Source organism: Sminthopsis crassicaudata, chromosome 4 (assembly GCF_048593235.1).
Source record: "Sminthopsis crassicaudata isolate SCR6 chromosome 4, ASM4859323v1, whole genome shotgun sequence".
Classification (NCBI taxonomy): Eukaryota; Metazoa; Chordata; class Mammalia; order Dasyuromorphia; family Dasyuridae; genus Sminthopsis; species Sminthopsis crassicaudata.
The window spans coordinates 268,136,579-268,280,757 of NC_133620.1; the positions used below are offsets into that span (position 1 = coordinate 268,136,579).

Genomic DNA, 144,179 nt, shown 5'->3' on the forward strand with positions numbered 1-144,179 from the left:
CACTCCCCCCTTCACCACCACCCCCAACTCAGGTAAAATACTACTTATCAGTTCATGAACTACAAGAGGAAATTGAAACTACTGTTTTTCAGTGCCAGCCTGATTAATCTGAACACTGCTTTTTGTTTTGTTAACCAGGTGCAAAGGCATTTATTTATTTTGTAATTAAATAGAAAAAAAACAGGAAACTCTATATCCTCAAATAAAATGGAAGCTAATCCTTTAACTTCAAGTTTCAGTACTGGTATTTTGAAAGCAAATAAAACATGTAATTATTATTTTTCCAGCAACAATTGAGGATTGGGAGGAAGGGACACAATGAAGTGAAATTTCCATGACAAAACACTGAGGTTGCCTCATCTCATTTTTTAACTTTCTGTCTAAGGACATTTCTAAAAAAAAAAAAACAAAAAAAAAACAAAAAAAAAAAAAAACAAACCCAAAAAAACTCAGAACAAAATCCCCTCAAACCCTTCTTCCCAAGCTACCCAAACTCGTCCTTTTTTCCACTTTACCAATTTTTTTTTTGTAATCTAAAATTAATTTCTAACTAAAATTTTGACATTACAAGGGCGTTTCCATGTCAACAATGACTTAATCAAAATATCACTCACAGGCATGTTTTCTTTTGCAGTGCAGGTAGAAGAACAGAAAATTTTACTCAATACACATAGTTCATGGAAGCAATGTCTAGTAGCTGATAAAATCCAAGTGACTTCTATCCAGAGGTGTGTTAGAACCAAATTTCATATCAATTTGTTAAATATTGGCAAGATTCTTACCTAATTTTAATTCTTATGAGTTTTATAAATGTATTATATATAAATTATGTAATTTATATAAAATATACATTTATATTATATATTTTACATATATGTAATAAATTATATATATTATATATAAATGTATTATATGTTTAAGAAAAGCATATTTTTCTTTCAGGTATTTGATTTTCAGTTCTGTAAAGATCTTTTGCCTCTTCAGAGAGAAATAAGAAATAAATGGCAGGAGATTCTTTGTCTCAATTGCTATTTAGCCTTAATCATAGAATGGGAATTGAATTTTTGAATCATGTCAATAGAGGATATACAAAAACGACATTATAGAGCAAGGAATATATATCCGGGTCTAATGAAATGGGAATTCGGACAGTTGGACGGGACACAGTGCAGACAGGAAAAGACAGACAGAAAGTATCAAAATTCCTAGTAATTGGTGTAGCTAGATGGCAGATGTATAGAGCACTGATCCTAGAGTCAGGAGGATCTGAATTCAAATTTGATATCAAACACTTAATACTAGCTGTGTGACTCCAGGCAAAACCTAATATCCACATCCTAATGCTGCCCTCTTCTCCCCCCAAAAATTCCTAGTTCTAATCCCACTGGCTCTGACAGTGTGCAAAAGTCTGCTACTACCCCTCCCCCCAAATCTGAAGGTATGACATGGCTTACTACATCTAGCCAGATCTAAAGATATTTCACATTCTCTATTGATCATTTTGCCATCGTTTGCCCTGGACCCACTGTCTAATCAAAACAATACCCATTACTCTTGTCCTACAATCAAACCAATACTGCTATTGCTACTAGAAAGGTCATGTTGACTCTTTGGTTCTTATTATTTCAGGTGACTTCACAAAAAAACTCCTTCCTAGATACTACTCCCTTGTGTTATCTTATTAGAATGTAACCCCCTTACGGTCTTGCTTTTCTATTTTTATTCTTAGCACTTAGTACAGTATTTGGGATGTATTACCATTTTCATAAATGATCATTTATTCATTAATTCATTTATAGTGTGGTGTGATACAAATCAAAACTATTTGGCTCAATAACATACCAAAAGCCACTGAATTTCCAACTCAACTTTCTGGGTACTCCTCTGTGGCCATAGCCGCAGTATAACCAAATACCACCAGCATTCCCTCCATAAATTAAAAAAACAATTAAACCTTAAAAAGTACTATTTAAACTATTTAAATATAAATATTTTGTTTACTTTTTGCTAACATTGTAAAGCTTTCAAAGATTGACATTAATCATTGCATTTGATTTTTTAAAATTGTTTATATTTATGTACATATAAACATCACATATAAACATTTACATAAACATATAAACACATCTTCAATGGATTTACTTTTTTTAGTATATTTATTTAAAACAAATAGAAAATTAAAAAAAATTCATGTACACAGCAGAACATAAGGATTCAAAATATGAAACAAAATTTCCATTTCAAGAAAGAACATATAATAAATAATATATATTTTATTAAGAACTGCCCATTTTTTTCCTTGTAGATTTTCTTTTATTCTCTGATGTGCACTTTTTACATTATTCTTTTTTCATTATTTCTACCTCCCTCAAGAATGCTACAAATAAGTACAGATATATTTATATATACATACATAAATGCATGTATACATATATGTATATATAAATGTGTAATTATGCATTTATATCTATAACCATAAGCATATATACATGTGTATATATTCATGTATATCAATATACATCTCTATAAAATCATACTGTACTTATTTGTCCTTTATTTCCCTAAGGTGGATTAACATAATATTTCATAAGTCCATGTCTTTTCATTTTTTTTTTTTTGAGGCTGGGGTTAAGTGACTTGTCCAGGGTCACAACAGCTAGGAAGTGTTAAGTGTCTGAGATCAGATTTGAACTCAGATCCTCCTGAATTCAGGGCTGGTGCTCTATCCATTGTGCCATCTAGCTTTCCCTTGTCTTTTCATATTTTTCCAAATGCATTAAGTCATTATTTTCTACACCACAGCAATATTCCAACCTACACTATTTTAAATAGTCTAGAACAATACTGGTTAATACAAATGGCATATAATGTAGTTTCCCTTTTTCTTTTTTTAATTAAATCTATTTTAACTATAACTTTGAGATCAGTGATTACTAGCCCTGATTTTTTTTTTTTTCTATTAAGTTCTACTCTTAATTGTTGTTATTGTTTCTAGGTATCTCTTATTTCTTATTCCTTCTGAGTCCTCTACCTCTATCCCCTAATTTGCCTTGCTTTTACTTAACATAGACCTCCCCTTCTTCCCCCTCACCCCAAGGTTCCCTCTTTTAGTCTGTTTATTCTCTCTCTTTATCTCATTCTCCTTAATCTACACAATTTTTCTCATTCTCTTTAATCTGCATATCCTTTTATATATTCCACCTTATTTTTCCCTCCCCCTTATTTCTTTGTAAAATTAGAAGACTTATTTAGATTGGGTTCTAGATAACCCTTCCTGATGAGAGCAGGATTCCAGAAGCACCAGCCTTTCTCCCCCAATTGCTTTGTGTCATTTCTTGCTCTTGTACCTCATTTGTATATTCACTCTTTTTAAAAATCTTTTCCTATATGTTATTGCTTTTTCAAAATCATATTATATTTAGATCTACCCCAATCTCTTTCAAACTACCCAATTATTAGTGTTAATCTTAGACATATGATTTATATTTCCACATATAAAATATAAACAATTTGTCCTGAGTCCCTTGAAATTAGTCTCTGTTGTTAACCAGTTATTTCTATTGCATTTTATATGTCAAATTTTCTATTAATTTCAGGTCTTTTTGCAACAAAATCCTGAAAGTCTGGCAAATAATTGAATGACATTTCTTCTCCAATCAGAATTTTGCTTAATTTTGCTGGTAATGGAATTTTTGGTCTCAATCCTAATTTTTTTTTTTTTCCTCTTTATTATATAGTGGTCCAAAACTTGTGATCTTTTAATGTAGCCAATGCTATATCTGATGTGATTCCAATTGTGGTTCCACATTTTTTTTCCTTCTTGTTCATAAAATTTTTTCCTTGACCTGGGGGTTTTGAAATTTGGCAATTCTTTTCTCTTCTTTTTTTTTTTTTTTTTTTTTTTTTTTTTTTTTTTTTTTTTAGCATAATCTCTTTCAGATGATGAAGGTGAATTTTTTCTATTTCTATTTTCTCCTCTTGCTCTAATATTTCAGAAGTTTTCTTTATTTCCTGTATTATTGTATCAATATTCCTTTTTTGATTGTAGTTTTCAGGTAGTCCAATTATATTTTCTCTTCTTGATCTGTTCCCCATGTTTTTCTTATGTCTTACATTCTCTTCCATGTTTACGTTTCATATTTTATTTCTTGGTCTCATAACTTCCCTGGCTTCCCTTTGCCCCATTCTAGTTTTCAAGGAGTACTTTTCTTAAGATTCTGGATCTCCTTTTCTAGTTGGTTGACTTTTTTATGATCTTGTTTTTCTTGGATTGTTATTTTTTAGTTTTTCTTCAATCCCATTTGATTTAAAAAAAAATTGTGTTTTGCTATGAATTCTTTTTCAAGATGACCATTTAATGTTACTCTTTGGGGGTAGGAAAGACTTTTAAAAATTTAAGTATCCTCCTCAGGACTTGAACCCCAGTTTTCTTTATTCCCATAGTAATTTACTATGATTGGATCTTTTTTCCTTTGCCATTTTTTTTTAAATAAGAGCTTGTTAGTGTAATTACCTGTAGGTTCTGAGGTGATAGGATGGTATCTCTGGCCTCAAGTAATCCTTCAGTTCTCCCCTCTGACTTCAAAACCAAGAGCTCCAGACTCTTAAGTGCCCACAGCCAGCTGTGCTTCTGCCCTATTGCTTCTGCACTCACAAGGCTAGTTCTGATTCCTTCTGACCCAGGGCCACATCTTGGAAGCACAGCTGGGTTTGAAGGTCCTTATCAGCAGACATTCTCTTAATCTTTCCCAAATGACCCAGATTCCTTAGATTATCTGGGAGGTGAAAGTTCCCGCAGCTTGCTGTTTTGGTGGAAGTAGACTGGAGGTGTTAATATTTCATAGGGCCCTGACCTCCATTCTAAGTGTCTAAGAGGACTATAATTTTGTTCCAATTCTTAGTTGTTTTTAACTGATTTACATTCACTCTGAGGTGCAGTTTTGTCTTGTCTGTAACCTATTCCATCATCTTCCCAGAATCTTCTCTCCTAGGTTTTTTACTTTTTTTTGTTTGTTTTTGAGGAGAAAAGATGTGTAGAAAATATATAAATTGTTTTGTTAATTGTTTGTTACCACCACAAACTAGTATATAAGATGCCTTATACAATAACAAAAAAAGATTAAAGTTGGAGGAGTTCCCATAGCAAGGCTGAAGAATTATATCTAACATTCAGAATACTAAGGATAAGGGTAACACAGATGGCTATAATCCTTATTTGGATGGATTGATGTTGTAACCAGACTTTATAGTAAGATACCATACTAATTCAACTTCAATGACTCTCCATTACTTTCAGAATAAAAGGCAACTTAGCTTTTAAAGGCCTTCAAAACCTGACTTCTCCTTACCTTTCCTGTCTTTTTATACTTGATTTCCCACGAAATACTCTTAAGATCCAATGATACTGGCCTCCCTGCTGTTAATCTACCATATATATCTATATCTTTTAACCTTGTATTTTCATGCTGGCTGCCCCGTAAGCCAAGTATTCTCTCCTTCCTAATCTCTACCAGCTGGTTTAGAAGTCTCATAAAATTTCACCTTTTGGAAGCCTTTCCCCATCTTTCTTAATGTTATACCTTCCCTATAATTAAATCTAATTTATCCTGTAAATCCACATCATTTTTTGTATGTTGCTTTTAACCTATCTCCTGAGCTTAGCACAGTTCCTGGCAAATAATAGGTGCTTAAAAAATACTTGCTGACTTGGTTTGAACAAATAGAAATTCCACCCAGTAGACGTAAATGAAGTGTTTAGTCACATACAGCATACAACTACCTAAGTTATTTTCCGAAAGTGCCAGATGAGATGGTACTTTTGTCAAGTAGGTTTTTATATCCTTCTCTATGTAATACTTCTCTGAGGTATGAGCAGCACACCCCCATGAAATCATGCTCTATCTCTGAGATGTCCACATTTAGATTACAGCTTTGTAATCAGAAATGATTGTATTGTTCTCAGACTGATTCAAAACTTTAATTGGGCTGATAATCTGATAAAAGTGACTTTCACAACTTTATGAAAGAGGTACTTTAGGTATTATTATCCTCATTTTAGAGAAGGAAACTGAGGCTCAGAGAATTTAACTATTTGCCTATGGTTACCACCTACTGGCTTGGCAGAATTCAACTCAGATCTTGTCTTATTCCAAATTCAGTGTTCTTTTATTAACCATTTATTTCACAAAATATTTTTTGTCTAATCTGTAATTTGGAGAAATAGTTTTTAAAGTCCCTTATTATTTTAAGCATTTGTGATTTTAAATAATGTCATAGATTTTTATTGCTGTAGAAATATATAGTATGAAGAAAATTAATATGTAAATATTTTATTTTATAAGCAAATAAAAACTGTTATGGGCCAGAACTCTGAACTTGAAACAAAGGATTCTCACAAGGTACTAAGTCAGTGGAATTGATAGAGACAATGGTTATCTAATTTAGCATGTTTCAGTATGACTGATTTAATCCTACAACAAATGATGGTTTCCTAGTGATATAATGATTGGTATATACTCAGTGTGGAATATATAAGCAGGGACTGAGAGCCACAGTGGGGAAGCTCTCAGGGCCAGAGAAGATAAATGTACTAGAAGTTCTCAGAACCAAGGGGAGAAATTCAATTTGATCTTCAAACTTAGATCTTCCTGGTGAATGGCCTGGCCTCCTGCACTTCCCCCACTAAGACCTAAGAACATGAAAGGTTCTCCAGAAATTTGCTCAGCATCAGGTAAAGAGATAATAAAAGATTTGGCCACCTGGCTCTACATGTGGTGATTACTGAACTGGAAAAAAAAGGCTGCTCCCAGAGACCCCAAGAAAACTGAAATAGAGAACATTACAAAAAACCAAGACAATGCTTCGATTTTCTCAAAGATTTTATTTCAACTTGACAGCTAATTACATGACTATCACTTGAAATAAATTTTAAACTGTATCAATTTAGTGATATATCAGCATAAATATTATGTACACTGTCATGAATAAGTTAACATTTTTTACAAAAAAAAATCTATCTTAAAAAATTAGGCCTTGGATATTGAAATGTTAGGTTATTTTTGAGTTGATACTCTTAAGGAGACAAAATATTCATGCATTTCTTTAGTAATCAGTCTTCTGGGACATAATCATGCCTCCATGATAATCTGGAGGGAAAAAGGTTTCGATATCTATATGCTCACAGAAATAACAGTGATGTCATTAGTCGTTCCAAATTACAGTCATTTATAAATCCCTTGGTTTCTCCTGTTTACCAAAAACAAAGCTAACAGTGAAACTGAGATAGCTCATTGCAAGAAGGCCAGGGAGTTGTAAGAGGGAAGAAAATTGCACTGAAAAAAGGGATTTTTAAAAAAGAGGATAGTTCCTCCAGTTTTAAGTAACTGGTCACTGAAAGATCAGTCACTTTTGAAAGGTACATATTAACAGTCCTATGTCCTACCTATTTTATTTGATTGAGTCCTCAATTAAAAAAAAATTGCTATATTCTGCTGAAACTCTGGTCCTAGAAAATCCAAAATAGATGAAAAAAAAAAGCTTAGTTTTTAGGTATATGATCTTAAGGCACAAATCAGAAAGCTGTGGAATGGGGAGACTAGAGCACCTAAACTTGTCATTTCTGATCCAGAGCTTCTTTGGATTTTCAGTTGGTAGGAGATGCCTATTTTTTAAAAAGTGATGAATGTGATAAATGGGGGACTTGTAATTCCCTAGATGGTTTTATCATCTATAATATCTAAAGACTCTTAAAGGTAACAATCATTTTAACTGATTTATAAATGTTAAATTTGTCCACAATATAGTACAAGAACTCAGGAGGCATCCAGATTCTTATAGGCTTCTTTTATGAAAGTTAGCATGTTCTTCATCTCTGCTGAATTATTCATGACATGCAGATCCTTTAGAATATCCTTCTGATTTGGAATCCTCTTCAAAATTTCCTCCTGTGATAGAACAATTTTAGAAAAAAAAAACAGACAAAAATATAATAAATTTAAAATAAAGTTATCTCAAAACAGACTAATGTCTTTAAAGAAAAATGTAAGTAAAAAGACTTTTTTTCCTCCGCAGATGTTTCTATTGTAGTGCATTTTGCTCTACTATGAATAAGAACAATCATTTCTGTGAAGTTTACTAAAAATATAACACAACATTTAAATGCTATATCAGAATAAATTATAACAGAGAAGTTAATGTTCACAAACAATATAAAAGAACAAAAAGAAATGAATAAAATCAAACAGTAGTAAGTGGTTCAGAGAGAAACACACTCAAATTTGGGCCCTGAAATACCAAATTTATTATTCTTTAAAAAAATTAGATACATTGTATCTAATGTAGATTGTGATTTTATGTATAATCTTATTCTTCTGTTTCTCTTTGTAGATGGACATGCCCAAATTGGTGCTTTTTGAGTTAATATATTTTTATATATATATATATATATATATATATATATCACAATGATGTAATTCTCAGGATATACTTTGGACATAAATAGTCACTGTTACATATGGAATCTATCATTCTTCATAGGATCCTGGCAAAAAAAGAAAAGTTGTTTTCATTATTAAATCATAAATCCTTTTTATCTACTGGGAAAACAAGTATCACACATATTTTTCCAAGGATATTTCTTCAACACACACTCAACTCTCTTTAAGATTTTTGTTTTGCTACAAGGAAATGTGTTGGAAAAATTTCTTCTTAATCAAATTATGTTTTAGAATTTATATTTTGCAAATGAATTAGATAAGGATTGCAGACACTTATTAGTTATAAGATTCTGAATCAGTCACTTAATTCTCTTTTCCCCAGTTTTCTCTTCTCTAAAATGAGTTGGAAGGGCTAATGTTGAAGAATTGTTCATGCTTTTGTTTTGGAAAACAAAAAGCTTTAATTTTAAAAATAAATAAAATGAGTTGGAGAAAATATTGGCAAAATCACTCCAGTATCTATGCTGAGCAAACCTCAAATGAGGTCACGAAGAGTCAGATATAGGAGAAAATGACTGAAAGCATGAATAAAACGACTTTGAGAAGATCACTTCATTTGCTCTCAGTTTTTCATCTGTAAAATGACAAGAATTAGACATGATCTTTAAGGCCCCTTAGAACTCTTAAAAGTCAATTGTATACATATGTATACATATATTGGATTTAACATTTCTACCATGTTTAACATAAATTGGACTCCTTGCCATCCAGGGGAGGGTGTGGGGCAAGTGGGGGGAAATTGGAACACAGGGTTTTGCAAGGGCTAATGGTGAAGAATTGTCCACACGTATGTTTTGAAAAATAAAAAGCTTTAATAAAAAAATAAAATAAAATAAGCAAGCTTGCATTCACCAGAAAAAGAGACAGATCTTTTCCTAGAAAAAAATTTTAATTGAAAACGTTTAAACCACAATGTAAAGAATAAATAGTTGCAATCACAATAGAAGAAAGATACTTACATGAAGTATTGGGGCTTTAATACTTTTCTTGGGAAGTTCTGGAAGAGAAAGGGCCTTGGTACCAGCTATTTGAAGCACCTAGAAAGGGAAAATATTCTTTTTTTTTTTTTTTTTTTCTGAAACAGGTCCAGAGACAATCAGTAAATTAATTAAACAATTATATATGAAGTAGAAATATTATATATCAGATATTGTGCTAGGTGATAGTGATATAAGTACAAAAAAATAAAATAAACCCTTCTTCTGAGGAGCATATACTCTAGCAGGGGAGACAACAAGGACATAAAAATACATACAAAAGAAATTTGAAAATATGAAAAAGAAATAGCTTAGTATAATATAGTTAAAGGTTTTTTTTTTTTTTTTTTTTTTTTTGTTTGTTTTTTTTGAGGCTGGGATTAAGTGACTTGCCCAGGGTCACACAGCTAGGAAGTGTTAAGTGTCTGAGACCAGATTTGAACTCGGGTCCTCCTGAATTCAAGGCTGGTGCTCTATCCACTGCACCACCTAGCTGCCCCTAAGATAGTTAAAGTTAAGGAGAGTGTTTATGTAGAAGGTGATGCCTGAGTGGCATTTTGTAGAAAGGGACATTCCAGGTAAGGAGGACAGCCAGTGCAAAGACACGGCACTGGGAGATGGGATGGATGTGCAGTGTGAGGTGGGAAAAAAAAGGCCAGTTTGGTAGGATGATGTAAGGTTGGAAAGATAGGCTAGTATTAAGGGTTTAAAAGCTAAAAAGAAGTTAAGGGGCTAATTCCAGAGGCAAGTTTACTGACTAAGGGAGTGACATTGATAGAGTACTTAATATACACTCAATTTCTATTCGTTTTTCCACTACTATAATCAAGAATTACATCTTTAAATTAATTGTATTAACATAGGCAATTTCTTTCAGGATCTAGAACTTATAATACATGCTATTATGAGTACCTGCTTAGACTTTTCCTCCTCTTCCTGTAATTCACTCTCAAGAATCCGAATTCTATCCTGAAGGTTCTGAATATCTTCTTTTATTAATTCTGTGGCCTTCATTGCTTTTTCAGTTTCTTCCTAGGTTAGAGGGAGAAAAAACAAAACAGGGAGAAAAAACAAAACAAAGTGAAATACCATGTCAAGAGTAGCTTTTTTCACAATGTACTTCAGAAGCTTCACATTACTAGAAGAACTTTGTGAATTACAAATTTAAAAAAAAATGTGACACAATAGAGGGAACAGAAGAATCCTCTATAATAAACCAACCATAATGAAAAGCTGCAGGAGAATTATCCATGTAGTATGCTGACTGCTAGCATGAAAAGTCCTGCTTCAAGCAGATAGAAACACAAGTGATATGCAGGAATGCTGTTGCTTCTTGCTGTGATAGCTTTCCTCAAGAATTACATCACAGCAGCTAGTGGTTAAATCCTTGAAGAGCAATAAGTATGAACAGAGCAGCAAGAAGGATGCTGACAAATGGATAGTGATGGATTTTCAAAGTTAGTGTAACTGACATCTTAGACCAGATCCTTGGCTATGAGTATCTGGTAAGGAAGTCTTTCCTAAATGGTTCTAGGAGTAGTATTAGGCTACATGACTTTTAGTACAAAAGATCCAAATATTTTTACTCCTTTAAACTAATAGACATAAATAATGAACTTCTCCATATATTTTTACCCTACCTCACCCTTAGTTCCTCTTTCATTGTCTAAGGTTCTAAAGTTGCAGTGGAAAATTTAGATAATTTTGTTGGTTTAGTATACAGTGGACAAAAAAACATATTACAATTATAAAGAATCAATGTCAACTGTTTTCCACAAGTTGACTCATATCACCAACTACTGACTCCACAAGTTGTTCTATATGAAGGCAATCTTATGCCTTGTATTTTCAGGCTAAAATTTTCCAGGAGGTCTAGAAAATTAACTTAAGACATGAAAAAAAATTTTTTTAATTAAATTTATTTATTTTAAATACACATTACTTTATGAATCATGTTAGGAGAGAAAAATCAGAGCAAAAGGGAAAAACCATGGGAGAAATTAAAAAAAAAAAAAAAAAAAAAAAAAAAAAGCAAAAAACCGAACATAGCATGTATTGATTTATATTTAGACTCCTTAGTTCTTTTTCTGGATAGAGATGGTGTTTTTCGGTCCAAAGTCCATTGGGATTGCTTTGAACCACTGAAAAGAACCAAGTCTTTCATAGTCTATTATCACACATTTTTGCTGTTATTGTGTATAATGTATTTATTTCTGATTCTGCTTGTTTCCCTCAGCATCAGTTTATGTAAATCTTTCCAGGCTGTTCTATAATCAGCTTGTTCATCATTTTTTTATAGAACAATAACATTCTATTATCTTCATATAATACAACTTGTTAAGCTAATCCACAAATGATGGGCATCCACTCATTTTCCAATTTTTTTGCTATAACAAAAAATATCTGCTAGAAACATTTTTGCACATGTGTGCCATTTTCCCTCTTTTATGATTTCCTTTGGATACAGACCCATCAATGGCACTGCTGGGTCAAAGAGTTTTATAGTTTTATAGCTCTTTGGGCACAGTTCAAGATTGCTACCCAAAATGGCTAGATCATTTTACAACTCCACCAACAATTCATTAGTGTCACAGTTTTCCCACATCTCCTCCTACATTTATCATTATTCTGTTGTGTCATCTTAGCCAATCTAAGAGGTGTGAGGTGGTACCTCAGAGCTGTTTTAATTTGAATTTTTCTGATGAATAGTGATATAGATCATTTTTTCATATAACTATAGATGGCTTTAATTTCATCATCTGAAAATTGTCTGTTCATATCCTTTGACCATTTATCAACTGGGGAATGACATATTCTCATAAATCTGACACAGTTCTTTATATATTTTAGAAATGAGATCTTTATCAGAAACACTGGCTATACAGATTTTTTCCTAGCTTTTTAATTTCCCTTTTAATCTTGTTTCTATTGGTTTTATTTGTGTAAAACCTTTTTAATTTAATGTAATCAAAGTTGTCCATATTGCCTTTCATAATGTTCTTTAGTTCTTCTTTGGTTATAAATTCCTCCTTTTTCCAAAGATCTGTCAGATATATTATCTCTTGTTCTCCTGATTTGTTTATGTTATCATCCTTTATGCCCAAATCATATATCGATTTTGACCTTATTTTGATATGAGGTGTGAGATGTAGGTCTATGCTGAATTTCTAACATCATTTTCCACTTTTCCCAGCAATTTTTGTCAAATAAGAGTTTTTATTCCAGAAGGTGGAATTTGGGGGTTTATTGAATACTATAAGTCTTGATGTATTGTGTGTATCTAATCTCTTCCAGTGGCCCACCATTCTATTTCTTAGCCTGTACCAAATGATTTTGGTGAATGTTGCTTTATAATATAGTTTTAGGTTTGGTACTATTAACCCACCCTCCTTTGTATTTTTTTTTTTAATCCCTTGATATTCTAGACCTTTTGTTTTTCCAGATGAATGTGTTATTACTTTTTCTAGTTCAATAATTTTTTGGCAGTTTGATTAGTATGGCACTGAAAAAGTAGATCAATTTAGGCAGAATTGTCATTTTTATTATATTATGAAAATATTTTTGAAAAATATTTTGAGTCAAGACACTTTTTTGAACTGTTAATTCTATTTTCTACACTGACAGTGGCATATTTAAATCCATCCAAAAAGGAAATTGTGATAATTAATAAATTAAATATAATTTTAAGGCACTTTTTTCTCTTATGTCTTTGTTGCTCTAATCTTCCTATTTCCTAAACAAGTCTGATGAAAATTTAAAAAAAAAAAAAAAAAGACATCTTCTCTTCCCACAAAACCCACAAATGGACAAGAAAATAATGAGGAAATCAAAGAAAAATGAAAAGATATTTCATCTAAAAATAGTGAAAATAACATATAAATGCTCTCTACCCTACATTCTTTCCCTCAATTAAGATCAATAATTTTATAATCATAGGGCCACTCTTCAAAGCCTAGCTCTCTTATTTGCTATTTGTAGGACAGTGGTCACCATATCACCTGTTTTCTTTACCTAGAAAATAAATATATGGATGAGAACCCCCAAGGTCCTTTCCAGCTAGAAATTTAATAATCCCTCTTTTACAGATGAGAAAACTGAAGATTAGAAATGACTTGTCACAGAAACATAGGTAGTGTGAGCCCTGGTAAGGCCTGAATTTGGACCTTATTTATAAAGAGTATTCTTTAATTTTTAGTTTGAACACATCAACAGAATTTTTCATGGTACTCAACACAAAATTAATCTTAGTCAATTTCAATATCCAGTTTGTGGATTACTATTTATAAAAGTGAATCCTACGCTATATATATGAAATCAAAATCAAAAGGGAAGGAGAAGTTAAATCTCAGGCCTACAAACATGGGAAAGAAGCCAAAGAATGTTGGAAGATACATGTCTTACTCCAAAAAGCAATGTTTTTAATGGTATCTAATACTTTATATTATCTATAAGTTCTCTTCTTTCCATTTGTGTGTATAACTAAGGACTATTTTGAATTGCCAATTAGATTAAAAGTTTCCAAGTAATATGAAATAGAAAATGTCTTATACTTCTAAATATATGTTTCATTGACTGACTCATATGCAGTTTAAGGCAGAAGCAAGCACATTTAAAAGTTAAATGGGATCAAGCACTAAAATTTGCAAGCCAGATTTTTAGGACATATAAAAGTTATTAAATATGTCCTGTAATTTCCTACTTCTGGTTTGTTATAGTAGTTTAAACAAACAAAAAAGACTGGGGTCAATTTTGGTAGCTGCTAGCACTTCTTGACTACAGTTAAAAGCATATTAAATATAAATAGAAAATGATTCTGAAATTCTATAGCATGAGTTATGTGAAAATCCATAAATTGAATAGAAAACAATATCATATATTTAGGGAAATAAAAGGAGAAAAAGAACTACACCAGATTATTATTCATTTACTGCAGCTTAAATTTAGGTACACATGATATCGCACTGAAAACGATTTATAATAAAGAAGTTTATTCAACATGGGGGGGTTTTTTACTATTTTCTAGGTTAAATTGGCAGAGTATTACCCTGATTTGTGATAAACTTTTAGTCCTTTTATTTCTCACCTTACTTTCTAGATATTGCCAAACCCTCCTACTTATATTTTTATAATACCTGCAATAAATCCAGGTCTTTTTTATTTGCCTCAAGAGTTTCCATTTCCTTCAGACAGAGATTTGACACTTCCTTTAGGCTGTTCCACTCTCCCAGAGAGATCTTATGAGTTTCACACAATTGAAGAAATCTTCAGCAATGGAAAAGAGAATATTATTAGTTGTTATCATAGCAATGATCAATTTTATTTTTTGTCTTAGTGATGGGGGAACCAGTGTATAATTTCTTTTTCTTGTTTTAACCTTTTGCAATGACAAGATTACCTTTCCTTTAAGCAGTTAAGATGAATTTGAGTATTTTCCTTTTCTTTTATTTCATTTCTCAAAACAGATCTAGAAGAGAAGTTAAATATAATTAAAGAAAAAGAAGACTTTTAAACAGTAATTAAACTAAGTGCATTTTTTCTTAATTTCTGAGATAATTCATCCTAATCTCTACATTTTTGAATAAAATCCTTGGTTTAATTTTTTATCATTTCATATGTGAATTACCTTATCTTTCTAACTGGCATCTACACCTACACCTTATCTCCTTTCTAACTGACTCAGTTCTGATAAGTAAATATATTAAGGAGTTTTTGAGGTTCCAATATTAAATTGGTACTATATCTTTGGGATTTTATTGTATGATTGTGAATTTAACCATTATCATTACATGGGGATTATAAAAATGTAACAGAAAAGTAAAACAGCACCCCACAAATGACAAGAGGATATTTCTTTCTTTGCATTTAAGGTTACAGAGAGCAGCCAGATTTCCTCTCCATAGGGTTTTTTAGCATTTGACTTAGATCTTAGGAAATCCTTCATGGTACACATCTTTAAAGGGAGAGGGGTAGCTCTGACATGGAAAGAAACAATTTTAATAATCACTGATTAGCCTATCAATGATACTTTCCATTATGAGTTACTTACTAAAGCTGTGATAAAAAGTATAGGAATCTTTAGGGACATCTAAATAAAACAAATCAGAACCTCAAAGACTCCAAAGAAATTATGGACAAAGCAACATAAACCCAGAAGCATTAATGGAAATTAGTAAGAATTTAAATAACAAATAAGAAGTTTTATAGTCTTGTCTTCTTAAAGTTACAAATGAAATCTCCTTTTGAATGATAAAACTTTGGATGTACATTCTTCTGAGACAACAAAAATAACTTATAAGTAAGAAAAAATCTAAAGATGATACATTCCCTATTAAAGTCCTACTCTAATACTTCATCATAAAGAAGAGAGAATTCTGAGTTCTTGGAGATTATTCCCTTAAAGCACAAGACCAGTAGATCCTACCAAGCTAAAAAGTTTTTAAAAATGAACTTATTTCTATAGTCCGAAGACCAGCCCTACTGAATGATAAGAGGTTCATCATGGTAATGAGTATTTCTTCTTTTTAAAAATATTTATTTAAAACTAAATATGAAACATTGTCATGTGCCCAGCAGAACATCAGGGAGTATTCAAAATCTGCAACAATAAATTTCCCTTTCAAGAAAGTATATATATAATAGAAAAGATCATATTCATGAGTTTCTATGTTTTCTTTGCTTCCTTGTAGATTATTCTTTTGTTCTCTGCTGTGCACTTTTACTTTATTCTTTTTTTCTCCTTTCATAGTCCCACTTCAGTTAAGCACAGACATATATATGTATATATATTCAAACCCACACATGCACTTACATGCATAAATATAAGCATAATTTATACCCTCATTTACACATATGTAAACATGCACCTACATCAATATTAATATGGCTGACAGATTTCTTTCTTGATTGAATATTTTGATTTTATGAGTTCAATGATAACTAGGCCTCTTTTTAAAAAAATTCTAATAAATTCTACTCCTGATTGTTATCGCTTTTGTGTATATCTCTTATTTCCTATCTCTGCTAATTCTTCTACTTTAATTCTGCTCCTTAATTTGCCTTGATTTTACTTAACTTTCCCCTACTTATGGAGCCCTCCCTTATCTTTTCTCCCTCCTTCCCCCTTTATCCCATTCTCATTAATCTACATACCTCTGTACCTCACCTTATCCTATGCCACCCTTTCTCCTACTCTTTATCCCAGGGGATAGAGTTCTGGGTCTGAAGTGAAGAATCACCTTTCTAAGTTCAAATCTGGCCACAGATATTTAGTAGCTGTGTGACCTTGAGGAAATCATTTAACCTGTTTACCTCAGTTTCCGCATCTATAAATGAGCTAGAGAAGGAAATGTCAAACCATCCCAGTATTTTTGCCAAGAAAACCTCTAAATGGGACCATGAAGAGTCAGACATGATTTCCCATGATTGGGGGAAAAAAAAAAAAAAAAGATTAAACAACAACAAAGCTGTAGAAAAAAGAAAAACCGAAGCAAAAATAGGCACACAGGCTACATACTCACCGTATCATAGAATCCATGATAGTCTCAAAATATTCATTATCTTTTGAGAGAGGTTGCCATGTTACTTTATTTTTGAAAGTTTTCTTTTTCATATTTGCATTTTTCCCAGTTTCTAGCAAGGGCAGAGAAATAGCATGACAATGATTTATTTCTTGGTGAAAATGTGGTTCATTTGAAAGAAACTCATAGAATTAAATGAATTCAACTATCAGTTTTATGAAACCAGATCAATTGCTTAATCACCTAATATTTACAGAAAATGTTTGACATAGTCTGAAGTAAGTGAAAATACCTAATAAAGCTGGCATTAACATTTTATGGATCCCTTTGGAAGCATGGTGAAAACTATGCTCCCTTTCTCATCATAACATTTTTTTTTTTTAGATTTCCTCCCCTACCCCCCACCCCCAAGGCTGGGGTTAAGTGACTTGCCCAGGGTCACACAGCTAGGAAGTGTTAAGTGTCTGAGATCATATTTGAACTCAGGTCCTCCTGAATTCAGGGCTGGTGCTCTATCCACTGCGCCACCTAGCTGCCCCCACATAATAACAGTTTTAAATGCATTAACAACAGTATTACAAAAGAATCTAATTATACTGAAGTGTATATAGCTATTAAAATGAAAAAACAGCAACAATAAAAACATCTTCTTGTACTGCAGCTTAAGAACCTATGCAGTAAGGTCATGTTGTCCAGCACCTTATCAGTGGGAATATTTTGTTAATTGTTATTTCAGACATATGCCTAAAATATGAACCTTCAAACTGAAATAAGAAGGAATAATAGTTATTCAAAATTGATATGTAACTTTGGTTCCTTAGAAGACAGTTGAAAAGATCAATACCAGTCTGACCTGAGGGGGCAGAATGCTTTTCACTTATAGTTGTTAAAAAAAAAAAAAAAAAAAAAAAAAACTAAACATGTTGAATGACAGGAGAGTGACTAAACATTTTCTTAAATAAGTGACAACAATGAAATAGTTTGCCATCATCAAACTAATAAAAATATGATTAGACACTGGAGGTAAGTACTGTTTACTTGTTAAGACTCATTCTCAGTTATTCTAATTTTTTGAGTATATGCTATAGCTGTGAACTGGCTGGATTTTTTTTTTTTTTTTTTTTTTTTTTTTTTTTTTTTACCTAGCAAGTATCATATTTTGATCATTTGACTATAGGTAACTTTCTTATGGGAAGAATGAATTTTAAATTATAAAAATAAGGTTAAGTAATGGATCAAGCTATTTTTATTAACATCATGAGAATTATCATCATTATTACTACTACTTACTGTGTAATATTGTGTATTTTGTGTAACTCCCATTTTGAGAGATGTTTGAAGCAGAAGAAACTTTAATATTTAATCATAATTTATCAAAATCCTTTTTGGCTTACACATTACTAGTAATAGTAGACTTTTCCCCCCAAAATATCATTGTTTATAGTCTTGTAAATTTCCATGCTAATAATTAATTTTTTTTCTTTCTTTTCTGCAAAAAGCTTTGACCTCTTCCCTTTTCCTCCCACTATCATTCTAAGATAAAGGTAGCTTCTGTCAAGGTCATTCTTAGTATATTATTCGTACTCAAGTAGAGCACACTGCCCAATCTGAGATAAGCTCCAATTCCAGATGTTCATGATTACATATTATCTTTAGGCTAATTATGAGACTCATAAGTTTCCTTCCCAACAATCAGGTGCCTGCATCCAAAGCTACCGAAGGTCTGTAGTGTATATTACAGTCAAATTGTCTGAAAGACCAATACTAAGTGCAAAGAGTATTGACAAGTTAAGAGCTCTTAAAGAGTTCAAAAAACAAAACAAAACCCAAATCCTCAAATCCCTTTCTGATAAGTAGTGAGTAAATGTCAGAAGCAAAGTTCTTTCTACATATAAGCTACTAGGACAATCTGACTTTAGATTACATTGATACCAATAATTTTTTCTGTGACTGACAGATACAGGCTATTTGTATTAATGTGGAGAAAGCTGATACAGTGCAAAAATCTTACAAACCTGGAAGAGCATATTCCTTATATACAAGTACCTGAGGGGTCAGCTTTTGTGCCCTCTATGTTTGCATTTAAATCTGAGATCTAGCCAGATATAATTAAAATCCTCTAAAGAATATGAAAGAGTGGTTTCATCTTTTAGTGATATAGGTATAATGTTTTCCACAAAACTATTCCTTTAGAGATCATCTGCTGCTAAGAACTGATAGATCGAAAACATGATCACCTCTACAGCAATCGGAATTAGTTCCATGAATCTAGCACAAGCAGCCCTCCTAGAATATTTCATTAAAGAACAGTTGACTTTTAGTTGGTTCAAATATTTAATGAACCAATAGACCTTATTCCTTCAATATGCCAATTATTACCTTTTATTATACAATCTTAATTAGTAAGATAAATTCAAATTATAAATAGTACAAAAGCAGAACTTGAATTTTCAAAAATTCTTGTCCTATAAAACCAAATGAAATGGCTGAGATATCAACTACACAGGAACGAAGTAGAACCTGACAGTTTAATATGAATATAAGTAATATGGAGTGACTAGGTAGTATAGTGGTTAGATAGCTGGTTCTAGATTCAAGAAGACCTGAATTCAAATCCAGTCTCAATAACTAGCTGTGTGACCCTATGCAAGTCACTACCCCTGTTTGCTTCAGTTTTCTCTTCTGCAAAACAAACTGGATAAGAAAATGTTAAACTACTCCAGTATCTTTGCCAAGAAAATCCTAAATGGGGTCATGAAAAAAAATGATTAAATAACAAAACAAAAAATTGATAAGACAGTCTGTGTAGTGGCTAGATAGCCAACACTCTAGATAGCTAACACTGAAGTCAGGAACCTCTACTAGATTCAAATGCTTCCTCTCATACTATTAGCTAATTAAATAACTCTCAGTGCTTTGGGCAAGACTTCAAGAAAGAGATGAACAGTACACATTAATCTTTGGAGGGAGTGATCAGCCTAGCATTTCTCTACTGCAATGAATCACAGATCTAGAACTTTCTCTCTCACCCCCACAAAGGATATACATTATATTGGGCACTATAGAAAAGTATTATGTACTTATGGCTAATTAAATAAAGAGAATTATACACACACATACATACATACATACATACACACACACACACACACACACAGAATATTCGAATGCATTATTTGTCATTCCATACATTAAGTCACCTTGAATCTAACCACTGATTCCAACAATACTGTCACATTTTTTTGAGATTTTTGAATCTCTGGCTAAGATGACAGAAAAAGATAATGATATATGTAGGAGGAGATGTGGGAAAAACTGAAACACTGTTGATGTAGTTGTAAAATGATTCAGCCATTTTGGAGAACAATTTGGAACTAGGTCCAAAGGGTTATAAAGAGATAATAAAAAAGGGGAAAAGGATCTTCATATACAAAATTGTTTGTAGCAGATCTTTTTGGAATAGCAAGGAACTGGAAGTTGAGTGGATGCCCATTAGTAGGGGAATGGCTGAATAAGTTATAATATATGAAGGTAATGGAATATTATTGTTCTCAAAGAAATGATCAGCAGATGATTTCAGATGCATTGTAATTAATTTCGAAAAATTCCCCCCCCCCTTTTGTCTCATGCTACATAAACATTAGTCAAATTGTATGGGATACAAATATCCATCATATGCTGGTAGAATATATCTTAGTCTGAATGAATAAACTACAGTAAGCCTGTCTCTGGTATGGTAGTTTATTGGTAAGAGCTAGTCAATAGACACAGGAAGATTTCACACAGGACATCCAAAAAAAAAAAAAAAAAAAGTTTCCTTTAAGACAGGAAATAGAGAAAAAAATGGTTAGATTTTATTGTTAGAGAAATTTTATGTTTACTAGTTGGTAAACTCGTGTGGATTAAATGTATAGCAACAACTCATCTATGATTTTTACTCTTAAATGAGTTATCTGGGGGCACCAAGATGTTAAATTACTTATTCATAGTCATATAGCTAGTTTATGTTGGAGATAATTAGGTAATCAGGGCAAATATCTAATATACCATGCTACTTCTCTTGAATTCATATATTGTAGTAAGTTCTAAAATATTTTTCTTTATTAAACTTTGTTTAAAAAAATCCTGCAGCCTATTCAGCAATGGCCCAAACACATATTTTTAAAAATGTAGTATTTGAGGGCTTCTAGGTGATGTAGTAGACAGAGTATCAACCCTGGAATCAGGAGGAGCCAAATTAAATCTGGCCTTAGACACTTATTTAGCTGTGTGACCCTGGGCAAGTCACTTAATCCCAATTGCTTCCTCATCTCCCTACATCACTTTATAAAAAGAAAAAAAAAAGGAAAGAGAAAAAATGTGATATTTGACTTTGAAAGGAAAATTCTTACCATAATTTAAATGCTACTTGGATTATGGTTCTGATTACAGATACTACTGTTCTGCTTCTGTTTCTTTCATACTCTATTTCTATCCCTTATATAAGTTTCTGATCTAAAAGGCAAGGGGTCAGATCAGTGTAAGGAAATGAATTTGTTGCCATATACCTGATTTTCCCATTAATTCCTCTGCACTGATCATACTCCAAGACCAGCAGGATAATTCCTAACCACTAATGACAATTCTGGGCACCTTTTAGCCTACTCCTCGAAGAAGATTAAAGAAAAAAAAATCTATTCAATCTTTTACAATTTATATTAGAATAAAATGAGCTATAATAAAATTTCTAACTAGCATTTGGTTAAAGCACGTTAAAATTCATGTGGAAAATGCTGGGAACTTTACAGCTGCCTCATTAAGAAACAAAGTTGGGCGAAAGATTGCAACTAGTATCAGTACTATTATCACTAGCAATCAAAGAGAATGTTATCCTGTCTGACTTTACATAGAATCTTCAAAATCATAATTTTTGCTTTTTATATGTAGATGGGGGAATTCCTTTATAAAATCTTCAATACTTAAAGTCAGTTGAACAAAAGACAGGAGATGAAAAAAGTTAACCTTGCAAAGGCTGTCTTGGACTCTCTGGTTGTTTCTTCATTAGTTTGATTGATTGTCTGACCTAGGAAAAAAAAATTAGATAGAGAAACAATTTTCCAACAATATCCTAAATATATTAGCAGCCTGATACTTGTGTACTAGTTAGATAAGAGGAAAACTTATTGCTTAACTTTTAAAAGCATTGTTTTTAGTGGGCACTTAAGATCAAAGCAAAAATTTATTTTTGTGTATTATGTGCAACATACAATGCTAGCCGCAGCTGAAACAAAGATTAAAAAATTAGATATGGTTTCTGTCTTAAAGAAGTCTACAACGTGCTATACAGAAACAGCTATAAGAAATTAAAATGCAGTAAGTACATAGGAGAAAGGCTTCAACAGAAAAAGTGAAGATTGCAGAGAGTGAGATAACTTCCAAACATGCTGAAATTAAGTATTCAAGATGGGGTGGAGTGCTCTCTAAGATTTATAAAACTGACCACCTATACCTGCCAATTCATGAAGAATGGGATGATACCTCTGAAATAAAAGGAAGTTAGAAATCAGTGCTAATTATATCAAGCCTCGGACAAGAATTCAAAGATATTTGAGGAGGCAGTGTTAGCATAATTACTGTCAGATGAAAACAGTGATTTTAGAAAGGAAAGGCAGAAGAAGGGAAAAAAAAGGGCAGAGATAAAGCATTGTATTTTAAATAAATGTATTCTTGTGAAGAAGACTTGCTATTCTGGAACCGATTCTGACAAAAAAGAAAGAAGTGGTAGCTGAAGTACAAATGATGGGGTGTGAAGTTACCATTTAATCTTAAAAATTCATAACAATGACAAGGAAGTAGGGAATAGTCTGAAATCCATCCTATATTATGAAAGAGTAGCTCTGCAAAAGATAAGAAAAGGATAGGTATGATTCCATATTACAAAATTCTAGTTACATTTGATTTTAAAAAGATGTTTTCAAGAATGAAATTCTGAAGATAAAAAAATAAATTAATTGGATGAATAAGAACAGGTATAATCGTCTAAACAGACTGATGGCTCTTTAAGAGACTCATTTACCAACTAAGATTTTTAGTAGTGTGATTGGTATGGCACTGTATAAATAAATTAGTTTATAGGCAGATTTATCTTTTTTATTATGTTGGCTTGACCTACCCATAAGCAACTTCTCGAACTGTTTAGATCTGACTTTGTGTGAAAAGTGTTTTTTAATTGGGTTCATATTGTTCCTGGCTCTGTGTTGGCGGGATGACTTAAGTATTTTATATTGTTTACAGTTATTTTAAATGGAATTTTTCTTTCTATCTCTTGCTGCTAGAATTTGTTGGTGATATAAAGAAATGGTGATGATTTATGTGGGTTTTCTTATATTCTGCAACTTTTCTAAAATTGTTAATTATTTCAAATAGAGTACCCTGGAGAATCAACTAAAAAACTAAGTATAAAATCATATCTGCAGAGTAATAATTTTGTTTCCTTCTTGTCTACTTTAACTCCTCCAATTTCTTTTTTCTTCTCTTATTGCTATATCTAACATTCCTAGTACAATATTGAATAACAGTGGTAACAATAAGCAGTCTTGCTTCAATTCTGATCTTATTGGGAAGGCTTCTAGTTTATCTCCATTATAGATGTTTGCTGATGGTTTTAGATAGATAATTTTAATGATTGAATTATTATCAATTTAATAATTTTAAGAAACACCTCCTTTATTCCTATGTTGCTAGTGTTTTTAATAGGAATGGAGTATGTATTTTATCAAAAGATTTTTTAGCACCTATTGAGATAATGATATGATTTGTACTTGTTGTCTTATTGATGTGATCAATTATATTGATAGGTTTCCTAATACTGAACCAACCCTGAATTCCTGATATAAATCCCACCTGCTCATAGTGTATAATCCTTGTAATGTATTGCTATAATCATCTTGCTAGTATTTTGTTCAAAATTTTTGCCTCAATATTCATTAGAGAAATTGGTCTATAATTTTTTTCTCTGTTTTAGCTTTTCTTGGTTTAGGTATCATATTTGGGTCATAAAATGAGTTTGATGGTACTCTTTCTTCATCTATTTTTTTTCCAAATAGTTTGTATAGTATTGGAATTGTTCTTGAAATGTTTGGTAGAATTCACTCATGAACCCATTTTGTGCTGAGGATTTTTTCCTAGGAAATTCATTAATGGCTTGTTCAATTTCGTTTTCTAACAAGGGATAATTTAGGCATTCTATTTCCTGGTCTGTTACTCTAGGCAATTTATATTTTAGTAAATATTCATTAATTTCACACAGATTATCAAACTGATTACCATCTAATTGGGCAAAATATTTCCTAATGATTGCTTTAATTTTTACTTCCATTGGTGGTGATTTTACCTTTTTCATTTTTGATACTGGATATTTGGTTTTCTTCTTTCTTTTTTCAATCAATTAACCAATGACATATCTTATTGTTTTTTTTTTTTTTTTAATGTAACTAACTCAGGCTTATTTATTGGCTCAACAATTTTTATTTTTTACTTTTAATCTCATTAATCTCACCTTTGATTTTCAGAATTTCCCATTTGGTGATCAATTAGGGATTTTTAATGTCTTCTTTTTCCAATTTTTTGTTTGTTTTTAGATGTATACTTAATTCATCATGTTTTTTTGTTTGTTTTTTGTTTTTTTGTTTGTTTTTGTTTTGTTTTTCCTTTTTTGCTGAGGCAATTGGGGTTAAGTGACTTACAGCTAGGAAGTATTAAGTGTCTGAGACCAGATTTGAACTTGGGTCCTCTTGAATTTAAGGCTAGCTCTACTATCCTTTGTGCCAACTAGCTGCCCCTATCAATCTCTTCTTTTCTCATTTTGTTGCTATTAGAATTTAGAGAAAAAAATTTTCCTCCAAATACTGCTTTGGCTGCATCTCATAAATTTTAATAACCTGTATTGTAGTCATTGTCTTTTAAGAAATTATTATTTCCAGAATGACAGTTTGCACTACTGTCTTTCTACCCATGTTACTTATACCTTTGAATTCCAATTCTTACCGTTCAATAAGAAAATTGGATTTACACACATATATTGTATCTAAGTTATACTGTAACACATTTAATATGTATGGGATTGCTTGTCATCTAGGGAAGGGAGTAGAAGGAGGAAGGGGAAAATTTGGAAAAAAATGAATACAAGGGATAATGTAAAAAAAAAATTACTCAATGCATATGTACTGTCAAAAATTATAATTATAAAATTAATAAAAAAGAGATTATTATTTCTATGATTTATATTTTGACTCACCTATTTTTTAGAAGGATTAGATTATTTAGTTTCCAATTAATTTTTAGTCTATCTTTCCATCGCCCTTTCCAACTAAGATTTTAAAAAAAGATATAGAAGGGAACAAAGGCAGATCATGGAAAGAAGCATAGTTTTGTGAGAATAGTGTTAGTAATGCTAAAGTATAGAGTGGGTTATGGTTAGACATAAATACTAAGGTCATGGATTTGTTTATTGTTTTAAGCTAGGTTGAATACAGCAGAAAACTCAAGCAACAAGGTCATTTTTGGGGGAAGATGAGACAATATAATAGACAAAAGAGATAGTAAAATACATTTTTTTTCTTTTCCAAGAAGAATGATTTTTGTGTTAAGAAAGATAGAACAAAATTAATTAATAGGGAGTTGATAAGTGCGATGATAGGAGAATATTTTATAGTTGCCCTTAAATCAGTTTAAATTTACTAGTTCCAGACATAAAAGTGATGTTTCTTAAGGGCAAAGTATTTATAAAGGACTGAAGAGAAAGTGAGAGTTAAGTATAACATTATCAATACCTCTTTCTCTGACTCCTTAGTATCTTCATTATCAACTTTTCTTTTTCCAGTTTTTTTACACTGTTGATATTTGCTCTTGTTTTTTGATTTGGTTTCTCTTGTGTGATTTGCATCTGCTCTTCCAGGCATTATGACTTATAAAGAATAAATTAGTTCTTTAAGATTGCTAAAGAAAACAAACAAACAAAAAGATAAAGGGAAGATTTTAAAATGTCATGTAACTTTAATCAGTTCAAACATACTAAGTACACATTAATATTATAAATAAACTATTTTAATTTTGGGTTCTCTCATTATCCTAAAAAAATTATACAGTAAAACAATTATGTCATTAGGGGCTATCTAGTCCAGATGACTAGATAACAATTTATTACTATCTATCTTTGTATTGAAAGGAAACAAGTAAATGAAAATTAGTACAAATAGCTGCTGACCCTTACACTGGATTAAAGTTAGGGTTTAATTTTTAAAAGAACTGTATTTGATAAGGCTTTCTCAATTTCTACCTAAAAACACCCTTTTAAACTAATATCAATTTAATTCTAAAATAGTATAATTTAATACTCAAAGAATTGCTTCAGAGATTGTCAATAAGAGAGCTTTAATCACATCAAACTGTTTAGTTTTTGTTTTCTTAGTTGAAGAGAAAAGACTTCAAGCACCATCTAGTGGTTATTTTCTCTTGAAAATTTGGTGCATTAAATAACTCAATCCCAGTAAGGTTAAGAAAACAATAGAAAAGCAAAGCTCTGTACAAGGGAGAAGAAAACTAAAACAAAATCTCTTTCTTTCCTTAGAGACAATAGAACACCAAAGGGAAAATATAGTTGTTGAGGTTCAAGAGTTCACAAGATTAAAGAGAAATTTGGTAAGAGGGTCTTAAAATAACTCCTTTTCTTTCTTTCTTTCTTTCTTTCTTTCTTTCTTTCTTTCTTTCTTTCTTTCTTTCTTTCTTTCTTTCTTTCTTTCTTTCTTTCTTTCTTTCTTTCTTTCTTTCTTTCTTTCTTTCTTTTTTTTTTTTTTTTTTAATGAAACTAAGAAGTGCTCATTATTTGAGTCTAAGTGTAAGATAGTAGCCCAGACTTTTGGATGACAAACCAGACACTCTTGAAGGTTGGCTTAGCGGAATAAAGATATCAGACTCAACTCCCTTTCTTTCACACATATTCTCTAAGGTTGTACCACACTACTCCCAATAGCTACATTCCTAAGAATGACTATATTATTCCAAGGCCAAGTTGCCAGAGAGTTTCTAAATAATAGGAAAAAAAATATTCCAGGAAGGTCCAGGTCTTGAACCAAGGAACCTCAATCAGAATTGTATGGAGTTGCATATCAACCATGAGGAAAGAAAGCAAAGAAAAATATATGAGTACAAAAAGAAAAAAAAAATTAGTTTGCACGCAAAAAAAAATATTCTGTGAAATCAAATATAGTCCTATGTATGTTATAACATATATTATATAAATTACACTATAAAGATATCATATATTACAAAGATAATGGTCTTAAATGAGTTCTGTCTCTTCGTTCCCCTCTCTCCCACATCAGGTGATGGAGATAGTGAATTCTGATTAGAACTTATCAAGTTTTTGATGTTTAGAACCTTTGATGATACAGGCTTGGAACTCAGGAGAAATTACAGCAAGGTTCCCATATTCTTTATTTATTATACAGATTCTTAACCTGAGGGTCTGTGAATAGTTTTTTCAAAGTATTAAATATTTTGATAATTGTATTTCAATAAAATTAGTTTCCATTGTAATCCCATATATTATATGACTTCCAAAAAATTTTTAAGAGCCCTATGGATTTCACCAGGGTCCACAAGCTATATAATGTTACAAAAAAAAAAAAAACAAAACTATATAATGTTAAAAACCATATAATGTTATATTATACAATGTTAAAAAAATTCAGAACTCTTGCACTAAGGGAGAGCTGGCAAAGTACGAAAAGTTTTACACAATTTGTGGCACATCTATTATTAGTATACTCTTTGAGACCCATTGGACTAGAGGTCCTGCTAGCTGAAGATAATCTCCATTGAAATTATAACAATCTATGAGAGGTTCATGAATTGACCAATAAAGGAGATAGATCCAAAAAAGAATTAGGACCAAACAAATGGCTTCAGTATTTCTGTGAAGAAAACCCCAAATAGGGTCACAAAGAGTAATGCAAGGCTAAAAACAACTGAACAACAACAAAGGTTTTCCTATATATAAGCCCAGCATTTAGAACATACCTTTGTATAATATATCAGACTCATAATTGTTTGATTTGGATTATTATGAATAATGTCAAGGTCCAAGCAAAATCCTAATTTTTTTTTTAACTATAATTCTTGTTATCTAGGACAACCCATTTGTCTCAGTCTCTCTTGACACCATCCAACATTCATTCAGTCAAAACCTAACAGATCTTTTTGTACATTACATAATGGTACCGTCTTTCCCCATACAAGCTCTTCAATGGCAAGGATCCTGTCTTGTGTGAGTTCCTCTCTCATCACCTAATCCACAACTTTGTTTAAACTTGAAAGAGCTTATCTTTTATCTTGGCCCACTGTCAAGCTGTCCTTTTTAATGGGAACATCAGATTAAAAAATACCTTCAAAATCTTTGTGACTTAATAGTTAATTTACATTGGCTGGAACATAGTAGTTGACAAGAGAATAACTCAAAATCTGCAGGAAAACCTAGAATGGCAGGTTGTAAAGGATTTTAAAGGCCAACAACCAATCAACAAGAATTTATTAAGTTTCTATTACAGGTGACAAATAATAGGGATGTATGGGGGGAGGGTAGGAGGTAATAGTGGAGGGAAGTGAGGAAGGAAAATTCATACAATAGATTCCCTTAATCAATCAATTAACAAGGCTTTATTAAATACCTATAACTATGTGGCACTTAGTGAGTTTACATAGGGAAAATAAAAAAGCATTTTCTGACCTCATAGTACATACACTCTATGAAAGACAGGGGAGAGGGCAGATGCATGTAATAACAAGATTATACATTTCTGAAGGACAAAGACTGTCTTGCTTTTTTTTTTTTTTTTTTTTATTCCCAGAGATTAGCGGAGTACTAAAGCACATAGTGGTTTTTCAGTCACTTGCAGTGGTCCTCAAACTTTTTAAGCAGGGGGCCAGTTCACTGTCCCTCAGACTGTGGGAGGCCGGACTACAGTAAAAACAAAACCTCACACTCTGCCTCCGCTCCTCAGCCCATTTGCCATAACCCGGTGGGCCGTATAAACGTCCTCAGCCAGCCCTGGCCCTTGGCCAGTAGTTTGAGAACTCCTGGTTTATAGTCATGCCCGACTTTTGTGACCCCATCTGGAGTTTTCTTAGCAAAGATACCGTACTAGTTTGGCATTTCCTTTCCAATTTATTTTATGGATGAGGAAACTGAGGCAAACAGAGTTAAGGGATCTGCTGAGGGTCACAAAGCTATCAAGTATCTGAGGGCAGATTTGAACCCAGGAAGGTGAGTTTTCGCACTGTCCACTTCACAACGCTGCTATCCCACGTACCTGTGAGCGCACAGTAGTTTTTACATATTTATTTATTAAAATGTTTACTATTTTATTGCTGGCACTAAAGCGTTTCAAATGTCTTTTGATCCTTACCACAACTGTATAGCATTCCTATTTTACAGATGAGGAAACTGAGGAAGAGGTTAACTGACTAGCTCAGACCACAAAGCTTTTAAGTGTCTGAGAGAAGATTCTAACTAAAATCTTCCTGACACAATGCTCAACGCTACTACATGGCATAGAAGCTAGCTACATGTATAAATAAACGCGGCATTATAGAGAGTGATCCCAAACTTGCCCAAGCTTTACATTACCTTTACTGGTGGTATTCTAAATCATATCTACATACAAAATAGGTACAAGATAAAGGGAAGGCCCCACATGCACCTGCCTAGGCGCGCACCACCACAATGTCCACTTTCCTCCCTAAAAAAGGGTTTCGTTTCCACAAAGTATCCTGTCGGCCTCTAAAACAACCTTGGCCAGCGCGCGGCACCCCGAGAATGGCCACAAAAGGAGGGCTTTCCGTCTTCCCAAACGCGATTCTCTACCTTTCCCGCTAGTGGCAGAGAATTCTGGACATTTAGTTAGATCCCTTACCTGACCGCAACGCTCCACTTTCCTTCAATCAGTCGGCAAGCGTTTTCCGGTGACGCACTCCCATTCAATACTCAGACGCCCTAGGATAGGTCCCAAATCCCGCGCAAACTGTCAAAAAATAATAACAGGAAGTGGGAGGAGACAAGGGAGGCTTCCGGTTTGCTCCGCTTCCCCCTTCCCCACCTCCCCGCCTCGGTCTCGCAATTTGTCTCAGGGAGGGAGTACACGTTCTTCTATTGGCTGGGTGGCCACGCCCCCCGTGGCTGTATGGATTCTCCCGTCCTCCTCCCCCTGCACGCCCAGTTTTAGCCAACCCACTTTCTTCCTGCGCACGCGCGGAGAGTGTTTTCTGTGAGTACCTGTGTTGTCCTTGGTCCCAGGGCCGAGGGGATTAAAAGAGCCTGGATTCTTCTGGGTTTAGGGAAAAGGTTAGTTGTTTCACCCCAACTCCACTCGGGGAAAGGCCAAAAAGGCCCATAAATAGGTACCGGTAAGTAAATACACGACCGTCTTGACTGTCTCTTCGCTTTTTCCCATGCTCCCCCTTTTTACCCTCCCCCCATGCTCGCCGCCCACCTTTCCTTCTCTGCCCCCTCCCTCTCGAGATTCACTCCCTCCACTTTTATTTCCCCTTCCCTTTGCTCCTCTCTCGCCTTGAGTGTCTTCCTCTTCCTTTTCATATCTCGGGCCTCTTACAGTGAGAAGTCCAGGCATATTCGTTCTTCCTAGGATGCTGGAGAACACAAAGTTCAGCATCCTGAACTTGACTATAGCATACTATGTTTTATCCAAGTCTCCTTAATTCCGCACCATCTCTTCAAGGTGACTTAACGCCGTATTTTCTACATAGTACATAACAGGACCTCAGCAGCTGTCACCATATGCCACAAAGAAGTTTCTGTGAGGGCAGTGTGTTACAGGTGGTCCCCAAAGACAATATCACTTCCTGTGGGTAAGGGCATCCTAACATTAACTGATATGATCTTCCCTAAGGCTACACCAATCATTGCATTGTAGCCAAATTTGAATTATTTAGCAGATTTTATTTTTCATGTGCTCTTTCTGGAGACAGTGAAATTTCAAAATAATGTTTTTAATGCATCTAAACAGGATTACAAAGAAAAGCAATAAAAATACACTCATCAGAAATGAAAAAAGCAACAGTAATAACTAAGTTTTTAGGATCCCTGGTTTAGAACCACTTATCTATGATGATGAAAGGCTTATATAGAGAGAACAATAGCACAATTCCAAACAATAAATAAAAAACATAATATTCATATTTAGTCTTCTAAATAAATTCTCTACAGCATAGTTTACAGCCTGATTGGCTTTGCTTTCCTTAAAATAGTGATTTGCCTCATAAGCTTGCTGTGTAACTGAGCAAAGGTAGGATGGGATTCGTTTTTGCTGTGGATGATTGAAGCGTGGAAAATCATAAATTGATTTGTAGTTCATATAGGTTATAGTTTTGGATTTTCTGTGCAGCTCTTTTGGCTTTTAGTTGGAATTGCTTGTGACTAATTAGCCCATAATAACTCAAATTGTATTGGTTTATATTTTCCTTAATTGTTTCTTGAAAGCTTTCTTCCCATCCATGTCTTAAATACTGAAATAAAGCATTACAAATTTATCACATGAAAAATTGTTGAAATGTCCTAACATGAAAATTGACTCCTCAACTTCCTGACCAATTTTTCCTCAAGAAAGATCATAAGTTTATGCTAATAAAATATGTATATCTTTTTAAAAATTCTTTGGGACAGTATAAAATGTTCTTAAACAGTTTTCAGAATAATTTTTAATATCACACTGAAGATTTTATTTTCAAACTTTTTAATCTTCATTTTCTTATCTATAATACTACAAAATAGAGACTTATAGTTTTGGAAAAGATACAAAGATGGAAAAGCTTTTTAGGTACAGCTCTGTGACAGATAAAGTACTAGGCCTGGAGTTGCATAGACAAGAATTCAAATTCTGTTTCAGACACTTAGCTGTGTGAGTCTGGGAAAGTTGCTAACTTCTGTCTACCTCAGTTTCCTCATCTTTGGGGATAATAACACCTTCTTCCTAAGGTTGTGAGGATCAAATGAGATAATAATTATAACATGCTTTGCATTTTCTGTCATGTACTATTATATAATGTTAGCCATAATACTTTTTAACTTGCAATCTATGAACATCTTCTTTCCTTCCTCCCTCCCTCTCTTCCTCCCTTCCTTTCTTCCTTTCTCCCTCCTTCCCTTCTTTCCTCTCTCCCTTCCTCCTTTTTTCTTTCTCTTCCTTCCTTCCTTCCTTCCTTCCTTCCTTCCTTCCTTCCTTCCTTCCTTCCTTCCTTCCTTCCTTCCTTCCTCCCTCCCTCCCTCCCTCCCTCCCTCCCTCCCTCCCTCTCTCTCTCTCTCTCTCTCTCTCTCTCTTTCTTTCTTTCTTTCTTTCTTTCTTTCTTTCTTTCTTTCTTTCTTTCTTTCTTTCTTTCTTTCTTTCTTTCTTTCTTTCTTTCTTTCTTTCTTTCTTTCTTTTCTTTCTTTTTTCTTTTCTTTCTTTTTTCTTTTCTTTTTTCTTTTCTTTCTTCTTTCTTCCCTTCCCTTCCTTCTTCCCTTCCCTTCCTTCTTCCCTTCCCTTCCTTCTTCCCTTCCCTTCCTTCTTCCCTTCCCTTCCTTCTTCCCTTCCCTGTCTTTTTTCTTTTTCTTTCTTTCTATACTATTTTATTTTCTCACTTGCATGTAAAGATAATTTTCAACATATTCAAAACATTTTCTGAGGAAGGGATCCATAGATTTCACTAGACTGTCAGAGGAGTCCATTATTCAGAAAAAAGTAATAATCTCTCCTACATGGAAGTATACATAAAAATTAGGGTACAGATCTGTGAAGAATTTTTTTCTGACATCTCCTATTGTACTGGTAAATAAAATAATTGATTAGGTGAACTACTCAAAAATATAACTAGAAAAGATATTTACTTAGAATCTAACATCAAATTAATCTGCTGCTTTGGAGTTTAGAATCTACAACAGATAAAATGAGAAGAAAAGACAAAGTAAATGAACAGATAAGTTAGGGGTAATAGTGGATTTACAATAAAAATATTGTATAATCATAAGATTTTAAATCTGGAAGGAATCTTGAAAATTATTTCAAAGATGGGGAAAAAGTTTTCAGAGAGGGTAAATCACTTTGTTAGGGGCCCATTGAAAAGGCTGATCAAATTAGAATTCAAAACTTTGGGCTAATGGCTGCAAATCCAATATATCTTTCTTCTTTAAGTCATTAATGTTACAGAGAATAGCAGAACCAGGATCTGAACCATTTTTTGACATCAGATCCATTGCTCTTTCTTCTGTATGGCATTAGCACTAATGTGTTTCTTAGTATATAAAAGGTCATGCTTAGAAGTAGAAAGATACAGTACCTCCAATCATTTTATTAAGAACAGATTTGCAAGGAATTTTAAGAATTCCTTGAACATTGATGCTTAATTAGGATATGGGAATAAAAATGAGAAAATCTTCAATTTCAGGGTATAAAATATGAAACTGAACTTTTCCTTCATTTTCCTCTTCTACTTTTTCCACCAAATTCTCATGAAACTTTTATTCTTCCTTGAAGGTTTATTTGTAGCATTTTTCTTTCATTTCTCAGGTCTCTTGTTGAGTGACTTCCAAAGTCATGTTAAAAGCTAAAATTGGACTGCTTTTGTTCCCTCCACACCACCTGAAACAACTAAAAGAGACTAAGTTTTTGAGGCATACATGCCAACGCCTTCTTCATCAACAACTACCCCTACATCCAGAATGGGTTGCCTTAGCTAAAAAGCAATTGAAAGGCAAGAATCCAGAAGATTTGATATGGCACACTCCAGAAGGAATCTCGATAAAGCCCTTGTATTCCAGCAAAGATACCAAGGAACTACCTGAAGAATTACCAGGAATGAAACCCTTTAGTCGTGGGCCATATCCCACCATGTATACTTTCAGACCATGGACCATCCGCCAATATGCAGGTTTTAGCACTGTGGAAGAAAGCAATAAATTCTATAAGGACAACATAAAGGGTAAGATGTTTTTGCCTCCTAATATTTAGCCAAAGAGAGTAAATGGAAAAAGGCCTAGCTTTTAGGAGACTTGAAGAATGTATTTATAACTAGAGTCAAGATAATTTTTTAGAATGATTACGTTCAAGCTTTAAATGTTAAAAAAAATATATTGTTGAGTTGCTTCAGTCATGTTTCACTCTTCGTGATCCATTTAGGGTTTTTCAGAAATATTAGAATAATTTAATTTTTCCTTCTCCAGCTTATTTTAGAGTTGGTAATTGAGGCAAAAAAGATTAAATGACTTGTCCAGGTTCATACAACTAGTCTGTTAGATTTGAACTCACAAAGATGAGTCTTCCTGACTCCATGCACGATACTCTAATTCACTGTCACCTAATTGCCTATAATAAATAGTAAAAAAAAATTTCTAATTTTATGAAATTTAACATGAAAGGCATTAGATAGAATAAGAAGATAAAATATACACAGAATGTAGCAACAATTACTACCTAAAGTACTACTTAGTACCATACTAAACAACCAAAGAATAATTTTGTAGAAGTATTTTGTAGAGCTAGGAAAAAAAAAAATTCATCTGGAGAAAGAAAAAGATCACTAATATCAAGGGAATTAGTGGGGGAAAAATGGGAAAGAAAGTGGCATTAGCAGTACCAGATCTTAGACTATCCTAGAAAAATATGATCTTTAAAACAGTTTGGTAACAGATAAGAAATGGAGAGGTTGACAAGTAGAACATATTGATATATAGACTATGCAGAAGCAATTGAACACAATATCTTAGTTTCTGATAAACCCAAAGTTCCTAGCTTCTTGGATTTGATATCATTATTCAACAAAACTATTTGGGAAACTGTTGGCAAAAACTAGGTGTGGACAAACATTGTATGATAGTATATACCAATATAAGTTCAAAATGGATACATGATTTAGACATTAAGAGTGACCTGATGAGCAAGTTAGTGGATCATAGGAAAAATTACCTGTCAGATCTATGGATAGGATAAGATTCCCTGACCAAGAGAGACTGAGAGACTCATTAGAAGTAAAATGAATAATTTTGATTACATGAATTAAATTTTTTTTTTCACAAACAAAACAAATGCACCAAAAATCAGAGACAGGAAACTGGGGAAATTTTTTTCCAATAAGTTTTTTCTGCTAAAGATCTCATTTCTAATATATATAAAGACTGTTAGATATAGATAAATAAAATCCATGTCCCTTTTGATAGTCAAAAGATGTGAAAAAATTGCTTTCAGAGGAAGAAATAAACTCTATTAATAGCCAAAAGAAAAAAAAAGAATAATTAGAAAAAATAAAATTAAAACTAAAGGATCACTTTATATCCATTAAGTTGGCTTCATTGGATGGAAATTGACATGTTGAAGGGGATGTGAGAAAACAGTCATTTTTTATTCTGGACATCAATTTGGAAGTATGCTGAAAAAATTATTAAACTATGCATACCTTTTGACCAAAGGATATTGTAATAAATGTATACACTAAAGAGAGTATGATCCACATTTAAGATAAAGCCCAGTAGTAACATTATTGACTTAGTATTGTGCTTTAATTTAAAATTGCTGGTTTAGCAAATTGATTATTTAGTTTCCCTTGATCATTTTAATTCTTTTCTTGGTTACAGTAAATTATAAGCAGTGACAGCTGATAAGAAGAAAACTATAGAGTCATTAATTAAAAAAGCACAATAGTTTGGAGGCATTTTTATAGTGATACATTCTTAACATGGTAATTTAAATTTGCAGGGATTGTCTTGAGTCCTGAAAGTGAATTTACATTTAATATGCTCTAATAGGTCAAAAAAACAACTGTGTTATCCAAAAAACTCACTTATGTAGGACATCTTATTTTGTAATAATATTGAATAAAAAAAATGTTGCATTGGAATTATTTATTTAATTCTGTTGTGTCATAATGAAGTGTGCCTACTATTAGAAAATGAGATGAGTTTAGTAAGTTTCACTTGTTTTGATTTTCATAAATGTTAAAATAATCTATAAGATGTAATATGCAAGTTTCTATTAGGTTAATCAGTTAATTTTCCTGTAATAGGATAGAAATAAATTTTCATTTTAAAACAGCCCTCTCTGATTCTAATATTTTTTTTTTAATTCACTTAGCTGGTCAGCAGGGATTATCAGTTGCTTTTGATCTTGCAACCCATCGGGGATATGATTCAGATAATCCACGAGTTTGTGGAGATGTTGGAATGGCCGGAGTTGCCATTGACACTGTGGAAGATACCAAAATTCTTTTTGATGGAATTCCTTTAGAAAAAATGTCAGTTTCCATGACAATGAATGGAGCAGTTATCCCAGTTCTTGCAACTTTTATTGTAACTGGGGAAGAACAAGGAGTACCTCAAGAAAAACTAACTGGTACAATACAGAATGACATATTAAAGGAGTTCATGGTCAGAAATACTTACATTTTTCCTCCAGAGCCATCCATGAGGATAATTGCAGACATCTTCCAATACACAGCAAAGGTATCTTTTGTTTTGCTTTATTTAGGAAAATTTACACCTATATCCATCATAAAATCTTCTAGGTGGTTTTTAAAATTTTTTAAGTAATTTAGTAATTGACCATTTATATACAGTAGTCACTTTAAAAAAGCAAATAATTTCCTTCATTGTTGCCTTACTAAATTATTTTCTTTTGAAAAAAATTCAAAATATAAAAATATAATTTGTATGCTTCTTAAGGACATATTGATTTTATTAAGACAAAATGTATAGTAAGTAATTGCAAAAAAATAAGAAAAGATTTGATATAGGTAAACCACATTTAGACAATTGTTTCTCCTAAGCAGTTATAAAATTTATTTCTTCAGTTATGAGAAGTGCCATATCTAGGTTTTGTGAAATTTAAAATTTAAAACTACTAAGCCAATAGATACTTAGCAAGTTTTGTGTGTGTATGTTTATCCTACATTTCTCCAGATTTCTACTTTCTTAAATTCAGAGACAATATTTTAATTTCAACTCTCACACTGAAAGCTTTAATATGAAATCAGCATATTATGTATCATTAGATCTTGGTAACTGAAAATTTGAGCTTTGATTTCATAGAATCAGTATTAAGTTCTGCTGTAATCTTTTGTGAAAGTGGATATTTTATACAAATAAATCCAATTGAAAATGAATTAATTTCTAGAACTTGTAGAAAGTCATTGGCAGAGTCAAGATGGATATTATGCAATGTGACAAGGGAATGTTATTTTGTAGAGAGAGTTTTAGTTGAGTAGTTTAAGATTATAACAGATTGCAAAATGTTGAGAAATGATAGAAAAGGATATGGAGATAAGAGTAGAAAGCTTTTTCTTCATGTTTGGTTGATAAAATTAAAGACAGCTCAATACTACATGTACATATATGATTTATTCAGTATTTCAAAAAGCATTTATTAAATGCATATCCAGATGTTTTATTAGATCCTGAAATGTAAAATCAAAAATGAGCTAATCCCTGTTTTCAGAGTTTACATTCATATTTGGGGGAAAAGGCACACAAATTTTCAAGTGTGAATGCTATTGGGAGGAGAATAAGTTATTAGTATTCCTTCATTTTCAATTATGTCCAAATGTATGTGACCTCATTTGGAGTTTTCTTGAAAAAAATATGGGAATCCTTATCCAGATGAAGACAATACTAAGGGGAAATAGTCTTATTATAGGAAATAACTTGAGATTTGAAGATCATGATTCTGAGGCAAAATTGAAACAAAAATATATTAAAAGCATTGGGAGCAATTTGTGCATAGTCATGGAGATGGAAAATTAGATTTCATGTATGAGAAACTTAAAGACAGCATAGGGTTTCTTAACCAAAGAAGTAGCGCATTGTAAAGCACGTGCTTGAGGTATACTAATTTGCTAGCTGTGTGGAGGATGGTTTGGAGAGAGAAGACACTCAACTCTAGGATACTGGTGAGAAAGCTATATTCAAACTTGGTTAAAGATAAGAAAGAGCTAAAAATTAGACATGACTTTGAGAATGAATTTAATTAAATAGACTTGGCAGGTGATTGTATTTGAGAAAGAATGATGGGTTCGGAATGACTAGGTTGCAAACTAGGGTGCTGACTAAGATACTTCATAAAAATAGGGAAGTTAAGAGGAGGGGCAAAATGATAATATATGACTACAGTTTTTCTCACTTTCCTTCTTCCTCCTTCTGTATTCACTCCAACTTGTTAAGGTGTCTCTTAAAATTGAACATAATATGAATAATATCTAGTGCAGTAGTAGTATTACTTTTTTTTTTTCTGGCACTGTACTATGACTGCAATTTAAGCTCAGATTAAATGTTAATTAATTCAACTTAATATTATATTGCTTTTTTGACAGTTACTTCATTTAAATAATTAATTTTTGATTTTTAATTTCTTTTTGTAGCATATGCCCAAGTTTAATTCAATTTCTATTAGTGGATACCATATGCAAGAAGCAGGAGCTGATGCCATTCTGGAATTAGCATATACTATAGCTGATGGTTTAGAATACTGCAGAACTGGCCTCCAAGCTGGCCTTAGCATTGATGACTTTGCACCAAGGTGAGTAAAACTCTATGAGATCTATCCAGCATTTGTAAAATGACTGAAAATTTCTTTAAAAGTAATAGAGAATATTTTAGCATTTAGCAAAATAAATGGTGAATTAAATATGTATAAACCTCATAACTAGACTGTTTTCTCTTCTTAGTGATAACAAGGAAATTGAAGTAATGAAAATTGGAATTTGAAAATTTGGAATAAAATTCTAATATGTAGTTGCCTATCATTTATATTGAAATATTAATTAAAGGAAAATTTAAATCCAAACTTACGCCTGAGAGCAAATATATTTTAAGAAGAGTTATCATTTTAGAGCTTTCAAGTTTCCATAAAAAACATTAATAATTTAAAATAAAATAGAATGTTGGAAGCAAATTTACTTCACTTTAAAAAAAGCTAATACTTTTATTTAACTACAGCAGTGTTATTTTATGTACTTACTTGTCTGTTAAATGTGAAAACAATAATAGCAGGATAGTGACTCATTCTTGGAGCATTTCTATTTGAAGCTGATTGAAAAAGATAAGAGGAATAAGATAATATTTATTATGAAAACAATCATATACAAAATATATGTAACAATATTGAATAAAAGTCTATGTTAGTTTATAATATATTCTATAAGTGACAGGTTAAGGATTTATTTTTTTAATATTTCTGTCTTATTTAAGGATATCTTAATAATTTGCATGCATTTCTTAAGATGTTATGTTATCTGGATATTGTTGTCATTCCACTTTCTGAATCACTAAGTCAGAGCAGTAGCATAGAGTTGGAGAAAGAGTTTTGAACTTGAAGTCAACAAAGACCTGGATTCAAATACTACCTTTGTCATATGCTGGTTGTGTGACTTTGGACAAATCCCTTGATATCTAATCACCAGTTTTTAGGACTATAAATTGTATAAAGAGTGGGAAGAGCAGATCTTCTCTGTATTGTCAAAGGAATATTCTTTATTGGGAATTCCCTATAGAAATTAAATTGTAAATCTGGCACAAAAATAAATATTATTATTAAAAGCTTGTGCTTTGTAGCACTCTAAAGCTTTCACAGTGCTTTATAGACATTGTGTCATTTAGCAAATTTACTTTCCGTCATTCTTTTTAATTTTTGCATTTCTTAATGTATAAATTGACTTGTGAATGTCATTTTGTATGTATAGTTTTTTAGAATACTTGATTGCAAGACATTTCAAAAAATACAATCTTATAAGTTAGTGAAATATTATAAAAATTCATTGGTATTTATATTTAGTTTTCTATGACATTAAATAAGTTAAGGGTTCATTGATGTTAAATAATGCAGATTTATTAAGAAAATACATTGTTGTCCAACAATACTACCAAAGTTTTTTAAACTTTATTTGTACCTATTGTTATGTATTATCTGTTAAATGAACTAAAAAGTTACAATTGTCAAATTTTTGTGAGATGAATTATACTTTAGCTGTATGAGAATTTTTTTTTATTTAACAAAACTTTATTATAAAGAGATGACTTTTATAATGCCAATAACTTTTTAAAAATATGTATAAGATGACATTTTCAGATATTGGGCTTACAATAAGTCAAATTCTCTTTTCTTAGTTTTACTTCATATTAATCTGAAATTTAAAAATATAAATATTGTTTTTATTATTAGAATATTCTGATACATGTAAAATAACATTTTTTTTTCATTTTGTCTCATCCCATATAAGTAAATTTTAATTTATTTGTTATTTTTGCAGATTATCTTTCTTCTGGGGAATTGGAATGAATTTTTATATGGAAATAGCAAAAATGAGAGCTGGGAGACGACTCTGGGCACACTTAGTTGAGAAAATGTTTAAACCCAAAAACTCTAAATCTCTTCTTCTGCGAGCACATTGTCAGACATCAGGCTGGTCACTTACTGAACAGGTTATGTGTTTTTAAATTTTATTTAAAAAATCTTTTCCTATTTTTGGTAATTCATCTGTCACCTAAAATATAACTTATTTCCTCTTAAAATCAATTTTTCAGGTTGCCTTTCAATTTTAAAATAACTTTCATGCTTATTTGGAGGTTAATAATTTGTTCTTTCCAGTTATCTTAAATGCAACTTCTAGATTTATTAGTCTCATCTTCATACTAAATATTCATACATATATATGCATTTCCCTCTGGAATTGCTTCATTCCATATATTGCAACATATTGTATCATTATTAATTTCAGTATATTTTTTTATTCTGTGATTTATTCCTTAGCTTGCTCATTATTTAAAATGCTTTTATTTTTTTGTTTCCATCTTTTATTTATTTTTTCTTTGTTTGTTATAATTTATATTATTATGGTATGGTATATGAAGAATGTATCCAGTACCATTTCTACTTTCTTTTATGAGTTCTTTATGCTATAGCACATTATCATTTAAAAAATAAATCCTATAGGCTCTGGGACTTAATTCAATAACATTTTTATTCATAAGGCTCCTTAAGTCTAACAGATCTAGTTTTCCTAATATTGTGTTCAGGTTTGTAATTTGTTCTAGTTTATTTTTTTCTATTGAGGAATTGTGGAACATTAAGGTTTTGTAAAATTAATGTCTTACTACTTAAGTGTTTGCCTATATATTTTTTAAATTTCAGGATTTTTAAAAAAAAATTGTTGGATATGCCATTTGATGCATGAATGTGCATGCTTGTGTGTGTGTGAGTGTGAAAACAAATTTTCTTTTTAACTGTATTCATGATTTCATCAAAGTATATTGTGAAGAGTTTCCCTTTCTAAAGCATGGTGGCACCATCTCTGCCAGAGATAGTCTTAAAAACTTTCCTGGAGCACTTAAGTAACTTGCCATACACCATGCTAAGCTAAGATTTTTGTATTTTATTTGAACATTAACACAGAGGCATTGAAAAGGTGTTTTAAAATTTTTTTTGAGTAGGAAGCAATATTAGTCAAATCTTTTGTCAGTATTTGTCAGGAGGCTATTGCAGTTATCTAGAGAAAAGTGAGGTGGATGATCTAGGCTCCTCACTATGAATGTTTGAATGAAAGGTATTTTGTAGGGGTAAAATTGATAACTATGACTGATTGAATAAAAGTATTGAAAAAGAGAATGAAGAATTGAGAGTGACACTGGATAGTGAATCTGGGTAATTGGAAGAATAGTAATATTCTTAGTAAAAATAGGAAAGTTTATATAAGGAATGGGTTTAGAAAAAATTATTAGTTCAATTTTGGATGTGTTGAATTTGAGATGCCAACAGAAATGGCTAGTAGGATCTTGGTAATATGAGAACGGAATTCAGAAGTAAAATTACAGTTATATGGGACAGCTAGGTGGCGCAGTGGATAGAGTACCAGCCCTGAATTTTGGAAGACCTGAGTTCAAATCTGGTCTCAGACACTTAACACTTCCTAGCTGTGTGACCCTGGGAAGTTCACTTAACCCCAGCCTCAAGGGGGGAAAAAAATTACAGCTATATGTAGTTTTGGGAGTTAGTATACAGTAAATCCTGGGTCATGCAGTGCAATGAATCTATGGTATTTAAATATTTTATAAACTAGTCAGATATTTAGAGTACCATATTTTAATACATGAATACAAGTATATATCCTTAAGTATAAAATTTAGATACATAAAATTAAATTCAGGATGATTAAACATTCTTTGAACATGAGAATAGCATTGTATATCACCAAGTTAAAAATAGATTGTGAGTAACATATTTTGCCTATTTAGGGAACATAAAAGTCCGAAATCTAATACACACATAAATGTACTCATAATGTGTATGTAATCTAGAAGCATTAGTCATTAGTTGTACAATTAGTTTATATATTTATCTAATTTTTCCTGCTGTCATTGAGTATGCATTTTGCATATATGGGATATATTCTAAGTACTTCATAAAATATAATTTGACTATTTTTGTGGTACCTATAAGGCTTTACATTTTTTTTGTTGTTTACTTGTGTCTGACTCTTTGTGGATCCCATTTGAGATTTTCTTGGCAAAAATACTAGGTATGGTTTGCAATTTCTTTCTCTAGCTCTGTTTTAACAGATGAAGAGATGAGATAAATAAGTTTAAATGACTTGCCCAAAAGTCAGACAGCTAGTAAGTGACTGAGGCTACACTTGAACCCAGAAAGATGTGTCTTCCTTAATCCAGTCCTATTATTTTAGCTATTGAGCTACCTAGGTGCCTAAGACCTAACATTAAAAAACCCCAATACTTCATTAATTTCTAACAAAAACATAGACTACATTGTATAGTATTTTACAGTTTCCAGAGGACTTTTAAAAATATATTGAGCCTCACAAAGGTAAATTCTAGGGAAATGGGCAATTGATTTTCAAGATTTTTTGCTTTTCCAATTTTTTTTACCAGATCTGGAAAAATAAAACAAAACAGAACTTTTATTCTAGAATATTATTTCACTTTCATTTTTAAAAAAACTGTTTAGCTTTTATCAAGCATTCAGTATTATATTTTGTCACTTCAAGAATGAAATGTGCTCCCTCTTGTGGTTGGCCAGTTTTTTGGTGTTTCACCTTGAATGTTGAAATAACATGTCACTAATATAAAGCTATGATCAAGAAATATTAAATTAAATATAACCTAATTATATCAAGGTTTCAAAATTCATCACTAAAAATTACCTAAACTATTATCATATAGTTATTCAACAAGCAAATTTTTAAAATTACATAAATAGTAACAATTTAAGGACTTTTAACTTTTAGACTAATTGATTTACTTTCAGTCTATTTAAATAGGGTTTTTTTTTTTTTTTTTTTTTTTTTTTTTTTTTTTTTTTACTCTGCTGAACTTTTCTTCTCTGGATGCTTTTCAAATTATATGATATAGAGATATGCTGAACCTAGAGTCTATTTTTTATTTTTTTTTCAATATAATTTTATTTTCAAAATACATGTAAAGATAGTTTGCAACAGTAGTTTTTGTAAGACTTTGTGTTCCAAATTTTTCTCATTCCCTTCCTTACCTTTCCACTCCCCAAGACAGCAGATATTTTGATATAGGTTAAATATATACAATTCCTGGACCTAGAGTCTAGAAGACTTGAGTTCAAATTCAGCTTCTGACACATCCTAGCTTTGTGATCCTAAGAAAGTCATTTATGTTATCTGCCCCATTTTCTCCACCTGTAGAATATGAAATAAATAGGAAAAAATAGGAAAAAAATAAAATAATAGTACTTCTCTTCCAGGATTGTTATGAATATAAACAAATAATAGTTATAAAATACTTTATGAACTTTAAACTATTATATAAATGCTAGCTTTATTTGCTTAAATGATGGAAGAAGAGATTGGTAAAAATTATCTTAGTTTTTTTCATCTGTATTAGGAGACAGTACACTGAGTCCCATAAAAATTAGCCAATTCATTCATGTTTAGACAATGAACTGGTGACAAAATCAGGACATTATCACTATTTTCTATCTGTTGATGTACAATTGTCTTCAATTTTATTTCATAAATATCAATTCGATGCTTATGCATCTGTTGAAATGGTTGATAATATGTTTTGAATAACCACAAGTATTTCTAAGATTTGTTATACAAATAAATATGATTAAAATATATCTTTACAAACTAAATTCATGTTTATAGCATTATAGACAAAGGGACAAAATAATAAGTTAAGAGATATAGACTGCTAATTATAATCCTGCTATTTCTACAGATTAGTCTTTGGACTATAATTGACCAGGCATGTTTTGTTCTAAAAGTATAATCTGTGCAATATTTTATTATCATATCACAGATAACATATAAGCATGAAAGTAGTAAATGAAATAGCATATTGTCTAGTTAATTTTTTTTTAATTTGTTTAGGACCCTTACAATAATATTATTCGTACTACAATAGAAGCAATGGCAGCAGTGTTTGGAGGGACCCAGTCCTTGCATACAAATTCATTCGATGAAGCTTTAGGTTTGCCAACAGTAAAAAGTGCTCGAATTGCCAGAAACACTCAGATCATAATTCAGGAAGAATCTGGGATTCCCAAAGTAGCTGATCCATGGGGAGGTTCATATATGATGGAATCTCTCACAAATGAAGTCTATAATGCTGCTTTGAAGGTAAATTTCTTCTTTTGGTTTTGTTACTTGTAACAATTTTGAATATTTGAGATTTGAAATATTTAAATTTTATCATATATTCTTCTAAACTGAATATATATAAACTGAAATATACAGTAGCAAAAATTTGTTAGAATTTCTAGTGACAGTATATATTACTTTATACTTTTTTATATTTACTAATTCTTAAAATAATATTTCCTTAATTTTAATCAACTTGAGTTTTAGTATCTTTTAATATTGTATTTATTTACATTTTTGTAATCATTGTGTCCTCTTATTTTTCCATTCCATTTTGTTTATCTTGAATTAGTTCATAGAACATTTCAAAATCTATCTAAATTCTTCATATCCACCATTTCTTATGCTACAGTCATGTTTCATAGTATTCATATGCTACTATTTCAGCCATTCTCCAGAGTTTTATTGAGACACATAATTTATTTGTTGCATTGTTTTTTATCAATATTTTGGTATGCATATAAAACTTTCCTTTCTATTATTATTTTCCTGGTATATAAGTGTAATACTGATGGCCGGATAAAAGGGTATTAACAATTTAATATTTCTTTTTACAAAATTTCCAGTTCTTTCAGTACTTTTAGATACTTTGTTTTTTCTTAGTAGAGAATTTATGTATGTCTTCCTACAGCTCCTTCCTCCAGAAGAATTAGTCTTCTTATAGCTCCTTCAGTGTTTAATTTTTCCAGTTTTTACCATATATGGCAATGTAGTGGGTATGAAATTATATCTCAGAGCCATTTAAATTTGAAATCATTTGATTATTACTTTGAATATTTTTACATCATTATTCTTTTGGGAAAATTTGTGCTTGTATGTATGTTCCTGTGTGAAAATGATCTTCATCATAAGGAAAACCAAAAAGCAAACTAGATAAGCAGGATATTTTTGAAATTTATGAAGCTTTAGGTTTGCCAACAGTAAAAAGTTAATATTAGCTACATTCTTACACAGCAAAGCAAAGCATGTATGATATATACTTGGGGTTTTGTTATAATCCTTATCTGTTGTACTATGTATATGAAAATGCCCATTCTGTTTCATATTTAATTAGTTAAAATAATAAAAAAAAACTTAAAAGAAAGAACCTTCATATATTTTAATTGTCATTTGGGAAATATGACTTTTAAAGATTAATGTTAATTTTCTTTGGATTTTGAATATCAGACTTTTGTTATACATGTTTTATGTAAATAACTATATATACATATCATACACATACACACACACTATTTTTATCCCCATTTTTTTTCTTTCTGATTCTGGCTTCTATTCTTCTTAATTCTTATTTATACATTGTTTTTGTTCCTAAAATAGTTTTTAATTTTGTAGAATCTAAATTGCCTAATTTTTACTTTATTATCTCTCCTTATTGTTGTTATAAATTCTTTTCTTATCCACAGTTGTGAAATAACTTTCTATTTTTTTCTACTTTATTTTTTATATTTTTACATTTTACATTTAAATTATTTCTTTACTTGAAATTTTTTTTTTTTAATTACTTAAAATCCTAGCCTGAGCCTGTTTTCTAGCAAACTACTTTGCTTTTCTCCCATTATACTCATAGGTTTATTGAATAACAATTTATCATCAGAAATTATGTTAGTTTTAAAATCTGTGCCAAGATTTTTTTATTACCTCAAAAATCTTATGAATTAGAAAGGAGCAAGAATTTTTTTTTTTATTTATTTAGCTTTTTTCTAGTCTTTCTTATTCCTCACTAAATGCATAGATTAAAATTGACCAGAGCACACATCTTGAAGTGATGTTGAATGATCTTAAAATGGTAGGATCCTTTTCTTAATTCATGAGTCTATCATATACTTGCCAAATGGTCTCTTATCATAGTGTGCTAGACGACCTTCATTATCAGGTAATGTATTACATCCCAAGACTTCTTATTCCCTTTTTCTTAAGTAGTTCTAATTGTTAGGAGGTCCTCCTTATGCTGAGTCAAAGTTTACCTTTGCATATGATTTCTGGGGCTAAATATAATTTAAATTTGACATTTTATATTTTCCTGGATACTTTGGTATATTTTCTAATGACTTTAAAAACAATTCTTATAGAATATTATAATAAATAATGTCTTTGAGCTGTTCAGGATTTCTTTTTGTAAAGTGGTTAAAATATATTGCAGAATAAACTTTTTAAAAAACATTTTAACATTTTAAACAGTATTTGTATTTTAAATATTAAAAAGTTAAAAAGTATTGATGTACTTATTTTAAAATTTAGCAAGTTATTTTCAAATATTCAAATATTAGTATGCCAGCAGCTAGCCCAGTTAAGTTGCACATAACATGTTCATAAGTATTTGTTAAAGGACATGTTTCTATTTCTTTTTCTTTAAAATTATTAATTGGTTACAACTCAGGTTTTTCAGATAAAGAATTTTAAACTCCAATTTCAAGAATCAAGTTTCATATGATTTGATAATATATACATACTTTGGTAATTTGGCTAGTGTGCCCCAAATATGAGTGATTTAAAAAATGTAACATGTCACAAGAAATCATTAGGGCTGAAAATGTAAACAACATGGAGAAAATTACAAAACAAAACTCAAAGTATTTAATGAATGGTTACTATAACATGGTATTATTGTTCTTTGTTACTAAATGTTCTTAATTATGTTGCTGCTCTTTCAGCTTATTAATGAAATTGAAGAAATGGGTGGAATGGCCAAAGCTGTAGCTGAAGGAATCCCTAAACTTCGAATTGAAGAATGTGCTGCTCGGAGACAAGCCAGGATAGATTCTGGTATGATGAAATAGAAAAATTTATATCTAGAGGCTTTTTTTTTTTTGTCCTCTAGAGAGAACATGTCTACTAATTTTCAATTCTGATACAGGATCCTCTGTTCTTTGTACATTTAAGATCTACCATTATAATTGTTTTTGTTATGCTTTATTTCATTTTATTTTATTATTATTTTTTGTTCTTGACATATTCTTTATGTTCAACTGAATCCTTCCTCAGAAGAAAGAAAAACAGTTAAGCAAAAATGATTGACAAAACTGGAGCTGGATTTGCCACAATGCTTCTCCATTGTAGCAACTATAGAGGACGGTATATAGTTTTGTGAGGAAAGGGAAATGTGTTTCATCATTTGTTCTTTAGAACCAAGTTTGACCATCTCAACCTGAATTTGGAATGCTTTTAGTATTCTTTTCATTTACATTATTTAGGCATATTTAGACATATATTGTTTCCATACTTGTGGGTGAAAAATTTTATACCTTATGTTTTTTGCCAGTGTATTATCAGTTGCAGTTTGCTAATACACCAAATATTCTTGCTTTGAGGGAGTCAGAAATGGATAGTTTCAAGCTGCTTGAAATTTTCCTGAACATAAATAATTATCTACTTATATTTTTTAGTAACTGAGTTAAAAAACAAATTCCTAAAGCAAGAGAAAAACAAAGTATAAAATTCAGGTTTAGAAAACTTTGATTTACCAAATAGAAATGTTACTTTTATGGAAATAGTTTGATGAATTTGTTTTCTTTTTAATTACTCAATTAAAAGTAGCTCTCTCAATCCAGTCAAAGAGAGAAAAAAAGAGTTCTCTGACTTTAAGCAAAGATACTTCTATTTTTTTGGTCAGATCCAAGGTAATCAGAAAAGTCAAAAGGTAGCTTTTCTTGCTGTAGTTCTTTACAAACTAAAGGCCATATCATTTGTGGTGGGAAATCTCATTACCAGTAAAGATTCACCCTTCTTCTTGCTACCCTTCCTCTTCACAATTCCTAGCTTCAATTGCCTCAGATATTAAAATCAAGGATGCTTGATTGCAAAAAACAAAAAGGAAAAACAAACAAACAAACAAAAAACCTCTTGGATAAGATGCATCACTGTTCACTTTCTTTTTTTGGAGAGATAGCAAATTGCCAAGCTCTTACATTTTGCTGGGCTCCTGTACCCTTAGGTGTATCAGACTTTACTAAATGTCTTTTCTCTAAGCCCTTTAGATTCTTGGCACTTTATTCAATATATGAAGTTGGTTCTAGACCCATGGGCCTTCCCATCTGCCCAGAGCAAAACTGTTAGATCTATTACTTTCTATCTACCAGAAGCTGAACTTTTTAAAAAATGAGTACCTATCTTTACTATTTACTATTTAGAATGTGAACTCTTGAGATCAGTCTTGCTTTTTTTTTTGTTTGTGTTCTATATACTTAATATAAATAATAAGTAATAAAAATTTTATATTTGATTTATTTGAAGCCAAAAATACTATATCAGGTATAATATGAGTAGGGCATCTCCCTAAAATAATATTTCAATTTTGATACCCTTTGTAATGACATAAATTGACAATATTTTATTGTACATGTTGACAGGACAATTTGCATTGTTTTTGTATGATGAAGTAATTTCAGGGTTATATATTTAGAGCTACTAGGGAACACTATAGGTAACTTTGTGCCTTTATATTCTTCCATATGTCAAAAATGTCTTTTATTCCTTTATTCCTTTTTGAATTCTTACCTATCTTGAAAAATCCAATTCAAATGCCCTTATCCCAACCTCAGGCAGTAATCACTATTCCTTTCAGTCCTCATATAGCTTATCATATAATAATGCATATTACAGTTTCTCAGTTTCTAATCCTTTTCTAAATTGTTATTTCATTATTGAAGGGATTATGTCTTATTTAAAATTACTATTTTCTCTTTTGATGTTATACATATAATAACATAATAAATGTTCGAGGAATTTGAATGAGGAAAGTGAATCAGAAAGATATTAATACTCTATGACTTATTCATTCTTTACGCAAGCTGACTATCTCTTAGTTACTGGACTTATTCAGCTTAGTGACTGAAAGTATCCAGAATAAAAGTTCTTATGATTTTTTAACTTAAACTTGGCCAGACTTCAGGAGAAAATGGAGGATTATGCTGTAGTCCATGGGGGTCACAAAGTGTTGGACACCACTGAACAACAAGAGGAAATTTGATGTCTTCTACTTTATTTGTATGTTAAATTTCTTTTGGATTTTTTTTATTTTTTTCAGGAAAACTTGTATGAAATCCTGAAGTAAACTATAAATAATTGTTTCTTTGAAGTAAATTCTAACTAATCATTAAGCTTTAAAGACTATAATATTAAAGACTTTATATCACGATAAAGATACAAATGTAATATACCTGAAAACTTAACTTTTTTTTTTTAAATATTCAGTGCAAGGGTTTGTTCCTGTTTGCTTTTTTAAAATTTTTATTTGCCAAAACTGATTATCAGTGGAGCTATTTAAAGCAGCATCAGATAGTGGATGTAATATTGGAGTTAGAAAATACTGGAGTCATGAAAATTTGGACGTAAGCCTTCCCTCACATAGATGCTCATTGACTAAATAATCACAAGCTACTCGCTTACCTTTTCTGAGCCTTAGTTTCTTCATCTTTCAAATGAGCTAAAGGATCTACTTCACAGTTTTGTTATAAAGCTCACATAACATAAAATTAACTATTTGAAGAACCTTAAAAGACTTAGAAATATCATGTGGTTTCTTTATAAGTTTTAAAATAAATGTAATATTTAAAAAGGTCTGGAAGACATAGTTTCTGGATAATTTAATCATTTTATTAATAATGCCAACATTTTAATAAAAGGATGGTCATTTGACCATCTCTCTCAGACCAAAAGACAATCATGATGGTGGGCTTACAGTTTATATACCCTTCAAATAATAGGTGTTCATCCAGGGTGGGAATCAACCCTGATTGATTAGCAGTGAGAGAATGAACATTATAGAGAAGGGTTGAACTTGAACTTTTATTAAATTAGTTTTCTCTTAAATTTACCTCAGACTTGGGCAATATATTCAAAGAATGCTCTACACAAGCCTGAGAATATAATGGCTCCCTACATTGGGGGGGGAGGAGAGTTTGTCTAAATAAGAAATTTAGACAAATCTCATTATCAGAAATATCCTTCAAGAGCTTGAACTTTTAAAATCAGGACTTTAGGAAAAAATATGTGGGGAGGAGGATGAGGGAAAGGAAGTTTCTGAATCTTCCTAAATCATTGATTATTAATAATCATTTCTCTCATAAATTATTTAGTTGCCCAAAATCTTTTAATTTTTCTTTTCTCATGCTTCTATTATTTCCTTTACCACTGAGATGGAATAATTTAAGTAGGTCAATTATTCTAGTTACTAGGATTCTTGTTTTGAGAAGACCAATCCTAAGACTAATCTAAGACCAGCCCTAGAACTTGGACAACCAGTGTAGAATTGTTTATGGCCTCAGAAATAGGAACATACACTCATTTTTATGATATTGTTATTGAGCCTTTTTAGTATTTAACATTTAAATCCTCCACAAAACACCCAAAGTTCCTTAAAATACATATTTTCCCTTCTTAATACTTGGTCAGATGACCCACGTTCAAATCTTATATCTGGCATTTTTTATCTGCATGGCTTTTGACAAGTTATCTAATCTTCTTGAGCCCCACCTTCCTTATTTTTTTAAAATGAGAGGCTGAACTAGTGTTCTTTTCCAGTACTAGATCTATTAAGCTTTGATTCTAATGCAATTATTTGAGAAAAAGGGAATATTATTATGCATTATTTTTGTTTTCTGATATTTTTAAAAGGTAAGTATAATTAATTTCCCCCCTTTTTACCTCTATTTTGAGTTTAGATTTTTGAAAGCTGTGATTTAACTTCCAAAGGAAGCTATCTGTTACTTAGAACTTTATTCTTTGATTAAGAAAATGCTTTTCAGTGAAAATACAGAAAACCTTAAATGAGAATATCTAATAATGTGGTTTGCAGCTGTTTATGAATATTATCTAAATTTTTTCCTTGGAAAATAAATAGGATCTGAAGTAATTGTTGGTGTGAATAAATACCAGTTAGAAAAAGAAGAGCCTGTTGATGTTCTGTCCATTGACAATACTTCAGTTCGTAACAAGCAAATTGAAAAACTTAAAAAGGTAGGCCTACTTTCTGAAATTACTTCTTTAAATTATGTACTATTGTCCCAAGTAAATTGTCACCAAGCATTCTTTATTATGTAAGAACCTACTGTATATTATAATTATGTACTTTGAGATTTTAGAAGCATACAGTTCTTTGTAGCTCAGGTTTTGCTCTTGAGTCAACTTGAACCTATTAAAATCTCTATATTTTGTTCATATATTAGTCCTCTAATGAGCTACAATTCACAAATATGCCTTAATTTTTTTAATTTTTAATTAGAATGCTGAGAATTATCTTTCATTTCATCAAGTATAAAAATCCATAAAAGCATAATCTTTCATTGACATATTCCTAAATCCATGGATTCCCTTTATCCTCCCCTTTTAGCATCATTAATATATGCTATGTTTAATCTGCTTGCATTTCTGCTTCTTACTTAGTTAGGAGAAGTGAGTCTTCTTTCTATTCAATTCCTGTTTCCTATTTAGTTTCTCCATGATGATTCAAAATGTTCAATCCTTTGCCCCTAGTTAAAATCTGACTGTGATGTAATTTAGAAAGACATCATTGAGATATGTTTTAAGAAGATAAAATAAAATTAGGACATTTATATGATGATCTTTAAGATCTTTTCAATTCTAAGTCCTATGATCCTATGAATATATCTATTTATATGATTCATTGATTTCCTTATGTTCTTGGAAATAACATTTTTTAATTTAGTATTTTTATTTATGTTGAAAATTTCATAATTACATTTAAAAAATTATTTATTTTCAGTTCTGAATTTTCTCCCCACCTCTAGTTTATCCCTTTCTCATTAAAAGGGGAAGAAATGAAAAACCCAATATACATATAAATCGTGTAGAACTTTTTTTCCCCACATTTGCCATGCCATGAAAGAAAAATTAAAAAAAGAAGAGAAAATATGCTTCAGTCTACAATCAAAAGTTCATCAGTTTTCTGTCTGGGGTAGATAACATTTTTTCACCATGATTCTTTTGAATTGTTGTAAGCCACCGAATTAATCAGAGAAGCGAAGTAAAAATTAATGTTATATAATTTAACTAATTAAAGACTTTTCATCTATAACATAAACTTTTATTTTGAACTGAAAATACCTTTTATAATTTCACAATATTTGTCATCTTTCATTTTGTTTTTTAAAAAAATATTTACATAAGGATAAATTTCCCTCCTCCCTTTAACAATAATGGTAACCAACTACCAACCTGCTGTCAATGATTATAATGTGACTTTGATTTTGACTTAAGGTCCTTAAGAAAATAGATAGCTGAGTCTTTATACTAGTTTAAGATATTTGCTTATGGAAGCTTTCACATGAGGTGAGCAGCATGCAACAATGTTTTTTAATTGATAATGACAATGGCATAAAACAGATGCTAGAAAATAATTGGATAAAATTGAATTTAGTCAGAGCATATCCTTCCTCTAAACTTTTTTTGCAATTTTTCTTTCCAAAATTGCTTTTTAACTTTCTCTCTCATAGCTTTTAAATTTAACACGTAAGGTTTTGGTAGATGACATAATGAAAACAAGAGTCTTCTTGGAAAACTTAGGAAAAGCTAATTCTGTTTGTTATATGTGTTTCCTAATAATTGACTCATCTGTGTATATGTTTTCCTTCAGAAGAATGTAAGCTCTTTGAAAAATGGTTCTTAGTATCCTTAATGACTACTGTTACCCCTTCTGCATAGCAGACTTGTTTAATTCTTCATTAGTGAGGAAATTAAAATATGGAGATAAGTGGCTTTCTCAATAGTACACAAGTAATGATAGGATTCAAGCTTAGGCCTCTTGATCCCAATGTTGTACACTGCACTACAACAAATTATTTTTCTGGAATAATTATCAAAATATCACTATAACTTTTAAACATCAGCTATAAGAAGAAAGTATATTGAAATAAGAACATTTTATCTGGGGGACAGAAGTATGTTCCAAATAACTTTGTTCAACTAAGATACTAGTAGAGTATGGTCTAAAACATCTTGAAATATTGGAGATGTTTTTGTCCTTGAAACTATGAAAAAAAGTTCTGAGCTCCTCAGTTCTGACTCTTTTTAAATTAAAAAAAATATCCATTGTTTTCATATTACCTTCATTTCCAAGTATCTTTTTCCTACCTTTACTCCTCTATCTGTCCCTTGTAACCAAGAACAAAGAGGAAAAACAAATTTTATTTATACTTTGCATCAGTTCCTGTCAGTCTTCCCAGGCATATCTTTAAAACACGCAATCCAGTATCCATTTTTATCTCAGTGCACCATTCAAATACAAATTATATAATACTAGAGGATATGATATCATTATTTATTACTCCTCTTTGGTTTCCAAGTGAATGAATTAATATTATGCCATAATTTCTATTGTTTTATTTATGTGGCTTTTAGTACCAGTATAAAGTTGTATATGTATGTACTTAGATTCTTTTCAAATTATTCTTTATCAGTACTTGTATTTCATTCTTTTATTTACTTTATTTTTTCTTTATTAGGATACTTTATTGCTTCAGAAATTAGGGGAAACTTTTCATGTGGCCTGTCTCTGGTCTTCCTGATGTCTGCTGTGCTCTACATTTTCCTAATGTGTGTCTTTCTCTCATCTTATCCAAAAGGTGAAAGCCAACAGAAATCAAGAAGCAGCTAAAAAATGTCTTGCTGCAATCACTGCTTGTGCTGCTACTGGGGAAGGAAACATCCTTCATCTTGCAGTAGAGGCAGCCCGAGCAAGGTATGTAGCTATAAGTTTGAAGATTTAAAGTTGTCAAGTTTTCATTTTCAATGTTTTTGTTTTCTAGGAATATTCTTATTATTTAATTTTTAAAAAAATTTATAATTATAATTTTTATGACAGCATATATGCATGAGTAATTTTTTAATAACATTATCCCTTGTATTCATTTTTCCAAATTTTCCCCTCCCTCCCTCTACTCCGTCCCCTAGATGACAGGCAATCCCATACATTTTACATGTGTTACAGTATAAGGTTTTCTAGGAATATTCTTAAATGCAGAAGTTGTCCATTAAATAAAGCAGAACTCAGCATATTATCTGATCCTTAAAGAACATAAAGGAAACCAAAAATAGTTTTTTCTTTTGTTTTGGGGAGCTCAAAATGTTCACGATGAAGCCCTTTTTTTTTTTTTTTTTTGGCTGAAATTCAGGTGGAATGTATATGTTATTAATTTTAGATTACATTTTGTTACAGTTAAATTCATTTGAAATTAATGTCATAAGTTACTTCACTGGCGTTGATATAGTTTGTAGATCATATTGTAATGTTTCAAGTATGTGATTAAGAATTATTCCAATCACCTTGATGTGCCTTTAGCCAAATGGCTCCCTTGATAAGTGATAATATTTTTGGTTGATTATTACTGAGCTAATTCTTTATTAACTATTCTAACCAGAATGAAAATATTAAAAAAGTTTGCCACATATCATAAGTTATCATATTTTGGGTTTCTTTTTAGTCTGTGAGCTTGGTTGGACACTTATCTAAAGCATCTCTATTATTTATATGAAAAATGACAGCTTATCAATTTTTTATGATGCTACATTTCTGTGAAAAATAGCTAAAACCAGTAAAAGAATTAATACTTATTACTTGGGCAAGTAATACTTTACTTTTGGGCAAGTAAATATCTTTTTGTTCCTCAGTTTCCTCTTCTTAAAATATGAGCATCGGACAAGATAATCTTTGCGGTCCCTTCTAGCAGTAATTCTCCATGAAAGGATGGGAGCATTTACATTCTTTCAAGAAAGTAATCTTTGAGTTCATTTATTGAACTCAATTTTGTGTTAGCTATAGGAGAGTTTAGTGAAATGACCCTGAAAGTCTACATTACTTTTTTGTTAAAATATGCCACTTAGCCTTGGGAATTGCAAAACATTTTTCTGTGAATTTTTTTTTTTTTTAATATAGGAAACAATGAACTCTGCTGTGAGATAAATCAGTAAAGTTACTATTAAAGTTGTTCAAAGTTGGTGTGAGGAGGAAATCTAGGGATTTGTGATTCTTTCTTATAGAAATAGAAGTTCACTTGAAGGTTAATGTAGTTTGCCACCATACTCTGAATCTTTCTTTGTTGTGACCTATAGCATATTTGTTATTTTATCATTCTGAGTCTCTTGGGCAGAACTGTCAAAATTCATGAAATAATGTATGAATTTTAATGTGTATAAACATTCACTAGAGCATAGATTTGTTATTACCAAACTTTTATTAATCCAGTCCCATCATATTAGAATTTACTATGTTGCCTCATGTAATTTGTACAATAATAGCCATCAATTAATCAGATTTGCCACTAATTTATCACACTATCATACTAATACCTAACTTTCAAGGTATGATTATTTAAGACAATAGTTTAACAAAATCTTCCTTAACAACTTAATGTTTAACTTTAAATTGCATTAATAAAACAAGAGAGAATAACTGGCCAATATAGAATTTCCATCATCAAATGACTTCAAAAATTTATTTTAATAATTACACATAATTATTGGTAAAAGCAAAATTATTTTTTGAAGTGATTGACTTTTTCCTTTATCAGCCTTATGTGCTTAGGTTTAAAATACCTACTCAATGTTTTCTTTCAGTTTTATAGTGTTTAGTTCCTTGGGTAGAGTGGATAATCAAAATATTTTTTGCTCTAGATACTTTTAAAATCTTTATTAAAATCATGTTTATAGTTTTCAAATAATCTTTTTATGTAAACAATAAGATTATTATCATCTTGCATTCAATTTTATGGTAATATTTCTATCTTTTGGAGTAAAAATATTAAAACCTCTTATTTTATATTTTAGATGTACAGTTGGAGAAATAACAGATGCAATGAAAAAAGTGTTTGGTGAACATAAAGCTAATGATCGAATGGTGAGTGGAGCATACCGCCAGGAATTTGGAGAGAATGAAGAAATAGCTTTTGCTGTTAATAGGTAAGCGTTTGAAATTTCTCAAAAGTATATGATAATCTTATTTTTGCTTTGTCAGAGACAGACCATAAATAAGCATCTGTAGCAAAGACAATCTTCTCTATGATTCATAAATATTGAAAAAAACATAAAATAGTGCTCATAAAGCTTATGGAAGTTTAGGAAATGTTTAAAAAGTTCTTTGTTTATATTTTTAAACTCAGCAATTTGCCTTATGTTTGCCAAACAATTACATTTATTTTCATCATTTTCTTTTTGAATATTTGAGGCTTTCATTGTTCAATTTTTATGGTCAAATGATGTCTATGAATATTTGTAAAATATGACAAGTGATAGAACCCCTACACACATAGATACCAACACACAAGAACCTAATTTAACCCAGGATACACTGCTGACTCATCTCTTCAAGACTTTTTGTACCCTGCCCTCAACCCCCAAATGAATTTTGCCTTGAATTTTTAAAATTAGACAAATAATTTAATTTCTTCACCTGCAAAATGAGAAATTTTCAACTCTGAAGTACTACCTCACATCACTCAGATTGGCTAAAATGATAGGAAAAGGTAATAGTAAATGTTGGAGGGGATGTAGGAAAACTGGGACACTAATGCATTGTTGGTAGAATTGTGAAATAATCAACTTCTGGAGAGCAATTTGGAGATATGCCCAAAAGGCTATAAAACTGCATGCTCTTTGACCCAGCAGTGCCATTGCTAGGTCAGTATCCCAAGGAAATTATAAAGGAGGGAAAAGGACCCACTTATGCAAAAATATTTGTAGCAGCTCTTTTTGTGGTAGCAAAGAATTGGAAAATGAGTAGATGCCCATTAGTTGGGGAATGGCTGAACAAGTTGTGGTATATGAAGATAATTATTATTATTATTCTATAAAAATGACAAGCAAAGTGATTTTTAGAAAGGCTTTCTGGAAAGATTTACATAATCTGATGCCGAGTGAATCAAAAAGAGCCAGAATATATTGTCCACAATGTACAGCAAGAATGCGCAATGATCTAATATGAAAGACTTGGTTCTTTTCAGTGGTTCAGGGATCCAAAGCAATCCCAATAGACTTTGGACAGAATGCCATCTGCATCCAGAAAAAGAACTAAGGAAGCTAAATGTAAATTAATACATTCTATGGTCACTTCTTTTTTCTGTTTTTTTTTTTTTTTTTTTTTTTTTTTTTTTAATCTCTCCCATGTTTTTTTCCTTTTTGTCTGATTTTTTTTCTCCCAACATAATTCATAAAGCAATTTTATTAAAAATAAAAATTAAAAATACACTTGATAGATTTTCAGTAATAAATTACAATTTGTATAATGCATTATTAAATAATGAATTTGAATGTAGTTATGTATTGTTCTTTAGGGTCCAGAAGTTTATGGAATGTGAAGGCCGTAGACCTCGTCTTCTTGTGGCAAAAATGGGACAAGATGGCCATGATAGAGGAGCAAAAGTTATTGCTACAGGCTTTGCTGATCTTGGCTTCGATGTGGATATAGGTCCACTTTTTCAGGTACCTAAAACAATTATAGAGCAATTTAAAAGAAAACTGCATTACAGTTAAAATCCAATTAAATTTTATTTCTAAGAAAATGAAGGTAAAATTGGAAACTTGTAGTGTAAATTCAGCAGACGGTATGAGTCAAGTAGCACTAATGAACTTTTGACAGTTTTTATATGAAGAGAATTGAATTTCATTGTAATAAGAAATCAAGGATAAATTCAGTGTGGTTTAATTGTGTATGAATTAACTAACATATTTTGGGGAAATCAGCAGCATATAATAGAAGATCTAACTTTAGTTCTGGTTTTGTTAACTAACATGACCATGAGTAAATTATCTTCCATTTTCTAATACTCATTTTTCTTCTTAATAAAATTAGAGACTTGGGCAAGAGATAGATAAGGTTCTATGCAGATCTAAAATGTCATGATTCTAATCAGATATTTTGGAAATAAATATTTGTATTCAGTTCTATTAAAGATATTTTCAAAGTTTGTATAATTAGCTAAGTTTAATATTAAGGGTTTCATTTTACCACATGTTGAAAAGTGAAATGCTTTTTTGGATCTTTCTGTTAAGCATAAAATTGGCTTACTTTGATTCACATTATACGTGCCCTCAGACTGCTACATCTATAGAATGTATTACATTTCCCTGGACATAAACATTCAGTAAATATTGATAATAATCAGTCCCTATTATTTAAACAGCATGGTTATTGCCACCTTTATCCTTTCCATTATTTTGGTTATAAAAATACCAGAAAGCTTAGTCAAATGGGAGTGCTAACCTTGATTCAGGAAGAACTTATTTCAAATGTGGAGGCACTTAGTAGGTAAGTGGGATTCTGACAGTGATTAAAGAAGGAGCATGTACTAGGCAAATTAAACCATTATCACCACCACCACTTTGATTACCATGTACTCTCAGAGCTTGATAGAGACAGCTCAGGATCCTGAACCTAAGAGTCTTTGGTTAGGGCAGTGTCTGCAGCCATCATCCTGGGAAGGAAGTTCTCTGTGGAAATGCCATTTGGCAAAAATGCTCTTATAGGTACAATAGCTATAGGTACTGAAGTCCCTGAAAAGGTTTTTGTCACTAAAGGCCTTTGCATCATCAGATGATTAAATATCAATAACTAATACAATTTTATCAGTGGAAATGATGTTTAAAAAGAGATATTGCCATTTGCTTTCCCTTTGACTCCCAAGGAGTATTCTATTTGATTCAAACTTGAAGGTTCCTGAGTTGAAACCTACTATAAGGGTTTCTTTGGTGAGAATGTGAGCTTTAAGAGAGGCAGAGGGTGTCTTTTTATTTGTAACTCTATGCTTTACATTTGCTTCCTTCAAGATTTAGCTAAAATCCCACCTGCTAAAGGAAGTCTTTCCGGATCCCTTTTAATTCTAGTATCTTTTCTCTGTTAACTAATCCCAATTTACTCTATAAACTCATTCACACATAATTGTTTACATGTTCTCTTCACCATTAATTAGCCTGTAAATGAATTCTTTGAGAGCAGATGCCAGCTTTTACTTTTCTTTATGTCCCCAATGCTTAGCACAGTACCTGAAAGTTTTTTCATACTTCTGAAATATGATATGTACTTGAATTTGTATTAATAAAATGTTAAGTAGGGATAGATATTAGACTTGTGATTTCACTGATATAAAGAATTCCAGGGTGAGGAAACTTCCAATAAAGAGTAGCTCTTTGTCTGTAGTTTATAGTATGAAATTTGTCTAAGTGTGGAAAGGTTAGATGACTTTCCCAGAGTTACATTCATCAGAGAAGGAATTTAAACTACAGGTCTTTCTGACTTAAGGCCAGTTTTGTATCTGCTCTGCTACTGGACCATTACTATAAAGTAATATTTTTAATTCATTCAAGATTTTCTGAGGCAGATAATGGTTCTATGATGTTTTTATTTAAGTAGCTTATACCATTCATAATCACTTTTTAAAATCTTTACCTAAAACTAATAATGATTTATGATTCTTCTGTTTGTTTAGACTCCTCAAGAAGTAGCTCAGCAGGCTGTGGATGCAGATGTCCATGTTGTAGGTGTGAGTACCCTAGCAGCAGGTCACAAAACTCTGGTTCCAGATCTCATCAAAGAGCTGACTGCTCTTGGACGGCCAGATATTCTTATAGTATGTGGAGGAGTCATACCACCTCAGGTAATCTTCATCCTTATCTGTTTTTTTGTAAAAATATATGAGTGGGACTTCTTCATAAAGACAACTCATACAGTTTTTATATGTAGTGTATGCTTTATTGAAGAACACATTTATTGTAGAAATAATTCTGTGAAAGTTACATCTAAATGAATAAATTAGGTTACTAAGTTAGATGTGAATACTAAAAGACCATACCATCTGCTCTGCAATGGAATCTTCCTGTAAGTATTATCTACTCCAGTTTGAATGTGTACTCCTTTATTTGTATTGCTAATGCTTATTATAGTGCTGGCCATATACTAATTGCTTAGTAAATGATTTTTCATATAATAACATAATAAATGCCATTCATTTTCTATCAAATTACATTTTAATTTATTTATACAACTCATTTTGACACTAGCACTTATAAATATGAAGTATAATTTTGCTTTGTTTCCAAAATAACTGATATTCTAAAATATTTACATTTTAAAAATTGCAATATGAGCTAGTTTTTTTTTACTACTTTTAAAGGAATTACAATTTCCTATTTGAATTAGTCAATTCCATAATTATTAAATTCCTACTATCTGCATTAAGCATTTTGTATACATATAAAGGATAAAATAATGTTTATTCAGTAGAAAGCTTACATTTCAGTGGAAACAAGTATATATTTGTGTGCTATATGTGTGGTATAAATGCACTTGTATATAATAAATATGAAGTTAATAATTCAAATTAGTTGAATACAAGTTAATTTGTGAGAGGAAAAGACATTAACAATTGGTGGGAATCAAGAACATTTTCATATAAAAAATGATACCTAAGTTGCACCTTACATGAACAGAAGGATTAATATGAAATGGAAATAAGAAAGGAATGCATCCCAGGTATGTGGCATAGCCAGCTCAAAGGCATAAAAATGGGAGATAAGATATTATGAGTGAGGAACAGAGAGAGGATATTTTGGCAGAATTTGAAGTATATGAGAAGGGGAATAATATCCAATGATATCAGGTTTTATAGGGTTTTAAAAGCTAAATAGGGGACTGTGTACTTTAATTGACAAGGAAAGCAAAACCACTGACCCTCATTTTCACTTTAGGTGAAATATTCTAAACATCTTAATAATCCTTTCCATACAGAGTGTAAAAAAATGCGAAAAATACATCTTTTCAGTAACATGCTGACATGGTGTCTAGTCTTTCTTTATCACTGTAGAACATAAAGGAAATTTGTATGTTCTTGAGCCTCTCAAATACATAATCAAAAGAATCTGCCTTAGCTCTGATCATTTCCTCTAAGATAGGAATAACACATTAAAATAAACATTCCATGTTCAATGCAGCCTTATTATGTTTCATTTTCATCCTATTTTCAAGTAGTAAGAGATGAAGGATTATTTTTTTTTCATTAGGACATGTTGGGGTATGTAGGGGATTGACTAGAATGGAAGAAATTCCTAGTCAGAAATTTTGTAGCTGCCTTTTATAACTGTAATAAAATTCAATGGGGAAAAAAGAAATGACATATTTTCTTGACACATATCCATTCCTTTATCCTTAAATTCTTTGAAGGTTCTAGTATTCAAGTGTCATTTCTATATCATTTGCCTAATTCACGCTCCCATTATTATATACAGGAAATTCAGCAAAAATAAAAAAAAAAATTGTGAAATGAGATAATGTATATAAATGATAGACTCTTCTTTTGTCCAGGAACTAACCCAAATTAAGTTCAGAGAAGATCTCTGAAATAGCTTCATGATTCAACAATTCTTAACCCTACATCTACTAACTTATAAAGGAGATACCAGCAGTTGTGATTAAAAAAAACAAAACCTTATGGGTTTTTGAAATATAAAATATTTTAAGAACGAAGTTTCAAAACTACTTTAAACTTTAATCATACACTTTTGTTCATTCAAATTTTAAGGGCTTCAAACACAATCATATAGAGGTGCTATTTTGTACTCATTTTTACTAGATTGCCGATTGAAATCGCCTTCTTTCTCTACTTCCACAGTATTTGTTGAATTTTCATTGGAATGCTCATTCATTTTTTTCATTCATTCAATTTAAGCATTTATTAAATGATTCTCAGGAAATTATAATCTAGGTCTGTGTTTCGAAAGTTTAGCGCCAGTGAGCTTAGATCTAAACAATTAAGCTCTTAAAGTTTAGAGGAGAGACATGATAGATGTCTAGAAAGCCAAACAATAGGAAAATATATCTAAAATAATCATATTAATATAATATTTATGATTTATATAATACTTTCATGTATACACATTCATTATTATTAGAAGGCAGTGTATGTAGTAAACAGAGATCCAAACCAAATGTCTTAAACATAATGCTGTTATCCTAGTCAAATCATTTAATCTCTCAGTGTCCAAGATGGTATCTTGCTAAAGTTATAAATTGTAGAGGAGATATGAACTTAAATTTAATAGGTTTTCTGGAATATTTTTTGTAAGTTCCCAATACTAGTGACATCATTCCAGTTCCTATCTCAGATATAATTCATTTATTCATTTGTCTCAATAACCATTATAGGACCTTAGATTAAGTATTATTTTCCCACTATGTTTTCTTAGGTAAGAAAGTAACTTTTAAAACTATACTTTTTAAAATAATTTTTTATTTTTCTAAATACATAGAAATGTTTTTCAGCATTCACCTTTGCAAAACCTTGTGTTTCAAATTTTTCTACCTCTCTTCCCTTCACTCCTTCCCATAAATAGCAAGAAATACAATATAGATTAAACATAGGTAAAGCTTCTAAAATATTTACATATTCATGCTGCATAAGAAAAATCATATTAAAAGGTGAAAGAAAAAAAAACAAGCAAACAACTGTAAAAAAGTGAAAATACTATACTTTGATCTATATTCAATCTCTATAGTTCTTTCTCAAGATGTTGATGGTTCTTTCCATCACAAGTCTATTGAAATGATCTTGAATCACTTCACTATTAACTTGTTCCCATAATTTTGTTTTATAAATTTAAATTCCTTCAGAAAACAGCTTTATATCTTATTTTGTATATTATGATTTTAGAAATAAATTCTGAGTGCAATGATAAAATAAATACAGCTAAAAGAACTGAAAATTATCTCTTATTTCATAAAAAGAAACACAAGAAATTTTTATAGTAAACCTAGATGTGCTCTTAGGTTTTTTGTCTGACTTCTACCAAGCTACAAGAGAGAGAAAAGGGGACTTTGGGAAAACAGGTAAAGAACTTTATGGAAGCTATGTTTAAAGTGATCCATAGAATAATAATTGATATTTATGTAGTCAGTTAGTGCTTACTGGGTGCCAGCACTGCATTAAGTGCTGGGGATACAAATGAGCAAAAGACAAGCTATCTTCTTAGCTCTACAGAATGACAGCAAATGCTACAAGATAAGTGAAAGGTAAAATAAACCAAAATGAATAATTACTATGCTTTACATGTGAGTTTGGAATGGTGAGAACAGAGTAGAAATAATGGATTTGTAATTATTTACTTAATGTTCTTTGCCATCACAAAAGACTGTTACACTTAATTGTCTCTTCCTTGCTTCCTAAATTTAAAATTTTTTCTTAACAGGATTATGAATTTCTGTACAGCATTGGTGTTGCCAATGTATTTGGTCCAGGAACTCGAATTCCAAAGGCTGCAGTTCAAGTACTTGAAGATATTGAGAAATCCTTGGAAAAGAAGCAAGAATCTATATAATATCAAATGTTTGCTCTTATTTTCTTGTCAGATTTCTATTAACTTTTGACTAATGAAAAGATAAAAAGTCACATCTAAAAATGATCTATACTACATGTGTTGCCTTGTATACTTTCTGAGAAAGTTTGAAATTCAAAACCTTACTTGAGATAATTATATAATACTTCAGAGATATGTACATGTATACATATACATGTCACCTTACACATGAAAATCTGTTGATTCTCAGACAAAAATGCACTTTAAAATTCTGGGGAAAAAAACCTATATAATTAAAATTATATTTAAATTATTCTGTTTTGAATGACTTTTTCTCATTAATTCATGCTGTAATCTTCATGCAAGAGAAAAATTTAGGGAGGCAAAGACATCAGATGGCAGAGAGAAACCAGGAAATTGCCTGAACTCTCCCCAGTTTCTTTTAGAAAAAAAAAATTAGCCTCTAAACAGATTCTGAAATAACAGAACCAACAAAAAATGGTTTGAAACAATTATCCAGCTTAAGATAATTTAGAAGGACTTCAGGAAAGGTGTTTCACAACTAGGTAAAAAAAAGGAATACAACCCAGTGCAGGTGGGATGTGGGCAAACCAGTGGGAGGATCTTAGCTGCAACACAGATAAAGAACTGAGATACTTGAGTCTGAGCTCAGCAGATCACTGGCACAACAGGCCAGTTGTGAGGCCTCCAACACCAGCAGAGTAAACAAATTGCTATGCTCAGAATTTCTGCACAACTTGTGCTACTAGGCTGGGCCACATTAGCACAGTGGGCAAGCCATCAGCTTGTCAGGCCCCTAGCTCCCAGCAGAAAAAAAAAAAAAAAAAAAAAACAGACAGTGGTCTTGACTTCTAGGAATAGAACTCAACTTTTAACAAATGAGCAAAAAAAAAGGAAAGAATCCTGACCATAGAAGCTACTATGGTGAGAGGAAATATCAAAACAAACTCAAAAGAGGACAATGGCAAAATGCCTACATGTGAAACCTCAAAAGATTATACAAATTGTTTTGAAGACAGAGAGACTTCTTGGAAGACCTCAAAAAGGATTTTAAATATCAATAGAATCAAAATTAAAATTGGGAAAATAAAGTTATGTAAGAGTATTATGAGATAAAAATACAACCCAGAAAAGGAAGCACAAAAGGTGGAGAAAAGAACTTATTAAAATATAATTGGGCAAAGGCAAAAGGAGGTGCAAAAGCTCACAGGGGAAAATTCCTTAAAAATTAGAATTTGGAAAGTGGAAGCTAACAACTATGAGAAATCAATAGTCAAAATCAAAGCAATGCAAAAATAGAAGAAAATGTAAAATACTTAATTGGAAGAAAACGATTAGCTTGAAAAATAGATCCATGAGAAACCATGAAGAACTTTTGGTCTGCCTGAAAGCCATGATCAAGAAAAGAGCTAGATCAAGAACTTTCAATAGATTCCCAAAGAAAACTACTTTGATATTCTAGAACCAGAGAGTAAGATAGTCATTGAGAGAACCAACTGATATTTATACCAGAAATGTAGGGCTGGCTCAATATTAGGAAAACTATTAGCATAATTGATAATATCAATAACCAAATTGACAGAAATCATATGAGTATAAATGAGGAAAAATGAAATAAAGTAAAATAAACAATAATCATAACTGTGAGAATGGGTCCATTCTATAAAAATGGAAGCAGACAAGCAGAATGAATTAAAAATCAGAATCCTACAATATATTGTTCACAAGAAACACTTTTGAAACTTTAGAGATACAGAATATAGATAAAAAGGCTAGAGCAGAATATATTATTATTAATATGTTAAATAATATATCAAGAAGTGGTAACAATTTTGGTCTCATAAAAATATTTTATTTAAATTTTATTTGAATATAATCTTAAAAGATAAGAAAAACTACATTTTCCTAAAGGATACTATAGACAATGAAGTAATATCAGTACTGGACTTATATATCTCTCTACCACAAGTGTTAAAATATCTATATTCTTAAGGAAGTTAAGTCAGTTACAGGAAGAATTAGAACCTCTCTCTCTCTCTCTCTCTCTCTCTCTCTCTCTCTCTCTCTCTCTCTCTCTCTCTCTCAACTAGATAAACCTAACCACAAAATAAACAAATTAAGAAGGTGAATAAAATTTTAGAAAAGTTAGATATGATATACTTCTAGAAGAAATTGAATGATGATAGAATAGAGATACCACTTTTTTCAGTGGTACATAGCACTAACACAAAATTTACCATTTATTAGGGCATAAATACTTCACAATGAAATATATAATTGTTAATATATATATTTTTCCCCCTGAGGTTGGGGTTAAGTGACTTGCCCAGGGTCACACAGCTAGGAAATGTTAAGTGTCTGAGACCAGATTTGAACTCTGGTCCTCCTGAATTCAGGGCTGGTGCTCTATCCACTGTGCCACCTAGCTGCCCCAAAATACATAATTGTTAAATGAATCCTTTTCAGATCATGATGCCATAAAAATTAATTGTAATAAAGGGCCATGGAAAGATAGACTAAAATTAATTGAAAACTAAATAACCTAATCCTAAAGATTGGGTTAAACTATAAATCATAGAAATAATTCATCAAAGAGAATGACAATAATGGCAGCATCAAATTTGTGAGATACAAAGTAGTTTTTAGGATAAATTTTATATTATAAATTCTTACATGAATAAAATAGAGACAGTGGAGATTAACTGGACACACAACTAATTTTTTCAATATTTTATTTTTCCAAATGCATACAAAGATAACCTTCAACATTTATTTCTTCAAAATCTTGTGTTCCAAAGTTTTCTCCTTTCCTCCCTTACTTCCTCCCTTTATGAAAAGAGCAAGCAATCTGATATAGGATAAAAATGCAATTCTTCTAAATATATTTCTATATTCATCATGCATCAAAAAATCAGATCAAAAGGGAAAAACCATGAGAAAAAAAAAACAAGCAAGCAAACAACTACCAAAAAACCAAAAATACTGTGCTTAGATCAACATTCAGTCTCCATAGTTCTCTCTCTGCTTGCAAATGACACTCTCCATTAAAAGTCTATTGAAATGGCCTGAAATTGCTTCATTGTTGAAAAGATCCGAGTCCATCACAGTTGATCATTTTGTTCTTGCTATGTACAATATTCTGTTGGTTCTGCTCACTTTACTTAGTATCAGTTCATGTAAGTCTTTTCATGCTTTTCTGAAAACAGCCTGTTCATCATTTCTTATAAAACAATATTCCCTTATATTCTATTCATATACCATAACTTATTCAGCCATTCCCCAAATGATAGGCACCCACTCATTTTCTAGTTCTTTGATACTACAAAAAGGGCTACTACAAATATTTTTGCATATGGAAGTTCTTTTTCATCTTTTATGATCTCTTTGGGATAACAATAGAGACATTGCTGGTTCAAAGGGTATGGACAGTTTTATAGTCTTTGGGGAATAATTCCAATTTGCTCTCCAAAATGAGTCAGATCATTTCACAATTCCACCAACAATGCATTAGTCATCCTAGTTTTCTAACATCCCCTCCAACATTTATAATTATCTTTTTCTGTCATCTAAGAGGTATGATGTAATACCTCAGAGTTGTCTTTATATATATGTGTATATATATATATATGCATATATATATATATATACATATATATATATATATATATATGTATCTTTTTATTTACAAGATATATGCATGGCTAATTTTACAACACTGACATTTGCCAAGCCTTTTGTTCCAATTTTTCCCCTTCTTCTCCCCACTCTCTTCCCCCATATGGCAGGTTGGCCAATACAGGTTTCATATGTTAAAGTATAAATTAAATACAATATATGTATACATGTCCAAACAGTTATTTTGCTGTACAAAAAGAATCAAACTTTGAAATAGTGTACCATTAACCTGTGAAGGAAATAAAAAATGCAGGCGGACAAAAATAGGGGTATTGGGAATTCTATGTAGTGGTTCATAGTCATCTCCCAGAGTTCTTTTGCTGGGGATAACTTGTTCAGTTCATTACTGCTCTATTGGAACTGATTTGGTTCATCTCATTGTTGGACATAGCCACGTCCATCAGAATTGATCATCATATGGTATTGTTAATGTATATAATGATCTCCTGGTCCTGCTCATTTCACTCAGCATCAGTTCAGGTAAGTCTCTCCAGGCCTTTCTGAAATCATCCTGTTGGTCATTTCTTACAGAACAATAATATTCCATAATATTAACATACCACAATTTATTCAGCCATTCTCCAACTGATGGGCATCCACTCAGTTTCCAGTTTCTGGCCACTATGAAGAGGGCTGCCACAAACATTCTTGCACATACAGGTCCCTTTCCCTTCTTTAAGATGCTCAGAGTTGTCTTAATTTTATTTCTATCATCAATACTGATTTAGAGCATCTTTTCCTATGACTAGAAATAGCTTTAATTTCTTTATCTGAAAATTGTGTATTTATATTCTTTGACCATTCTCAATTAAGGGATGACTTGTATTCTTATAAATTTAGAAACCAGGCCTTTGTCAGAAACGCTGTTTTGTAAAAATTGTAAAAAATTTCCCCCAGATTTCTGCTTATCTCCTAATCTTGGCTGTACTGGTTTTGTTTGTGCAAAAATCCTTTCATTTAATATAATCAAAATGATCCATTTTGCATTTCATAATGTTATCTATTTCTTTTTTGACCGTAAATTTCTCCTTTCTCCTCTGATGTGAGAGGTAGACTATTCCTTGCTCGCCTAAATTGTTTAGGTATCGCTCTTTTCTGTTTAAATCATAAATCCAGTTCTAATTTAGATTGGCATAAGGACATACAACTATTAAAGATATTAAAAGTTGCTTAAAATGCCAAATTAGAAAATCTGAAGATGAAAGGAGAAATTAATAAAATTAAAAATAAGAAAACTATTGAACTAATAAACAAAACTAAGAGTTTTATGAAAAAAAAGAAAAAAGATAAATCTTTGGTTAATTTGATTAAAAAAGAAGAAAACTAAATTACCAGTATCATAAAGGAAAAGTGTGATCTTATTAACAATGAAGAAGAAATTAAAGCATAGGAGCTATTTTGCACAACTCTATGTTAATAAATCTGATAATTTTAGTAAAATGGATGAGTTTTGACCAACTTAATAGAGTAGGAAATTAAATACTTAATCCCATTTTAGAAAAAGAAATACAGTAATCCAAGACAATTCCAAAATACTTTATGATGGAAAATGTCATTTACGTCCAGAGAAAGAACTATGGCATCTGAATGCAGATTGAAGTATTGAAGCATTGTATTTTCACTTTTTTGTTTATGTTTTCTTTCTGGTGGTTTTTCTCTTATATTTGGATTCTTCTTTTACAACGTGACTAATACAGAAAATGATTGGGCCAGCACAGAATAGTGGGAAGAGCCATTTTCCAAGCATATTCTAATAGAGTATTGTCCAATCAGTAATTAGCCTTAAGTGCTTGGTTGTTCAACCTCAGTCCATCAATTCAAGAGTTTCAGTCCTTTACATCAAAGAAATACAATAGTTGATCAGTGGAATAGGTTAGGTTCAGAGGACAAAATAGTTAATAATTATAGCAATCTAATGTTTGACAAACCCAAAGACACCAGAATTCACTTTGACAAAAACTGGGAAAATAGGAAACTAGTATGGCAGAAATTAGGCATTGACTCACATTTAACACCATATACTAAGATAAAGTCAAAATGGGTTCATGACCTAGACATAAAGAATGAGATTATAAATAAATTAGAAAAACATAGAATAGTTTACCTCTCAGACCTATGGAGGAGGAAGAAAGTTTTGACCAAAGAAAAACTAAAGATCATTAAAAATTTTTTTTTTTAAATTTTACAATTCTGACTTTTTTGACAGTACATATGCATGGGTAATTTTTTACATTATCCTTTACACTCACTTCTGTTCTGATTTCTCCCTTCCTTCCCTCCACCCCTTCCCCTAGATGGCAGACAGTCTTATACTTGTTAAATATATTATAGTCTCTCCTAGATACAATATATGTGTGCAGATCTGAATTTCTTGTTTTATAGGAAGAATTGGATTCAGAAGGTAAAAATAACCTGGGAAGAAAAACAAAAATGCAAACAGTTTACACTCATTTCTCAGTGTTCCTTTTCTGGGTGTAGCTGATTCTATCCATCATTGATCAATTGGAACTAAATTAGATCTTTTCTTTGTCAAAGATATCCACTTCCAAAAGAATACACCCTCATACTGTATTGTTGTTGAAGTATATAATGATCTCCTGGTTCTGCTCATTTCACTCAGTATCAGTTCATGTAAGTCTCTCCAAGCCTCTCTGTATTCATCCTGCTGGTCATTTATTACAGAACAATAATATTCCATAACATTCATATACCACAATTTACCCACCCATTCTCCAATTATGGACATCCATTCATTTCCCAGTTTCTGGCTACCACAAAAAGGGCTGCCACAAACATTTTGGTACATACAGGTCCCTTTTCCTTCTTTAGTATTTCTTTGGGATATAAGTCCAGTAGTAGCCCTGCTGGATCAAAGGGTATGCACAGTTTGATAACTTTTTGGGCATAATTCCAGACTGCTCACCAGAATGGTTGGATTCCTTCACTACAGATTAGGTTCTGCTTGTCTTCATTTTCTCCCTCCCTCCCTCCCTCTCTTCCTCCCTTCCTTCTCTGCTCCCTCTCTTCCTCTTCCTTCCTTCCTTCCTTCCTTGCTTCCTTCCTTGCTTCCTTCCTTCCTTGCTTCCTTCCTTCCTTCTTTTCCTTCCCTCTATTTCTCTCTGTGTCTCTTTCTTTCTTTCTTTCCTGCCTTTCTTCATCCCTCCCTCTATTACTTTCTCCCTCTCTTCCAGCCTATACTTTGAGTAAGAATAGTAATTACCTGCTGTCTGGCAGAAAGATATATAACCCACTGTATTCAGATCTCTACAAAATTTCCCCTGCTCTGCATACTTTTTGGAAGCAAACTTCTTTGCTTTTGTTCTTTAGACATAACCAGTTGGATTGAATTATGTTCGGTTGTGTTTAAAATGGATTTTAATTAGCTTTAAATATTGGCATAATTCACTGCTTTCCCAACCCCAGTCAGTATTAAACACATAGAAGATAACTAAATGTTGATTGAAGCACTTGTCCTTTTGTCTGTTGTAGGGAAAAGATACTGATAGGAATAATTTTACTATATTACTTGTTAAATATTTTCAGCCTGAAATAATCATTTTGCCAACTGTTGACAAAAAAGTAATACACTAAAATTTGATGTTACATCATTGTAGTACAAACTATATAATTTTAATTTGGTTGCCAGTGCTTCACTTCAATCCCTTTACTCTTTCCTATCTCATAGCTTGCCTTCTGCTAATTTCCTCTCCTCAACCATCTGACATCACCTTCCCCCTCTTTCTTCTCAATAGAATACCTTGCTTGAAATAACTGAGGCCATACCTTAAATTCCCTATTTTTTCCAATTCTGTGGAATATTTATCACTGTGATAGTATTTCTCTATCTCCTTTCATCCTTTTTTTGGCAAAAGAAATGCCCTTTGTCAACTTCAGATCCAGTACTCTATTCAAGATACTACCTAGCTGTAAGGAGCATTTATTAAGCATTTTTTAATTATGTGTCAGGCTAAGTGCTAGGGATAGGGAAAAAGGCAACAAATCCTATTGAAATGACTTTATTTAGAACTGAATTAACCCCATTGAGCATTAGGACTGGTTAACTACTTTCTAGTACTTAGTATTTGAAAATAATTCATCTATGATAATAAATAACTTCCTTTGACTATATAGTCAGCAAAGCCCAATGCATATGCTATTGGTCTTATATAGACTCAGTCTGCCCTCTGACTTCCTATGGGGAGCCTGGGCTTGTTATGGTTTGCGGCTGATAGACCCTGAACAAAGCTACCTCACACCAGAGATTACCTATTGATGTGTAGAGCAAACACCCAATCTCTCAGAACCAGTAGATGAAAATAAATCTGTCAGTTTCACATTTTGCATTCACACAAGCTCATTCTCAAAGGAGAGTTATATCGTCAGCATTTTCTAAGCAAGATATGTAAAAGAATGTCACCCCTTTTGGCCCCTAGGTTAGGCAAAAGAATGCCTTGGGGACCTATTAAATGCTTCCTGTTTTAAACCCCAGAGAAAAGAAAGAATAATTACTCCTAAGAAAGAAGCTTATAAAATGCAAATTGTGGGTTTTTTTTTTTTTTTTCCCTACTAGTCAACATACAGATTCCAGAATCAGTCATTAATTCTATTGAAGAATATTTTGTTTGGGGTCGGGTGAAATGTAAAAAGCTATTCTTTATTTTACTTTGGTGTTAGCCACAAGGACAGGCAGGCCTGGGCAGAAATCTTTTCCAGAGAGACTGTCAGTAAAAGTTAAGAACACAAACATTTTCTGTTTCTGTTAGAATACAATGTAAACCCTGGTACAAATTTCCTGCCTTGAATCTCCTACCCCTTGCTGGCCAATCTCCATATTTTGAAATAAATTGATCTCTCAGGGGCTCAACACAGGTTCCATCTTCTCTGTGAAGACTCTCCTAATTCCCTAGGTGCAATCTTTCCTTTGAACTTCCAGAGTACTTGATATTTTATGGCATTTATCCAGCTTACCTTATAAATAGTTTCTTTCCCCTTTCCCATTCTCTCTTTTATTGCTACTTTTTGTTTTGACACATCAAAAACATCTTCCAAAACACCCAAGCAACACTTTCCTCCTACCCTAACACATTTCCTTAACATAATCAAACAACATCTTAAAATGATTGCAAGTAAAATGCATGCCTCTAATTTTATAATTTATCATTTGTTAATAGAAAGGAAAACTGAGTGCTTTGGATACCAGCATTGCTCATTGAATTTGACCTGTGTTTTATTGCATTTAATGTTATTTTTGTTTACATGATTTTATTCATGTATATTGTTCCTTTGGCTCTCCTTTCTTCAATCTGTATTTTTGAACTCTTCATATTATTCCTTGTGGCACAATAATATTACATTCATTACATTAATATATCACTGTTTGTTTACCCATTCCTTAATTGTTAGGGATACACTTAGCTATAACCATTTGCTGTTTTCCAAATATTATTGCTATGAATATTTTTGTTATTCTCCTCCTTCCCACGTCCCCCCTCCCAACCACAACTCTTTGTGGATAAACCCAAAAGTGGGATTTCTAATTCAAAGAATATGAACAGCATAACAATTTTTCAAACGTTATTTCACATTGTGAGGCCTTTCATTAAATTGTATGCTCCTTGAATACAATTTTGTTTTTTAATTTTCTTTGTATCCCTAATGCTTATCATGGTATGCAGCATTTTGTAGATGCTTAATATATTCTTGTTGACCAATTCTTGGCCAACAGAGATGAACTATTTTGTAATTTCACTGAATGCTATTACTATTTGTATTATTATATGCTTGCTTTATGTTCCCTATTAACTTGTAAACTTATTTATTTATTAATTTAAAATGATTAACAAGTCCTTACTGTTGAGTGCTAAAACAACCCAATAATGTTAGAGGTCCTCAGGGTCAGTATGACAGGTATGGCAAAAGGATTCAAAAACTCATTTTGTCTCCAAGTTAAGGGGTAAAGACTTATTAAGCTGACAATAGTGGGCTAAATTCCAAAAGGATTAGTAAAGAACCAGGAGAAAGAAAATAAATTTATAGGACAAAGTTAGAGAAACCAGAGTTTCATGTTACTTATTTGCTAATTTTATAACTTACGCAGTACAAGCTTACAGGCTTGTAGCACTCTAAAGTGCTATTCTAAGAACAGACAGATTGTCAGGAAACCTCAGGATCACTGCTATATTTTCCCTAGAAGCTGTACTCCATCACTTATTATGTGAAAATTCATATAAGAGTTATTGGGGAAGATACAAAGATGAAAGAAGGAAACATCATATATATCTGGAGGAATGATCAAAGAAGATGTAGCCTCTGAACTGCATCTTAAAGAGTGGGTAGGGAGGCGGAGCCAAGATGGCGGAGAAGAAACACACGACTCAGTGAACGTCCTCACTCCCTCACAACCAATTAGATAAATTAAGTCTCAAAATTAGCTCAGGACTAATAGATACCACAAGGACTGGAAGCACGACTTACCAGCTGAAGAGAATCTGGAGTTTCAACAGGAAAGGTCAGTTCTCAGGGGAGGAATAAGAAAGACCAGCACAGACGGTGGGGTAGGGGCACACTGCGCCCATTGCGCTGGGAAGGGCTCTGGGATCAGAGAAGCCACTGAGGTAAAGGAATCTGGCACAGGCTGTTAGCTCTTCTCTGCTAATTATTTAGCAGTTCAGAAGAGAAAGCCAAGATATTTTAAAACTCAGATTAGATTTTCCCCGACCCTGGGGGGTGACTCAGTAGACTCGGCACCAGGGGGTGTGGCCTCAGCTACCTCCTGAGAATAGTTAAGAGACTGACAAGTGGGTGGATACGGCCCAAGGCAACACACACTGCCTAGCTTAGCTGGAGGGAGTGGAACTCAGCTCCAGGAAGTCCCAGAGAAGCGGAACCTTTGAACTAGGGACCGCGGTTTCTGGCAGACACTTCCAGTTTGAGCACAGGGGCTTCTCACGTCACCTGCTGCAGACATCCACTCCCCACCCGGACACATAGGCTGGGCTTCCTGCAGTCTTCACTATTCTACGCCCTCGAAGCACAGTAGTGCTAATCACCTCTGAGGCACTTCCAGGGAGGGGGTGGGGAACTCTCTCCCAGAGCTCTATCTTAGTGCGGGCGCAGGGGCCGCTGCATCCATCCGGTCTGGGAGGAAGCTGGTAAAGAAGTAAATAATTTCCTACCCCAGGGACATACCCCAAAACATTTTTTAAGTATGAGCAAAAAAGCTAGAAAAACTATAGATTCCTTCTATACAGAGAAAGAGCGGGTATCCAACCCCTAGGAAGTTAACAGCAAAGATTCAGAAGATAACAACCTAAAGGGGAACGATTCCTGCCCCCCATCACATAACTCTCTCCTAGAAGAAGCTCTTAAAAAATTGAGGGAGATCGAAGAAAAATGGGGAAAAGAAAGGGAAGTTATGATAGAGAATAACAACGTCCTGAAATTGGAGTTGGAAAAAATAAAGAATTCACAGGAGATGCAGGGAAACAAAATTAGTGAATTAGAAAAGGTTAAAAAAACACAGGAAAGTAGGATTTCTGAATTGGAAAAGATAAAAAAGTCTCAAGAAAATAGAATTTCTGAATTGGAAAAAGAAAATAATTCTCAAAAAAAAAAATTAGGGAAATGGAAAAAAATTCAATAGAGCAAAATAATTCATTTAAAAACGAAATTGGGCATTTACAAAAAGAACTAAAAACTGTGAAAAAAGAAAATAACTCCTTAAAAGTCAGGATGGAACAAATAGAAATGAATGATTCACAGAGAACCCAAGAATCAGTCAAACAAAACAAAAAAAATGAGAAGCTGGAGAACAACGTCAAATACTTACTGGGAAAATCTATAGACCTGGAAAATAGATCTAGGAGAGATAATCTGCGGATTATTGGACTTCCAGAAAACTATGACCAAAAAAAGAGCCTAGATTCTATTTTACAGGAAATTATCAAAGAGAACTGTCCAGAGATAATAGAAACAGAAGGGAAAGTAGATGTGGAAAGAATTCATCGAACTCCTTCTGAAATAGACCCTAAAAAAAGAACACCACGGAATATTGTGGCTAAGCTGCAGAATTACCACACAAAGGAGAAAATCCTGCAAGCAGCTAGAAAAAAACAATTTAAATACCAAGGTACCACAATAAGGGTCACCCAAGATCTGGCTGCCTCCACATTAAAAGATAGAAGGGCCTGGAACCTGATATTCCGTAAGGCAAAAGATCAAGGACTGCAACCAAGAATGAACTACCCAGCTAAGTTTAGCATCTTTTTCCATGGAAGAAGATGGTCATTCAATGAAACAGAGGAATTCTATATGTTTCTAAGAAAAAAACCAGACTTAAACAAAAAATTTGATCTACATCCACAAGACTGAAGAGAAACAGAAAAAGGTACACAGAACCCTTGAGAACTGTAACTCTGTTGTGGGTATATAAAAAATACTCAAGGATAATTTGATTTTACTGATATAAAAGAAAAAAAGGGGGGTGTAGTAAAGGGAAGGAGGTCGGTTCAGAAAAAGGGGAAGGAGTGATAAAAAGAGGGAAACTACATCCCAGGAAGAGACATAGAAAATACACCATATCTGAGGGAACTTAGTGAGGGGGAGAATCATTGTGTGAATCTTACTCTCATCAGAAGAGGCTCAAAGAGTAAATAATTAACATATTTGTTTTTCAGAGAATTTTCTCTCACCTCATTAAAAGGGGGGAGAGGAAAAGGGAAAAGGAAAAGGAGAATAAGTGAAGGGACTTGGAGGGAGGGGGGAGGGATCCTAAAAAAAAAAAAAAAAAAAGAGGGAGGGTTGCGCGTCACAAGGGGGGTCTGTAAATTAAATATCGGGGAGGGGGATCAGGGGGGTCAAGGGAAAAAAGCATAATCTGGGGATAATACGATGGCAGGAAATACAGAATTAGTAATTTTAACTGTAAATGTAAATGGGATGAACGATCCCATCAAACGGAGACGGATAGTAGATTGGATCAAAAAGCAGAACCCTACACTATGTTGCCTACAGGAAACACACTTAAAGCAGGGAGATACATACAGAATAAAGGTAAAAGGTTGGAACAGAGCCTATTATGCTTCAGGTAAAGCCAAAAAAGCAGGGGTAGCTATCCTTATCTCAGATCAAGCAAAAGCAGAAGTAGATCTCGTTAAAAAAGATAAGGAAGGAAACTATATCCTGCTGAAAGGTAGCATAAATAATGAAGCCATATCAATACTAAACATATATGCACCAAGTGGTATAGCATCTAACTTTCTAAAGGAAAAGTTAAGAGAACTGCAAGAAGAAATAGACAGTAAAACTATAATAGTGGGGGATCTCAACCTTGCACTCTCAGATTTAGACAAATCAAACCAAAAAACAAACAAGAAAGAAATTAAAAAAGTAAATAGAATATTAGAAAAACTAGGTATGATAGACCTTTGGAGAAAACTGAATGGCAATAGGAAGGAATATACTTTCTTCTCAGCAGTTCATGGATCCTATACAAAAATTGACCATATATTAGGACATAAAGATCTCAAAATTAAATGTAGGAAGGCAGAAATAATAAATGCCTTCTTCTCAGATCACAATGCAATAAAAGCTACATTCAGTAAAAAGTTAGGGGTAAATAGACCAAAAAGTAATTGGAAACTGAATAATCTCATCTTAAAGAATGACTGGGTGAAAGAGCAAATTATAGAAACAATTAACAATTTCACCCAAGATAATGACAATGATGAGACATCATATCAAAATCTTTGGGATGCAGCTAAAGCAGTAATAAGGGGAAATTTTATATCTTTAGAGGCTTATTTGAAGAAAATTGAGAAAGAGAAGATTAACGAATTGGGCTTACAACTTAAAAGGCTAGAAAAAGACCAAATTATAACCCCCCAACCAAAAATTAAACTTGACATACAAAAATTAAAAGGAGAAATCAATAAAATTGAAAGTAAAAAAACTATTGAATTAATAAATAAAACCAAGAGTTGGTTTTATGAAAAAGCCAATAAAATAGATAAACCTTTGGTAAATTTGATCAAAAAAAAGAAAGAGGAAAATCAAATTGATAGTCTTACAAATGAAAAGGGGGATCTTTCCACCAATGAAGAGGAAATTAGAGAAATAATAAGGAGTTACTTTGCCCAACTTTATGCCAATAAATTTGATAACTTAAGTGAAATGGATGACTTCCTCCAAAAATATAGGCTCCCTAGATTAACAGAGGAGGAGATAAATTGCTTAAATAGTCCCATTTCAGAAAAAGAAATAGAACAAGCTATTAATCAACTCCCCAGGAAAAAATCCCCAGGGCCAGATGGATTCACATGTGAATTCTACCAAACATTTAAAGAACAATTAGCCCCAATGTTATATAAATTATTTGAAAAAATAGGGGATGAAGGAGTCCTACCAAACTCCTTTTATGACACAGACATGGTACTGATACCTAAACCAGGTAGATCGAAAACTGAGAAAGAAAATTATAGACCAATCTCCTTAATGAATATGGATGCTAAAATCTTAAATAAGATATTAGCAAAAAGACTTCAGAAAATCATCTCCAGGATAATACACTATGATCAAGTAGGATTTATTCCAGGAATGCAGGGCTGGTTTAATATTAGGAAAACTATTAATATAATTGACCATATTAATAATCAAATTAATAAGAACCATATGATCATCTCAATAGATGCAGAAAAAGCATTTGACAAAATCCAACATCCATTCCTACTAGAAACTCTTGAGAGTATAGGAATAAATGGACTATTCCTTAGAATAATCAGGAGCATATATTTAAGACCTTCAGTAAGCATAATATGCAATAGAAATAAACTGCAACCTTTCCCAGTAAGATCAGGAGTGAAACAAGGTTGCCCACTATCACCATTACTATTCAATATAGTACTAGAAACGCTAGCCTCGGCAATAAGAGCCGAGAAAGAGATTCAAGGAATTAGAGTAGGAAATGAGGAAATTAAACTATCACTTTTTGCAGATGACATGATGGTATACTTAGAGAACCCCAAAGACTCTGCTAAAAAGCTACTAGAAATAATTCAAAATTTCAGCAAAGTGGCAGGATACAAAATAAATCCACATAAATCCTCGGCATTTTTATATATCACTAACAAAATGCAACAGCAAGAGATACAAAGAGAAATTCCATTCCAAACAAATGTTGAGAGTATAAAATATTTGGGAATCCATCTACCAAAGAAAAGTCAGGAATTATATGAGAAAAATTACAAAACACTTGCCACAAAAATAAAATCAGATTTAAATAATTGGAAAGACATTCAGTGCTCTTGGATAGGCCGAGCGAATATAATAAAGATGACAATACTCCCCAAACTAATCTATTTATTTAGTGCTATACCAATCAGACTCCCAAGAAACTATTTTAATGACCTAGAAAAAATAACAACAAAATTCATATGGAAGAATAAAAGGTCAAGAATTGCAAGGGAACTAATGAAAAAAAAACTCAGAGGAAGGTGGTCTAAGTGTACCTGATCTAAAGCTATATTATATAGCAGCAGTCACCAAAACCATTTGGTATTGGCTAAGAAATAGACCGGTAGATCAGTGGAACAGATTAGATACAAAGGACAAAAAAGGGTACATCTATAGCAATCTAATCTTTGACAAACCCAAAGATTCCAGCATTAGGGATAAAAATTCATTATTCGGAAAAAAACTGTTGGGAAAACTGGAAATTAGTATGGCAGAAATTAGAAATGGATCCACACTTAACACCATATACCAAGATAAGATCAAAATGGGTCCATGATTTAGGCATAAAGAGGGAGATAATAAATAGATTAGAGGAACAGAGGATAATCTACCTCTCAGACTTGTGGAGGAGGAAGGAATTTATGACCAGAGGAGAACTAGAGATCATTATTGATCACAAAATAGAAGATTTTGATTACATCAAACTAAAAAGTTTCTGTACAAATAATACTAATGCAAACAAGATTAGAAGGGAAGTAACAAATTGGGAAAATATTTTTAAAAACAAAGTTTCTGACAAAGGTCTCATTTCCAAAATATATAGAGAACTGACCATAATTTATAAGAAACCGAACCATTCTCCAATTGATAAATGGTCAAAGGATATGAACAGACAATTCTCAGAGGAAGAAATTGAAACTATATCCACTCACATGAAAGAGTGTTCCAAATCACTACTGATCAGAGAAATGCAAATTAAGACCACTCTGGGATACCACTACACACCTGTCAGATTGGCTAAGATGACAGGAACAAATAATGACAAATGTTGGAGGGGATGTGGGGAAATTGGGACACTAATACATTGCTGGTGGAGTTGTGAAAGAATCCAGCCATTCTGGAGAGCAATCTGGAATTATGCCCAAAAAGTTATCAAACTGTGCATACCCTTTGACCCAGCAGCGCTACTACTGGGATTATATCCCAAAGAAATACTAAAGAGGGGAAAGAGACATATATGTGCCAAAATGTTTGTGGCAGCTCTTTTTGTTGTAGCTAGAAACTGGAAGATGAATGGATGTCCATCAGTTGGAGAATGGTTGGGTAAATTGTGGTATATGAAGGTTATGGAATATTATTGCTCTGTAAGAAATGACCAGCAGGAGGAATACAGAGAGGGTTGGAGAGACTTAAATCAACTGATGCTGAGTGAAATGAGCAGAACCAGAAGATCACTGTATACTTCAACAACAATACTGTATGAGGATGTATTCTGATGGAAGTGGAAATCTTCAACATAAAGAAGATCCAACTCACTTCCAGTTGATCAATGATGGACAGAGGTAGATACACCCAGAGAAGAAACACTGGGAGGGGAATGTAAATTGTTAGCACTAATATCTGTCTGCCCAGGTTGCATGTACCTTCGGATTCTAATGTTTATTGTGCAACAAGAAAATGATATTCACACACATGTATTGTACTTAGACTATATTGTAACACATGTAAAATGTATGGTATTGCCTGTCGTCGGGGGGAGGGAATAGAGGGAGGGGGGGTAATTTGGAAAAATGAATACAAGGGATAATATTATAAAATATATATATATAATAAAAAAAAAAAAAAAGAGTGGGTAGGATTTCAGGAAGTGGAGAGTGAGGTCACTACAGACTTGGGAAAGGAGGTTGAATAGTACTGTGTGGGACAGAAACCTCTACCTAAATTAAAACCAAAGACTCTCTTTTTTAAAATTAATTTTATAATTAAAAATTTTTTGACAGTATATATGCATGAGTAATTTTTTTTATAACATTATCCCTTGTATTCATTTTTCCAAATTTTCCCCTCCCTCTGTCTACTCCCTCCCCTAGATGACAGGCAATTCCATACATTTTACATTTTACATGTGTTACAGTATAACCTAGATACAATATATGTGTGTAAATATAACTTTCTTGTTGCATGTTAAGTATTGGATTCCGAAAGTATAAGTAACCTGGGTAGATAGACAGTAGTGCTAACAGTTTACATTCAATTCCCAGTGTTCCTTCTCTGTGTATAGTTGTTTCTGACCATCATTGATCAATTGGAAGTGAGTTGGATTTTCTTTATGTTGAAGATAGCCACTTCAATCAGAATATATCTTCATACAGTATTGTTGTTGAAGTGTATAATGATCTTTTGGTTCTGCTCATTTCACTCAGCATCAGTTCATGTAAGTCTCTCCAAGCCTCTTTGTATTCATCCTGCTGGTCATTTCTTACAGAGAAATAATATTTCATAACCTTCATATACCACACACAGGTCCCTTTCCCCTCTTTAGTATTTCCTTGGGGTATGAGCCCCATAGTAGCACTGCTGGATCAAAGGGTATGCACAGTTTGATAACTTTTTTGGGCATAGTTCCAAATTGCTCTCCAGAATGGCTGGATTCTTTCACAACTCCACCAAAAATGTATCAGTGTCCCAGTTTTCCCACATCCCCTCCAACATTCATCATTATTTGTTCCTGTCATCTTAGCCAATCTGACAGGTGTGTAGTGGTATCTCAGAGTTGTCTTAATTTGCATTTCTCTGATCAGTAGTGATTTGGAACACTTTCATATGAGTGGATATAGTTTCAATTTCATCATCTGAGAATTGTCTGTTCATATCCCTTGACCATTTATCTGAGAATTGTCTGTTCATATCCCTTGACCATTTATCAATTGGAGAATGGTTTGATTTCTTATAAATTAGGGTCAGTTCTCTATATATTTTGGAAATGAGACCTTTATCAGAACCTTTAACTATAAAAATATTTTCCCAATTTGTTACTTTCCTTCTAATCTTGTTTGCATTATTATTGTTTGTACAGAAACTTTTTAGTTTGATGTAATCAAAATCTTCTATTTTGTGATCAATAATGATCTCTAGTTCTCCTCTAGTCATAAATTCCTTCCTCCTCCACAGGTCTGAGAGGTAGACTATCCTCTGTTCCTCTAATCTATTTATGGTCTCATTCTTTATGCCTAAATCATGGACCCATTTTGATCTTATCTTAGTATATGTTGTTAAGTGTGGGTTCATATCTAATTTCCCCAACAGTTTTTTTCAAATAATGAATTTTTATCCCTAATGTTGGTATCTTTGGGTTTGTCAAATACTAGATTGCTATAGATGTACCCTTTTTTGTCCTTTGTGCCTAATCTGTTCCACTGATTGACCAGTCTATTTCTTAGCCAATAGCAAATGGTTTTGGTGACTGCTGTTTTGGTGACTGCTGCTATATAATATAGCTTTAGTTCAGGTACACCTAGACCACCTTCATCTGACATTTTTTTCATTAATTCAGACCCTACTTTGCTAAAGTTGTGAATTATTTCTAATAACTTTTTATTATAATCTCTGTGGTTTTCTAAGTATACCATCGTATCATCTGCAAAGAGTGACAGTTTGATTTCCTCATTACCTACTCTTATTCCTTTAATCTCTTTCTCAATTCTTAGTGCTGAGGCTAGCATTTATAAGACAATATTGAATAATAATGGTGATAGTGGGCAACCTTGTTTCACTCCTGATCTTATTGGGAAAGGTTCCAGTTTATCTCCATTACATATTATGCTTACTGATGGTCTTAAATATATTCTCTTGATTATTCTAAGGAATAATCCATTTATTCCTATACTCCCAAGTGTTTTTAGTAGGAATGGATGTTGGATTTTATCAAATGCTTTTTCTGCATCTATCGAGATGATCATATGGTTTTTATTAATTTGATTATTAATATGGTCAATTATATTATTAGTTTTCCTAATATTAAACCAGCCCTGCATTCCTGGTATAAATCCTACTTGATCATAGTGTATTATCCTGGGTATGATTTTCTGAAGTCTTTTTTCTAATATCTTATTTAAGATTTTAGCATCAACATTCATTAAGGAAATTTGTCCATAGTTTTCTTTCTCAGTTTTCGATCTACCTGGTTTGGGTATCAGCAGCTGATGTGAAAAGCCCCTGCGCTCAAACTGGAAGTGTGTGCCCAGAAACCGCAGTCCCTACTTCAAAGTTTCTGCTTCTCTGGGAGTTCTGCTTCTCTGGGAATTCTGTGGCTGCTAGAATTCCACTGCCTCAGGCTGAGCCCTGTACTATGTGGATTAGAGGCTGCCTCAGGCTGTGTCCCTGCTGTTCAGGCTCTTAACTACCCCAAGGAGATGCCCTGGGGAGCAGAAGGCGGCTGCACAGCAGTGCTGAGATCTATTAGATCACTTCTGGATTGGGATGGTTCTAGGATCTGGGTTTATATATTAAAGTGGCTTGATTTCTCTTCTGAACTGCTATTTTATAAGTAGAGAAGAGCTAACAGCTTGTGTCAGATTCCTCTATCTCAGTGGTTTCTCTGATCCCAGAGTTCTCCCCAGCCCGATCGGCACAGTGTGTTAGCACCTAACCTTGTCTGTGCTGATCTTTTTTCCCCCTTGGAACCGACCTTTTCTGTTGAAATTCCATATTCTCTTCAGTTGATAAGTTGTGCTTCTAATCCAGCATTATTATTGAGGCTGATTTAACTAACTGGTAATAAGGGAAGAAGGGAGCTTACAAATTTTCGTGTATCTTCTCAATCATCTTGGCTTTGCCCTCAAAACCAAAGACTCTCAAGGTAAAAAGCAAGAAGGATTTATTATGATTTTCTGAGAAAGGGCAACTCCCAACAGACTCATCAGAATAGAAGTGCAAAGCATAAGATGCAGACACAGAATTATATAGCCTCTAATGTGGAAGCCCCCATCTCCTTCTGACCTTTTTTCCCATTGACTGGGTGAGTCCAGGCTTACATCCTAACATGGAAATCTACTCAGAGACTAATATCTACCCAGAGACAAAGAATAGTACTCAATGATACACTCTTTATTATATTAGGAACTTAAAGCTAATTGTGGAGAAAATGGCAGGGGGAACAGGAAAGAAATGTATGTTTATCTAAGCTAAGCAAACACCTGCAGATTTTGGCTATAGCACAAATACAAATTATAACTAGGATATAGGTTGAAGCCACATTCTTATGAAAGGTCTTCACTTAGTTCAGTGTTTCCCAAACTTTTGACATATGTGTACCCCTTCTATAATTTTCGTAATGCTGAGTACCCCTCATCAAAAAAAATGGCTGTATTTTAATAATAATCAAATATATTTATTTTTTCTTTTTTTGGAACATACACAAAATAATAATAAATGAAAAATAAAATTTTTCATAATAAAATATAAATCCATGCCAGAAGGTTTGTTGCATGTGGAAGAAGAGCAATTGTTGGAATTGGCTTCAGACAGGTTCTTGAAAAATAAACATAAGGAGTTTACTTTAACATCATTCTGATTACAAACAAGTTCTGAAATATATCTTGTCTTTTCCAACTTCATATTTATGTGAAGTTGCTTTTTCAGCATTTGTAGACATTAGGTCGAAAAAAAGGAACAGACTATTGGACAAGGAGATGCATCTCAGATTAAAATTAACAACCAGGGAACCAAATTATGATAATCTGTTATCTCAGCAAAAACAATTTCATCCTTCTATATAAAAATAATCAAAATCAGTGGGACTTACTAAAGCACATAACAAACCTTTCCTATAAGAAGAATCACACAAAAGCTAAAAATACACAGGTACCTGGAGAAGCCACTAACTATTAACAAAGTAAGTTGTCTCTGTAGCAAAGTGCAGTTCCTTCACACTGTCACACCAGACCATCTCAAGCCTCACAAGATTGTCTTGACCTGACTCATAAGAATGTAAATTAGGTGCAGCTAAGCATGGTGTAGTGCATATCCCCATCAAACTCCCATACAACGCATAGCCCCACCAAACTCTTCCTGTACTCCTAGGAGTATGTGTAACACATTTTGGGAAACACTGACTTAATTTATCCTATTCAGTACTGCGCAAGTAAGGGAGGCAAATAGTTGAATCTGATCCATGTGGAGGAAGGAAGCTGAATGTGGTAGAATTGGGAGTAGTAATAGAAAGGTTCCAGATTGGTACAAATAATAATATTTGGAATTCCTAGGTTAGAGGATCATACTGAGTGTTAAATGAACATCTATATCATATCTATGTCTTTATCTTCATATAAATATAAATATTTATATAAATATACATTTATATAAACATATATATGTGTTTATATATGTATATACAAATATATACATATAATTTCTATATAATAGAAGCAGAAATTTAAAGTAGATTAGAGGTGGTCAGTGGTACTTGGACCAAGCTATCTGTAGAGGCATTCCTCCTATGCCTTTTCTTCTCCCTTTCATTTGCACTGAATCACAACAGCAACTCAAACTTAGGGAAAATGAAGGCCTCAAACCTAGACTGTAATGTCTGGACTAGCTCCCTGGAGGGCCTCAGAATTAGTCAGAATCAGGATTAATCAAAGTTCTTGGTCTTTAGGGGAAGAAGTGAAGGAGGCAGGCAAAATGCCATGTGGCTTGCAAAAGATGTATCCTGGATTCTAGAGTCCAGGGTCTCCAGCCTCTCTCCTCCTTGTCCTGCTGCCAAATGATTCTAATTTCTTTCTCCCAGTTTTCCAATCCTTATTATCTCACTACCAAAACATTCAGCAAGCACCAATGGTGAGGAGAGCCATCACATCACCATCTCATCTAAATATGTATATAGAGCCATTATATCACATCAAATAGGTAATTAGCCTTCATTTGTTGTCTAATTCAAGCATACTTTTTTTGGAGTTTCAGCCCTCTACATGTCTGGCTTTTTTTTGTTGTTGTTTGTTTGTTTGTTTGTTTGTTTTAGAACACAGGTGGTCACACCCTCCCTGACTTCTCAAAGAGGTGAGAACCCCCAAAAGAGGTGTTCACACCCTCCCTGACTTCTCAGGAAGGGAGATGAAAGCACTAAAAAGGAGATGATCACACCCTCCCTGACTTCTCAGGAAGAGGAGATGAAAAACACCAAAGGGAAGTGGGGAGTCAAGCCAGATATTGTTAATGGGTTTCTGGGCTGAAGGGTCTTATTAGAAACAGGTATATATAAATCCATCAGCATGGGAGGTATTACACAAGCACATAGCACAGGTTAGCAGTGATGACTCTCCCCACAGCCAGTGAAGACTCAATGTGGTTTAACAAACATGAATTGTACATTCAAGTAGTGATATAACAAACAATATGAATCAATGTGGTCTTGTAAAAGATTTCCAGAAGTCCTAGAAAGAGGGTATATAAATAACAATCACACATATGCCTCCTTCAGCATCCAAAAGAGAGTCCAAAATAAATTTATTGTCCATTACTTTATGGGTCAGGGAATCTAATAATTCTGCAAGTTTTTGAAGTCCTGCAACAGTCTTATCATGTCTCAGGGAATCCATTGATTCCTGAGGGTTTTCAAGCCCTACAACAATCTTTTCATTTCTCAGGGATTCCAATGATTTTCAAGTCTTATTAACAATTTTTGATGTACATGAGTCAATTGCCATAACTGCCATGTTCTTTCAGTGGTGAGCACAATCAGCGACAGAACCACCCGATGTTTCTTGGGTCTTCTTTTCAAGAGTCTTCTCCATCTATCTCTCTCTGATGGACAAAGTGAATATGGCTTTTTGGTACCCATCTGATTTCTTCTCCATATGTAGAGATACAAGCAAACCTTCTCCTCCAAGCAGTTAACCTATCTGGTCCCTTCCATTCACCACTTTCTGGGTCTTTCCACATCACCTGGCAGTTATCTAAAGATAGTGGAACTGCTCGTACTGGACACTGCCCTTCCAGTGCGTTATAAAACCTGTCTGCTGGAGCCAGTGCATCTTTGTCAAAAATCAAGAAGTTAATTATATAAAGAGCTAGATTTAGAAGTTCTCTAGACTTACCCATGGCTCCCCCTTTCTTTTGCTTTTGGAGGAGCATCTTAATTTCTCTGTTTCTCCTTTCTACTATTGTCTGCCCTTGAGGATTAAAGGGTATGCCAGTGGTGTGTACAATCTTATACTCTGCACAAAAGATTGCAAAATGTTTAGAAGCATATGCAAGGCCATTATCTGTTTTTATTGCTTGTGGCACACCCATAATTGGAAATGCTTGTATAAGGAATTCAGTTATCACTCAGGCTGTCTCTTTTGCTGCTGGTATTGCAAAAGTAAATCCTGAAAAGGTGTCTATTACAACAAGGATAAAAGACAGATGACCAAAAGATTTATAATGGGTCACATCCATTTTCCAAAATTCAAGAACTCAGAAGGTTTTTCCCTGAAAGGAGTGTAGGAGCTTGGAAAGGAAGGCAAGCTGTACAGGCTTTTACTATGCTCCTAGCTTCCTCTTTTGTTTTGCCAAATTGCAAATGTAAAGCTTGAGCAGCCTGATGATATTTAGAATGAGATTCTTGGACTGCCTGAAATAAAGGAGTATTGACTAACATGGTTAGAAGGCTATCTGCCTTTGAATTTCCATCAAAAATAGGACCTGGGAATCTACTATGTGAGTGGATGTGCAAGATATAAATCTTACTTGGATGCTTTCTCACTTGCTCTTGAAGTTCCTTAAAGAGCTGATATATATTAGAAGATACACATTAGTCTTTGTACCACACCTACTTAATAGGCCAAATCAGATATTATATTTATGTCTCCTGGATAATAAGTAAAAGCTAGAATGATTGCATAAAATTCATTCTGCTGAGTGGACTGAAAAGGAATTCTGATTATTCTCTTTATAGTTAAGTCACAAGAGTATACAGCACAAATGTTATGTTCGGATGCACCTGTAAAGATAGTTGGTCCTTTAAGAGGAACTTTAGAAACTTTTCTTCAAGAATCCATTGCTAATGGGGGCAGCTAGGTGACGGAGTGGATAGAGCACCAGCCCTGAATTCAGGAGGACCCAAGTTCAAGTCTGGTCTCAGACACTTAACACTTCCTAGCTGTGTGACCCTGGGCAACTCACTTAACCCCAACCTCAGGAAAAAAAAAAAAAAGAATCCATTGCCAATTATGTAATAGCTGGAGTATCTTTAATGGAAACCCATGTGTAAAATTTGGATCCATATCCAATAAAATTTGCAACTCTGGGATGGTTTCACAGCATACACTAATTTGCGCATTGGTATAAAAAGTGTATATCTTGTCAGGTTTTATTCCAGATAATTGTACTGCTCACTCAATGGCCTTTAACAAAATTCTAGCCACAAGTACTGGGTAAGGAGTAAGGCTTTGTTCTGGTTGTGCTGAGAGGTTCACCCACTCTATCACATTGCCTCCTTGATGGGTACCTCTGTGGGTACCTCTTTTGTAGCAAAATCTGATATTTCCAAATGCTTTTGAGTGACTCTTCCAACCACATTGGATAAAACAAGTTCAGTTTCTCTCAAAGGCTTTTGAGCTTCTTTTGTATGCTGGCATGGTGAGTTTAAAGCACTGCCTCCCCTTAAAATGTCATATAATGGTTACAATTGATAGGTAGTCAAGCCTAACACTGGATGCATCCATTGGATATCTCCTATCAGTTTCTGAAAGTCATTTAAGGTGTTTAGCTTCTCTGTTGTTAAGGAAAGTTTTTGTAGTGCAAGCACCTTAGGGTATACTTTATATCCTAAATATTGAAAAGAAGCATGTCTCTGAATTTTTTCTGGAGCCATATGCAATTTGTAGTTCCTTAGTGTTTCTATGGTCTTTTGTAGACATGTTTCTTACATTTGCTCCTCAAGTGCACATCCAAATATATCATCCATGTAATGTAATAACATTACTTTTGGAAATGCTTTTCTTACTGGAATAAGAGCAGCAGCATCATACATTTGACACATAATAAGGTTATTTTTCATTCCCTGTGGCAAAACTGTCCATACATATCTTTATAAAAGATATGAGCCTTATAACACAAGGCACTGAAAAGGCAAATCTTTTCATATCCTCCTTATCTAGAGGGATAAAATAGAAACAATCCTTAATGTCTATAACCCAAAGAGGCCATTCTCTAGGACTTAGAGCCTAGGCAATTGAGTAGGAGATGGAAGTCTAGGCTGAAGAGTTTTTTATAGTTTTCATATGTAAATTTACTTTTCTTAAATCAGTCAACATTCTCCATTTTCCAGATTTCTTTCTTTCTTTCCTTTCTTTCTTTCTTTCTTTCTTCTTTCTTTCTTTCTTTCTCTTTCTTTCTTTCTCTTTCTTTCTTTCTTTCTTTCTTTCTTTCTTTCTTCTTTCTTTCTTTCTTTCTTTTCTTTCTTTCTTTCTTTCTTTCTTTCTTTCTTCTTTCTTTCTTTCTTTCTTTCTTTCTTCTTTCTTCTTCTTTCTTTCTTTCTTTCTTTCTTTCTTTCTTTCTTTCTTTCTTTCTTCTCTTTCTTTCTTTCTTTCTTTCTTTCTTTCTTTCTTTCCTTTCTTCCTTTCTTCTTTACTTTCTTTCTTTCTTTCTTTCTTTCTTTCTTTCTTTCTTTCTTTCTTTCTTTCTTTCTTTCTTTCTTTCTTTCTCTTTCTTTCTTTCTTTCTTTCTTTCTTCTTTCTTTCTTTCTTTCTTTCTTTCTTTCTTTTCTTTCTTTCTTTCTTTCTTTCTTTCTTTCTTTCTTTCTTTCTTTCTTTCTTTCTTTCTTTCTTTCTTTCTTTCCTTCTTTCTTTCCTTCTTTCTTCTCTTTTTCCTTCCTTCCTTTCCTTCCTTCTTTCCTTCCCTTCCTTCCTTCCTTCCTTCCTTCCTTCCTATCTTCCTTCCTTCCTTCCTTCCTTCCTTCCTTCCTTCCTTCCTTCCTTCCTTCCTTCCTTCCTTCCTTCCTTCCTTCCTTTCTTTCTTTCTTTCTTTCTTTCTTTCTTTCTTTCTTTCTTTCTTTCTTTCTTTCTTTCTTTCTTTCTTTCTTTCTTTCTTTCTTCTTTCTTCTTCCTTCCTTCCTTCCTTCCTTCCTTCCTTCCTTCTTCCTTCCTTCCTTCCTTCCTTCCTTCCTTCCCTTCCTTCCTTCCTTCCTTTCTTTCTTTCTTTCTTTCTTTCTTTCTCTTTCTTTCTTTCTTCTTTCTTCTTTCTTTCTTTCTTTCTTTCTTTCTTTCTTTCTTTCTTTTCTTCCTTCCTTCCTTCCTTCCTTCCTTCCTTCCTTTCTTTCTTTTTTTTTTTTTTTTTTCAACAAATAAAGGGGAATTCCAAGGACTTAGAGAAGGTTGTAAGTGTCCTTGGTCAAGTTGCTATTATATCTAATTATGCCTAAATTATATCACTAGGTAAGGGCCACTGTTCTATCCACACTGGTGTATGGGTTTTCCATTGAATAGAAACAGGTAAGAATGTTGGCAGGCCTTCAACAACAGCCCTGCCTAAAAAACCTAAGTACTCATTTTGTAATCCTAATTGTTGTAAAATGTCTCTTCTCCACAGATTGATGGAGATTTTTTTCAAATATAAAAGATGTAAAAAAGGGGGCGGAGCCAAGATGGCGGAGAAGAAACACACGTCTCTGTGAACGTCCTCACTCCCTCACAACCAATTAGATAAATTAAGTCTCAGAATTAGCTCAGGACTGATAGATACCATAAGGACTGGAAGCACGACTTACCAGCTGAAGAGAATCTGGAGTTTCAACAGGAAAGGTCAGTTCCCAGGGGAGGAATAAGAGAGACCAGCACAGACGGTGGGGTAGTGGCACACTGCGCCCATTGCGCTGGGAAGGGCTCTGGGATCAGAGAAGCCACTGAGGTAAAGGAATCTGACACAGGCTGTTAGCTCTTCTCTGCTAATTATTTAGCAGTTCAGAAGAGAAAGCCAAAATATTTTAAAACTCAGATTAGATTTTCCCCGGACCCTGGAGGTGACTCAGCAGATCTCGGCACCAGGGGGTGTGGCCTCAACTACCTCCTGAGAATAGTTAAAAGATTGACAAGTGGGTGGATATGGCCCAAGGCAACACACACTGCCTAGCTTAGCTGGAGGGAGTGGAACTCAGCTCCAGGAGTCCCAGAGAAGCGGAACCTTTGAACTAGGGACCGCGGTTTCTGGCAGACACTTCCAGTTTGAGCACAGGGGCTTTTCACGTCACCTGCTGCAGACATCCACTCCTCACCCAGACGCATAGGCTGGGCTTTGTGCTGTCTTTACTATTCTACGCCCTCGAAGCACAGTAGTGCTAATTACCTCTGAGGCACTTCCAGGGAGGGGGTGGGGAACTCTCTCCCAGAGCTCTATCTTAGCTCAGGCGCAGGAGCCTTTGCATCCATCTGGTCTGGGAGGAAGCTGGTAAAGAAGTAAATAAATAATTTCCTACCCCAGGGACAGACCCCAAAAGATTTTTTTAAATATGAGCAAAAAAGCTAGAAAAACCATAGATTCCTTCTATACAGAGAAAGAGCGGGTATCCAACCCCGAGGAAGTTAACAGCAGAGAGTCAGCAGATAACAACCCAAAGGGGAACGATCCCTGCCCCCCATCACATAACTCTCTCCTACAAGAAACTCTTAAAAAATTGAGGGAGATTGAAGAAAAATGGAGAAAGGAAAGGGAAGCTATGATAGAGAATAACAACGTCCTGAAATTGGAGTTGGAAAAAATAAAGAATTCACAGGAGATGCAGGGAAACAAAATTTATGAATTAGAAAAGGTTAAAAAAACACAGGAAAGTAGGATTTCTGAATTGGAAAAGATAAAAAGTCTCAAGAAAATAGAATTTCTGAATTGGAAAAAGAAAATAATTCTCAAAAAAAAATTAGGGAAATTGAAAAAAATTCAATAGAGCAAAATAATTCATTTAAAAACGAAATTGGGCATTTACAAAAAGAACTAAAAACTGTGAAAGAAGAAAATAACTCCTTAAAAGTCAGGATGGAACAAATAGAAATGAATGATTCACAGAGAACCCAAGAATCAGTCAAACAAAACAAAAAAAATGAGAAGCTGGAGAACAACGTCAAATACTTACTGGGAAAATCTATAGACCTGGAAAATAGATCTAGGAGAGATAATCTGCGGATTATTGGACTTCCAGAAAACTATGACCAAAAAAAGAGCCTAGATTCTATTTTACAGGAAATTATCAAAGAGAACTGTCCAGAGATAATAGAAACAGAAGGGAAAGTAGATGTGGAAAGAATTCATCGAACTCCTTCTGAAATAGACCCTAAAAAAAGAACACCACGGAATATTGTGGCTAAGCTGCAGAATTACCACACAAAGGAGAAAATCCTGCAAGCAGCTAGAAAAAAACAATTTAAATACCAAGGTGCCACAATAAGGGTCACCCAAGATCTGGCTGCCTCCACATTAAAAGATAGAAGGGCCTGGAACCTGATATTCCGTAAGGCAAAAGATCAAGGACTGCAACCAAGAATGAACTACCCAGCTAAGTTTAGCATCTTTTTCCATGGAAGAAGATGGTCATTCAATGAAACAGAGGAATTCTATATGTTTCTAAGAAAAAAACCAGACTTAAACAAAAAATTTGATCTACATCCACAAGACTGAAGAGAAACAGAAAAAGGTACACAGAACCCTTGAGAACTGTAACTCTGTTGTGGGTATATAAAAAATACTCAAGGATAATTTGATTTTACTGATATAAAAGAAAAAAAGGGGGGTGTAGTAAAGGGAAGGAGGTCGGTTCAGAAAAAGGGGAAGGAGTGATAAAAAGAGGGAAACTACATCCCAGGAAGAGACATAGAAAATACACCATATCTGAGGGAACTTAGTGAGGGGGAGAATCATTGTGTGAATCTTACTCTCATCAGAAGAGGCTCAAAGAGTAAATAATTAACATATTTGTTTTTCAGAGAATTTTCTCTCACCTCATTAAAAGGGGGGAGAGGAAAAGGGAAAAGGAAAAGGAGAATAAGTGAAGGGACTTGGAGGGAGGGGGGAGGGATCCTAAAAAAAAAAAAAAAAAAAGAGGGAGGGTTGCGCGTCACAAGGGGGGTCTGTAAATTAAATATCGGGGAGGGGGATCAGGGGGGTCAAGGGAAAAAAGCATAATCTGGGGATAATACGATGGCAGGAAATACAGAATTAGTAATTTTAACTGTAAATGTAAATGGGATGAATGATCCCATCAAACGGAGACGGATAGTAGATTGGATCAAAAAGCAGAACCCTACACTATGTTGCCTACAGGAAACACACTTAAAGCAGGGAGATACATACAGAATAAAGGTAAAAGGTTGGAACAGAGCCTATTATGCTTCAGGTAAAGCCAAAAAAGCAGGGGTAGCTATCCTTATCTCAGATCAAGCAAAAGCAGAAGTAGATCTCGTTAAAAAAGATAAGGAAGGAAACTATATCCTGCTGAAAGGTAGCATAAATAATGAAGCCATATCAATACTAAACATATATGCACCAAGTGGTATAGCATCTAACTTTCTAAAGGAAAAGTTAAGAGAACTGCAAGAAGAAATAGACAGTAAAACTATAATAGTGGGAGATCTCAACCTTGCACTCTCAGATTTAGACAAATCAAACCAAAAAACAAACAAGAAAGAAATTAAAAAAGTAAATAGAATATTAGAAAAACTAGGTATGATAGACCTTTGGAGAAAACTGAATGGCAATAGGAAGGAATATACTTTCTTCTCAGCAGTTCATGGATCCTATACAAAAATTGACCATATATTAGGACATAAAGATCTCAAAATTAAATGTAGGAAGGCAGAAATAATAAATGCCTTCTTCTCAGATCACAATGCAATAAAAGCTACATTCAGTAAAAAGTTAGGGGTAAATAGACCAAAAAGTAATTGGAAACTGAATAATCTCATCTTAAAGAATGACTGGGTGAAAGAGCAAATTATAGAAACAATTAACAATTTCACCCAAGATAATGACAATGATGAGACATCATATCAAAATCTTTGGGATGCAGCTAAAGCAGTAATAAGGGGAAATTTTATATCTTTAGAGGCTTATTTGAAGAAAATTGAGAAAGAGAAGATTAACGAATTGGGCTTACAACTTAAAAGGCTAGAAAAAGACCAAATTATAACCCCCCAACCAAAAATTAAACTTGACATACAAAAATTAAAAGGAGAAATCAATAAAATTGAAAGTAAAAAAACTATTGAATTAATAAATAAAACCAAGAGTTGGTTTTATGAAAAAGCCAATAAAATAGATAAACCTTTGGTAAATTTGATCAAAAAAAAGAAAGAGGAAAATCAAATTGATAGTCTTACAAATGAAAAGGGGGATCTTTCCACCAATGAAGAGGAAATTAGAGAAATAATAAGGAGTTACTTTGCCCAACTTTATGCCAATAAATTTGATAACTTAAGTGAAATGGATGACTTCCTCCAAAAATATAGGCTCCCTAGATTAACAGAGGAGGAGATAAATTGCTTAAATAGTCCCATTTCAGAAAAAGAAATAGAACAAGCTATTAATCAACTCCCCAGGAAAAAATCCCCAGGGCCAGATGGATTCACATGTGAATTCTACCAAACATTTAAAGAACAATTAGCCCCAATGTTATATAAATTATTTGAAAAAATAGGGGATGAAGGAGTCCTACCAAACTCCTTTTATGACACAGACATGGTACTGATACCTAAACCAGGTAGATCGAAAACTGAGAAAGAAAATTATAGACCAATCTCCTTAATGAATATGGATGCTAAAATCTTAAATAAGATATTAGCAAAAAGACTTCAGAAAATCATCTCCAGGATAATACACTATGATCAAGTAGGATTTATTCCAGGAATGCAGGGCTGGTTTAATATTAGGAAAACTATTAATATAATTGACCATATTAATAATCAAATTAATAAGAACCATATGATCATCTCAATAGATGCAGAAAAAGCATTTGACAAAATCCAACATCCATTCCTACTAGAAACTCTTGAGAGTATAGGAATAAATGGACTATTCCTTAGAATAATCAGGAGCATATATTTAAGACCTTCAGTAAGCATAATATGCAATAGAAATAAACTGCAACCTTTCCCAGTAAGATCAGGAGTGAAACAAGGTTGCCCACTATCACCATTACTATTCAATATAGTACTAGAAACGCTAGCCTCGGCAATAAGAGCCGAGAAAGAGATTCAAGGAATTAGAGTAGGAAATGAGGAAATTAAACTATCACTTTTTGCAGATGACATGATGGTATACTTAGAGAACCCCAAAGACTCTGCTAAAAAGCTACTAGAAATAATTCAAAATTTCAGCAAAGTGGCAGGATACAAAATAAATCCACATAAATCCTCGGCATTTTTATATATCACTAACAAAATGCAACAGCAAGAGATACAAAGAGAAATTCCATTCCAAACAAATGTTGAGAGTATAAAATATTTGGGAATCCATCTACCAAAGAAAAGTCAGGAATTATATGAGAAAAATTACAAAACACTTGCCACAAAAATAAAATCAGATTTAAATAATTGGAAAGACATTCAGTGCTCTTGGATAGGCCGAGCGAATATAATAAAGATGACAATACTCCCCAAACTAATCTATTTATTTAGTGCTATACCAATCAGACTCCCAAGAAACTATTTTAATGACCTAGAAAAAATAACAACAAAATTCATATGGAAGAATAAAAGGTCAAGAATTGCAAGGGAACTAATGAAAAAAAAACTCAGAGGAAGGTGGTCTAAGTGTACCTGATCTAAAGCTATATTATATAGCAGCAGTCACCAAAACCATTTGGTATTGGCTAAGAAATAGACCGGTAGATCAGTGGAACAGATTAGATACAAAGGACAAAAAAGGGTACATCTATAGCAATCTAATCTTTGACAAACCCAAAGATTCCAACATTAGGGATAAAAATTCATTATTCAGAAAAAACTGTTGGGAAAACTGGAAATTAGTATGGCAGAAATTAGATATGGATCCACACTTAACACCATATACCAAGATAAGATCAAAATGGATCCATGATTTAGGCATAAAGAGGGAGATAATAAATAGATTAGAGGAACAGAGGATAGTCTACCTCTCAGACCTATGGAGGAGGAAGGAATTTATGACCAGAGGAGAACTAGAGATCATTATTGATCACAAAATCGAAGATTTTGATTACATCAAACTAAAAAGTTTCTGTACAAATAATACTAATGCAAACAAGATTAGAAGGGAAATAACAAATTGGGAAAATATTTTTAAAAACAAAGTTTCTGACAAAGGTCTCATTTCCAAAATATATAGAGAACTGACCATAATTTATAAGAAACCGAACCATTCTCCAATTGATAAATGGTCGAAGGATATGAACAGACAATTCTCAGAGGAAGAAATTGAAACTATATCCACTCACATGAAAGAGTGTTCCAAATCACTACTGATCAGAGAAATGCAAATTAAGACCACTCTGGGATACCACTACACACCTGTCAGATTGGCTAAGATGACAGGAACAAATAATGATAAATGTTGGAGGGGATGTGGGGAAATTGGGACACTAATACATTGCTGGTGGAGTTGCGAAAGAATCCAGCCATTCTGGAGAGTAATCTGGAATTATGCCCAAAAAGTTATCAAACTGTGCATACCCTTTGACCCAGCAGCGCTACTACTGGGATTATATCCCAAAGAAATACTAAAGAGCGGAAAGAGACATATATGTGCCAAAATGTTTGTGGCAGCTCTTTTTGTTATAGCTAGAAACTGGAAGATGAATGGATGTCCATCAGTTGGAGAATGGTTGGGTAAATTGTGGTATATGAAGGTTATGGAATATTATTGCTCTGTAAGAAATGACCAGCAGGAGGAATACAGAGAGGCCTGGAGAGACTTAAATCAACTGATGCTGAGTGAAATGAGCAGAACCAGAAGATCACTGTACACTTCAACAACAATACTGTATGAGGATGTATTCTGATGGAAGTGGAAATCTTCAACATAAAGAAGATACAACTCACTTCCAGTTGATCAATGATGGACAGAGGTAGCTACACCCAGAGAAGAAACACTGGGAAGTGAATGTAAATTGTTAGCACTAATATCTGTCTGCCCAGGTTGCATGTACCTTCGGATTCTAATGTTTATTGTGCAACAAGAAAATGATATTCACACACATGTATTGTACCTAGACTATATTTTAACACATGTAAAATGTATGGGATTGCCTGTCATTGGGGGGAGGGAATAGAGGGAGGGGGGGTAATTTGGAAAAATGAATACAAGGGATAATATTATAAAAAAAAAATATATATATATATAAAAAAAGATGTAAAAACTCCTGTTTCGCCTTCAAAAGTCCATCTCATAGGGGTAGTACTAACTTCAGCTGTTATTGGTCCTCCTATGACAGACATGTAGGTGTCTTCCTTAATCTTTGGCCAGTGACTGGGCCAGTTGGCACCTCTAATGACTGTATGATCTGCGCCAGTGTCTACCAATCCTTCTAATGGTATGCCATTTATATAGATAGTGAGCATAGGTTGGTCAGCTATCACAGCTTCTGTCTAGAATATTCCTGGATTCTGTTGCTGGGAGTTAGAATCTGGGCAACTATCACCAGATTGCCTCTTAGGAGTCTGTTTCAGTAAACCTGATGCTACTACTTCTCCTGGTTGATAAGTCACACATTGTCTACCTATATTAGTGACTGGGATATTATCTACACATTCCCCAGTTTCTCATATCAGTTTGTGGATGAACACTGTTTTTTATGTACTCTCAGGAGGTGAAATGGTCAAGCCAACTGTGCCTGGAGGCAAAGGATCCATAAGCTAGAGAGGAATAGATTCACCTCTCTAGGGGATATCTCAGTAGTCTCAGTTGCATACAACTCTATTCTCCCGAATTTTAATCCCTTTCTCCCATCAGCTGACTTCTTGGCTGATTGATCATGTCTGAATACTGAAGTTCTAAAGACTTTCTGGGTATAGTATCGACTGCCTTCATGCCCCAAGTATTTTTTGCCTTGGGACCTGGGTCTGAGCCCTCCCATCCCATTTCCCTGAATCAATCTACATTCTGCTGCCCAATGGAAGCCTCTGTTGCATTTTGGACATGGAGTTTTGGGTCTCATTCTCCCACCCTGTTTTCTCACTCTGTTTCTATGCCAACATTGAGCTGTCAAATGTCCTACTTTGCCACATTGAAAGCATTGACAAGTCTCTATAGAGATCCCTTGCCAAAAGGGACCTGGTCTTCCCATGTTTGGATTTTGGGAAGTCTGAATAATAGCCTGAGTATAAAAAGTATTTGTGCCCACTATGGCACATTGTCTTATAAGATCTCCTCTAAAAGAGCATCTATGGGTAGTCCTAGTATAATTCTTTTACAAATCTCATTAGCATTTTCTTTAGCAAGTTGCCTTATCATAATGTCTGTTACTGCATTTTCACCATTAGTTTGTATATCTGCTGTCTGCAGATGTCCCACAAAATTAGCAAAAGGTTCATTTGGACCTTACTCTATTTTTGTGAAGGCGTCCCCTCGATCTTGTCTTCCTGAGGGAGGGTGCCCCATGCTTTGATAGTAGCAGAAGCAATTTGCTCATATGCTGCTATAGGGTAATTAATCTGTGCTGAAGTGTCTGCATAAGAACCTACACCTGTTAGTTGGTCACAGGTAATTGGTGTATTAACTCCATTATGACTATTTTGTTGGGCTTGTATCCTAGAGAGTTCACTATACTCAGAAAGCCACAACAAGTTTTATCCAGGTTCTAAACTTGTTCTTGCTATAGATTTCCAATCGCTAGGGGTTAAAATTTCATAAGCCAAATTCTCTAATAACATCTTAACATAAGATGATATAGATCCATAAAGACTGCAAGCCTTTTTCAGATCTTTGATAGTTTCTAGATTAAAAGGAATGTATTTTCTTTTGTCTTGACCTGAAGAATTAAGCTGTTCAATCACAGGATAAATTTCTATTCTCAAAACAGTTGTATCCTGCCCTTCCTCTTTGGCTTTACATAGTGCCTTTTGCAATCAAGTCATAGGAGGGGGTGATTGCTGGGGGGGAGATGCTGGTGGTATCACTGCCCCTCCCAGTCCTCCTCCTCCCTCCACCCAGGAAGGTGAATTTGATGGGGGAGGATCAAGAGCCTGCTCAGATATAGTTGCAGATGAATCTGAGCTGTGAGAGTGAGAATCACCACACCCTTTAAGTTCACTCAACTCTCCATGTCTTTCAACCATTTTATCAGTACCATCCCCCTTCTCTTCATCTTTCTCTTTCCTGCTTCCTTGTCTTGCTGTTCTCCTTAAAATTTTTCTTTTTCTTAAAACTTGTGAGATTCTTTAAGGCCAATTGTATTATGTTGTATATATAGAATGTTTCCTTATGTGGTGACCACATTAGTACCCTGGATACATTAGAATCAGCCAGAGCCAGGATAAGCAAAAGTCTTTATTCTTGGTCTTTAGTGGTAGAAGTGAAGAGAGTGGACACATAGGATCTCTGTGACCTCACTGCCTCTTCTCTCTCTTGAAGTGACTCTGGCTAGTCTCCCTGCACCTTCTAGTCCCTCCCACAACTCTCTGCACATACCAAACAACTGGGCCAGTACAGGACAATGAGACGGGCCATTCCCCAAGCACACTCCCATAGAGCACCGTCCAACCAGCCATCAGCCTCAAGTGCTCCATTGTCCCACTTCAGTGCACTGACTCAAGAGTTTTCAGCCCCTTATACCTTAGAAATTGAATCAGGACCATTGTCATTGTAATATTAAGTTAGTTACTCTCCTACTAATTTCCAATTATCTGCCTCTATTTCTGTTGGATGGATTGATGGATTTTAATGTTTTTAAGAGTCCACCAATCTGCTCCCAAGTTACAAGCAAACCTTACCTCTTCATTAACCTAAGTATGCTTTCTATAGAGCTATTTAGGGGTGGGGGGGAGGTGGGGGAGAATCTTTTTCTAATATCTGCCTCATTTTAGCTAGAAATCAAAAGTTACTAGTTTAGCCCTTAACAAAGTAAGTTCCCTGTTTGTCTATTTTAATACTCACCTTATTTCCTGGTCACAGGGACTTCTTCACTGAAATTAGGGTCCTTAGTCCACATTGGGGTGCCAATTGTAATGTCCAGACTAGCTTCCTGGAGGCCTTAGGATCAGTCAGAGTTAGGATTAATCAAAATCCTTGGTCTTTAGGGAGAGAAGTGAAGGAGGCAGGCAAGCTGCCATGAGGCTTGCCAAAAATGTATCTTGGATTCTGGAGTCTGGAGTCCCCAGCTTCTCTCCTCCTTATCTTGCTGCCAGGTGACTCCGACTTCTCTCCCCCAGCCCTCATCTATGATTATCTTACTACCAAAACATTGAGCAAGCACCAATGGTGAGGAGAGACATTACATCACCATTTCATCTAAATATGTAAATAGAGCTGTTATCTCACATCAAATAGGTAATTAGCCTTAAGTGTTCTGTTGTCTGATTCAAGCACACCTTTTTGGAGTTTCAGCCCTCTACACTAGACAGCTCTACTTAAGATGGAAGGTTGACATGATATTCTGAACAGGAAATGGAGAGCTAAAAAAGAGAAGATGCCTGCAGACATTACTTAGCTAATTGACTGATCTGTATTTCAAAAGAGCTTGAATCCTAAAGACAAAGTTTTTATTTTCGAAAAGTTTAGTGTAACCAAAGCCAAGATTGACAGCCTGGTCGATCTATTTTTTTTAATTTTATATTTTTTTATTATAGCTTTTTATATACAAAACATATGCATGGGTAATTTTTCAACATTGATCCTTACAAAAAATTCTGTTTCAGCTTTTTCCCTCCTTCCCTCTACCCCCTCCCCTAGATGGCAGATAATCCCATATATGTTACATATGTTAAGGTATATGTTAAATACAATACATGGACACATATTTATATAGTTATCTTGCTGCACAATAACCTTAGAATTAAAAATAAAAATGTAAGAGGACAATAACAGAAAGAGTGAAAATGCTATGTTGTGGTCTATACTCAGTTCCCACAGGCCTCTCTCTGGGTGTAAATGGCTCTCTTCATCACTGAAATATTAGAACTGGTTTGAATCATCTCATTGTTGAGGAGAGCCATGTCCATCAGAATTGATCGTTATATAGTTTTGTTGTTGCCATGTATAATAATTTCCTGGTTCTGCTCATTTCACTCAGCTGAAATCATCACTCTTTTAAATTCACTCTCTGAAATCATCCTGCTGGTCATTTCTTACAGAACAATAATATTCCACAGCATTCATATACCACAATTTATTCAGCCATTCTCCAATTGATGGGCATCCATTCAATTTCCAGTTTCTGGACACTACAAAGAGGACTGCCACAAACATTTTTGTGCATGTGGGTCCCTTTCCCTCCTTAAAGATCTTTTTTGGGATACAGGCCCAGTAATAACCCTGATGAATCAAAGGTTATGCACAGTTTGATAACTTTTTGAGCATAGTTCTTTTTTTTTTTTTTTTCAATCTGGAAAATATTTTTTACTTACAAATAGGTTTTGATTGATAAGAACAAGAGATTCCTGTTTTGTACAATTCATAAAAATGGCTTTCAAAGGCAATTCTATGATAGGAGCTCCAGAGACAGTTGAAACGATTGCATTGTGATTTGGATAAAGCAGGGTACTGTGCTAAACACTAAAGATACAAATACAAGAATAAGGAAAGTACCTGCCCTCACAGAGCTTATATTCTTTTTTTTTTTTTATTCATTTTTCCAAATTATCCCCTCCCTCCCTCCACTCCCTCCCCCCCGATGGCAGGCAATCCCATACATTCTACATGTGTTACAATATAACCTAGATACAATACATGTGCGCAAATACCATTTTCTTGTTGCACATTAATTATTAGCTTCTGAAGGTATAAGTAACCTGGGTAGATAGACAGTAGTGCTAACAATTTACATTCACTTCCCAGTGTTCCTTCTCTGGGTATAGTTATTTCTGTCCATCATTGATCAACTGGAAGTGAGTTGGATCTTCTTTATGTTGAAGATTTCCACTTCCATCAGAATACATCCTCATACAGTATTGTTGTTGAAATGCATAGTGATCTTCTGGTTCTGCTCATTTCACTCAGCAACAGTTGATTTAAATCTCTCCAAGCCTCTCTGTATTCCTCCTGCTGGTCATTTCTTACAGAGCAATAATATTCCATAACCTTCATATACCACAATTTACCCAAGCATTCTCCAATTGATGGACATCCATTCAACTTCCAGTTTCTAGCTACAACAAAAAGAGCTGCCACAAACATTTTGGCACATACAGGTCCCTTTCCACTCTTTAGTATTTCTTTGGGATATAATCCCAATAACAGCAATGCTGGGTCAAAGGGTATGCACAATTTGACAACTTTTTGGGCATAGTTCCAAATTGTTGAGCATAGTTCTAAATTGCTCTCCAGAATGATTGGATTCATTCACAACTCTACCAACAATGCATCAGTGTCCCAGTTTTCTCACATTCCCTCCAACATTCATCATTATTTTTTCCTGTCATCTTAGCCAATCTGAAAGGTATGTAGTGGTACCTCAGAATTGTTCTAATTTGCATTTTTCTGATCAATAATGATTTGGAGCATCTTTTCATATGAATAGAAATAGTTTCAATTTCTTCATCTGAAAATTGTCTGTTCATATCCTTTGCTATTCCATCTATTAATGATCATTAAAGCACTATTATATGTAGTTTTTGGGAGGAAGGCAGCTAATGTAATACTGGGGACAATTGCTTCAGGAGGCTATGTCCTCCAGCATTTGTTTGGGTTTGGGGAGTGGGGGAGGTTGGAGAATTCAGGTCAAGAAAATGACACCACAGTAATAGAAATGAGGTCCTGAATGATGGGTATGGTGGGCAGAGAGAAACTGGAGCATTGATAAATATTATTCCCTGGGGCTCAGATCTTATCCTCTGTGGAGTAATACAGTCAGAAATACAAGTTATATCATATGCCTGAAGCTAAATTTTCCCTCTAAAACAGTATAAAACTAACCTTTTTAGGGTTATTTCACCACTACACTCTTCCTCATGGTGTCTTTTCCCTTATTCCCGCCCCAAGCCATGTAGTGTCTTCTCTAACCTTACTGTGCTTCTCAATCCCACTTCTTACAGCTAAGTAACTTTTAGGGTGCTAAATCCCTTTCAGGACTGAGCCTGCTGGTTAAGAGAATTCTCCATAGGGAGTTTCCTTTCTCCTGATAAATAGCAAGTTCCACTAGGGAACTTGTCCTTTCCATAAAACCTTTTTTTCTGTGTTGGCCAAACTATTTCATATTTACCATTTGTGGTACCTATTGTATCTATTAATCTTGTCTGTAACCTTTTCTCCTAAATAACCTTACTTTATGCCAAAGAGAATGGCCATTGTGAATTCTTCACATGCCTGAACCCTAACATTTGGTGATTTTCCTAAAGCACATTACCTGGTGCCACATCATTTGCTACATCAGCAACACCAGTAGGGCATGATTGCTGTATCATTTGACTACTCAGGCAATGGATCCCTAGAAATCAGGCCTATGTGGTTCATTGTAGGAGAAGTTGGAAGGCAAAGGATAAGCACTCCATCATCACAGAAGTTTAGCATTTCCTCAGTGCTGTGTCAGTATCATAAGAAAGATAACTGTTTGCCTTATGATAGTTATGGCCTACATACTTATGGAGGGACTTGTGTGTCCAACCTGAGAGTCTGAACATTATTTAGTAGGCTTTAAGGAGTCAGTGAAAGGTTTGTGCAGGCAACAAACAGTATGAAGGATAGATTAGAGCAGAAGACAATGGAAGCAGAGTGCATTTAGATCTTAAATAGTCTTTTTGTGGTGGATGGTGGAAGAGGAAAAACGAAGATTAATTGGAGCTCTAGCACATAGAATGACAGGACTATAAATTATTAAGTATGTGAACAGAGGGAGAGGGAAAAATCAAATTTAATAATGAAGATTGATCATGGTGACTGGGTTAAATGGAAATGTCATTGACAAGAATAGGGAAGTCAGAAATCTATCCTTTAATGTTCTATTCATCTTTATATACTTTAGAATTTCAGACACTATTCTGAATCAGTTGACTGAATGAATTCATGAATGAATGAAAGAACATAATTAACCATTATGAATATTTGAATTTGGATAAGAGAAGTATCTTATCAATTTGATGAACTTCCCAATCAAGTTGATGGTAAGTGGGGTTGATGAAGGAAGTCCCTTATCAATTTGATGAACTCTCCAATCAACTTGATGATTTTGGCTGTGGGGTTCTGAAGACACTTGAGGGCATATTTTAATATTATCAAAAAAGATAGGAGATTAATTCTTACTAATAGGATATAGGGAATTCAACACAATTGGCTGATAGATGATAAGTCTTACTGAAGGAATTGCCCCCTTTCTATGGTTTATAAAAGTAAGTTAAGACTGTGTCTCTGTCTCTCTCTGTATCTCAATTTCTATGTTCTTCCCTCCTTTTTCTATGGACCAAAAAAGAACAAAACAAACCGCATTTTGAGAGTGTAGGTGAGTAGGGAGAGCATATGGGGAACCTGCATTCATTAGCATTTTTATCCCTGGGTGGTTACTTGCTATATAATCACAAGGCTGTGGTAAACATGAAGTAGCACACATTGTGTATAATACTCAGGGAAAAAAGATAGACTAAAATCTCAAAGGGTTGCCCTGACAGCTATCCAAAATTTGTTTCCCCTTCTCATGGGAGAACTCCAAGACTACTAGAGAAGATCATATGATTCTGTATTTGTTTATGAGCTGTTGTAAGTGCTTCATGCTTTATTCATTTGTATAAAGTGAAATAAATGTTGTGACATGGCCAATATTTATATACTAATTTGACTGCTTGCATAGGAGTTAGGCACCCCCTTTTTACACAAATTTGGGAAAGTCTAGATATTAGTTATATCATGAGTATATTAATTTTTTCTAAAACTTAAAATTAACTTTTTTGCTTTGTAAAAAATGAAATAAAATTTAATTTAAAATATTAAGATAATGCAGTTAGCATAAAATTATTTGGAAAATATAAACATATCAGAGACAGAGAAGATAGCTTTTAAAAATCATGGTCAGCTGTGAAGTTGGTTTCTTAGTGAGGATAAGAACAAGAAAAATAAAGCTATTTCCATTCTACAGTAATCATGATGATTCTAATCATTATAATGCAAAGGTTTAGTTATAACCAAGTATATTGCACCCTGTCACCAGGCATCATTAAGAACAAAATGATTTAGAAAGAAAAAAAAAAAACTACCATCCAAAAATAGGATGTAATTAAAAAACAAAACAACCCTTCCCCAACAAATATAAATGCATTCTAGTATTACTTTGAACATTTCATACAAATTCAAATTCATTAGCTTCATTTTGTTAATATACAAATAAAAAAATTCATTTGTTTAGAAAAATTTGTAGACTATATATATATATATATACATATATATATGTATATATATATATATATATATATATATATATATATATATATATATATACATTTTTTTAACAAATTTTTAAACAAGTGTCACATCAAATGTTAGGTCATTCTTGAAATTCAGGAGGCTTTAAGTTTGTGAATATTCATTATTATAAAAGAAAATCCTTTTACAGAATATTAAACAATAAATTACTAAGTTCATGTTAGGACTATATAAAGAAAGGAGATACTGTAAGCATATGAAAAAGATTATTTTTGAAAGAAATCCAAGGTATTTTTCTCTATCACAAGTTTTGGTCTTCCCTATATCTTTATAAAATTAACTTTCTTTCTTCCTTTTCCCCTCACTATAACAAAACAAAACAAAACAAAACAAAACAAAAAACAAAAAAACAAAAACAAAAAAAAGAAAAAAAACTTTTTAATAAATATGTGTATTCAGGGGCAGCTAGAGTGGATAGAGTACTGTCCTTGAAGTCCAGAGGACTTGATTTCAAATCTGGTCTCAGACCCTTATCACTTCCTAACTGGGTGACTCTAAACAAGTAATTTAACACCAATTGGCTCACCCAGAAGAAAAATAATTAAAAAAAGAAAGAAAAAAATACGTGTAGATATGTCAAGTAAAATAAACATTGACTATCTTCCAAAAAACTCTTTTTTTTTAATTTTTAAAAATTATTATAGCTTTTTATTTACAAAACATGCAAGGGTAATTTGTCAACACTGGCCCTTGCAAAACCTTCTGTTCCAAATTTTCCCATTTCCCCCCCCACCCCTCCAGTATATGGCAAGTAGTTCAATACATGCTAAATATGTTAAAGTATATGTTAAATTCAATATGTGCGTGCATATTTATACAGTTATCTTGCTGCACACGAAAAATCAGATCTAGAAAGAAAGAAAAATCCTAAGAAGGAAAACAAAAATGAAAGGAAACAATAACAGAAAGAGTGAAAATGCTATGTTGTAGTCCACATTCATTTCCCATAGTTCTCTCTCTTGGTGTAGCTGACTCTCTTCATTACTGGATAATTGGAAATGGTTTGAATCATCTCATTGTTGAAGAGAGTCATATATATCAGAATTGATCTTTATATAGTCTTGTTGCCATGTATAATGATCTCCTGGTTCTGCTCATTTCACTTAGCATCAGTTCATGTAAGTCTCTCCAGGCCTTTCTGAAATCATCTTGCTGGTCATTTCTTACAGAACAATAATATTCCATAACATTCATATACCACAATTTATTTAGCCATTCTCCAATTGTTGGGCATCCATTCAATTTCCAGTTTCTAGCCACTACAAAAGGGGCTGCTACAAACATTTTTGCACATTTGGGTCCCTTTCCCTCTTTTATGATCTCTTTGGGATATGAAGTAGCACTGCTGGATCAAAAGGAATGCATAATTTGATAACTTTTTGAGCATAGTTCCAAATTACTCTCCAGAATGGCTGGATTCATTCACAATTCCACCAACAGTGTATAAGTGTCCCAGTTTTCTCACATCCCCTCCAACATTAGTTATTATCTTTTCTGCCATCTAAGCCAAACTGAGAGATGTGTAGTGGTATCTCAGAATTGTCTTAATTTGCATTTCCTTGATCAATTTGGAGCACCTTTTCTTATGCCTAGAAATAGTTTCAATTTCTTCATCTGAAAATTGTTCATATCCTTTGACCATTTATCATTTGGAGAATGGATTGATTTCTTATAAATTTGAGTCAATTCTCTATATATTTTGGAAATGGGGCCTTTATCAGAACCTTTGAATGTAAAAAAAAATTTCCCCAGTTTATTGCTTCCCTTCTAATCTTGTATGCATTAGTTTTGTTTGTATAAAAACTTTAATTTAATATAATCAAAATTATATATTTTTGATCAATAATGATCTCTAGTTCTTCTTTGATCACAAATTCCTTCCTCCTCCACAGGTCAAAGAGGTAAACTATCCTGTGTTCTTATAATTTATTTAAAATGTCATTTTTATGCCTCGATCATAAACCCATTTCGACGCTATCTTGCTGTACAGTGTAAAGTGTGGTTTCTGCCATACTAGTTTCCAATGTTCCTAGCAGTTTTTGTCAAATAGTGAATTATTATCCCAAAAGCTGGGGTCTTTGGTTTTGTCAAACATTAGATTACTATAGTTATAGCTATTTTTTTCCTGTGACCCTAACCTATTCCACTGATCAACTAGTATATTTATTAGCCAGCACCAAATGGTTTTGATCAAAGCTTTATAATATAGTTTTAAATCATGTACAGCTGGACCAGCTTCATTTTTTTTTCATTAATTCCCTTGAAGTTCTTGAACATTTGTTCTTCCAGATGAATTTTGTTGTTATTTTTTCTAGGTCAGTAAAATAGTTTCTTAGTAGTTTCATTGGTATAGTACTAAATAAATAAATAAGTTCAGATAGTATTGTCATCTTTATTATATTTGCTCGACCTATCCAAGAGCACTTGATATTTCTCTACCTGTTTAGATCTGACTTTAATTGTGTGGAAACTGTTTTGTAGTTTTGCTCATATAGTTCTTGACTTTACTTTGGCATATAGATTCCCAAATATTTTATATTATCTGCAGTTATTTTCTTTTTTTTTTTTTATTTTATTAATTTTATAATTATACATTTTTGACAGTATATATGCATGAGTAATTTTTTTATAACATTATCCTTTGTATTCATTTTCCAGATTTTCCCCTCCCTCCCTCTACTCCCTCCCCTAGATGACAGGCAATCTCAGACATTTTACATGTGTTACAGTATAACCTAGATATAATATATGTGTGTAAATCCAATTTTCTTGTTGCACATTAAGTATTGGATTCTGAAGGTATAAGTAACTGGGTAGATAGACAGTAGTGCTAACAGTTTACATTCAGTTCCCAGTGTTCCTTCTCTGGGTGTAGTTGTTTCTGTCCATCATTGATCAGCTGGAAGTGAGTTGGATCTTCTTTATGTTGAAGATATCCACTTCCATCAGAATACATCTTCAAACAGTATTGTTGTTGAAGTGTATAGTAATCTTCTGGTTCTCTTCATTTCACTCAGCATCAGTTCATGCAAGTCTCTCCAAGCCTTTCTGAATTCACCCTGCTGGTCATTTCTTACAGAGCAATAATATTCCATAGCCTTCATATACCATAATTTACCCAACCATTCTCCAATTGATGGACATACATTCATCTTCCAGTTTCTAACCACTATGAAAAGAGCTGCTACAAAAAATTTGGCACACACAGGTCCCTTTCCCCTCTTTGGTATTTCATTGGGATATAAGCCCAGTAGTAGCGCTGCTGGATCAAAGGGTATGCATAGTTTGATAACTTTTTGGGTATAGTACCAGATTGCTCTCCAAAATGGCCGGATTCTTTCACAACTCCACCAACAATGTATTAGTGTCCCAGTTTCCCCACATCCCCTCCAACATTCATCATTATTTGTTCCTGTCATCTTAGCCAATCTGACAGGTGTGTAGTGGTATCTCAGAGTTGTCTTAATTTGCATTTCTCTGATCAGTAGTGATTTGGAACACTCTTTCATATGAGTGGATATGGTTTCAATTTCATTATCTGAGAATTGTCTGTTCATATCCTTTGATCATTTATCAATTGGAGAATGGTTTGATTTCTTATAAATTAGGATCAATTCTCTATATATTTTGGAAATGAGACCTTTATCAGAACCTTTAACTATAAAAATATTTTCCCAATTTGTTACTTCCCTTCTAATCTTGTTTGAATTAGTATTGTTTGTATAGAAACTTTTTAGTTTGATGTAATCAAAATCTTCTATTTTGTGATTAATAATGATCTCTAGTTCTCCTCTAGTCATAAATTCCTTCATCCTCCATAGGTCTGAGAGGTAGACTATCCTCTGTTCCTCTAATCTATTTATGATCTCATTCTTTATGCCTAAATCATGGACCCATTTTGATCTTATCTTGGTATATGGTGTTAAGTGTGGGTCCATATCTAATTTCTGGCATACTAATTTCCAGTTTCCCCAACAGTTTTTTTCAAATAATGGATTTTTATCCCTAATGTTGGTATCTTCGGATTTATCAAACACTAGATTGCTATAGTTGTACCCTTTTTTGTCTTTGTACCTAATCTGTTCCACTGATCGACCAGTCTATTTCTTAGCCAATACCATATGGTTTTGGTGACTGCTGCTATATAATATAGCTTTAGATCAGGTATACCTAGACCACCTTCATCTGATTTTTTTTTTCATTAATTCCCTTGAAATTCTCGACCTTTTATTTTTTCACATGAACTTTGTTGTTATTTTTTCTGGTCACTAAAATAGTTTCTTGGGAGTCTGATTGGTATAGCACTAAATAAATAGATTAGTTTGGTGAGTATTGTCATCTTTATTATATTCACTCAGCCTATCCACAAGCACTGGATGTCTTTCCAATTATTTAAATTTGACTTTATTTTTGTGGCAAGTGTTGCATAATTTTGCTGATATAATTCCTGACTATTCTTTGGTAGATGGATTCCCAAATATTTTATACTCTCAACATTTGTTTGGAATGGAATTTCTCTTTGTATCTCTTGCTGTTGCATTTTGTTGGTGATGTATAAAAATGCTGAGGATTTATATGGATTTATTTTGTATCTAGCAACTTTGCTAAAGTTGTGAATTATTTCTAATAACTTTTTATTAGAATCTCTGGGGTTTTCTAAGTATACCATCATATCATCTGCAAAGAGTGACAGTTTGATTTCCTCATTACCTACTCATTCCTTTAATCTCTTTCTCGACTCTTATTGCCGAGGCTAACATAACATTTCTAATACAATATTGAATAATAATGGTGATAGTGGGCAACCTTGTTTCACTCCTGATCTTACTGGGAAAGGTTCCAGTTTATCTCCATTGCATATTATGCTTACTGATGGTCCTAAATATATGCTCCTGATTATTCTAAGGAATAGTCCATTTATTCCTATACTCTCAAGTGTTTTTAGTAGGAATGGATGTTGGATTTTATCAAATTCTTTTTCTGCATCTATTAAGATGATCATATAGTTTTTATTAATTTAATTATTAATATGGTCAATTATACTAACTGCAGTTATTTTCAATGGAATTTCTCTTTGTGTCTCTTGCTGTTGGATTTTATTGGTGATATATAAAAATCCTCATGATTTATGTGGATTTATTTTGTATCCTGCAACTTTGCTACAGTTGTGGATTATTTCTAATAGCTTTTTAGTAGAATCTCTGGGGTTCTCTAAGATACCATCATACCATTTGCAAAAAGTGATAATTTGGTTTCCTCATTACCTACTCTAATTTCTTTAATCTCTTTTTAATCTCTTATTGCCAAAGCTATCATTTCTAATACTATATTAAATAGTAATGGTGATAGTGAGCAACCTTGTTTCACTCCTGATTTTATTGGGAATGAATCGAGTTTATCCCCATTATATATGATGTTAATTGATGGTTTTAAATAGATACAACTGACCATTTTAAGGAAGAGTCCATTTATTTCGTATATTTATTTTTATAGCAAATCAGCAGCAAAAATCCTCATTCCTGACTCAGTAGAGGAGCAGATCAGTGGGGCAGCTTCCGGTCGAAGCAATGAAGGTAAACTCTGGGAAACCAGACTGTTTCTTGAAAAGAGCAGGCAAAACTACCTCCTGCAAATACAAGGAGCCCTCTTGCTCAGAGGCAAGACTCAGAGCTACATAGGAAGCTCGGGACAGTGCTCCCTTTAACTCAGGAGCAGAACTCAACCATAAAAGTAAAAAAAAGAGAAGAAATTGCCCCCCCAAAAAGGAAAAAAAATGAGCAAGAAACAGAAAAGAACCTTGACCCTAGAAAACTACTATGGTGACAAGGCAGACCAAAACACAAATTCAGACAAGGACAGATATCTACAGAAGAAATCTCAGAGTGATATGAATTGGTTCTTAAGCCCAAATAGGCTTCTTGGAAGTGCTCATAAAAGACTTCAAAAGGCAAATAAGAGAGGTAGAAGAAAAAAATGAGAAAGGAAATGAGAGGTATGAATGAGAGAGTCAACATCTTGGAAAAAGAAGAAAAAACCTGAAGAAAACTTTTTAAACAGTACAATTAACTAAATGGAAAGAGAGATGCAAAAGCTAACTGAAGAAAATCATACATTAAAAACTAGAACAGAGGAAATGGAAGCTAATGATTTTGTGAGCCAGCAAGAATCAGTCAAACAAACTAAAAAGAATGAAAAAATGGAAGAAAATGTAAAACACCTCATTGGCAAAATAGTCCAACCTGGAAAATAGATCCAGAAGAGACAATTTAAAAAGTAGTGTCATACCTGAAGGCCATGACCAAAAAAGAGCCTGGATAGCATTCTACAAGAGGCCAATAAAGAAAACTGCCTCAATATTCTAGAAACAGAGGGGGAAATACTCATTGAAAGAATCTATTAATCACCCTAAGAAAGAAATCCCACAAAGAAAACTCCAAGGAGCAGTGTTGCAAAACTACCAAATTATAATCTCAAAGAAAAAATACTGGAAGCTGCCAGACAAAAACAAATATCAAATATGTAGGACTGACTGTCAGGACTGGGCCGGATCTGGCAGCTACTGCAATAAAGCATCAGAAGCTCTGCAGTACCATATTCTGAAAGGCAAAGGACCTAGGGTTACAACAAAGAATCAAATACTCAGCAAGATTCAGTATCATCTTTTAGGGGAGGCAATAGAGTTTCAATGAAGTAAGAGACTTTCAATCATTTCTATTGAAAAAGCCAGAACCAAATAGAAAATGTAATCTACAGACACAGGATTCAAGGAGCATAGAAAGGTAAACCGGGGAGAATATATGTATTATGTAAAGGTTAAACTGCTTATATACCTAGATGTGAAAATGATTTCTATACTCTTGAGAACTGTATCTTTCACTGGGGCAGAGAAAGGAGGCCATCACATGAACAGAGGTTGTGATTGTGAATGGACACTGATGACATCAAAGAAGAAGACATAAAAGGATGGAAAGAGGTCTGTATTGGAAAAAGAGGAAGAGGGGTTATAATAGAACAATTAATTCACATGAAGAGGTACAAAAGACCTATTAAAATTGAGGAAAGATGGAAGTGAGTCTGAAGCCTTATCTCATCAGTTTTGACTCTAAGAGGGAATAACTTAATCATTTAATAATTAAGTATAGAAATTTATCTAACCCTATAAAGAAAAAGGAGGAGAAAGAGGAAAGAAAAGGGAGGAATGGGATGGAAGGGAGGGCAGAAACACTAAGGAAAAAAGTAAGAGGAGAAGGAAAGGTTTGATACAAAGCAAGGTAGTGGGTAGAGTGAGTTAAAAATTAGTAAGAGAAGGAGGAGGGATGATAGGAGATAAAGTAGTAACTGGGGTGAGTAAAAATCACTACTAAGGACAGGATGGAAAGAAAGAAAAACTTGGGAGAAAAACTCCTAACTCAGAGGAATTGATAAGACAAGTTATCTAGTTTAGCATGATGATTAATAGTTCTCTAGTTCAGTACATGTACCTAAGTATTTAATATAGTTCCACAAGATTCATACCAATGATAATGTAATTAGAATAGAGTATATAAAGAAAGAAAAAAAAATATACACAGAGGAGAAAATAGAATGAAGGGAAATAGTTATTAATCATAATTGTGAATATGAATGTGATGACCTCTCCCATAAAACAAAAGCAAATAGCAGAGTGGATTAAAAACCAGAATCCTACAATATGTTGTTTACAAGAAATGCATTTGACACAGAGATACATAACAAGTAAAGGTAAAGACTGGAACAGAATTTGTTGTGCTTCAACTGAAGTAAAAAAAAAAAAAGAAAGAAAGAAAAAAAGCAAGGATAGCAAATCTGATTTCAGATAAAGGAAAAGGAAAAATAGATCTTATTAAAAGAGTTCATGAAGGAAAGCACATCTCAATAAAGGGTAAACAATGAAGTAGTAATGCTATTAAATATGTATGCACCAAGAGGTAAAGCAGGCAAATTCCTAGAGAAGATTTTAAGCCAATTGAGGGGACCTCAAACTTCCCCTCTCAGAATCAGACAAATCTAATCACAAAATAAACAAGAAAAAAACTAGGGAGGTTAATAGGATCCTAGCAAACTTAGATATGATATACTTCTGGAGAAAATTGAGTAGGAACTGAAAAGGATACACCTTTTTCTCAGCAGTATATTGCACCTACTCCAAAAATGATCATGTATTAGAGTATAAAACCTCACAATCAATGCTTCCTTTTCAAACTACAATGCAATAACAATTATATTCAATAAAGGGCCAGGGAAAGATAGACTAAAAAACAATTGGAAATTAAATAATTTAATTCTAAAGAATGAATGGATCAAACAAAAGGTTACCTATTCTCTTTGACCATTTTCTCTTCAGTGATGTTCCTGGTTGGATTTCTCTACTGATTTCTGACTAGTGAACAATGATATAAAACATCTGTCAAGGCCATGTGACTCTGTGAAACAGGTCAGACTTTGGCCTCTGTGTTTACTATTTTTTACTTTAGGTGAAGGGATTATAGTTTTCAGGCTCATGGGTTTTGAAAGGTCAGTGGTGATTGGGTGGGACTCTATTTTCCCAGCATTTCAGAGTCCAAATTTGTAGCAAGTGCATCACTGAAACTTCTAGGATCAAGGTGTGACCTTTGTAAGTTATCTTCAGGATTTAGCTCTATGGTAGGTGAGCCAAAATCTTATCAGTAGTCATGTCACATTAGAATAAGGGACAGTATATCTATTAAATACCTAGAATATTCCAGACATGATACAGTGTTGTAGATACTAAGAAAAACAAAAATAGCCAAACTCAAACCAAATAAAAATAGTTTCTGTTCTCAATGAGAGGAGACAACTTGATATATATGTATGTATCAGTATATAGTTATTTAGTTTTATATAAATAAATATATATATATATATGTGTGTGTATGTATAGATATATATGCATGTATGTATATGGTGAGCACATATGTATATAAGCACATGTATGTATGTCTATTTATAATAAATATGTGTATATGATACATGTGTCTATATATGCATGTCTATATACATATATATGTATGTGTATATGTGTTTGTGTGTGTGTATGTGTATGTTGTACACAGGATTAATAGGTAAGGTACTATAAATTAAGGAGGACTGAGAAAGGCTTCTTGTGCAAGGTGGGATTTTAACTGAGGCTTGAAAGAATTGAAGGAAGTCAGGATGCATAGAAAAGGTGGGGAACAGTTCTGAGCATGGAGAACAATCAACGAAAACACAGAATTGACCTCCCACATGGAGTTTTATGTCCAAGAAAAAGCAAAGAAACCATGTTGGATCACAGAGTACTTAGATGGCAAAGAACACTAAAAGTGTGGGAAGGGACAATGAGAGGCTTTAATATCCAAACAGAGGACTTTATATTCAATACTAGAGGTGAGGGATAACCACTGGAAGTTATTGAATGGTGCAGGGGCAATAGTGGAATATTCAGATTGGTGTTTTAAGAAGATTGAGTTCAAAGCTAAGAGGAGTTTGGATTGCAACGGAGAAAGACAAGGCAGGGAGACCAACTAGCCTAGGATTATAATAGTTTAGGCTTGAGGTGATGAAGGTCTGATGAATGTGATAACAGTATCAGAGGAGAGAAAGGATTATATGAGGGAAATATATAAAGGTAGACATAACAGAACTTGACAATTTTTTGGATATGGTAGTTGAAAGACAGTAAGGAGTTAAAGATGATAGCTGTGTTGTGAACCTGGGTAATTGCGAGGATGGTGGTATTCTCATCAGTAATAGAGAAGTTATATTATGGGCCAGAACTCCACTTGAAACAAGAATTCTTATAAGGTGCTAACTCAGAGGAACTGTTAAGACAATAGTTATCTAGTTTAGCATGGTGATTAATAATTTTCTAGTTCAGTACATGTACCTAAGTACTTAATATAGTTCCACAAGATTCACACCTATGATTATATAATTAGAATAGATTATATAAACTGGGATAAACTCAGCCAGGGTGGAACTGAGACACAGATTCATTCCATCTTCGGTCTGGCTCCTTGTGGCTCTCCTGGGGGACCAAGAGGCTGGGAGACGGAGGCAGAGAAGACAGGGGACTGGAGGCGGAGCTCAAGGTCTCAGAGCCAAGGAGAGACAGATTCATTTCATCTCACACCACCTTGGTGGCTGGTGTCTTACACTTCCCCCACTGAGACCAAGGCGGGTCTGAAAGGCTCTCCAGGAAGCTGCTCAGCCCCAAGCAAGGAAACAATAAAATTTTTGGATTTTATCTCTGGTTATTCCCGTGGTGATTATTCAATTGAAGAAAAGGCTGGTCCAGAGGCCTTCAGAAAGCCAACCAGAACACTACAAAGTTAGGAAGAGGGGAGGGCAAGGGAGAAAAGGTAATGAGTTCAGTTTTGAATAGGTTAAGATTAAGATATTTGGGGAACATCAAGTTTGAAATGTCCAGCAGTCTGAGGCAGGATGAAGAAAGAGGACTAGTTAGAAATCTATTCCAATAGTCCAAGTTGTGGTAACCTCCAAGTAATGAGAGCTGGGACTAGAATGATGTCTTTGGAAAGAGTACTAATGATATCATGTACTCAATTCCTTGGTGATCCAATTAGATTTATTCTCTTCAACAATAGATGCATGTTGGTATAATAACTTCCCTTTTCCTATCAAATGTGGCATTTAATTATTTTAATTTCCATGTCTATCTTCCAAACAACATTAGTGCAGTGGAATAACTATAGTTCTTAGGGGTAGGCAATTACAGATTTTGTTGGTGATTAAAAAAACTATGAAAAGGAAAATAATCTTCACAAATTATTCCTTCATGCTAAATCTATTTCTTTTTATGTTAAAGGCTTTGAACTAGATAGTCTTTAAGCTCTTCTCCTGGATTCTAAGTCCTCAAACATTTGCATTAACAGATACCTAGGAAAATTCTTTCTTGAAAAACCAAATCTCTTGAAAAGACAGCTAGAAATATGTGGATTTCAGTGCTCTGAAAAATTATGCTAAACTGCATCAGGTTGAATTGGAAAATTAAAATGCATGCCTGAGATGGACACAGCTGACATAGCCATTTTAGCCTAGAAAAGCCACCACTTTTATCCTTCTTCAAATATTGCTTTGATCACAACTATGGTGCAGGAATTTCACTGTCTACTGCATGGATCAAAGATAAATTGAGCTGACCTGAAACTGTGACAGAAATGAATGGGGTCTCAGAACCCCAAGTAGAGTGAACTCTAGTTACTACTGGTTCTCACAAAGTACTTCCAGCAGTGTTTCAAGTTCTCCAGGCAGCTCATTCTGTTGCCAGGAGTCCTTTAGTAGGAAATATCTTCATTGGGTGGGGGGGGGTCAGCAATCTCTCTTGTCTTATACTTTAAAAAAGTGTTGGCTCTTATTTGAGGAATTGTAAGATAAAATAATCTTTAAGTCTGGTTTTTTTCTTAGAAACATATAGAATTCCTCTGTTTCATTGAATGACCATCTTCTTCCATGGAAAAAGATGCTAAACTTAGCTGGGTAGTTCATTCTTGGTTGCAGTCCTTGATCTTTTGCCTTTCGGAATATCAGGTTCCAGGCCCTTCTATCTTTTAATGTGGAGGCAGCCAGATCTTGGGTGACCCTTATTGTGGCACCTTGGTATTTAAATTGTTTTTTTCTAGCTGCTTGCAGGATTTTCTCCTTTGTGTGGTAATTCTGCAGCTTAGCCACAATATTCCGTGGTGTTCTTTTTTTAGGGTCTATTTCAGAAGGAGTTCGATGAATTCTTTCCACATCTACTTTCCCTTCTGTTTCTATTATCTCTGGACAGTTCTCTTTGATAATTTCCTGTAAAATAGAATCTAGGCTCTTTTTTTGGTCATAGTTTTCTGGAAGTCCAATAATCCGCAGATTATCTCTCCTAGATCTATTTTCCAGGTCTATAGATTTTCCCAGTAAGTATTTGACGTTGTTCTCCAGCTTCTCATTTTTTTTGTTTTGTTTGACTGATTCTTGGGTTCTCTGTGAATCATTCATTTCTATTTGTTCCATCCTGACTTTTAAGGAGTTATTTTCTTCTTTCACAGTTTTTAGTTCTTTTTGTAAATGCCCAATTTCGTTTTTAAATGAATTATTTTGCTCTATTGAGTTTTTTTCCATTTCCCTAATTTTTTTTTTTTGAGAATTATTTTCTTTTTCCAATTCAGAAATTCTATTTTCTTGAGACTTTTTTATCTTTTCCAATTCAGAAATCCTACTTTCCTGTGTTTTTTTAACCTTTTCTAATTCACTAATTTTGTTTCCCTGCATCTCCTGTGAATTCTTTATTTTTTCCAACTCCAATTTCAGGACATTATTATTCTCTATCATAACTTCCCTTTCTTTTCCCCATTTTTCTTCGATCTCCCTCAATTTCTTAAGAGCTTCTTCTAGGAGAGAGTTATGTGATGGGGGGCAGGAATCGTTCCCCTTTAGGTTGTTATCTGATTCTCTGCTGTCAACTTCCTTGGGGTTGGACACCCGCTCTTTCTCTGTATAGAAGGAATCTATGGTTTTTCTAGCTTTTTTGTTCATACTTAAAAAAAATCTTTTGGGGTCTGTCTCTGGGGTAGGAAATTATTTACTTCTTTACCAGCTTCCTCCCAGACGGGATGGATGCAGCGGCTCCTGAGCCTGAGCTAAGAGAGAGCTCTGGGAGAGAGTTTCCCACCCTCTCCCTGGGAGTGCCTCAGAGGTGATTAGCACTGCTGTGCTTTGAGGGCGTAGAATAGTGAAGACAGCAAGAAGCTCAGCCTATGTGTCCGGGTGGGGAGTGGGTGTCTGCAGCAGGTGACGTAAGAAGCCCCTGCGCTCAAACTGGAAGTGTCTGCCAGAAACCGCGGTCCCTAGTTCAAAGGTTCCGCTTCTCTGGGACTTCCTGGAGCTGAGTTCCACTCCCTCCAGCTAAGCTAGGCAGTGTGTGTTGCCTTGGGCCGTATCCACCCACTTGTCAGTCTCTTAACTATTCTCAGGAGGTAGCTGAGGCCACACCCCCTGGTGCCGAGTCACCCCCAGGGTCCGGGGAAAATTTAATCTGAGTTTTAAAATATTTTGGCTTTCTCTTCTGAACTGCTAAATAATTAGCAGAGAAGAGCTAACAGCCTGTGCCAGATTCCTTTACCTCAGTGGCTTCTCTGATCCCAGAGCCCTTCCCAGCGCAATGGACGCAGTGTGCCCCTACCCCACCGTCTGTGCTGGTCTTTCTTATTCCTCCCCTGAGAACTGACCTTTCCTGTTGAAACTCCAGATTCTCTTCAGCTGGTAAGTCGTGCTTCCAGTCCTTGTGGTATCTATCAGTCCTGAGCTAATTTTGAGACTTAATTTATCTAATTGGTTGTGAGGGAGTGAGGACGTTCACTGAGTCGTGTGTTTCCTCTCCGCCATCTTCGATAAAATAATCTTATGGAAAGAAGTCTGGATTGGAGGGATATAGAAGTGAAAGTCATATAACTACTTTTCAACTAACCTCTTAGTGAGCAAGTGACTAAAATACTCTGTGCTTTAGTTACCTGAACTAAAAATAAAATAGACAGATTGCTAAGAAGGAGGTCCATACTTTGAGTAAATGGATCTTGTTTTAAATCTTGGCTCTACCACTTTCTACTTGCTTGTTGTGGTTGAGTCATATTTGACTCTATATGAACTTATTTGAGGTTTTCTTGGAAGAGATATTGGAATGGTTTGCCATTTCCTTCTCCAGCCCATTTTACAGAGGTCTGAGGCAAATAGGATTAAGGAATTTGCTCAGCATCACATAACTAGTAGATATCTGAGATTAGATTTGAACTCAATAAAATGAAGCCCTGAACTCTAGTCACTCCACTCCTCCACCTTGCTGCTTTTGGGTAAATTCCTCAACCTCATTGGGTCTCAGTTTTCTTAATTATAAAAAGAAAGGGTTAAAGGGATGCTTTTCAAGATCTCTTTTTTCTTCTTTTAAAAATTACTCTCTTTTTCCTTCTTTTAAAAAATGACTTCATTCTCAGTTTAACAAATACCAGATAAAGTGGGCATGACTGCATGAGAAATTGTAGATCTCTATTATCTACCATTTCCTTTTTAAAATTATTTAAAGTAGACACATAGTTTTCAAAACTGTGCTGCTGCCTCTATTCTCTCTAGACTTCCTTCTGTTTTCTTCCCTGCATTTTTATGTTTTGTCTTCTAGCACTTAAATTCCAAATGAAATTTCCAAGACTTCATCATCTCAAAATTGAACTGCTATAGATAGCTAAGTGTTTCAGTATGTTCTTCAAACTTTCTTTGATTGTAGTTGGGAGGGAACATTAAATCATAGAGAGGATACTTTCTTTGAGCATCAATGCTAGAATCAAAGCAAAAACTCTCCCACAAGTCTGCAAAAGCTTCCTTAGAGAATTTGGAGCAATAAGGACATTTTTCATCATCATCATCATCATCATCATCATCATCATCATCATCAGAATCATCATCACTAGCTTCAATGGGCTGACTACAGATTACATTGTTTTCTAAACCCAAAGAAAACATTCTTAAAGGTAGCCTTTGTATTTCATCTGGGTAAAAAGCTCCATCTCTTATGTCCTGGGTTGTGTAGGGGTTTCCCTATTTGACTTTTAAGGGAGATGCTCACATGGAATTTCCAGGACTTCTGACATTTCATGACCCTTTCTGCTTTGTTTCCAAATCTTTTTCTGGTGAAGATTTCCAAATGTCAGGTCATACATTCATTTCTTGTTCTCTCTGTATCAACTAAACTTTATATTGGTCCTTCACTTCAGTAAATCTTAGTTTTTACATTTTTGCTAATTTTCACTTGTTCTTTTTACTTGTTCATTTTTTGCTAGTTCATCAATATAGCTGCAATATTTTGCTCTCTCATCTTATAGTAGTAGTTGTTTACTCAATAATTTCTTTGGTAATTTCACAAACTTACCCTTTGGCTGCCATCACAGAAATTATTTCAGAATTAGCAAGTCCAGCTACAGCAGCTGATAGTTTTATATCAGCAGGACTGCCAGTCATTGTCTCCATGTTGCTTGAAACATATATTACTTTCTATTGGTTCCCACTTTTAGCCTGCTCTGAGAATCACTTGCTTTTGGAGGCTCTGACATTTCTTGAACTTCTTTCTATAACTGCTTGCAGCTATCTACAGATGAAGCTTAAGGATTTCCATCTGTCTAGTCCTGATCAACTAGATTATTTTTTTCTGTTGCTTTTTCAAAATCTCAACTCCCCCCCCAAATGTTTTTTGATTTATTTATTTTACAATCTGATATTATAGAGATTATTTTCTGATCTTTCCTACTGATCTCATCAGTCAACTCTTTAGCCCAAAACATAACTTCTTCAGTCTCCTTTGTAATTGCTCTTATATTATAGTCAAGAGATCTTCTTCAAGCTGGAGAACATTCAAAGTTCCTTTACTGTGTTTTTTTTTTAATTTGGATTTTGTGATGCTTCAATAAGACCCTTTTGCACATTTGCAACTAGTCACCTCTCTTTACTTCAAGTTCCTTTTCTAGTCTTCCAACTTATTATCTAAGTTGTAAACTCTCTCTCTCTCTCTCTCTCTCTCTCTCTCTCTCTCTCTTTCTCTCTCTCTCTCTCTCTCTCTCCTTTACTGGATTTTTAAAAATCTTTTTTTGATTTTTAATTCAAGAGGGCTAACTTTTGTAGTTACCACTAGCATGTCAAAATTCTCTTCATCTTCCATAGTTAGTAGTCCATCATTTGAAGAAGATACTCAAAATTACAATTGTGTTTTTGCTCCCCAAATCTCACTTTTAGAGTTAATATAACAAAATTGATAAACTTCCCCATCATCATTTGGAATGTAATGCTCTCAAAAGAACAATTGACTGTTGATCCTTCCATATAATGTTATATCACTGGAGACCATAAAAATGTATAATAATCTTGATCTTATTCCAACCAAATGTAAAAATATCAATTGAGTCTTTTTGGTGTGGATGGATATAATGAATTAAGGATGACATTCAGTTATTGGGAAGATAATGCTTGGCTACATTATGAAAGATGATATGAAAAGTTGGAAGTCTGAAGAGTGCTAGACTATGAGATTTATTGAAAGGATATCATAGTTACCATAACATAGCATTACCACTTTTTCTATTATTGTTTGCTTGCATTTTTGTTTTTCTTCTCAGGTTATTTTTACCTTCTTTCTAATCCAATTTTTTATGCAGCAAGATAACTACATAAATATATACATATATTGTATTTAACATATATTTAACATGTATGGGACTATCTGCCATCTAGGGGAGAGGGTGAGGAGAAGGAGGAGAAAATTTGGACAGAAGTTTTTGCAATGGTCAATGTTGAAAAATTACACATGCATATGTTTTGTCAATAAAAAGCTATAATAAAATGAAAATCAAAGGAAAAAAAAGAAAGGATAGCATAGTTTAATAAAATTAGGTTTTTATTGACAGTTTGAAAGTGTCAACATGGTCTCCTAGTCAGAATCACCATTGACTGAGCTGTCTGCCACAGACTGGCTAAATTGTCCTGTCAATCCATAGAAACCATCCTTTGAATTCATTGTCCTCTCCTTCCTTTCCCATTATTTCTTTCTTCCTATCCACTTATTCCTAAATTCTTTGCCATCAGACTTCTCTCCATACACATATACAATGTGTTCTCCAAGGTTATCAATAATTTAATATCATTAAATCCAGAAATTTTTTTCTTAGCTCATAATTCTCCTTTACTTCTGCATATAATTTGACTCTATTACCCATTTACTCCATAAAATATTACTTTCCCCCCCAACTCAAGAAGAAAAAATTGCTCTCTCCTTAAATCTCTGATTCTACTTTGTATTTATTCATCATGCCATATGACAATTTCCTTCCCTTGATGCCTCTCTATAATGTGCCCCCATTATTTAATGAAAAATTTTAAACCTGCTATGTAATATTTATATAGTACTTAAAGCCTTTTTTGTATCTTATATATTTTATCTCATTTCATCCTCATCACAATCCTATGAAATATATCCTATAATCCTCATTTTGCAAAAGAAAAACCTGAGCACAGAGGGATTGTGTTAGAGGTGGGATTTCAGTTCAGATTTCTAAGGATACCATATCCAGTGTATCTTTGACTTTACCTAATTGTTTTTTAAATAAATTCTTTCATAGCATAATACAATGTGTAATTTAAGATTTCCAACCTTCTCATAATATCTCTTTATGTCCTTTATCTGCTATACAAAATTGTTTACCTTTTCCTGAATATACATTGTTCTTTCTGACTGCCATTTTTGTCTTATCTGGAATACTCTCTTTCACACTCTTAGTCTTTCTACCTACAAAGATCCTACATATCCTTCAGAGATTAATTTGAACTCTAACTTCCTTTTTTAAAATTTAGTTTTATTTTAAAATTTTATTCAGCACTTAATTTCCCCCATTACTTCTAAAAATAATTTTTAATATTCATTTTTAAAACTTTGAGTTCCAAATTATCTCCTTTCCTCTCTCCCCACCCATATCCTCACTTCCATTAAGAAGCAAAGCAATGTAATACATGTTAGACATGTGTAGTCATGCAAAATATTCCCATACTTCTCACATTGGCTAAAATGACAGGAAAAGATAATGACGAATGCTAGGGGGGCTATAGGAAAACTGGAACAATAATACATTGTTGGTGGAGTTGGAGTTGTGAACTGATTCAATTCAGGATTCTGGAGAGCAATTTGAAACTATGCTCAAAGGGCTATCAAACTGTGCATATCCTTTGATCCAGTAGTGTTTCTACTGAGTTTGTATCCTAAAGAGATCATAAAGGAGGGAAAAGGACCCATATGTGCAAAAATGTTTTTGTTATGACAATCCTTTTTGTTATGGCAAGAAATTGGAAACTGAGTGGATGCTCATCAGTTTGAAGATGGCTGAACAAGTTATGGTATATGAATTTTATGGAATATTATTAAAATTATAAGAAATGACCACCAGGATGATTTCAAAAAGTCCTAGAGATACTTATATGAACTGATGCTAAGTCCAATTCTGATGGACATGACTCTTGTTAACAGTGAGGTGATTCAGACCAGTTCCAATGGTCTTGTGATGAAGAAAGCCATCTGCATCCAGAGAGAGGACAGTGGGAACTGAGTGTGGATCACAACATAGTATTTCCACTCTTTTTATTGTTGTTTGCTTGCATTTTATTTTCTTTCTCATTTTTCCCTTTTTGATCTGATTTTCCTTGTGCAGCATGATATTTGTGGAAATACATATGAAAAGGAATTGCAAAAAATGACATAAAATATAATGCATATACACGTTTCCATAATATTAATGTTATGAAAAAAATCATAGACCAAAAAATGGAAGAGGGGGATATATAATTTATCCCATTCTACCTCTTATTTTCCTTTCTCCCTTTTCTTTTACTCTTTAATTAATATTATCTCTTCATATTCAACTAACACTTATACCCTCTATCTAATTGTCCAATAATGAGAAAGTTCTTGTGAGTTTCAACTTTCATCTTCTCATGTAAGAATATAAACAGTTTAACCTTATTAATTTTTATTTACCTTTTTATGTTACTCTTGACTTGTATTTGAAAGTCACATTTTCTATTCAGCAATGTTTTTTTTTTCATAAAAAGTCCTGAAAAGTCCTTTATTTCATTGAATATCCATTTTCCTCTGGAAGATTATAATCAGTTTTGCTGGGTATGTGATTCTTGATTGTAATTCTGTCTTTTACCCTCTGAATATCCTATTCCAAATCCTCTTCTCCTTTCATGTGGAATCTGCTAAATCTTGTGTTATTCTGACTGTGGTTTCACTATACTTGAATCCACCTTTTCTTGTTACTTGAAGTATTTTCTTCTTGACTTTGGAGCTCTGTAATTTGACTATAATATTCCTGGGAGTTTTCATTTTGGACCTCTTTTAGGAGGTGACTGATGGATTCTTTCAATTTTACCCTCTGGTTCTAGAATAGTTTCTAGCAGTTTTCTTTAACAATTTCTTAAAAAAATGATCTCTAAGCTCTTTTTTTGATCATACCTTTCAGGTAGTCTAATAATTTTAAAATTATTTCTCCTAAACCTATTTTAAAGGTTAGTTGTTTTTTCCAATGAAGTATTTTACACTGTCTTCTATTTTTCATTCTTTTGGTTATTTTTTTTTTATTTATTTCTCATAAAGTTATTAGCTTCCATTTGCTCAATTCTAATTTCAAGGAATTATTTTCTTCAGTGAGCTTTTCTACCTCTTTCTTTTTTATTTATCCAATTACACTTTTTAAGGAGTTTTTTCTTTTTCAGTGAATTTTTGTGCCTTTCTTTCAATTTAGCAAATTCTGATTTTTAAGGAATTGATTTTTTGTACCTCTTTTACTATTTGACTTAGTTCAGTGTCATCTCCAGTTGTTTCTATCTATATTTTGCCTCTGGACCTAGATAGGCTCTAGAGAAGAAAGTGAGACTAATAACTTCACCCAAACTACCCTCACTTAAATCCAATTCACTTGCATACCATGTCATCATCTCTGTGATATCATGGTTCTTTTTGAGAAAGAAGAATAAACAATAGTCTTTTTTAAGATGTTATTTTATTCAGTATATTTTTGTGTCTCCTTTACCAGATTGTTAACTAATTTGTTACAGTTTTATTGCATTACTTTCATTTATTTCTCTTCCCAATTTTCTTCCACTTCTCTTACTTAATTTTCAAAATCCTTTTTGAGCTCTTTCATGGCCTGAGACCAATTCATATTTTTCTTGGAGGCTTTGGATGTAGGAGTTTTGATTTTGTCATCTTCTTCTAAACATGTTTTTTGATTTTTTTTTGTCACTATAGTAATTTTCAATGGTCAGAATTTTTTTCCTGTTGTTTGCTCATTGTCCCAGCCTATCACTTGACTTTTAAGTCTTTGTTAAAGTGAAACTGTTTCCATAGTGGAAAGAGCACTGACCTAAGCTTCAGGTGTTGTGTGCAGATGTTTTCAGAGATTCTTCTAGGGATCTATAAATTTTCAGTTCTTCCAAGGTGGTATGATCTGTTTACTATTTTCATGGCCTATGCTGTGGTCTATGAATGACCATAGACACTTTTTTTGAGCTGGAACCATGAAGGAAGGTCCTTACTCTATTGTGGCCACAACATCTGGTGTGCTAGTGAACCTCCTCACCCTAGGATTGTGTCATTCATGGGTAAAGCAAAAAAGTTCAGTTTCAAATTAGCACAGAGACCCATTCATTCTCCTTCTGAGCAGTTGTTCAATCTTCATGTCAACTGTGGGTTGGGAATTCCAGAAGTTGTCACTATTGCTGCTGATTTAGTGACTACCAAGGTCTACTAATGGTTTGCTGGAGTCAGGGCTGTGCTGGATCAGCCTGTGCTGGACTGTGTAGTCTCATTCAGGTTTTACAGACCTTTCTTGCTGAACCTCTAAATTTTCTTTAGTGTTTGTGGACTAAGAGACCTTGAAACTACTACTGCTGTCACTGATTGAGTCCCCAGAGGCCTGCTCTGGTTTGTTGGAGCTCAGTCTGTGCTAGTGTGGCTTGCCATGGAATGAACTTCACCCTTACCCTGCTACAATAGACCTTTTTGAATGATTTTCTAAGTTTTCTTGGCCTGAAAAAATGTTCCACTCATCATTTTTGTGAGTTCTGCCACTCTAAAATTTATTTAGAATCATTATTTATAGGTACTTGAAATAGTTTGGGGGAGAGCTCTGTAGGAGGAAGTCCCTCATTTTACTCTGCCAAATTCCACCTTTTCCAAGTTTCCTTACTTCATGAGCATTGTTGATTTTTCCCTCCTCAATTCCTCTAGCATTTTGTACCACTCCTATCTCTTAGTTAGTAAACATTTATTAATTAACCAATGTTAGGTCCTGGGAATACAAAGAAAGGTAAAAGCAGTCTTTTCTTTCAAGCAGCTCATAGTCTAATGGAATAATGAAGATTGAAATGACTAGAACCAAACCAACATTATGTACAGTAACAGCAATGTTGTTTTAAGAATAACTTTGAATGAAAAAATCATTCTGATTATTATAAATCCTCAAATTAAGTATAAAGAACATATGAAAAAAAGCTCAATTTACATCCAGAGAAAGAACTGATAGATGTATAGAACAATTTTGTGTATATCTATACATATATATATATATATATATATATATATATATATATATACATATATATATATATATACACACCTATTTGTGTCTGTATATATGTGTGTATATGTATAAATACATATGTGTATGTGCTATCTCTAGTTTGAGAGGAGGGAAGAAAAACATAAATTTATTATATATAAATTATATTTACAAAAATGTATTATATATGTAAATATAATACTAAGTTGTTCATAATAGATTTTCAGTTTCATGTATAATCATTTAAAAATTTATATTATGTTACTGAGATTGTGTTATCTCATAAATTATAAATAAAATAAAGTAAAACAAAAACAACCTAATTGTAAAGAGAATACATTAAAAAAGGTGAAAAGGGGAGGGGAGAGAATCTGGGTATGAAAACCTGGGAGCACTTATAAGGGGGATCTGGGAGGAGTCTTCTAACCTCTCAAATCAGAGAGAAAGAGAACCTTGCAGAAACAGGGAATATTGAGGAGGTGTGAATTTCAGAATTAATGTGATATTACAGGAAGATGAACTTTTGGAGACGAGGATGAAGTCTAGGGTGGCAACCAGTCAAGAAAGGAAGACATTTATGCACATGTTTTATTTCTCCTACAGTTTCTTAAGAGTCAAAATTATGTATATTATAAATTTCTCTACTTCCCAGAGTACCAACACATATACAGATGCTCAGTGAAAATTAGCTGAATGAATGAATGGATAAGTGTTGCAGTATTATTTTTGGATCAGATTTTTGATTACATTGGTATAAGAAACACTTTTATCAATCCATCAATACAGAACTGCATCTACTCTCAGACTTAGAGTTACAGTTGGTTAAAGCCATTGAGAGATGAAATGATTTCCCAGAATTATACAGCAAGTATGCTTGTATTTATTACTATTGTAGTTTGAGGTTCGAGCTTGGCTATTTTGCATAAGATTTTTCGTCTCCCTCAAACTCTTGACTGTTCTGTTCTTCATGTAGACCTAGAGCATTGAATAATAGAGCTGAGGAGAGTTGTACATCCTGACTTCCAAAGCTATCTAAAATACATGACTTCATGTTTGTTGGCTTTCCTATTAGAGGTGATTTTAGTAAGCAATAGTGGGATTTGAACACATTGAGATTAGCCTGTTTAGAATGATCAAAGGATCATAGAATTCAATGCTGGGAGAGATAAGCTTGTAATATACCCTCATGTTATTTATGAGGAAACTGAGACCAGTATTTAAATTAGTGGCAACAAATTGCATTCTACTATCTACCATAGTTTCTTTTAATATTCCATGAGTATCTAATGGTTTGGATTTAAGTCTGATAAATAGAACTCCATGTCTAGTTGTACCAATAATATTTAGAAAATAAAATGAAAATGTATTCTGATATGATTAACATTAGGGTTGTCAATTTCAGGATGTTCCTTGAGCAGCTGACATTGAAGATGGATGTTGTTTTCCTACATTCCCCATTGTCAGAGCACCTGTATCACTGTAATGGATGAAGAGTCTTTCTGTTTTAGAATTTATATTAATTTTATTTATTTCCAATGCAAGTGCAGCACACTGAGAGAAATTGTTTCAGTCTAGTGTGTCTTCCTCACCTACCCAGCTAAATTCAAACTTGCTTTCTTATTTCCAGGCTTCATTAGACATTAAGAGCAACAGTAGCACAGTCCAAAATTTTAAAATAATTTGGAACACTTTTCTGATAAATCCTTGACCAATCAATAGTGTTATCTCTTTATAAAGTGTGGACATGCATTCAAAAATTTTAGACCTATAATTTAAAAAAACTTTATCTAGGGCTAAACATTATATTTTCAATCTAAGGAACATGAAATTTATTGAAAATTGAGGAGTTTAGAAGGAAAGAGAAGATGAGGTACTGCTATAATAATTGAGTAAAGGAAATTAGCCCATTGTTTAATCTGAGGGAAACTCATTAAGAGAGTCTCAGTAAATTAAATTCGTTTTAAAAGAATCTTTTCTTTGAAAATAAAGGTACAACAAATGTGAAATTTCTTTTAAATTATTATTTAAATATAAAATACCGAAGTTCATCACCTTTTGCATCCTGCTGCATTTTCATTTTTAGTATATAAAATTATATAAAATTTCACTCAAATAATTTTCTCTTCTGGGCAGTCATTTATCTACTAGTTTATTAAAAACATTCACTCATTCCCTAAGTAGACTTTTCTTTTTGTTGGCTTTATTTAGCTGCCAGCTATATCATTGCCAACCAGGGTTACTGGGTCTATATACATATACATGTATGTATGTATGTAAATACATTTATTTATGTATGTTTATACACATATGTGTGAATATATATGTATATATATATATATGCTATCAAGTGGATGAGAAATTATGCAAATCAAATCTTAAGGGATAGAAAATAGTTTTGTAGTTGAATGTTTATGCTTTTTCAGTTGTTTATTCCTTTCTGAGCTTTGAAGTGAACTTGATCAAAAGAAGGAAGGAAACAAAGATTTATTTAGGAGTTACTGTGTGCCAAGCCCTGAGCTAAGCAATTTGAAAATATCAATAGATTTGATCCTTATCAAATCTTGGAGGTATTTGTTTTTATTATCCTCATTTTTACAAAGGATTAAAATTACTACAAAATGCTTGGATGCTTATGGTATTAAAGGTTAAACATCTTAATTAGAAATCTATCAATTATCTTTACTTTTACAAATCTATTTCTGTGTCAAATTTTAAAAATTACTTTCAATTGCCATTCATTCAATTAAGAGGAACAAGAAAAACATTTTGGGAAAAAAAGTCAATCTTAATATCTTCAGGCTACATAAAGTCCTAAGGATAGGTGTAGTGAAACACCTTAGCATCCTAGGTACCTTAGAATCAGCCAGAATCAGGATAAGCAAAAGTCTTTATTCTTGGTCTTTAGCGATAGAAATGAAGAGAGTGGATGCAGTAGGAGCTCTGTGACCTCACTTTGTCATCTCCCTCACAGAAGTGACCCTTGCTAGTCTCCCTGCACCTCCTAGTCCCTCCCACAATTCTCTGTAGACACCAAACGATTGGGCCAGCACAGGATTGTGGGAAGGGCCATTTTCCAGAATTAGTCTCAAGTGCTCCATTGCCCCACCTCAGTGCATTGACTCAAGAGTTACAACTCCTTATAGATAGGCATCAGATTTACTTGAACTTTGACTCTCCACCAAACTGAAGTGAAAATATCTGCTTTTGGAGGGAGTTCCAAACTGAAGAATGGTACCATAAATCTTTGAGGACAGGTGAAACTCATAAAGAAAACAGGAGATTGGACTATCAATTGGGTTTAATACATCCTTTGCTTTTAATTTTCTGTGGTAGGTAAAATAAAGACTATCCTGTATCCTATTAATATTGCTAACTTGAAGGTTGGAACAACCACAGCAGCAGATAACCTTTTTTTTTTTTTTTTTTTAAATAAGCATTCTGATTTTCTCCGGCAGAACATTGGCCAGTGGGAATGATGGGAAAGAGACCTTAAATGAGGAGCATAATGAGACAAATCTTGAGTTTTCCAAGGTAAGTCCTGGATGGGAGAATTGTGTCAAAGTATGATTTATGAGAATCTCTCCTATCTATTCTAGGTTGAATTCAATCATTATGAATCCAAAACTTTGAATTCTGGGTCATGAATTACAATTAAAAAAGAATCCATCCTATGTTTTCATCAGTATGGAGAATGCGCAGTGGGGAAACTTCCTCTAGTTACACATCATCATCATCATCCTCTCTCTGGCTCTGTCTCTATTTCTGTCTCTGTATCTCTGTATAAACATAATCAATTAGATGTAGAAAATTGTTTGAAGATACTGAGACATTAAATGATTTGTCTATGATCATATATTTATGATATATAAATATATATCACTTAAAACTTGGCTTTATTAACAGGACTAAATTATCCATTCTAAGTAAAAAATATTATCACCATAAATACAAATTAATTACTTATTGACTGTACTGTAATACATTCTTGGATTAAAACAAGAGCATGACCTAATTTTAAAAAGTGTATATTAGGAGAATTTTCCATCCAGTTTAAGCACTGAACTAAATTAAAATTTTTATTTTTTAATCTGTACACATGGCTTCTGTAAGCTCCAAAGTTAGGTTCAAGTCTGATTTAGACCCTTTGAAGCTTTGTTTGTTTGTTTCTGATATTAGAAATCACTTTATAAATGACTCTATTTGGCATTTCTCAAAGTTTAATTTAAAAGAAATTTAGTTTATTTTAAAGAGGTGGAGTAAATCTTATCAAGACAACCAGCATTATTTCAAAATTTCGTAGTGGTGGGTTAGAGAACTTTAGGAGATTATTAGGGAAAATTGTTGCAGTAACTTTCTGTAACATTATGCTCTATCTTTTTCTAAAATCATACTTTTACCTGTGGGTGCTCTACCCAAAAGAATGTAAATTTTAATTGCTGAAACTTCACAAAATTTCTTGGGGTTAATGGGTTAGGATCATGCTTTAAACCCAAATCACTCAGGCTCTTCTGATTTGACCAAAGATAGGTCCCGCTAGATCATTGTTTGGGCCCAGACTAACTCGAAGTGAATGTAAAAAAGCAATTGTTTCTATTTTGGCCAAAAACTTTGAGAATCTTCCATTCTTAGGTTTTTCTTTTTTTTTGGACTAAGTAAAAAAGGTTATTCTCTGGTCAAATTTCTTTCTTTTTTTTTTTTTTTTCAAATTTCAAAATTTTTTTTCAATTTTTTTTCAAATTTTTTTCAAATTTCAAAATTTCAAAAAAATTTTTTTTTCAAATTTCAATTTTTTTTCTTCAAATTTCTTAAGTAGTCTTAATCATCACTGATTGGACATCGCTTCAATCAAACTTAATCTTAAAAAGGACAAAGTCTTCACTCTAACCCTTCTGATCTACATCTAGGAATTGGATCCAGATAGTTCCTGAGGAGAAAGTGAAGCTGGTGACTTTGCACAGGCCTCCTCACCTAAATGCATTTCAAATGCAAGTCTTGGTATTATTTTCTTGATATCATAAGCCTGCTTTGAGAAGGAAGAACAAACAAAAACAACTAAATGACTAAAATAACAGTTTTCTCTTTCAAGAGAGAATTTGCTACTTTTTCCATCCACTTTTGATATATCATACTTTGGCATAAAAAATTAAATGGGACTTTTTTGAGAGTTTTGTAGAAGCTGCAGACAACATATGAAGGCCAGCAGCTGATACAGAAAAAGTTTAGAAACTAAAAAACACACAAAACATATGTATAAGTTTTCATAATATCAAGAAAAAAAGAGAAGGACATTTGCAAAGTGGAAGGCTTTTCTGGTACAAAGAAATAATCCCCCCAAATTTTATGGATTTTCAAGATTCCAGGGGACCATGCTTCTAACAGCTACATGGAAAGAATAAGGTGAAGACTAAAATAATAATAATTTTAACAGGTCTTGTCCAAGGTTAGAAAAAGTGAGACATAATTCAATCTCCAATATCCTTTGAGATAATATTTAATACTGTTAACATTATTATTATTATTTGCTTTAGCAACTTATTGAATTTGACAATAAACATTTATTAAGGAGTTCTTTAGAGATTTATTCTGGGTTGAGGGAGATAAAAAAAATTTAAGCGAGCAAGTATACAATCTTTCTTCTTAAAGGGAATTAAATCAATGGGATGCTGAAGAAGAAACAAAAGCTATATGAGAAAACTCATGAGTTTCCTCTTTTCTTTGCTTTTACTAAATTCCTGGTCTACCATTCCATTCCATTCCATTCTTGCAGCTAAAGGCATAGAAACTTCTCAGAACAAGAGCTCTTGGTGGGGCAGAAAGCCTCAGCCACTTTGTTGTTTGCCACTGACAGGGGCCAATCCTGAAACAGTGTCCCCTTTAATCTGTAAAAGAAGGGTGACTTGGGGTCTCAAGCTCTCCCCTGGGAAAAGCCCTAGTTTCCTAGAAAACGCCCTCTTCCTCAAGTTAAGTGGTTTCATTCAGTTGGAGATCTGGCCAGAGATATGGTTGCACTCTTTATTGAGTTGAAGATTAGTTAGGGACCACTCCCAATAGCTCAGCTCCCAAGACAAGCAATCTCTTTTTAATCAGAGATATAAGCCCTGGGCATTGACAACAATGAAGCCTCAAACCTCAGACTGCTAATAAAAGACAGCTCTGAAACCCAAATCTTTGCGGAAGTCTGAAACAGGAATTTGCTTTGCCAAGAAAGCTCTCTTGTTGGCAAGGCTGCCTGCTAGGCCTTTTGCCCACTGAAGATATTTTCTTCTTGGTATTAACTTTTGTTATTTCCCTGATAGGATCTTTTGCCACTAAGAAGTCTTGTCTTTATAGCAAAACTGGCTTCTCAGTGCCAATAAAATTGCCTTTTGCCACAGATTTTTGGGTTTGTAAATTCTTTCATATTGGACCTGTGCCAATCAGAGGGGATAACCTACCCTAACTCTCCCACCTCTTCACTACCACTAGTCTCATCATTTGTACCTCATCACTACTATTATTGGTTTCTGTGTGTCAAAGGAAGAACTGGGACACATCCAGGAGTATGGTGTTGGCTGAGATAGAGACCTACAGTGGAGATGCAATCAAGGCTTTGGAAATGTGACGGAGCAGGAATCAGAAGCAAGAATAGTAAGAGTAGGTTGTACCAGAAGTTCCAGTGAAACCAGTTCCTCATTTTTCCCCATTTGTTTGCAAAGCTTATTTCCATGCTCTCTTAAAATACTCTTTTTTCTTCATCTGTACCTCTTTTCCTATCTACTGGCTGGGAAGAGGCTTTGTTGGGGCTCATTCATATGATTCTTATGGCTGAGACTGGTTTACAGAGAGCAGGTTTTCTATATAAAAGGGACATGACAAATTGAACTTTCTATAATGTTCCATAATGGACCAATTTAGTTCCAATGGTTCCAATTTGGACCTAGATCCATTAGGACCATTAGATGCACACCACAGTTTTCACAGTTCTGGCAGTAGTCAGGCATTTTACCTTGTAGATATATACTCTCTTGTGAGCAATACGTTTATTACAGCTATGGGAAAGCCAAAGGACTACTAGGTATTTTTGATGAAACCACTGAACTGGCAGTGAAGATAATATATTGTGGCCAAAGTTTATAATACACTTTCCAGATGGTTAATTAATTACTTAATCAATAGAGTAATAGCTTTCTTTTTTTCTTTCTTTTTTCTTCCTTCCTTCTCTCCTTCCCTTCCTCCCAATTCCCTCTTTCCTTTCTCCTTTTCTCCATCTCTCCTCCCTCCCTTTCTCCCTCCTTCCTTGTCTCTCTCTTTTAGAGAACTTTAGGATGTTATGAAAATCTATTGAAACAATTTTTTAGTAATATTATGATCTTTTTCTTAAATCACACTTTTACCTGTGGGTGTAGTACCCAAAAGAATGTAAATTTTGATTGCTGAAATCTCACTAGATATCCTGAGGTTAATGGTTTTGGACAATACCTTAAACCCAAATGACTCTCAGCTCTTGGCTCTCACAGATTGACCAACAATGAGTCCCAAGCTAAGCCCCACTTAGTCATTGTTTGAGCCATAGATTGTCCCAGAGTGAATGTAAATAGCAATTGTTTCTGTTTTGGCCAGAAACTCTGAGGATCTTCCCTTCTTAGTATTTTGTTTCTTTGTTTCTTTCTTTTCTTTCTTTCCTTTTTTCCTTCTTTCCTTCCTTCTTTCCTTCTTTCTTTCTCTCTCTCTTTCTCTTTCTTTCTCTCTCTCTCTCTCTTTCTTTCTTTCTTTCTTTCTTTCTTTCTTTCTTTCTTTCTTTCTTTCTTTCTTTCTTTCTTTCTTTCTTTCTTTCTCTCTTTCTCTCTCTCTTTCTCTCTCTCTTCCTTTCTTCTTCTCTTCTCTTTTCTTTTTTTTTACTAGGTTTCCTTCCTCTGTGGGGAATAAATCTCAAAACATCTTGACCTTTTTCCAAACTGGACAATTCACTAGACTAGGTCTCAACCACAAGTAACTTTTGGGGAGACATAATTGGTTTCCGTGGGCTGATAAATTCTTTCCCTCAGTTTAGTGGAGTGCTTTGCCCATCTCCCTAGCCACCCCTTTCCTGTATTCTGTGTCCTGGTGTTCTGTCTTTCTCCCTCTGTTTCTAAGTTCTCTGGCCCAGCCTTGATAGTAAAAGAAAACTGACATACTTACTAGAGGGTTTTTGTAGTTTGGATCTTTAAAGCTTTATAAGGAAGGGGAGACTATGGGATTGAATTCTATTTCTTTCTTTTTTGTAAGGCGATTGGGGTTAAGTGATTTTCATTATCACACAGCTAGTAAGTATTAAGTGTCTGAGGTCAAATTTGAACTCAGGCCTTCCTGACTTGAAGGCTGGTGCTCTATTCACTATGCCATCTAGGTGCCTCTTGAATTCTCTTTCAAGTCCAGATATGTGTCCTGAACCTTTTTCTCTATTCTTTTGCTTTCTTACAAAGATATTTTGAAACCCAGACCTATGTTCTTTTATGCTAGCTTGTTTTTGTTGTTATTGAGGTTTTTTTTTGGTGATCTCAGCAAGCTTCTGTAGCATGGAGTGCTTCCATAGCACTAGGTTTCTATGCCAGCTTAAACAAAATTAAGTAGCTCATAGCTGGGATCTCCATGGTACTGGAAAGAGAGTGTAATGCCAGAGAAACTGAGGCAGAATAGAGATTAGAGAGTTTTTAATATTTTATTTGGATTTCTGAGAGGGAGAAATTTCCTGGGACCACAGGATCCATTTTGGTCCCAGGGCTAATGTCTCAAGGGATTCAGCAGCAGCAGCAACAGCCTTAGCATCAGTAAGGAATGTGAGTTTCCAATGAAATATATTTGTTTCCATAGATCACGGTGAAAGGGGTAGAGTCTGAACACTGGTAAATGGTGGGAATTTCCAAGCACAGATCATCAATCTGGTTCTGATAGAGTGTGGGGGGTTGAGAACAATAAATTCTTGATAGTTTAGGAGGACTTAGGAGCCAGAATGTCTGAACTACCGCTCATCTTGAGATTACACATTTATAGTTTATAACCTAAAGTAGCCAGACCTAAGCTATTGTAGATATTAGATAGAGTATTGTAGCCAGAGGGATTGAGGCAGAACAATTCAAGGAACTGAGGCAGAACAATTTAGGAAAACTGAGACAAGACAATTCAGGGAAACTGAGAAAGGACAATAAAAGGGAACTGTAGCATAACAAGAGAAAAGGGACCTGGAGATGGGGTTGAGTTTTGTAACTAAACCATGTATCCACCTTCTTAGGTTTTATTGGGTCCTTGGGTCAGCTAGTACAGTCTTTCTATTGTGGAAAATGGGATGGGACTATTTAGTGAGCTCAGGCTAGATATCAGTTCATTTTTTGTTTTCTTTTTCATTCCAGGCGATCATGGAAATGGTTGAAGTTGCTTTATCTTTTGCACATAATTTCTATTTTGGAGAGGTTTGAGAAGTTGTATCAGAGAAAATGTCTATTCTTCTATCTCACTAGTCACATGACTTGACTATCAAAAGTTTTAGTCTAAACAGAGAAGTTTTTATTTGATCCTAAATGCAAGAGAGAGCTCTGAAATTGGATGAGAAGTGAATGACCTGGTCAGATCTGTTTAAGGGAAATAACTTTGATAGTTGTGTGAATGATAGAATGGGCTAAGGAGATACTCAAGAGAAAAAGACCAATTAAGAGGCCATTGAAACAGTCCAGGTAAGAGGTGTAAAGTGACAGCTGTGAGAGTATATAGATGTGAAAGGTATTTTAAAAATAGAGATGACAAGGTTTAGCAACTGCCTAGATGGAAACCCCTGTTGTCAAAAAATTTCAGTTAAACATTGAAGAATGAAGCATATTTAATTAATGAAGATATAGGGAAGAATGAACTAGTAAGTTTATTAAGCAAAGCATTATGATGAATTTGAAGACTATCATTTGGGGAGAACTGGAAAATATGGCACACTCTTCAGATCATCAAGCAAGTATCTGGACACCCTCTGAAGTAGTCTGACATTTTATTTAAATTGGACTGGCAAAAAGAGAAAGTTCATGCTAACTTATGTTCCTGATTAAAAGTGAACACTTCTCTAATGTTTATATAAATTAACTATAAAAGTACAGCTATTTCTTCTTCAGAGAATCCTAATAAGGGGTACCTGAATTGGTTTTTAAAATATTTTGATAACTAAATATCAACATAACTTATTTACTCCATAATGCTATGCATTTAATTTTATGACCTCAGAAACATTAATTTGAGAAGGGGTTTTTAGGTTTGATTACACTGCCAAAAAGTTGATGACAGTAAAGTTCAACTCTTTTGATATTTGTGCCTAATAGTGGTATTTTTAGGTCAAAGGATATGCATGAATTTATAGCCCTTCCGGTACAAGTCATACCCTTTGATCATTTATCAACTGGGACATGGATCTCATTTTTTAAAAATAAATTTGACTCAGTTCCCTCCATATTTGCTAAATGAGGCCTTATCAGAGAAACCTGCTTTGAAATTAAGAAAAAATTAATATCACTAACTGTATTTCCCCATTTATTCTCTTTCTCCTTTTACCCTGTCCCTCCTCAAAAGTGTTTTGGTATTGACCACTCCTTCTCCCAGTATGTCTTTTCTTTCCCATATTTGCCTCTCCCCTCCTATTTTACTACAACATAAGATTTATACACATAGTGGATATATATGTTATTTCCTTTTTGAGCCAATTCTGATGGGAGTAAGGTTCACTCTCTTCCCTCTCTTCTTCTCCACTGTAAAAGCTATTTCTTGCCTATTTTTTATGGCAGATAATTTTCACCATTTCATTTCCTACTTTTCCTTACTCCCAGTAAATTCCTCTCTCACCCCTTAACTTATGACAGAAAAATTAAGATGCTTTACTCTTCTGAAACTTTTTATAAAGATGGCATTTTGGATCTGGAATCCAGAAGTCCTGAGTTCAAATGCAGTACTTTCTAACTCCTAACTTAATGACCTTGGTTCATAGTATTTATTTCTCAGGGTTGTTATGAGGACCAAATGAGGTAGTAATTGTAATACTTTGGAAACATTAGAGCTCTATATAATGTTAGCTTTATTTTGTTATTATTAGTCACTGAATGGAAAAAGGAGATTCATACTGCAATCTGCGAAATAGCCACCAGGTGGCAATCCAAGATAGAGATATGTGTCTCAAAACATCCTTAAATCAAAGTGAGACATGAATAGATTCCATTCTCTTTTCCATGATCTATTTCATTGATAATAAGGTAAAAAAAAAATAAAGAATATCATCCATTATTTCATAAATTTATAAAAATAATTTCATTCTCTACTCCTATTAATATTCTTACCTTCCTCTCCCTCACCTTTCTAAGACCCAATAAAATATGCATGGACACTACAGGTCAGATTATATTTATTTATAAGAATCAGAAAAAAATGAGATATGACATAAAACTTTTTGGCACTATAGTGCTTAGTAATTCTGAAATCTTTTTCTCATTTTTCCAGAAAAAAACACATATATCCAAAAACAATTTGCAAAACAGAAATATTGGGCATCTTCTACTTCAAAATCAATGTCACAAGAAAAGGAAATGATACATACAACCTCTTGTATGATAGAATGGAAAGATCCTCAAAAGAGTGCTTACTTCTTGGTAACTTCCTGGCTAACCAACCAGGTGTATTCCTTAGTTTTCTAGTCATCAGGTTCCTTTGAATGGGATATCTCTCTTTTCTCATAGCACATTATTTATACTTCTTTTGTGGGACTCAGTAGATTCTACTTTATAGTTATTTATGACTATGCTTCATTCCTCTTCTTCTTATTATACACTTTGCTCTATTAATAGTTAGACTAATTCATCATAATAGTTCATACAGTACTAAGTACAGTAGGTACTTTTTCTGTTTATTTATTTGTTTCAGTTGCATCCAACTCTTTGTGATTCCATTTGACATTTTCTTGGTAAGGATACTAGAATGATTTGCCATTTTACTTCCACAGCTCATTTTACAGATGAAGAAAGTGAGGCAAATAGGCTTAAATGATTTGTTCATGGTCATACAGTTAGGAAGTATCTGGGGCTGGCTTTGAACTCAGGAAAATGATTACAGATTTGTTACTCTATCCACTGTGCCACCTACCTGCTCCAAATAAGTGTTTTAAAATTAATTATTTGAATTGTGGATTTGAAGGTACAGCACTCAAAAATCAGTTAAAAAAAAAGAAAAATTGGTGAGGCAACGTGATATAGTGGATGGAGAGAATTATGAATTAGATTTAGATATTGCCTTTTATGTAAACACCAACTGTATTACCCTGGGCACATCACTTAATTTCTCAGTGGCCCAGGTAAACTTTAAGGTGTAGAGTTGTGTATCTGCATTGATGGAGAAAAGTGTGTCACTAGAGTGCTCCCCATACCAGTAAAGTCACTAATCTAGTCCAAAATTTAGAAAAATCCACTTCTGCCCAAATCTCCTCAAATCTCAAATATGTAATGTTGATAAGAACAGAATAAATTTTTCTCTGAAATTTAAAATCTTGAATTTATTTCTCCAGATACAACTGTAGAGGGCTCTCTAAGCTCAGAATATACTAGCATTTCCCTGCATGCACATCTGACATAATTTTCAGCTTAGTAAATCCAAGCAAGGAAATCCTCTTTATCGGCAGCCTCAGGGTGGGCCAAGTTAAGTTAATAACATACTTCTCATATGTTTTTTAAAAATCATCCTTTTTATACACGTCTGTGGGGGTGAGGAGAGGTGATATGATTGGGAAAATCTGTTAATAAAGATAAATCAAAAGAACTGTTCAAGAGATGCATTGTCTGTAAAGCCAAGGGGAATCATTTATTAACACTGATGCTGAAATGTTAACTCTGCTTTGAGATTAGGATGGAATTCTTTTCAGGTAGTCCCTTTGCAAATTTATGCCCTAATTTGTCATGTTTTCCACCTCTTCACCCTAAAAGGCACACACATGTCAAAAGTCTTTATACTTATTCTCATCTATCCTTAAGATTTCTTATATGAACTAGGTATCTTATGCCCATAAATCTGGGCATCTTAATATAGAAAGCTCCCTCCCCTAATATTCTGAAAAATATAAATAAAACTGAATTAATTCAATATCTATGTGGGTTTTTTGACTCCTTTCCTACTCTCATTAAAGGGTGTTTGTTAATTAATGTAGATGCCATTAGTATATAAAGTCCTGGAAAACCAGGACTATTTCTGTTTTGGTTTTGCTCAGCATGGTACCTAGTATATTTAATAAATGTTTGTTGATTGTTTGACATATTATTTCACCAAAATGAATATTAGCATCTTAAAGCAGAGACTATTTCAATTTTATTTTTTAATTCCTAGTACTTAGAACAGAGTTGGGAATGTAGTAGATGCCTAATAAGTGCCTTTTGATTGACAAGTTATAATACATCATGATATGGTATCAAATTGATTGTCCTTTAGTGGGGATGGGGAACAATCTCAGCAGGATATTTATAAACTTTTTCACTGATTTTATCACATGAGCATACCCTCTATAAAATTTTGACTTCATTATATCTTTGATGTTGCAATTTTTGAGTTGTGTTACTGCAAATATTTATCATCTCTTGCTAGCCTTCTGAAAAAGAACTTTTATTACTTAGAAAAGGTGATTTTTAGAAAATGACTACTAATCCACTGTTGACTTCATCCTCTAATATTTCCATCCTGGTCAAGATCTCTCAGAACTCAGACACCTTGCTATCACAATTATTGAGAATCATGTCTCCTTCATGTTCTAATGTAGCCTAAGAGTAGGACTTGATTAGTATACTAGACTAAATACTTGGCAAAAAACTTATGTGTGGAAAGGGCTTATATGTGGTAAGGCTTCATGTGTTTCAAGGGGTCATTATAGTGTGGCTTGAAGGGACAAAAATAGACTTGTTTAGTCTCTTCTCCCCTTCCTTTCTTCAAGGAAGATTTTAATTTCTCCCAGGAGTTGGAGTCAGAATTTGGGACCAGAAGCCACTTTGTTCTCTTTTTTTTCTGCTCCCTTAGATATTGTTAATCTAGGGAATATGATCAGGGTCAAACATACTTCTGATCTCTGTTTCAGTAAGTAAAAGAGAAAGAAGACTCCACACTTTATAGTCAAAATTTCATTCCTTTCTCAAGAAATACCAGTTCTAAATTAACACACAAAATGACAAGCAAAGAAACCCATTTATTCAAATTATAGAAAAACCTGAAACCAGAGAAGGTATACATAGGAGAATATATATCAGATAAAACAAAGTGAAAAAGGTCTCCTTTTGAGACATAATTTAGCTTAACCAAGACAGAGTCCTGGATCTTGCTCAAGAGGAAACTCTCTGCATTCTCTAATGTAGCAATTTGGGGACAGAGATACGAGGGAAACTTCCAGTTCCTCTAATATCTTTCCAAAGTCTTTTTTCTTTAGTACTATGAAGTGAGGTTAACCTCTTTTACCTTTTTTTTTTTTTTTTTTTTTTTTTTTGGAAACTGAAATCCAGAAGTGTCCAGAGCAACTAGAAGCTTAAAAACTGTTGAAGAAGATTGAATGAGGTTGAAGATCTCCTGTTTTCAGTAACTATCTCTTCCTGGGCAAGGCATTCATTTTCAACAATGAGAGAGTCCCATACACAGGGTATTAGAACGGGAATTAGTTACATTTAATGTAGAATGATGTTTGGTCATTAAGGACCAAGGAACTCAGTATCAAAAAGAAATCAAATATATTTTACAGTAGCTTCCAAACAGGTCTTCCCATCTTCAGCTTTGTCTCTCTTAAGCTATCTTTCATTTCATCATCAGAATTATCTTTTGTGTATAAAGAAAAGTTGTCATATAATTCCTCAGTATGAAACCTTTCAGTGACTATATATTGCTAATTGAGTATAGCTGAAATTGTTGGAGGCATCTATAGAGTGCTGATCCTGGAGTTAGGAAGATCTGAACTTAAATGTAGCCTCAGATACTTTGTGTTTGTGTGACTGATCAAAGTCACTTTATCTCTGTGTGCCTCAGTTTCCTTAGCTTTAATATGAAGATAATAGCATTTACCTCCATTGTAAGGATCAAAAAAAATAATATGAGTTCAGCATTATGACTGGCACATAATAGGTATTAAATAAATTCTTGTCATCTTTCTGTTCCTGGCATTCAGAGTCCTCCATAATCTAGTTCCATTATAATTTTTAGGTATTATCTCATACTATTATCATTTAGCTCTTTATTTTAGATAAACTGGATTACTCCTTGGTATTCTTTAATATATCATCTGCATTTCCACCTCTCTTTCTTATGCCTAAAATGTCATTTATTCTTTTAATTGTTGAATCCCTGCCAGTCGTTTAAATTAAATTTAAATGCTACATTCTCTAAGAAATCTTCCTTGATCCCCTAATCAGTAATGACTTTGATTTCTTTTGACCTCAACTAGCATTTTTTTGCATCTATTGAATTAATTTAACCAAAAATATTTTGCCTTATACTAATGGGGGGTGAAACACAGAAAAGAAGGAAAAATGACTGTATCTATGTTTTTTTTTTATCAGTTTAGGGAACTCATAGTGAAGGAATTATCAAGCATTTGTGTGTCTTTTTCACTTTTATTTTTTTTGTACTAGAAGGGAAAAAAGAAAAAAACAACAACACTGTAACAAATATGCATAGTCAAGCAAAACAAATTCCCATTATTATTCATGTCTCTGAATATGTTTCATTCTACATATTAGTTTATCATCTCTGTCAGGAGTACATGGCATGGTTCATTACTGGTCTTCTAGAATTATTGTTGATCATTATATTGATCAGAGTTTTAAAAAATCTTTTAAAATTGTTTTTCTGATGTTGAAGTCATAATTAAATTGTTCCCTTGGTTCTGCTCATTTCACTCTTTCTTTCTTTGATTTCAATGGGATATAGATCTGGTGCTGGTATTGCTAAGTCAAAAGGTATTGACAGTTTAATCACTTTTGGGGCACATTTCTAAATTGCTTTAAAGAATGGCTTTATGAATTTACAGGCTCCACTAACAATGCATCAGCAAGCCTGTTTTCCTGCAGCTCCTCAAGCATTTGTCATTTCTCTCTTTTGGGGAGGGGTGTCAAAATTTTCAATCTAATGGATATGAGGTAGAATATCAAAGTTTTTTTAATTGCATTTTTTATGAGTGATGTGGAAAATTTTTTAATAATATGGTTATAGGGAGTTAGATTTTTCTCTTTAGAAATGCCTGTTTCTATTCCTTGACCATTTGTCAAATAGGGAAGGCTTCTATTCTTATAAAGTTGAATCAGTTATATGTTTTCAAAGGAAGATGTTTATCCAATAAGTTTGCTGCAAAGATTTTTTCCCCTTCTTAATTATTTTCTTTCTAATCTTGGCTGATGGATTTTTTTCTACAACTTGGAGTCTTAAAGAATCCCTGGAGCTTTGAGAATCAAAGTAATTTCTCAAGAATCTCACACATTCTGACACAGATCTGCCAGGAGAGGAGGCATATGGGTGTCAGAAACAGATCTTGAACTCAGGATTTACTAACTTTCTTTTGTAGCTTTCTATCCTCAAGAACATATTATCCCTTAAAACAAATTATCATTATTATAAGCAATAATTATGATCAGAATATTTTGTAACAATAACAAAACGTTCACTTTTAAAAAGAACCCAGTATGAGTTAGTAGTAAAGAATAGTGAAGAAAAAGTGGTTATCTCTAGGGTTGGACTTAAGGAGCTATGAGGAACATTTTACATTTTCAAAGGATTTTGAATCTAGACAGTAAGATTTAATTTCAGATTCAGGTTAGTTTTCCAACCTATCAATGAACAAATGGTTTTTTTTAAATTGCCTATAATAAACCAGGCATCGGGACACTTGAGATACAAAGACAAAAACCAGAATAATCTTTACCATCAAAGTCTTATAAGCTCTACTGGAGAGGGGAGGAATCAATACATTCACATATAAATAAATGCAAAATATCTGTATAACTCAAGCCTCAAAGAACATTGGTATAAAACTCTGTTCTCATTGGGGAAATTGATCATGCAAAATCCCTTGCTTCTGTGAGGGGCACAGTTGGGGTGAGCTGGAGAGAAGAGAGATCTGATATTTGCTCACTTCTAGTTTCAAGAGAGAAGATGGCCTTCCAGCTTCTCTTCTGGTCCTAGAAGAGAGAGAAAGACCCAGGAAAATAATGTACATGTAGAGGAATGAAAATCTCTCTTATGCCCCTAAATTCAAGTTACTAATCAATACTTTAAATAATTTCTCCTTTGGTCAGGTCTGTGATTCTCTGACTCTGTTTCTGCCTGTCTCTCTCTATTTCTTTCTCTGTCTCTTTCTCTCTCTTCCCTCTCTCTTTCCCCCCTTTCCTCATTCTTTTCTCCTTTTATTCCTTCTTTCCTTCCCTCTTTCATCTTATTTCCACTGTCTGATGTATAATCTAATATAATATTTTAGATTTTGTCTGTTTGCTAACTGTTTGGATAAATTAATTCTTCTGCTATTTGTTATGTGTATTCATTCTGGAACTGTCATTTGATGGCAATGAAGTCAAGTCTTCAATA

The 144,179-nt window shown here is 33.5% G+C and overlaps 2 protein-coding genes across 4 annotated transcripts; one reads left to right on the forward strand and one right to left on the reverse strand.

Moving 5' to 3' along the window:
• Positions 1-6,863: 6,863 nt before the first annotated feature.
• CENPQ (centromere protein Q) lies at positions 6,864-30,077 on the reverse strand. The gene is made up of 9 exons (XM_074310689.1): positions 29,940-30,077; positions 25,800-25,965; positions 21,991-22,051; positions 16,990-17,101; positions 14,868-14,936; positions 14,605-14,734; positions 10,385-10,504; positions 9,455-9,532; positions 6,864-7,943 (listed from the first exon to the last, which is right to left on the reverse strand). Exons 2-9 carry the CDS (start codon positions 25,926-25,928, stop codon positions 7,812-7,814), a joined length of 831 nt encoding a protein of 276 aa, XP_074166790.1. The 5' UTR covers positions 25,929-25,965; positions 29,940-30,077; the 3' UTR covers positions 6,864-7,811.
• A 105-nt stretch (positions 30,078-30,182) lies between these two features.
• MMUT (methylmalonyl-CoA mutase) lies at positions 30,183-64,282 on the forward strand. 3 transcript variants are annotated; one of them, XM_074310688.1, is made up of 13 exons: positions 30,183-30,290; positions 33,585-33,996; positions 36,141-36,508; positions 38,419-38,576; positions 40,306-40,477; positions 44,410-44,658; positions 47,331-47,442; positions 51,518-51,633; positions 54,258-54,373; positions 56,458-56,589; positions 57,960-58,107; positions 60,111-60,278; positions 63,862-64,282. In XM_074310688.1, exons 2-13 carry the CDS (start codon positions 33,612-33,614, stop codon positions 63,988-63,990), a joined length of 2,253 nt encoding a protein of 750 aa, XP_074166789.1. In that variant the 5' UTR covers positions 30,183-30,290; positions 33,585-33,611; the 3' UTR covers positions 63,991-64,282. The 3 variants fall into 3 exon arrangements, with proteins under 3 accessions (XP_074166789.1, XP_074166787.1, XP_074166788.1); XM_074310686.1 differs by having other exon boundaries at positions 30,256-30,429; XM_074310687.1 differs by having other exon boundaries at positions 30,256-30,367.
• The last annotated feature ends 79,897 nt before the right edge of the window (positions 64,283-144,179 follow it).

Excerpts from the sequence above, each read along its gene's own strand:
- CENPQ (XM_074310689.1), bottom strand. The coding sequence starts at position 25,928 with ATGCCTGGAAGAGCAGATGCAAATCACACAAGAGAAACCAAATCAAAA. Across the intron at positions 17,102-21,990 it reads TCCAAGACAGCCTTTGCAAG|AAACTGGGAAAAATGCAAAT; the intron begins GTTAACTTTTTT and ends TGCCCTTGCTAG. Across the intron at positions 7,944-9,454 it reads TTAAAGCCCCAATACTTCAT|GAGGAAATTTTGAAGAGGAT; the intron begins GTAAGTATCTTT and ends GTTCTATCACAG.
- MMUT (XM_074310688.1), top strand. The coding sequence starts at position 33,612 with ATGTTAAAAGCTAAAATTGGACTGCTTTTGTTCCCTCCACACCACCTG. Across the intron at positions 56,590-57,959 it reads ATAGCTTTTGCTGTTAATAG|GGTCCAGAAGTTTATGGAAT; the intron begins GTAAGCGTTTGA and ends ATTGTTCTTTAG. Across the intron at positions 60,279-63,861 it reads GAGGAGTCATACCACCTCAG|GATTATGAATTTCTGTACAG; the intron begins GTAATCTTCATC and ends TTTTCTTAACAG.